We start from the raw sequence: 142,268 nt of genomic DNA, 5'->3' as shown, positions 1-142,268 counted from the left end.
AACACTTGTTCTTAGTTGTCAGGTTGAGAAGAACCTACTGATAGCATCCACTGATCATAACTCTACCCCTAACCTTCTACAGAAATGAAAGGAGCTTTGAAGGCATGAAACTCATTGAGAACTGACTAAAACCCACAATGACCTAGTACAAAATGTCTGACCTGATGGTCATTGCTGTTGAGGCTAAGAGGTTAAAGAATTTGAACTCACAGCCAATGAGGGAGACAGGCACTAGGTTCAGGTTAGGACTAGGGTTAAGGTTAGCCAGATGGTTACTTGGTACAAGTCCATTTTCTATCCAGTGTGTACTGTTATGTATATGCATCTATAAGTATATATGTTCATATAGTAATTCATTACTAAGTCCTTACATCCTTAGGTTAGTCTGTTTGTGCTCCCTTAACAAAAGGGCTATTCTAAATTCTAAATGGTGTTTACATTCTCTGGAAATTCTGGCATCTTATACCATTATATTTAATATTCATGTACGGACGTTGTGTTCCTAGAGCAAACACACAATTACACAATGTCCAGCACATTCTTACACACCTACCTTGCGGTATCTGAAGTAACTGCTCTTTAAAGGGACAATATCTTGTGTATTGTTCAAATTGTCTATATATGTTGCTGTAATATCGTTAAAATTGATTATTTTGTACAAGTACAAGCTTGTGTTGTGAAGACCTGCTATCGTGACAGCCCTGTAAATAATAATGAAAATGAAATGGACAGATGCTCTTTGCCAGCGAGTCGTACATGTTTATCAGTATGAATGTACATGTGCCCCTTGGGAAATCAAGCCATGAGCTAGAACCCTTGGTTTACTTGCTGTACTTGAGCTGCTATAGCCTAGGACAGGATTTTAACCAATATAAGAAAGCCGTATAACACATCCTTGTGTGTGAGGTGATTTCACTAGCTTCTCTAGGTGTGTTTACACTGCCAGTGCTTATCCAGTGCTTATCTGTTACAAAAATAGTCCTAATAAAAACTAAAGACAAAAAAGTTATGTTCCTTTTTCTTATGTCAAACTCCTTTGCTATCTTATCTCAGTAAAACTCTGGCTTCTTTTTGTCTAATATTGTTTGTACTTAGGAGAAACATTTGTGACAGCTGAAAAAAATGTAAGTGAAATTCCAAACCCTCAGATTTAATCTTTAAGCATTAAAATTTACCTTCCAGCTTGACATGACGTAATTTAATCATTAACCTAATTCATAAAATAACATTGATTTTTACATTCACGGGGTGAGAATGATAAAAAATTTAAGAGGCTGTTGTTGATTAGGCTGTGGTAATATGCTACTGAAGATAAAATCACTCAGATACATGTATATTGGTAAAGGAAGCCTCTCATCAGCTTCCTCTCATTTTTTAATCTAGTTACTTGTGGCTGTCTCATGTGATTCTCAAAGATAACTACGGCTTTGCAGTTAGAGCACATATGCTACAAAAAAGCCCACCACTGAACTGCTTAAGTTAAAACATTCTTTTATACATTTACTTTGCAGTTTTGATACAAAAGCATATAAAATTCTTCTCCACTGCAGCTCTGTCTCACTACAAAAATACATTTTTCTGCAATTTTGGGTACGCTCCACAATATCTGTACGCGCATGTCCCAATGCGCGCTTCTTTTCCGTTTGGGTTTCCGTGTGTTGACCCGGGATGCCGTTCCCGGTCAGCCCTGGGCTGAGAGGCCATGTTTCGTGTCACTTGTCCCGGAAGCTGTTGAGAACAGCTGTGGCTAACCTGCTCAGTGCTCACTCGTGTTTTCGGTTGTTATGCTGATATTTTGTGTTTGCTAGTATTTCGATTGAGTTTGGATTGGCCTTTCTTTGTGCCTCTACTAAAGTAAATAGTGTACATAGTATGTCATATATAGATTTATACACTTGTCTACTTCATGTTTGTCAACTTCATGTCATCGTGTTAATACAACAAATCATCTTCATGTTTGGATGCTATTGTTATTTGTCCACCATTACAGTTCCACACTCTTTAGTGATCAAACTTGGTTAAAAGTGAAACTGCAGAAAAATGTTTCGTATTATGCTGCATTATCATATTAAATCCGCACTCATTTAACATAGTACAGTAATATTTCAAGGAAGCACCCAGATGAGCTAACCTACCTCTCTTCTCTGCATCTTTTCCAACTTCATGAATAGTGGCTAGCCCGTAGCATGTCATCCAATGTGTCTGGTATCATTCACTGCTTGCTCGCTAACGTCAGCTACAATGTAATGTGGCTAGTTTGACTAGTTACACATGCTTTAAAAATAGGATTGCACAACACAGGTAATTACATGGTCATAGTGTAACATTTCAAAGGGGCAGGCGTGACGCAAACGCAAGTTTTTAAATAATTTATTAAAGAAAACAAGAGATGGACTAAACAGACGAAAACTACAACACACATGGGAATATACATAACAGAACATGCAAATGACAAGACAGAGCCACTAAAAGACAGAACTAATCCTGATTAACTACGAAGACACACACATAACATAAGACAACTAGAACCCACGGAGGACTAAACGAACATAATGGTTACAAACGCTCAGGAATACAAATACGGGAACAGCTACAAAACCAAACAGAATGCATTGAGCGGTTGACGGTGTACATAACATGAAATACAAAACTGAAAGACTTAACTAAGCACAGATGCATAAACCGGCAGACAAAACAAAGACACAGATGGGAAAACTACCAAACACAGGGAGACAGAACAGGGAAACTAGGAACAGACACAGAGCACAACTAGAATGCTAACAGAAAGAGGAAACGAGACAGGGTAGGTGAAGCGGAGCTAGAACAAGGAGTACTTACAAACACACACTCACACACAACGACCAACGACGGTAGACTGGGCAGGGGAGACTAAGTACACAGAATCCAGGAAAGCAAAACGAGACACAGGTGGAAACATTGACGAGGGGGCGTGGCAGACAGGAGGAAACCAAGGGGAAGGGGAAACTAGGTGGGACCAGGGAGGAGGGCGGAGCTGGACATGACACAGTTTGATTATGGCCTACTGTGAAGGAGCAGATTGATTTCTCACTTGTTAAACAATGTTAATTAGCAATCATTTTTCAGCAAAGAACACATCAAAGAAAAGAGTTAAGAGACTCACTGTAATCCGCTGTGTTTAAAACAATATTTTAAAATAAAGTTGAATGGTTTAGAGCTACACAATACAGAAAACTGAAACATCAGAGCCTAAGAGGTGACATTGTGTCCTTTTTAAAGCTGTAATCATAAAATCTTGACCATGCATAAAAAATTGTACTTCACTGTCCTGACATTTACAAAAGAACTGTTGAAAGAAAGGTCAGCCTGAGGAATAGTCCTTTAGCCATTACATCATTACAGAGGTCCATTACAGGACCTTACAGGTTCTTTGACCTTTGTCACATACACTCATTCTGAAACACACACACACACACACACACACACACACACACACACACACACACACACACACACACACACACACATACCTATATGTATCCGATTTGGGACTACATAAATGCTATAATGGGGTTTGCGCATACTGGATATCTTTGTATTGTTATGCTAGTGTGAACATCATTGCTGCAGTGTCAGGATTCTTTACTGACTACATACCTCTGACTTGTGGTATAGTATTCAATGGAGTTCTTTTGTTCTGTCCAATAATTGTTGAACCTTATACTCCACTTTGCTTTAATACTTTTACACTGTTTTTGTGTTTTACAATTATTAGATCCTGCTCAGTATGGGTATCAAATCAAATGTGGCCTAATTAGGTGTGCTTTAATTAGGCCAAATCTCTTTCCCTTCCAATGCTAATGATTTTACAGACACACCTTTCATGAGAAACAGTGAGACACAGGTGCCTACGAAGAGAGAGTCCAGACGTATGCCTCAAACAGTTCTGTACAAAGTTTTAGAAAATAACATAACATAATGTGTCAAAAAAACAAATGTTTACGAATAAGTGGTAACTTCTTCTGGTAAGTGATACTGATGAACAGTAAGAACATATCAAACACAGCAGTAATAAAATTTGAATGCATAGTGAATATGCTATTATGGCTGTGGTTATGCGAGATTACACCTTCGGATGAGCATCAGAGCACACAATGCATCTGGAAATATAGTTCTGAGTAAAGTGTTTGCTTAGAAATGGTATAGTATGATCAAATAAACAAATTAGCATCTGGATGCCTGCAGTACAAACATCTAGATGCCAGGTGTTGATTTCAACTGGCACAAGATCAGCATTGGGGATTAGTGGTGACATACTGATAGCAGGGACTCAAATAGGAGTGAAAAAGAAAAACAAAACCTTTATAGGGATTCAAAAGCAGTGTACTGATACACACTTGGTAGGACAGATGCTCATTTGATAAGCAATTTCAGTCAACATCCAACAATTGTCAGATTTCACAGACATCATCACAGAACAACAGGTGCACAATCACTGCAAGCACATTACAGTGTTTGTGCCTCAATTGTGGGACCCATTATTACCACAGTCTCTAGATCAAGTGTGCAAACGGCTGAGGAAATACTAGCATCTGTTATGAAGGAATGGTTGTAACATATTTAGTCTTCTGAAGTGCTGTCAAACTCTCATTCCAGTCTCACTTGTTTTCTTTTCCTCTCATATAGATCAGCTGAGGAATATGTAAATGCTTGTAAAAGAACATAACAAATACTTTCAGTTCAAACAGAGGGGTTTGAAATAATCTAAAAATATATTTTTATAAATCGTATTATAACGTGTTTTTCTTAACACACTTCTGCCTATGAGTACTTTGATGCAGGATGTTGTAAAATGATCAGTTGTTTATAATGATAATAATGTTCATAATAATAACAACAATAATAGCCACAATTGGCAATAAAGGGGTCCAAACACCACTCGGTACACATTTGCACTTCTGCTTCTGAACTGATCACATATTGATGCTACAAACATTGACTCAAAGCAAATATAGCAGCAATCCAGACCATGCATAACATTCAAATTGGGTTTTAGCTATTTGATTACTTAAATGGATACTCATGGACTGATATGTGGCAGCCGCAATAAAATCAACATATCTGATAAGGAAACTTATCATTTTGTATAGGCCCATATTTCAAATTATTGACAAAAATATTATTGCTCTAATTTTAACACAATGGGATTGACCGGATTTCAAATACTTTATTGCACGTTATAGTTCAAACACTCACTGAACTCATTCCAGGACTTTTTAAGTCCCAGAATAGAACAATTCCTTGTTCATATTACATATTTTGTTCTTCATTGCTCATTTTGTTTGTTGTGCCATCCTGCGTCAGCCAGTGTCCTAGTTCCTCTCAAGGTTTCTTTCTCATGCTCTTAAGGAGTTTTTCCTTTGTTGCCTTTGGCTTGCTCACTGGGGGCCTTTACACACGTGATGTCTGTAAAGCTGATTTGTGACAATGGCTGTAAAACATGCTGCATAAATAACTGTGACTATCTTCGGCTAAACTATGTTGTCCCCAGTTGGACAAAAAATAGACAGCAGCCTTCTTCAAAGTCCATGCTTCAAATTGCATTAGAATTACTCAAAGAACTCCTGACTAACAGCTGCATAGACTTAATATGCACATTGTGGAACTCATGGAGATGCAGACGCCATATTGTTAATAAAAATCAACATGCTTTGATGATTCCTGAGTTTCAGTCTTATGAAAGAAGAGAAAAGAAAAAAATATATATGTATATGTATATGTGTGTGTGTGCGTGTGTGTGTGTGTGTGTGTGTGTGTGTGTGTGTGTGTGTGTGTGTGTGTGTGTGTGTGTGTGTGTGTGTATTCACACACACATATATAATATACACACACACACACATAGATAGATAGATAGATAGATAGATAGATAGATAGATAGATAGATAGATAGATAGATAGATAGATAGATAGATAGATAGATAATTTATATTCGCAAAGTTGTTAGATTTCTTGTCCTGCATAAGACGAAACATGTTTTGAATAGATTTTTAGATTCTGCTGGTTATTTAAGAACCAATATTGAGACACCCAGGCAAAAATGCTTTTTCAAACAATAGCAAAAAGAAAGGTAATTTTCCTGTAAACCTTTTTCAGGACAAAGTTGCATGATTTGAGTCCAGTTAAATGTTGAATTGATTAATAGTTATTGTTAAGTGCATTAAATGCCCAATGAAACCTAACAGCAATCCTGCTTTTTCAGTTATTGACTTTTCCTTGTGCTCAGAAGTGGTGTGCAGTGGTTATTGAGAGACAATTATTTGTAAGATATTGACAATACTGCATGAAATTTGGTAAGCTACCTCCAACTTAATAGTGCAATAATTCTTTAAAATTCCATTAAATTTTTTATCAGTTCAAGAGTTAGAGCTGTCTATGTAAATAAAGGTCCACCCCTGGACAGATGGTTGACATGAGACAGCCATCAATGTTCGCACATGTCAATATGTTTTGGATGGCATTTAAAGTTCCTACTCCTGAGAAAATTTGACAATTTCCTGCCAATCGGACAAAGATTGAATGGTTGTGCTAATTAGCAAAAACTCCATCATGACAGAAATGAAGAGGAGCAGAATTCACCAGAAGACAATGGTTAAGGAAAAGGAAGAATTTAGAATGTACGACTTACACTTTAGTAAATGTTCACCAGAACTTTTAACGCTGTACTGTAGCACCCCCTACAGGCCGATCAGGGTTATCTCGCTTGTCTGAGTAGTGGGAGGGACTACTACCTAGTGACCAAATTTCATTCTCTCAGGCCTTACGACTTGGTCAGCATGATGCTTATTAACAGAAGGAAATTATAATTTCAAGAAGAGTCTAGCACTACGTGCTTGTATCTTTAATAATATGAAGAAAATCGGAGCGAATTCAAACACTACGTGTTTGGACCCTTAATAACAGGAAGCAAAACACGGGCAATTTCAAGACGGGTCTTAACCAAGCAATTACAACAAGGGTCCCCCACTACGTGCTTGGACCCTAATTGTGCGCGGCTTAACTCCTAGCAGTTGGCAAAATGTGAATACCTATCAACAAAGCAGCCAAATCCCAACGCAATTTGCTCTCTTTAATAAATATTTGACTATTCGATCAAAGGCTGGCCAGCAACATTAAGATGCACACACCACTTCACAACAGAGTGTTTTCTCTCTTTTTTGATAAGACGTGTTTGATGTTCCTGAATAAACGTTGCAACATATTTTACACAAGAACAGAATGTCCTGTGCGTTGCATACTGGGTCAAATGTCAAATTTGTCAAAATGTGAAACGAAACATGAAATATCGTGCATATATGACTTATATTTCCAAAGTAGATCTATTATGCTGTCCCGATAGTTATACCCGAAACAAGTACATGAACTAATAATATTGTAGAAATGTGGAAATCTTACATATACGATGAATTCGTTGTTCTTGATTAATTAGTAAGTGAAGAACTAACTTGCATGTAAGAACAGCATATACAGTACAGTCTGTGAACACCGAACGTAGCATCAAGTCCGATTAATCTTTGTTATGAAAAGAACGAACAATTTCTCCACCCAGTTTAAACAGTCCTAAAACAGTATGTAAGTAGACGTGATGGACACATGTATCTACCTTTCGTTGCCATTGTGCTGAGCTGAACCAGAAGACCAAGAACGAATAAGTCCAGCAAAGTCAGCAGTGGTTTGACAGATCTCATTGTCGAGCTTCGTCTTCACGGTCTCGTATGACTCTCAGTTGTGTTCAAAATGCGAACATCACCAACCAAAAAGGAATATCCCAATCGGACTACTCCCAGGGTAACGCGAATTTGGCTAGTCAGGAAAGTAGAATAATTTACATCCAAACGGACTGGGTTGATTCAGCTTGTCACCTGTTTTAAGGTGCGGGGAGGTCCAGAAATGTATCACTTCAGTCCGTTTGTACTGCGTTACTAGTCGCGCGGCACCTGACTGAACGAGTTTCCTCACTGACTAGTCCCATAAAGTTGAGGAATTACAGGGCACTCCGCAAATACACGAGTTTTTTTTTTTATCTTAGGTTCAATACTCAGCCACACTCATGTGAAAGGATTATGAGGCAGACGTGCCGAATATAATCTTTTTAGTACTTTTAGCTAGCTGTATACAGTAGTTGTAATCTTGAATTTCACGTGTTGTCACATTCTCACAGTGTAAACTGTGTTGAGGTGCTTTGCCATTTATGGTGATCGATTATCTATGTACCATTCGTTACTATTCTGCTCAATGGGCACTATGGGCAGTTCTATTTTTTGTTAATACACTCATATGTCCTTCTGGCGATTTTTAAATGTGTTCACGTAGTTCTTGCTTCAGAATAATAGAGGAAACTATTGATACGGATGACCTAATGTGGCAAATTCTCTCATTTATTTATTCTGTTTCAGCCTCGTGGTAGTTTATTTTTCCAACGCACTAGGCTGCTCTGTTTGTGTGAGACGCAGCACAAACATACTTCAAATACAATACCCACATCAAGGATCAGCTAAGGAGCTATCAATCTTTGTCCTTGAACTAGCAATGCAGCAACCTTATACATGCAACTGAGCAGTTTGTTTTTCAATTACTGTTGAAACGACCTAAAAACGTTGCAGACTGCACTGTACAGGCAGGTAATTGTCATCTTTTTTATGCCTGACAGAATTCACAAAATTCTGAAAAACATTTAACTAGTCCAGTATAGGTAAAGAACCTTGGGTCCATGTGTATGTTTTCTTAAATGAGCCATCCCCTTAAATCTAAGAGATATTAAGCCAAAACATTTACGGTCATATAAAGAGTGTATCTATAAACATTTTTGCTATTAAGTCATTACAATAGTAGGTTTTACTGCCAGGAGTAATGAGCTCATTATCATTTATACAAACCTCTCTCACACACATAAAGATGTGTACAGATGTTTCTGTTTCACACTGAATGATTGTACCAAGAACCACTACTCACTTGCCATCACCCTTTAACACCCAACCCAACAATTCATCTTAAAAGTTTCCTTTAAGGCAGATTTTAGGTTTTAGGTGTCACAGTATTAAACACTATGCCCAAATGAATATAAACCAATACTCTCTTAAACAGACCATTTTGGTTACAGTCAGGACAGATTTGCATATAAGTGTAAAAACACTCTAATGTGGATAAACACGTTGATGCAACCATTGACTGCATTATTAGAAGCACCCACAGCAGTGCAGTGTGTAAGAAAAACAACACAAAACAAATTGCTGTCTACCCTCTCTCATCCCCTCTCTCATCCTTCTCTCATCCCCTCTCTCATCCTCTCTCTCATCCCCCTCTCTCATCCTTTTCTCATCACTCTCTCATCCCTCTCTCATCCTTCTCTCATCCTTCTCTCATCCCCTCTCTCATCCTCTCTCTCATCCCCCTCTCTCATCCTTTTCTCATCACTCTCTCATCCCCCTTCTCTCATCTCTCTCTCATCCCCCTCTCTTATCCTTCTCTCATCCCCCTCTCTCATCCTTCTCTCATCCTTCTTTCATCCCCTTCTCTCATTCTTCTCTCATTCTTCTCTCATTCCTCTCTCATCCTTCTCTCATCCCCTCTCTCATCCTTCTCTCATCCCCTCTCTCATCCTCTCTCTCATCCCCCTCTCTCATCCTTTTCTCATCACTCTCTCATCCCCCTTCTCTCATCCTTCTCTCATCTCTCTCTCATCCCCCTCTCTCATCCTTCTCTCATCCCCCTCTCTCATCCTTCTCTCATCCTTCTTTCATCCCCTTCTCTCATTCTTCTCTCATTCTTCTCTCATTCCTCTCTCATCCTTCTCTCATCCCCTTCTCTCATCCTTCTCTCATCCCTCTCTCATCCCCCTCTCTCACCCCTCTCTCACCCCTCTCTCATCCCCCTCTCATCCTTCTCTCATCCCCCTCTCTCATCCTTTACTCATCCCCCTCTCTCATCCTTCTCTCATCCCCCTCTCATCCTTCACTCATCCCCCTCTCTCATCCTTCTCTCATCCCTCTCTCATCCCCCTCTCATCCTTCTCTCATCCCCCTCTCTCATCCTTCTCTCATCCCCCTCTCTCATCCTTCTCTCACCATTCTCTTATCCCTCTCTCATCCCCCTCTCTCATACTTCTCTCATCTCTCTCTCATCCCCCTCTCTCATCCACTCTCTTGCACTCACTACCATGACTCTGTCACTGCCACCACTAGGTTTGAGATATTCTGCAGTGTAATAGTACCAGTGCCCCATGTCTCTGAGGTCAGGTGACTTCTGATCTATGGAGAGGCAGCAGATTGAGCATGTACACAGAACATATAAAACAGGTGTACTTAATAGCATTGCCTGTAAACAGAGGTTTAATATGAAACATTTGCATATAAAAAATGGAAGAGATGCATGCAGATACTGAAGTTGCTCAGATCATTTAAAGTACAAGCAGTTCACACAGCAGTCCTACAGCCTGAAGACAGACAACCCCGGGTCAATTACTGGGTTCCAGACAGGAATGACATCAGGTCATCGCTCATTTAACACCAGCTCAACACTGATTTCATGGTGAGTTATTAAGTTATTCTGTTTTTTCATTCAACAGAAATAACAGAGGTTGTATATTATGGATGAACTGGTCTGGTATTGATGTTTTTATGTTAAATTGTAAGTTGATTTGATTTTAAAATGCTGTTCACCAGGTGCTTCCACTGCCTTTAAGACCAAATCATGTTTTCTTTGTTTATCCTTACATAAACAATGCAAATGCGTCAAATGCTCCAAATAAAGGCATGTTATTAATTCACATCATTATTATATGACTTACAGCTGTACTACATTTCAAGGTAATAGTGTAACTATCATGCAAACTAAAAACAAAAAATAAACTTTAGTTAATAACCTGATATAAATCAGCACACAAAAAAAAACAAAAAAACAGCACACAACAGCAAGAATTCAAATCCAAAAGGCTGAAACGTATTGTTTATTAATTTGACATTTGAAAGATCAATATTTTAGATTCAGTACTAATCCTGTTGAGCTTTTTAGTGCTTAACTAACACTTAATTAACACTTCTGAACACAAGATCAAATAAACAATCCATTTGGCTTTTATTTAATATGTAAGAGCAACATGATTTATGTATTATTGCAATTTGGTATGCAGTGACACTCTTGCTGCATCTTGTGGGATGATGTACTGTACATTACGTAAAGAACTTGGAAAAGAACATAGACAGGTGACATGGAGACTGAGACTCAACTCTCACTACCTGTGGGGGGCGTGGCACAAAAGCAAAACATATAACATGTGCAACTGAAAAGCAAAACACCATCAAACAGCCATTGGCAGACGAAGGCTGCTGGGTGTGGCACTATACCAAACTTGGTTTTCATGTTAATTAAGAATGAATTGTTTTTTGTGGGCTTCATTAGTAATGCTATGCTCAATATCAAATGTAATTTAATGTAATTTATCATCTCTTATTTGAATGCATATTTGTAAGCATGAATTTCTATCTCTCTATATCTCTGCATGTACGTCATTGTGTATTCTACGTGTATATCTGGTTGTCATTCATTAAAGGCCCTGCACAGGATTACCAGGCGATAATTGTGGGAGTGTAATCTTCATAGCTTTGCGTCTTCATTCCCTGTATTGGCCACTGTGTAAAATAGCAGCAGGGTTGCCAGAAGCCTCAAGCTAAAAGAAACAGCTGTCTGGACACTTACTTGGCAGTGTGAATGACAAGTTTGAAAGTCTTTATAAAAAAAAAAAAAAAAACACATTGTTTATATTTGACGCTTTATTCAGTAATTTAACAAGCAATGGCCGTAAAAATGCCGTAAATACAATGGAAATAAAACAAAATACAGTTTTTCATTTTGTTATGGGATTTAGCTCAGCTATACATTCACTTTAAATGTAAAAAAAAAAAAATGTAAATGTGCCGTATTTTGTCAATTGTGATTTTTACACCTCAATCGAAATTTGTCCTCCGCTTTTAACCCATCTGTGCAGTCAGAAAACACACATACACACTAGTGATTACTAGGGGGCTGTGGATCACACGTGCCCAGAGCGGTGGGCAGCCCTAGCCCGGCGCCCGGGGAGCAGTTGGGGGTTAGGTGCCTTGCACAAGGGCACCTCAGTCATGGCCTCAGGTCTGGGAATTGAACCCACGACCCTCCGGTCTCAAGACCAGTTCCCTACCACCAGGCCATGACTGCCTGGTTAATTAATAACATTATATGATGTGATACACTGATATTTATGAAACTGCCATGAGTCATGAACTGTCTCACATTTAGCTAGTCAATACCTGTTAAATAGAGGTATATCAAATTCTTCAGGATGGCACAATTCATATTTTACTAATATAATTATTGAACACCTTTGCATTAAAGCTATTAACAAATGTTAGCTAATGCTGGTTAGTTAAGGTCTGGTTAACCAGGCCTAGTTAAGCACAGCTCAGATTCCACTGTTAGCAAAGGCTTTTTCCAGATCCTATTTCCAGCCTGGGTGGTTACGTTTGATGCTGAAGCTGTCAATCAATCTGCTGGGGTCCACGCCCACACAGCAGAATGGTAAAACATGACAGAGAAAAACAAAAAAATTAAAAAAATAATTTAAATGTAATTTTCAGTAGGTAGGTGGAATATATACTGTATATAATAAGATTCTTTACAGGCATTTGATTTTTCACAGATTTGGAGTTGGAGACCTGTGTTTGCTTCATTCTTTCTTAGTACGTTCTATGTCTGTGACAAGTTGATGCAAAAATGACCAGCGCCCTGGTGACACAAGACCCATGAAATTGCACAGTCTCAGTTGTAGATTCTGTTTATTATTTATAAAAAAAAAACATTTGAAGGCAATATTTCAAAAAGGAAGGAAGAAATATATTGTTTGAAGCTGAATTATAAATCCCAATGTGATGTTAAATGCGAATAATTAGACATTTCTTCAAAATAAGCAAAACACTTCTATCTGTCTATCATGAGATAATAGACAGTCAGTCAAAGGGTATTTAATCACTTGTTCACATGTCAGTCTACTGCTGCATTCAAGTAGTCATCAGATGTCTTCAACCTCAGACAGAAAACTCATTTTCTTCTTAGGTCCTCCTTCTGAAGTCTCTTCTCCTGTAGACCCTCCTTCTACTGACGACTCTTCTACTGTAGGACCTTCTACTGTAGGTCCTCCTTCTACTGAAGACTCTTCTCCTGTAGGGCCTTCTGCTGAAGGTTTGGTATTGCTCTTAATGTTTTTTATATAACTTATGGTTATTGTGCATGTCTCCTAAGTATCAGCACTGATTCCTGTATTTTAGCAGCATTCTAGATTATTGACATCTTGAATACAACCTACTGTACAAGCTGGGATACATTTTATGAGTAAGAAGTTGCTCTGGACAAGAGCATCTGCTAAATGCTGAGAATGTAAATGTAAATGTAAACATAAATGTAAATATTAAATGAAGTCCTCAGTAAAATGAAGTCTTCCAGAATTGTCTCAAGAAGCAGAATTAACATTCACTGATTACAAATTTGGCAGATGGTGGAATGGAAAGGGACTCAGTGAAAGGAATTACACCCTTTATTCTTACAAGCACAAGTCCCATTCAATGACAAAATTCTTCATAGTCTACAAAGGTCTGACATAAATGGTTTTCTGAATGTGCAGAAGGACATGGTGTGTTAACAAACACGATTATTGCCTTTCTTCGGTCTGACAAGCAGGACATCAAGGAGACTCTCCTAGAATTATTTTCTTTATAGACTTCCTGAGCCACTGGCAGTAGCAATCAGAGCAGGATGTTCATTCCAGCCAGTACTAGGAGACATGGACACAAATAGTTTATTACTGATGAAAGGTTCCTCCATTCTCATGCTCTCACACTGACAACACGCTTGGAATTATTCGGTTGTGAAATCAAATGGCAGAAATCAAAGTAATGAAAAGATGCCACCCATCAACAATTAGACCACTAACGTTCAAAGGGAAATTGGTATTGGGACTTATGAATAAAACTTTCTCAAACACATTCTTTAAATTTGACATCTCTACTTCAAACACACATATGCAGGAGTAGATAGCTATCGCCTTTCTGCTATGGACTAAAATTCATACAACTGTAGAACCATAATTTAATTTGATTTCTATAAGGGTGAAAATGAAATCTTCAACGGGCTTTTTAACAGTAAAGTTATATTGATAAATATTTTCAGTGCAATGAGTAAAAGCAGTTTTTTTATCAGTAAAAACCAACCTCTATGGTCTAAAGACACCAAAACTGAGTGAGAGAGAATGAGAATGAGAAGACCAGTCAAGCACTGAACTGCACTGGACAGTCTTTCTGTGAGTGCGAGGGAAACTCATCTCAGCAGCCAGACATCTATATGTGGAAGAGTTCTCTTACATCAAAGTTCACAAAAGGATTTAGACCTGAGATTAAAAGAGAGCATGTGACTGCTGATGTGAGAGCAGGACTACTGACGTGAACATGAGCACCGGGAACTTAACCAGGCTTTAAATCAAGATTCTTATGTAGAAGGAAAATTTTTTTTGTTTTGTTTTTTAACGAGAGAGCTGTTTATTTCCCCTGTCTATTTTTTGTTTTGTTTTATCTTTATAATATGAGAAATACTGCATAATTTCATTCTTTATGTGTAATCTCTTGCCAGAGCCATATATGAGGTGCCGGACCTCTTCCTACTCCTTCTATGATATAAAAATATACTATACATTACACTAGTTAAGTTGCCATATTTGTCATTTGTGATTTTCACCCCAATTGAAATTTGTCCTCTGCATTTACCCATCTGTGCAGTTAGAACACAAGCTCTACTGATTACTTGGGGGCTGTGATGCATACGTGCCCAGAGCGGTGGGCAACACTAGCCCAACTCCCGGGTAGCAGTTGTGTTTAGGTGTCTTGCTCAAGGGCACCTCAGTCATGGCCTCAGGCCTGGGACTCTCCGGTCACAAGAATGGTTCCCTAACCACCAGACCATGACTGCCCTGGAAATACTGGGAAGTATGCATTACACAAACAATAGCAAATAACATGTATCACTACAACTAGCAGCCGACTGCCTCACACCTATTTCCCATAGAAAAAAAGGAAATATACCGGTAAGTTTTCTTTGCTATTTTACTGTATTACATATTTATAGTCTCCAAAAATGAAAGGCCATGGGGTGAGAAATGATGCTACCACATGACAGACTGGTACATTTCTTCTCTACGATTTCACTGCAGTTGCTTAAAAGTGTTTTGCAAAGGGATATTTGTTCTGGTAAATTCACCAACATAGCAAAAGCAAGGTGTTTTTAATTGCCTTTTGAAATCAGTACTGTCTGCCTTACACTGGAATTCTTGTTCATGTTAACCACTTGAGGACATATTAGTAATTCAGACATTTTAGTAGTTTGTACCATGCAGATCAGATTATGTTTTATCGGTTATTACTCCAACCATGTGATAAATGTCTTGACTTTGTTCCACTCATTCCAGAGCTGAATTAAATTTGTAGGCAGGAGATAAAAATGATTATAATCATCCTTCTCCTTGATAGTCCTCGAGCATGTGGCTTACATTTTAAGGATCCTTAATCTGAAAAGGCTAGTAAGAAGAAAAAAAAACTAGCAGTATTTCACATCACTGTTATTCAGTCAGTGTTAGTCACCAAACATTTTCATGATGATTATTAAATCTTTTTTATGGGGTTGTGATGGGATTTTATGACCATGCCAAGTAAATCAAGTGCAGTGCCCTAGAACAGCATCACATGCTGCAAATGGTGATCTCCCTTCAGCCTGCGTGTTTGGAGGAGAGGATGTTGAGTGTTGCCTAGACTTGTTAAATCAAATTCTCCTTCTCCACAGAAATAAGGACAACTCAAGTGCAGTAGAGTTAAGTAAAGGGAAGAAAGTAACATCTCACGTGGCCCATCTTCCAAACAGAGATTGCAACCTATTAAATATGTTTTATGTATGTTATTATAAATATCGTTCCTAAATGTAAACATTAAAACACAGAGAGAGGCGCCACACCCGCATGGGTGCATGGGTCCCTGCTATTTGGAAGGTAGATTTTATTCATTTGTATTGATAATGAATTCATTTTTATCACAAGACTGCAGTTCACCTGTAGCACGGCTCACTTTGATGTAATTTCCCAAACACATAGAGAAAGAGGGAATTTGTGCTTTATTTTTACTTATGCTTTATTTTTCCTTATTTCCTAATTCCATATCTATTGTTTTCCCATTCAGGTTAGGCTATAGTCTGTTGTGCCCCTCAGGAAAGGGGTCTGCCTGATACATTTTACATTTACCTTTGCATTATTTAGCAGAATCTCCAGATGCGGCTTACAAAAGTGCTTTGTCATTTACTCATAGAAACCTTCTTAGCCAGTACAGTAGGTTGGAGTTCAAGATACCATTGAACTAGAACACTAAAATAGTGGAAGGCTGATGCCTAGAAGGGTAAAATACATACAAGCTCTATACCAGACAATGATGAGTGCAATAACAAACACTATCAACCCATACTGCAGCCTCATGTACTTAACAGCAGTATGAATATCATCATCAATGGTCATTTAAATATTGCCCAAACAGGTAAGTCTTCAGTCTGAATTTGACACCCCTGCATATTGGTGCATACAGGTTATACCTAAAGCACATACAATTTTGTCTGCATGCATTCTGCAGGATGCTTTTTGGACGCCTCATCCACAGAAAAACACGCCGAGTCAAATCTGAAACAGCAAAGAGCTGGAAAAAAATAATTTTCCTTAGCTTGTCCCCATATTTTGAGTGACAGTCTGTGTAAGGAAACCAAGCAAACCAAGGCTTGCTGCCTGTTGTGCTAATGCCATACAGACACAGCATCAGGAGAAGAAAGAGCAGAAGCCTCCATGTCTGCTGTAATCCCTCTCTGCAGATATCGCCCACAGTCTGGGCTCAGACTTCGGTTAGTTCTTCCCCAGACCATTGCAAAAGAAGAACATATCCATGGAGCAGAAGGTTCTTCTGCTAGCTACACACCAAAGGCAGGAAAGATCAAACCAAGATATGAAGACAACACGTTAGACAACAGATGGGATTGAGTCCCAAAATCTTTAAGAAACCATTGTGTTTTTCATGACAAAAAAGTTCTATAGTATTATTAAATAATACAGGTGGAGATTGTACTGTACTGAATGGACAGTCCTGAATGTAAAGAGACATTCCGCAGATTTTATAGAATTTCAGGATAATTTTCTCACTGAGAAGTACCTAAAATTATATACTATTTGAGAGACATTCTAGAGAACTTTACTGACTCAGATTTCTACCACAAAAGCTACTTGTCTTCTGAGTTTTATATGTTTGTATATCTGCAAAAAAATCTATGGGAGTAGTTATGCCCTCTTTCTCTCTCTGCCCCCAGGGCTCTGCCCTCTCTCTGCCCCAAAGGTTCTGCCCTCTCCCTCTCTGCCCCCAGGGTTCTGCCCTCTCTCTGCCCCAAAGGTTCTGCCCTCTCCCTCTCTGCCCCCAGGGTTCTGCCCTCTCTCTGCCCCAAAGGTTCTGCCCTCTCCCTCTCTGCCCCCAGGGTTCTGCCCTCTCTCTTTGCCCCAGGAGTTCTGTTCTGTTCAGACTTGTACATGTAGATATATTAGCCTGTCCCATTCAGTCTTTCAGCTCTGACCAAAATCATCTTATCTTTTATTTTTCTCTTCTTTATACACCTCAGGATTTTGAAAACACTCTTTATTGCCAGGACGAGTATCGAAGGCAAATCCTGGTTAATTTGAATCACTGCTTTAAGTCTGCAAACCAAAGATATCACTGCACAAAGGTGAAGCGCTCCTAAGGGAAGCTGTACTAGGACACGTATAGATGACGATTACGATTAACGTTTCTTTTTCTCCTTAAGTGTTCATCTTTTCATTGGGTCATCTTTTCATCACTTTGGTACACGTTCATTTCCAAACACGTTCACTTTATCTGTCGACAAAATTACAGAACCTTTGAATGTGTTGTTAAGTAAGAGTTCTGGACTTATTATTGAGACTTACCACTGGTTTGTATCTTGTGAAAATCTCTCTGAGGGTCTGCTTTCTCCTCAAACCATTGCATACATCCTAGACAGTGTTCTTCAGTGTTGAAGGTTTTTTTTTTTATGATCAAACATATTCTTTGGTAATCAATTCACTACAGTCTTCTGTGATCTAAGGTCATTGGTTATCTCTCTTCCTAAAAACATAACTTAATGAAGAGATGTTTTGAAAACACCTACGGCTCTAATTTCCTGACAGCTCTGCAGAGTTAAAGCTGCCTAAGAATGCAGTTTGCTAATTTCACAGAATGACTAATCATTTTGGGGCATTTGACAATCTGGCTAAGAGAAATAAACGAATCTGTGATAAGGTGGGTGGAGTCACGCAGCAGGGGGTGTGGCATCACATAGCAGGGGGTGTGGCATCACACAGCTGGAGGTGTGGTATCTCAAATCTGACATATTTTTTAACACATGTTGTCTTAAAATAGGATTTTGTCCACAAACATCATTCCACTAAAAATACCAATCACTAACTAAATAGAACTAATAATTTCTTTAGCATGGGGAAAACAATTCCATGTGGCTATTAAATGTGAACAAAATTTGGTGTGTTTTTACATGGAAAATCATATCATTTAAATAGCGATTATAATTTTTACATTTACATTTAGGGCATTTAGTTGATTATGTGAATATACATTTTATTTTCATCACATTCAACAACAACAATAATAATGCTTCAAATGAATTACTCTGTACTTTCCTGACGTATATGACCCAGTCCCAGCCAGCTCTCAGGATCCAGCCCTCCACATACACATATGCACTGCCAGGCCATAAAGTGGCTCATGTCTCATCCTGGAGATGAAGGTGCTCAAAACAACGGCGGCAGAATCCATGTGGAAATGACACATGTGGACTCAACTCTACATATTCTTTCCCTTAAAAGGGTGTAATAAAAGTATGAGCTGTGTAATTCCTATAATGGTCAGCCAGTGTAAACATACATAGCAATGCACACAGTCTCCTTAAATATGCTATAGCAGAGTGTTTACTTACAGACTGCACCATATATGTGAAGGTTATGGTAATTTGCACACTCAAACAGGCGGGGTTATGCCGAGCCTTCTGAAAGTCTCTGCTGTGTGCTTTTTGGAGTCTAATGGCTTCTTTTATGCTTTTAGAGCATTAATCTTGACTTTCTGAGCCACATATTTTTGTTCTCTTAAAATAGCCACAAAAACGGGAGTGATTGCGTCTCTATTTTAGAGGTATTCAGGTAAAAGCCCACGTCAACAGGACACAGTGTAGTGTAGTGTGCATTGGCCATGGTTCCCCTCTTCCTATAGCGCCATGGTGCACTTAGCAACATGCCATGTGTTCCTTTGTTTTGTTTCGTTCCATGGTTCCGCCTCTGTTTCGGTTCTTCCTGCCCCTGATGTACATCTGTGTCTGCTGTGTTACCCCACCCTCGAGTAAGCTGCTGCCCCAGGCGATTCCTGAAGGTGTTCTGTGAAGGTGTTTGTTTGTTTCATTCATTTCCTTCTTTCTTATAAAATGCCTCCTTGCAAATTAATGTTGCTTCTCACCTAGTTGCTTCCAAAGTGTCACAGCTTAATATCAGTATTCACCCAGATCTGGGTAAAGCTCCATGATCCTGGTGTTAAAGAACCTAAAGAATAAAAAAAAAATTAAAAAGCTGAAATTAAGGAGAAACCGTGCCCTGGAGACTGTTCAGAAACAACGGGTGCTCCTCTGACTACACAAAACCTCGAATCAACAGAACAAAGTTCGGCATCCGTGAACAAATCAGGAACAAGCACCAACCAATAAGGACAGGAAAGAATTAAATACACCGGCTAACAACGGATAAACAAGACGCAATAAGGGGAGAGGAATACATAATAGGACCCAGGACAGAGACAAGAACAAAACAAAACACGCACCACATAGCATTGTCACCATGGGAACCGCAAAGTCAGTGGGGCGTTGACATTCTTTTTGTGCCACCAATGGGAACTAGAAGTAAACACAAACTGTTTTGGACAATTACAGATTATTTTCATATATCTTGTGTTTTGTACTAAATAATAAAGAAATAAAAGCAAGGGGGGCAGGTATTTGCATAGCACTTTTCATACCTGGCCAAATAAGGATGTTTTTAGTTTTGAATTTAAACTAATTTAAAAGGATCAGTGCCCTCCTAATGCCCTCTGATAACTGCTTCCATTTAAAAACAGCATAACAACTAAACTCTACCTCTCCGTGCGTATGTTGGAAGGCCATTTAAAGTGTCAGCCTTGCTAGAGATAAAAGCATGGATGAGTCTATTAGTACAACGTTACAAGCTGGCCATCCAGTTCGAGGTGTGCACAAAGACACAAATAGTGTAGAGGGAATGTAGTTGTCTAGGGAGAGTCTTTATTTAAAGACTTTATTTAAACAAATGTCATTAATTACCTTAATTAAAGCAATCTCAGTACTATGAGTGAGCCAAAATCCTGAAATTTGCCTAGATAGCTATTTGAGGACAGAAAACCAGTAAAAACCAATTTCCTCAATGACTCAGTGAACAGAAGATTTGAAATTATTTGTAATTACTTGGAGTTTCTTCCAGATTTTTCTTCTTTAATAGGGGCTTCATCACTGAGTTAGGAAGCAGGCACGATAAGAGTGAGGTGTTTACTCTCTGAAGTGTGTCGGCATCATGTGTGTAAGGTTTCCAGGCTGCAAGTACATGATTTAAGGGAACTCACTGTATTGATTAAAATGTAATTGTTAGTAGGACTAAATTGGGACATTATAATTGAGACATTTTAACTTTACGTGGTGATGGATAGGTCACGGGTTCACTAGAAGATAAACACACACTAATGGCTTGTATGATGTTGAGGATTTTTGTGTATAATGGTTGCAAATTCAGTACATCATTCACTTAGTACTAGTTCAAGGGCCATTTGTGCTTTGTTCATTGTTAATTTGTCAGCCATTGCAAAGATGTTTTTGATGTTATCAGTGTTGATAATGCTGAAAAAAATGCTTTTGCATATTGTGATCACACATGCTATCTTTGAAGATTTCTATTTGAATCAGAAGCTTTATTTTATGCCACCTGTGTTCTTCCCTCCTGTGTTCTTTCTTTTGAATTTCAATTTTGGAAAGATTTTTCCATGGTGCTTTAATCAGAATCAGAATATTTGGCAAGTAAAAAGCATACAATGGATTTCAACATAGGTGTATTGATACATCTGTGGATGTGCTGGCACACATCATCAAACAGCGGCCGGAGGATGTGAGGTAGAATGCCATGTTGGTATGACCACATCTTGAACCTTCTGGTAAGGCCAGACTTCTCACGTACACTACGGACAACAAGGCCTAAAGCTTAGTTTGGACTGCCGCTATATTTCCAAGGCTGCGGTTGAAAACCTGTCCCAGGCTTGTGACTGGTTTTTCACTTATAGATTGTGTCACCACACTGTCTACAAAGATGTGGAACTTGCCCACCACTTTTCCTCTATTTGGGACTATGGACCTGGATTTTGTTGCTTTAAACCTCATCCACAGCTGAGTATTTCCAGGTCTTGAAGGATCCAGCAACATCCAGGCACTGATGTGGTGGTGACCGTCAGGTCGTCCATAAAGGCTTGGACGGGTGTCCGACGAATCCAGACTAGGACAGAGGACGTCTACACTGCGTCTCTGTTGCCCTCACCAACGTACTCATGGCAAGGGCAAACAGGTTAAATGAGATTGTACACCAATTGCCAGTTGGATATGAAGTTCCCGTAGTAGTTCAGGATGAAGTCCTTGATCTTGTCAGGTGTCAGTCCAGAATGATTTCTACCAACTTGTGGAGGATTGACTCATATGCACTGGCTAAATCCAGTCACAGCATTGCCATGTCTCTATTCCCCTCACGAGCCTTCGTAATTAGCTGGGTGACCACGCCAGGAACTTCAGGAATGCCGCCCTTCTGTACCGAGATATCAACTTGCATATTTTTGTGATCACACAGCCAGTCTTTGAGGATTTCTTTTTGAATCAGAAGTTTTATTTTACACCAACTGCATTCAGATCTCCTGTGTTCAACCTTCTTGCTCTCTTTCTTTTGCATTTGAACTGCGGAAAGATTTTTCCACGGTGCTTTCTGTTGTCATGAAACGGCTTCGGCTTTAAACAGGATCAGAATCTTTTTATTTGCACACAAGAAAAAAGCACACAAGGAATTTCAACATAAAATGAAGTGCTGTAAAATGAATATAGAGAGAGATTTACAGAGATTCAGACCTTGATGGTCTACCTCCTGTTGTTGTCTGTAACCTTTTCAACGGTGCCTTTGTTGGAGAACTCCAAAAGAGCCTCCTAATCACCTCGATCTGTCCAGTTCAGCTGCGGACAACCAGCTGATGCTTCACTCCGTTAACCCCAGCACCTCTGCTGGTGGCTCAGTGATGGCTAGAATCACTCACTACTGCCCCCTGCTGACACCCTATATATTACCTGGCCCCCAATTCGTATGTTTTCTCCTTAGACACAACCATTAGCTGCCTTTTTCTGCCTCTGCGGCCTGCTCCGTGACAGCTCTCCGATATCCTGCTTACAGTGGGCTCTAGTGAGGCCCACATATCAAAGAACACACTGTAAGGATCTGACACAGCCACATCCATAAGAGAGGCTGATATATCCAGACCGTTAGAGATAACCAAATCCACAGTGTAACCACGACAGCATGTGCACCCAGACACATACGCAGAGAGACCAAGAGTCCAAAATGACAATATGAAACGAATATATTAATTAAATAACTAAACAAGATTTATTTGTGTGTGATCTAAGATTGAGGAGAGCTAACTTACTGCTTTGCTCCAAAAGCTGTGGCTCACACTTGCAAACTGCAGGTTGGGCACATTTACAGAATCTGACATGTACTCGTATCTGACGTGTATGTATTTTTTTACTCTGGTTCTGATAAGCAGTGGAATGGGAGAGGCTACAGAGATGCTCTTTTGAAAACGTACTGCTGACATCATCTCTGTAGCAGCAGGGACCTGAGGAGTACCAACGTTGCATGCCATTTGAGAATGCAGTGTCTTCTCCCATTATGGCAGATGACGGTGGGTGGGGCTCCTGTTGGAGATGGCTTAGAGAACAAAACTGACTTTCAAGTGGAGCTTGTGTTCTTTCTTTGAGCTACAGGTGGTGGGGGCAGCATGATGCTTCTTAGGGAAAGGTCTGGGGGATGGAGTTGGGGCAGTAGATGGCGTAGTAGGGTGGAGGAGGAGCTGGGCTGAGTCTGGAGCCCAGGGCTGGTTGATAAGGACAGCGTCAGACTTGTCCGAGCCGATACCTGATCTCCACTGGGAGGTTTGGGTGGGGTGAGGGGGGAGTGGAGGTGGAGGACAGTATTGAGTCCTCACAGGGTTGTGGTCTCCTTGGAAACTGATGAGTTTGGTCATCTTCATGGCTCTCATACAAGATCTGCAGCTCCGTCAGGGTGCCCACAGAGGAGGAAAGATGTTGTGGCTGTGAAGCGATAAAACTCACTGTTTAAAAGTCCTCAAGGTGTTTGTGCCACAACATTGCAACCAATGCAGGTGGAGACATTGCGCAGCAAGAAAAGTTCTCCATCCGATTTCTTTTCACCAGTGGACGCTTCTTGTTTGGTCCGTCTCGCCTAAATATTCTCTCTTCCCCCCACAACTGGTAAAAGTTGTCAATAAATTTCAGGCTGTTTGACCTACAACTTTCGTGCAGTCAAGTGTTTAATCTCAGTAGCCTTGAGGATATGTTTGTTCTCCATGCAGACAGAGGACCGCTGATAAATGATTTGAACACTGAGCTTGCTAATTGTGTTGAAGACTTTATTAAAGTACCTTTTTAATCATTTAAATTCCTGCTCCTGCCAGCATGCACAATAATCTTCTTATACTCTTCCTATAATCTTCTTATAATCTTCTTATAAACCTATAATCTGCTTCTCTGTTGAGTCTTCAGCCAATACATTTGCCATCTTTTAATTTACGTGAGAGGCTGTTATGTTTGTCTTACATCAAACTCTTGAGTTTCTGGTTTTCATGGCACTGGTGGAGCTTTTCCAGATGATAGGGGCAACCTGTTGTCTCAGAGTGGGCTACTCGAGCTAGCTGCTATATTCACTGCCTCTGCAGTGATTCAAATCTCTTCTGCAAACCAAGTGACCTTGTTTTATATTACAGTTGTCAAAACAGCATTGTCAGCTTTAACGTTACAGTTAGCATTGGACGAACGTGTGATGCTAGCAGAGCTGTATGCAGCACAGCGTTAGCGGTTGGCTCCAACCCGGACCGGCTGCTTGTGTCCATCATCTGCACTCAAGGCCGAGGCTCCGATCGTGTGATCCGCTGGGCCAGCTCGGTGTGTGTCTGCTTCTGGCTGCTCGGCGAGCCCCTGGTCAGTGGTCTGCTGCCAGTACTCCCACACTCCGCACACTGCATAGGAATGCCAGCTCTTAAACTCAGATAACATGCTCTGAATCCTCATTTCCAGCACTGGCATTTTCTAGAAGACTGTAACAATTTTGGCAACATATGTGTTCTGAAACCTGAGGCAGCCATTCTCTGATCTGTTCCTTTTAGTATCCAACAGCAACATTTTCTATTCTTGTGAAAAGTACAAAGGTACATTGCCACATTTTTTGGCTTTGTAGTTCTTCAGAGTTATCTGTAAATACTGAGTTAAGACACTATCTTAAAAAATGACTTCTGACAATAAAGTAAAAGTAAAAAACAGAACTAAGCAGAGCTTAGAAATGAACAGCATAGAAGCAGACAGGACTGATCTAAATATATGCACCTCCTTTGCAAAGTTTCTCAAGATGTGTGACTTTAGTCAGAAAGCAACAGTGGTCAACAATGGTCAGGTCAGTTTGGAGTTTCAGCCTGATCAAAGGCAAAACTCACACATGATCACTGAGAAATGGTTCTTTCCTCCCTGAGTCACTCCCCCCAGTATTGTTTTAGTGTAGGACTAATATGTGTAGGACATATAATATATATATATATATATATATATATATATATATATATATATATATATATATATATATGCGTATAATGTTTTTAATCCTCCTAGTCAGTTTAGATAAGATATTGTTCCTATTTCTGACATGGGAACTCGATGCCATTACAAATATACATCATACTGGGGGTGGTTCACTGTGGCTGGGAACCATCTATAGTGTATTGAATGTCATGTTTTGTGCACTGGATGTGAAGAGTGGTGCTGTAATAGCAGTTACACGCAGACTTCTAATACGTTTAGGAAAATAGGCTTTGTCGGTTTCTTGTTCACATCTGCATGATGGATTACACTAAACTCCAATGTGCAATGGCTGTGAAATGGCTGTGAACTTCTTTATAATAAGATCCATGACGTGCTGTTTTGTCTTTGTGTTCCTTTTCAGCGCACTTTGAGTGAGGGTATTATTAGTATTGTCTACACAAACAACTGTACAACATACATTTCCATACAGTTGACAATCAGTTGTAAGTTCTATTCACTACTGCTGCAATCAGTTGAGTGAATATGGAGGAGGCCATGCTGAGTCAACCTTTAGTGATTGACCTGGTTTTGACCAATGAGATTGATACCTGGATGTTTTTAATATATTTCTACTTTTAGATTTACACTTGTGAATGTTGTTTATGCACAAACATATGACTACACTATATACTGAAACCACTGATGCCTTCACCTCCCACATCGTTTCTAACTCTCAGTGCTGGAAAGTTAGTGAACAACCCCCACGATCACTATTTTCTAAAAAAAAATAATAATATTAATAAACAATCTTGTGAAATGAACATCCAAATCTCAGTTTGTAAAGCAGACCTTCAAAATAAGGGACACAGAATTTTTTTTCTACATTTATTCAACAAAAGTAATTTCTCTCAAAAAACTGAAAATCTTCCAAGTGCAAAAGTATGCGAACTCTTAGTTAATAGCTTGCGGCACCTCCTTTTGCAGCCAATAACTTCAATCAAATGTCTCAGTTGGAGGTTGGAGGGACATCTGGCATGTCTCAGTCACTTCAGATCTTGCTACAGCATTTGGGATTGAGGTCCAGACTTTGACTGGGCCAATCCAGAGTGCAAATCAGTCCCACCAGGATTTCGCGGGCCTTTTTTGTGATTGTTGCGGGCTAAAATGTTTGATGTTGTGGGTGTTTTTCAAAAAAATTGCGATGCAAGTTGCGGTGTGTTTTTGCTTTTTTTGTGATTACATTGCAATAGGGAGTAAATGTTGTATGGTTTCCTCTATTTAGTAATCCATTTTAATTATCTATTTACTGTGATGGGCAGGGTGAGTGAAATAAAAAGGAAGCGATCACGCCAAGTCTCAGGGAAAAAGTATGGTTTAATTGAAATAGTGCACACAGCACACCAAAACCTGTGTATTGATCCAAATGAAGGATATAATAACCAGCGGTCAACTGGTATAAAGACAAGACATATATAGGCAAATAAACAACCCTCAGGTGAGACGGATCACGGGCTCTGCCCAACTGAGGGACGCACACAACGCAACAATTGACAGGACAGCTGCCGCTGTAGACGGGGGCGACCAGTAGGGGGCCCGCCATACCGTGACATTTACCTATTTATTTACCCATGTATTTATTGTCCATTTATTTATTTGGATCTCCCTATGGGTATTATGCTTCTTATCCTGTGTTTTACCCCTGATTTTAACACTTCAAGCTATTATTTTATTTCTCTTACTCTATGTCCGGGGTTGGCAACCTATGGCACGCCACCCCCCCCCCCCCCCCCCCCCCCCCTCAAGTTTTTGCATGCCCTGCCCCCTGAAACACAGGTCTTGGGACAGAGAATGCACAATGATCCCTCTAACTTTCTTGAAATGATCCCTCAAAGTGCAACAGCTCGGTGGCAGAAATTGACTTTCCGTCTCTTAAAAGACTATGAAAAATCACTTGGAGTGGATGGGTTGGTGCTAGAAATGTTAAACTGGTTGGAAATACATGTATGAACTCATCGTTGTGAAACAATAACACACTGAAAGCAAAAAAAACAGTTTACCCCCGCTTTCATGTAGTGTACCGGGATACTGCTTTTCCCGATCTTTTGCCGTTATTTTCGTCGGCAAGTGTCAAACTTTCAGCTCGCTCGCTCATGCTGCTTTCAGTCTGCTCCTCTTGAACGTATACACGGAAGTAAGGCGGGAGTTTGTCGACGTCACATCAAGATGACATCAGTGATTGGTCAAATTTGTGGGAAAGTTGCAGTGATTGGCTGAAGTGGCAACACCGCCCTGAATTCGCGGGGTTTGCTTGAATTTGCGTTGAAGTTGCAAATCGCAACATTGCGAAATTCTGGAGGGTCTGGCAAATCTTTCTCTTAAGCCATTCCCTGGTAGTTTTGCAAGAATGCTTTGGGTCGTTGTCTTGTTGCATAATCCATTTCTTTTCCAGTTTCAAGTCCCTGACTGATGGCAGGAGTCTGGCCGATAAGCCTGGGAATTGATAGTTCCCTGGATAGTATGGTGTCGTCCTTGTCCAGAGGCAGAAAAGCAGGCCCAGACCTTCACATTTCCACCACCATGCTTCACCGTTGGAAGGAAGTTCTTATCTTTATATGCAGTGTTGACTTATCTTCAAACGTGGTGCCTGTAATTGTGGCCAAATAATTGCATTTGGGTCTCATCAGTCCAGACAATGGATTTCCAGAAAAGCAACTGGTTTAACCAAGTGCTCAGTGGCAAAGTTTAAACGGGCAACTTTGTTCTTTCTTGAGAGCAGAGGCTTCCTTCTAGCTACTGGCCCATGAATGCCATGTCTATTTTCACCCTGATTGTAAATGCATGTACATGTATCCCAGATGTTGACAGAGAGGTCTGCAGCTCTCTGGAGGTGATGTGTGGGTTGGCTTTTACCTGAATTGTTATTTTTCTGGTGCATTTCTGGGCAGAGTTGCGGTGATGCTGAGTGCCCCCCCATTGGTAAATGATTCGTCTTACAGTGTATGGAGGGAGCTGGAATCTTTTGGAGACGGTCTTGTAGCTTTCCCCAGACTGATGGGGTGTCACCACATTCTTCCTGATGTCCTTAGATGTCTCCTTTCCTCTCAGCATTGTTGATCTCAGCATTGATGTCTCATTTGACTGGTCTACAATCACATGCGTCTCACCCGAGTCTTTTACCTAAATGACTTCACCAATGCAGCTGAGGTTCATTTTTGCACATGCTTTTGCACATGCTCTGATTCCATGTTTCATGCTGGCAACTCACACATTTCCCCCAAACAACTAAACAATTGTACAGAGAACAAAAGATCCTATTGTTCTGTTCTTCTTAGTACTGAAAATAAAAAGGAGCCTAAACTCTGCTCTTCAGTTTTAAAAGCTACACTGTAAACATCAACATTATACCCATCGGCGCAGATGGAAATTCTGAAGTGAGGGGGACCAAGCTGTACAATATATACGTTTATGCTTGTAGATGCTAGATTTCGGATGGGGTCAATATAAATCTGGAGGGGACATGTCCCCCCCGTCCCCAGTGCCATCTGCGCCCCTGATTATACCTCTAGGTCCAGACCATTATTGAGCAAGGTAAATGTTATACATCTTTAAACAACTAGCTCCTTAAATAGCTTCTCTTAAAAAACATTAGCACTATGAGTGATTTTATAAGGATTTTAAATGACAAGTAGAGGTTCTAAAATGTTTTTTCCAGTTCTGCCTAATCTCAGTGCAGCCTTTACTGTGTACTATAGACATTTATATAGTCTTAAATTGACTTCAAATATAGGTTGAACTAATAGGAATTCCCAAACTGGTTTTAGTTCCAGACTGCCGATTCATGGTTTGCTTTGCATATGTGAACATGTCAAACAAACTCAGACCCTTTTACAGTTACCACAAAACGAGCTGAATTCATACCACCTCCTGAGGAGATCTCAGCACAGGAAATTTATGGTTAATAATGTTGTACTCTTGAAGAGAACAAAGTGACCTATGTCCCTATCTCACCGATGTCTTGTAAACCCCAAGACTTGCTATGCACAGCTGCAGTCACGAGCAAACGCTGGCGTATGGGATTGCATGGCCCTGCAGGGATACCCAGCCACTCTGTATTCCACCCAGGAACTCTTCCTCGGTTGTTTTAACAGTTTGTTTCTTGTTGATTTTTCTGTCTTAGTTGTTTTTGTCTCATTTATTTCATGAAAAAGTTGCAGTCATATAACAGCAGCATGAAAAGTGGCCATCTGACACTACCCATAATTCAGCATTACACAGATGGGGTTTGACTTCTAAAAGAGCTGTGATGTGAACTACAAGTGGTCTGATATCTCATCAGCACTATAGAAGACCAGAAAGAGGACAGAGGCTTCTTTAAAGTTCACTTACATTGAAGTGAACATAAAAAGAATTGAGGTAGGTTGCAGATGGGTCCGTCTGAGGTCCACTCCAACAGAACGGAGTTTGGCTCATTTAACACCCTGATGGGGCCGACTGTCTAAGGACCTAAGAAGGGCCCTGACATTAGACATTTTAAAACTGAGACTGCCTATTTGATCTAGTTTTCAGTTAGGTTTAAGGTACTGTTCTTAGGTCTTCAGCAACATTATTGCACTGCTATTCTACCTGCATTTCCTGCTTGAATTAGCTTGTTTGAAATATGCCGTATATAACACACCTTGCCCACTGTGAACATTCAAATAAACATTTAAAAAATATCTTTATTGGAGAGTTTTATTGGAGAAAGTTCTTGTTTCTCCTCCCTTGAATGATAATATGAAGATGGCTTGCTGTGCAGGGAAATGGGGAGTCTGGTGTGTATAAATCCAGACCCACACAGACAGACAATGTGAAGGACAGCAGGCAGAGAAATTTAATTGGTTTCAAATTTGGCTTGTACAGCTTAGTTCATATCGATATTCCAATTCATAAAACAAAATGATGCACTCATTACCGAATGTGTCTCCCAGCTTGAGTACGGGGTACGATTCCTGACCGGCTGCTGCCTGTGTGGATTTTACACCCTCCCCCTGTGCCTGTGTGGAGTTTACACCCTCCCCCTGTACCTGTGTGGAGTTTACACCCTCCCCCTGTGCCTGTGTGGAGTTTACACCCTCACCCTGTACCTGTGTGGAGTTTACACCCTCCCCCTGTACCTGTGTGGAGTTTACACCCTCCCCCTGTACCTGTGTGGAGTTTACACCCTCACCTGTGTGGAGTTTACACCCTCCCCCTGTGCCTATGTGGAGTTCACATCCTCTCCCTGCTGTCCGTGTGGAGGTTACACCCTCTCCCTGTGCTTGTGTGGAGGTTACACCATCACCTTATGCACCTGTGGAGTTCCAAACGGAGTTGTTCTATCATCTATTATACTATTATTAATATTACTATTATATTCCTATATGTATGAGTCCTTTAAATTTCCATGGAAGTTACCTAATAACCCCTTTTCAGATATTGTACAGTAATTTATATAGTATGTAATCTTGCTGCAGGACAGATTCTAAATTGAAAAGACATATTTGAGGAAGTTTAAAACAGCTGAAATACCTTGAAATACAGTGTGTAATTCTAAACCTATGAATCCTCTGGAGTCTGCAGCTCTCAGCACATCTTTCTTCAGATTAAAGTGGAGCTGAATGGTGAGTGTGAGATTATCCCAGTATGACACTGAGAAATCACGAAGTGTCACGCAGAGTCCTGCAAGGATGTATCTGCAAAAAAAATGAGTGCAGATTCACTTGTGTGTGTGTGGTCCTACTGCCCAGCTGTCTGAGCACATCACGTATGTCTTACAGCCCTTACATTTCCTGGGAACTAACGTAAGAACATTTAAACACTCTCATTTCATTTAGTGGAAGCCCAAAGTGATATTTTTAACTTCAAACAAAGGATCAGAATTTTTTAATGAGAACTGAAAGTGTATTATTGAATTCTGAGAATAAACCTCTGAGGTGTTGTGTCAGAGCAGCGGGCACATCAGTCAAGGTCAGGAGGAAGCCGTCAGAACCCTCTGGAGAGGCACCTTGGCATTTACCTCAGGATATTACACACACTGCTGCTGTTTACCAACTATTTCCCCTTTATCTCTCTGCCTGAACCAGTATGATGATTATAATTACAAGACAAAATTGAGAGAACCACATTGACAGAAGCAGGTGTCACCCCCCCCCCCCCCCCCCCCCCCCCCCCTTTGTGATTTCGATGTACTGGTCCATGAATGTGCATGGATTAACTTTAAATGGAAACACCTGGACGCACAGTCCCTGGGATGAACTGCATAGTGTTTAAACGCGCGCGCACACACACACACACATCACACAGTACTAAAAATATAAAAAGCATGTTATTTCTTGGGGATGAGTTTCCCAAAAGTACTGTAATATAAAAGCACAACATTCCTCTCACACTACGCTGTATTCTGTAATGTTTTCTGGGCAGAGGGACTTAAACAGTTTTGTTTGTCAGCTGCATCCAGACAAGATGCTGAACGTACATTTACACTGCAGCAAAGTCAAACACCTGCTACACCTCCTGCTCCACCTCCTGCCAGCTGCTTTGGGGGCGTGTGACTAAAAACACAAAAAGACCATCCTAAAAAAAAAACAACATTAATACATTTGTCTTATAAGCTAATTAACTACCCGGTCACATGTCAACATCATAAAATACATACAATTATCTTAAACAAAATATTAAATCCCATGAGAAGCAGGAACTATTTCACACTCCTCTGCTGTGCTTTACTTGTCAAAAAAGAACAGAACCGCCCGACGTTGTAATGATAATTCTCTCTTCCCACTTGTCACAACACTGATTTCAGTGTGTGTCTTGTCATAACAAAAACTGAGTGCTGATTGGCTGCCGTCCAGCCCTGCTCGGTTCTCATTTGCATAAAGTTGAGAAGTTCCATTTTTCAACACTCTCTTTGCTTTATCCGCAGTGTGCTAGCTCCCACAATCCTATGTGCACAAACGCTGTCTCCCTATCCATCCATCCAACCCTCACATTTACGAAGAAACTTGCTTCTTTTTTTTACACTATAAATATATATTTTGCACTGGACAATAAACTGTAAATCCCTGTACATTTTAAAGCAACCTACATTATGATGCACAATTCTGCAAACAGTATTTCCCAGTTCCCCTCCAGGAGTGGCCCTGTGTCTCAGGCAGGTGTAATTCTTGGGCTTTATGATTCTGAAGAACAATGATTTGTTTCCTGCAAAAAGTACCTGTTTATTATACATTTTTGCATGCTGAATCCAAATAAGCTCATCACTCGTTTTTCCCCAGTTTATGGACATGTCATTATGTACTTGTATAGTGTGGAAACAGTACCAAGGAATGTGGATCTCCTCTAAGCTGCAGACTACTGTTGAAGAGGGATCTTCCTGAAGTCAAATATAGGCAAAAAAAAATCATACTTAAATATATGCATTGTATGTTTCTACAAATTCTAAGCACAACAGTCATGTTTATGAAAAAGCAATAAATGTGATGGAAAAAATAAGAAAGAAAAAATTAAAACAGGTCTGGAACAGCATTGAATCAAGTACGATACAGTCAGTCTTAGTTTGTGAAACAAAACTTGTGGAAATGCAGAGTTGTGAAAAGGCCAGCATGTCACACAGGGGCAACACACCCAGACTGGGAAAGAGGTGTGAAACATGCAGAACTGTGGTGCAGAACAACTCTGCTCCACATTTACACCCACACACAATATAAATGAGGCATCTTAACGACAGCTACAGCTCCTGCCTGTGCTCTCTGGTTAAGAGATGATGAAATGGCTCCCCGGTGTCCAACAGCCACTGCTGGTAGACAGCAATAGGGTTGATGTTCCAGTGCTTGTGGAAAGAAATGGGGCTCTGGCGTAGCAGGAGCTCTTTGGGGTAGTCGTCAGGACGGGCCTGCAGACCAGGGAGGAAGCAGATATGACACCACAGGAGAAGAACCGGGCTAGAACATGAAGATTCATTCAGAAATTCCTCTAAGTTTTTAAGTATAAAAAAATCTGATGACAATGTACTATAAAGAAGTGCTGTGTGTGTGTGTGTGTGTGTGTGTGTGTGTGTGTGTGTGTGTGTGTGTGTGTATTACCTGGTGAAACTGTGGGCTGTGTATGACTGGAAGGCCCAGTCTGCTGAGACACCTCCCCAACACCATGTCATCTGGAGCATCTGGACTGGGACAGCTGCAGCCACTGGACAGGATCCTTGAGACGGCCACTCTGCTGAACACCATACTGGAGCGAAGGGAAAGAACAGGTAGATATGAGGTAGGTCAGGAACCATCAGACAGAACAAACATTTAGACAGATCAAGAAACGTCTGAGCCGGCAGGTCCTCAAGCTTCCACAGGGACAAAAATGAGAAATGTGAGCATAACCCATCAGACTGGACCATGAACCCCCCCACCCCATCTGACTGGACTGTGAACCCCACCCCATCATCAGAATGGACTGTGAACCCTTCTGCAGTAAGTGCCCAACTCACACACTGTGTATGCAGAAGCTACGACACCAAGGCTGAAATCCAAGAGTATGTTCTAGGGGAGCTCATTTGTTACCTGATAAAGACAGCAATCAAACGAGCATCCAAATATCTTTAGACTTTCATCAATACCAACGTCGAAACAAACCTAGAGGATGTCAACAGTGAAAAATCGAAACACGGTGGACATTCCTTTAAGCATTTAAGAAAATCAATTCACCCACAAGTCATCCAACGAAGGGTGTAGCTGAAGTCTGGGGGGTTGGGGGGGGGGGGGGGGCGTGGCCGATGTGGAAGACTCACCCTGCCCCACCAGTGAGGTAACTGTACCCGCCCTTAGTGAGGCCGTAACCGTAGCGCTCACCGATGCCCACCGCCTCTCTGGGGTCGTAGCAGCGCAGGAGCTGTCGCAGTCTTGGTAAGCTGCCAATCAAAAGACAGAACAGTCATTCCACACCACCGAGGTCAGAGTTCATGAGAGGGAAGCATAAAAAAAAATGCAAAATAAAGTTCAAACTACTTTTCAATTTACATAAAAAAGTAATAATGTTTTCTCTGGACAGTCATGAGTGTTTTATTGATAGAGGCCCCAAGTGTGTTTTCACATATACAATTTTCACTGTCAGTGAAGGTAACACTAAGAATCTAGTGTATGGCATTGAAATGGACAGTGCACCTAAAATAAACGGAGTTGTTTAATTTACAACCATATTTATCTTTCATTTTTATCATGACACTGTCAAGGGCATAGTAGGAATGCAAAGATTAAGTATTGCCAGTGGAACGCCAAGTGGAATAACTAAACAAACGACCAGTAGGTGAGAAGAACCATAAAAAAATAAGTTACATTTCAAAAATATTATATCGTGAACAAAGATTAATTAGAGCTTCAGGAGTGGTTTAAATGCAAACATAAAACAAAACCTAGACTACAAAAGAAACACCACATATATAACACACACACACTACAAGTGAAAACCAAGGAAAATATAGTCCTACACCAATTCTGACAAAACACAGGAACGATCCCCAATCCCACACAGGCATCAGTCCTTACAGTCAGTAACTACACATGGCCACAAGAACACACAATTACACACAGAACAAAGAAGTGCATCACAAGATCTACACAAATTTCCTAACTATATACATCAAGAGGCAAGGTATGTACAGCTAGGAGATCACAAACCCAAACAATAACATCTGCTAACAGGGGCCCTGCTAAGTTAGGATGAGCCAAGGATGAGCCTGTCTTCTCCCAGTCCTTATATAGGCCACAGCAATCACTTAAGGTCTGGGTGGAGCCAGTAACAAGGTAGGCAGTGACAATCAAATCCCGAACTGGAACACAGAAACCAGGAGCGAACTGCAACAACCCTGGAGAATAACAATATCTCACTGAATATGATATGTTCATAATATGGAAACAAATTTAAACACATCTTATTAAAAGTGTGCTAAAATACAAATACATCTTTGACAAAATTCCACAAATAACTGTCCATACTGATCCATTATCAGGATCTATAGAACATCTTTCAGGATCTGTTATGTCATCCGCCTTCGTGAATATGTAATTTGGGCTGTTCCTAGCCTTGGGGTGAAGGATCCAGGACAATGCAACTGCATATAGATCCATTTGCCTGCAGTGTGATTTACAAAACCTCCAGGTATTCTAGAGAATGGAGATTGCATTAATATGACTGAAGGGCAGGTACTAGTGTTTTACATAGATAAATTACAGGCATTGAGGGTGCATTGTTCTATGTTTAAAGGTCAATACAATGATGCAAGTTTGCTGCCTCAGTGTTTATATAGTATAAAGGTGTACAATTATAAGCATTCCATAAATTTAACATTTAATTTACAAATACATCCAGTTTAAACAAAGACTTATATTGACAGTGTTGAGTCTTCTTCGTTCTGCAATTTGCCTCGGCATGCTGGATATCAGCTTCTGGGCAAAATCTGCCTAATCAGTGCTTGAAGTTGATCAGTTTATGGGTTTGTTTGTCCATCTTATTTTTGAGAACTGACCACAGGTTCTCAATGGGATTAAGATCTGGGACGTTTCCTGGCCATGGACTCAAAATTTCAAAGTTTTGTTCACCGAGCCTCTTGGTTATCACTTTTGCCTTGTGACATGGTGCTCCACCATGCTGGAAAACCATTGTTCATCTCCAAATTGCTCCTGGATTGTTGGGAAAAATTGTTCTTGGAGGATATTTTGATACTATTCCTTATTCGTGGCAGAGTTCTTAGGAAAACTCTAAGAACAATCCCACAAATCCCCGTCTCAGGATGCTTCACACAGGATTCATGGTAGTGCAATAATTTCTCCAGATGTCCCAAACAGTCTGAAGAGGACTTCATCAGAGAAAATCGTTTTACCCCAGTTCTCCGCAGTCCAATCACAATACTTCCTGCAGAATGTCAGTCTGTCCTTGATGTTTGTGTTGGAGAGAAGTGGTGTCCTTCTCGACACCAAGTCATCCTCCAAAAGCCTTCGTCTCACTGTGCGTTCAGATGCACTCACACCTGCCTTCTGCCGTTCCAGAGCCAGCTGTGCCCTGGTGGTGACCCGATCTCATAGCTTCATCCTCTGTAGAAGACACTCCTGACTCTCCACTGACTTTTTTAGCACCCTGAAGCCTTCTTCACTGCAAGTGAACCACTCTCACTAAAGTTTTTGCTGATTGGATAATTGGTTGATTGGGGTGCTGTCTTACAAGCAGCAATGTCCTTGCCTGTGAAACCCTTTTGATGCAATGATGGCTGTATGTGTTTCCTTGGAGGTCACCATGGTTAACAGAAGAAAACATCAAAGCAGGTTTACACTTTAAAAGCAACCTGTCTGCTCTTCTAACCAGTATGGAAGAGTGATATCAGTTGTCTTGTCCTCATGAACCCTTTTCTCCTGAGTTTGCAGGCCATTTTATAGGGCTGAAACACAGTGGCTGGAATGCTGTAACTTTTTATGATAAGGTCATATTCATTACAGGTAATGACTTTTAATTAATTCGAATTCATCTAATCACTCTTCATAATCTAGAGAATACAAATTGCCAGAATAAAAACTGAGGTAGCAAAGCACACTTTATGAAAACCAAAATTTATGCCATTCTCAAAACTTTTGGTGATGACTATATTCTCAGCTAGGGCGGTAGTGGCCTGAGAAAGTGAGCTCTCTTTAGCTAGGGTGAGAGTGACCTGAGAAAGTGAGCACGCTCAGCTTGGGTGAGAGTGACCTGAGAAAGTGAGCACTCTCAGCTAGGGCGAGAGTGGCCTAAAAAAGTGAGCACTCTCAGCTAGGGCGAGAGTGGCCTGAGAAAGTGAACACTGTCAGCTAGGGTGAGAGTGGCCTGAGAAAGTGAACACTGTCAGCTAGGGTGAGAGTGGCCTGAGAAAGAGATGATGATGAAGAAAGTACAAGTAGAAGTGAGTAAGCTAATGAACTGCTGATTGGGGACAAGGGAGGAACTGTGAAAAAGAGCAGTGTGTGTGTGTGTGTGTGTGTGTGTGTGTGTGTGTGTGTGTGTGTGTGTGTGTGTGTGTTGGGTTAAATTGGAGTCCACCAATCCGTGACACAATCAGAAATCATTAATTTTACCATCTTAACATTTCAGTTTAGTTTAACTTTGTTTTTGGTAGATTACTACTGAAAATGTTTAGTATATGCAAAAACCTAGCTTAAATATTGCTTTTGCACATCATTCAAGTTTTATTTGTAAATCTTCCATAAATTGTTGACAAATCATTGGATTCTTATGCAATTTAGCACTCTTTACCTGGGACCTTTGTAAATCAGGGAATAATTATATAATATCCATATATCAGACTACCTACGAATACTTATATATTAGACCCCTTATGAATATTTATGTATACAGTACAAGTTTGGACTCACCTTCTCATTCGAATTTCTTTATTTCCATGACTGTTTACATTGTAGATTCTCACTGAAGGCATCACAACTATGAATGAACACATGTGGAGTTATGTACTTAACAAAAAACATGTGAAGTGAAAACATGTTTTATATTCTAGTTTCTTCAAAATAGCTACATTTTGCTCTGATTACTGCTTTGCACACTCTTGGCATTCTCTCAATGAGCTTCCACTAATTAACCCTGATAAGGCACACCTGAAACCCATTTCAGGTGACTACCTCTTGAAGCTCATTGAGAGAATGCCAACAGTGTGCAATGCAGTAATCAGAGCAAAGGTTGGCTATTTTGAAGAAATTAGAATATAAAACATGTTTTCAGTTATTTCACCTTTTTTTGTTAAGTACATAACTCCACGAGTTCATCGTTTTGATGCCTTCAGTGAATCTACAATGTAAATAGTCAGGAAAATAAAGGAAACACATTGAATGAGAAGGTGTGTCCAAACTTTTGGCCTGTGCTGTACCTATATATCAGACCACTTATGAATACTTATATATACACCTATATATCAGACCACTTATGAATACTTGTATATACCTATATATCAGACCACTTATGAATACTTATATATACCTATATATCAGACCACTTATGAATACTTGTATATACCTATATATCAGACCACTTATGAATACTTATATATACCTATATATCAGACCACTTATGAATACTTATATATACACCTATATATCAGACCACTTATGAATACTTGTATATACCTATATATCAGACCACTTATGAATACTTATATATACCTATATATCAGACCACTTATGAATACTTATATATATCTATATATCAGACCACTTATAAATACTTGGAGACTGTACTCTCTCCATTCCTCTTTACACTCTACACCTCAGACTTTCAGTACAACTCTGAGACGTGCCACATGCAGAAGTTTTCGGACGATACTGCCATTGTGGCCTGTGTACGAGGAGGACAGGAGGAGGAGTACAGACATCTTGTGGGTGACTTTGCAGCATGGTGCAGCAGGAACAACCTACTGCTTAACACCTCCAAGACCAAGGAGATGGTGGTGGACTTCCGCAGGACCAGACCACCCACACAGCCTGTCTCTATTGAGGGGGTTGATGTGGAGACGGTTAAGACCTACAGGTATCTCGGACTACACCTGGATGATAGGCTGGACTGGTCAACCAACACGGACTTCCTGTACAGAAAGGGGCAGAGCCGGCTCTACTTTCTGAGGAGGCTGGGATCCTTCAACATCTGTAGGAAGCTCCTGCAGATGTTCTATCAGACTGTAGTGTCCAGCTGTCTCTTCTACGCTGTGGTGTGCTGGGGAGGGAGCATCAAGAAGAGGGATGAGATGCGATTGGACAAGCTGGTCAGGCGTGCAGGGTCTGTAGTTGGTGTGGAGCTGGACTCTGTGGTTACGGTGGTGGAGAGGAGAACACTGTGCAAACTGCTCTCCATCATGGAGGATGATGGTCACCCACTACACACCATCATTGTGGACCAGAGGAGCAAGTTCAGTGGCAGGTTCCTGTCACAGAGCAGCTGTACAGACAGACTCAGGAAATCATTTGTCCCGAGAGCCATTAGGCTCTTTAACTCCTCCCAGTGGAGTCGGTAGAGGGAGGGGGACAGATGAGGAACGAGTCGTTACTATTGCACAACAGTCTATACCACCTCACGGTACATCTGCCCTTCTGGACTCCGGTCATCTGACTGTTTGTCCTGAACATTTATGTCCATACATTCCGCTCATTGTCCGTATACTGTCAGTATATCCACACTCCTGGTCACTTTGACACTTCGACACTTTTACACTTCTACACTTTTACACTCTTTAAGGACATCCCATTAATTTGCACTACTGGACATTGCACATTAGTTCCAGTTCTACCAATCTTGGTCGGGATACTTGATAATTGTACACTTGTTTGTATAGTCTTTTGTATTGTTTGTGAATGTCATATAAGTTATTGTGAAATTGTTTGTGTGCGTCCTTTACTGTGATCTGTTATGGTGTAACTGCTACTGGCTGCTAAATTTCCTTCGGGATCAATAAAGTATGTATGTATGTATGTATGTATGTATGTATGTATCTATCTATCTATATATACCTATATATCAGACCAATTATTAATACTTATATATACCTATATATCAGACCACTTACGAATATTTATATAATCCTATATATCGAAACACTTATGAATACTTATAGGCTGCTGCTGTCCCCTATAGTAAATTGCTAAACTGCAGCTCTGTGAACTGTCAAAATATTCACACTCAAAATTCAAACCTTGGCTAAACGTGCTGTCTTCATGCCAAATCAAACCCCACCCCTGGGCTCCAAACCCCACCTCTGGGCTCCCCACTCAACAGACACTGAACCACACCGTGTCTACACCACTCTGTGAAGATGATGTTCAGGCAGGTGCGATACAGCGTTCAGGCTTCAGGTCTGTTATCAGTGAAGGGACCGCTGCTTTCTGTTAATTAATTAACTAATAACGGTTTAACTTTTTAATTGCTGTATTACCTGATCAAGGTGTCGTCGTCGACGAGGAGGAGCCATGGTGCCCGCGTCACTCCTCCCTGAGCAAACCTGCTCAAGATGGCAAACGTCTTGGCACAGTGTCCTGAGAGCCCAAAACAAAACACCACTATATAACACTGGCCCTGAATTAACACCTCCCACCTGGGGAGAATGGGGTGGGGTAGGGGTAGGGCGGGGTATATGAGGGGTAGGTGTAGGGTGGGGTAGTAGGAGGGTTGGGTAGGAGTAGGGTGGAGTAGAAGGAGGGGTAGGAGTACAGTGGGGTAGGAGGAGGGGTAGGAGGAGTGTGGGGTATGAGGAGAGTGAGGTAGGAGGAGGGGTAGGAGGAGGGTGAGGTAGGAGGAGGGTGGGGTAGGGGTAGGGTGGGGTAAGAGGAGGGGTAGGAGTAGGGTCGGGTAAGGGGAGAGTGGGGTAGAAGGAGGGGTAGGAGTAGGGTGGGGTAGGAGGAGGATGGGGTAGGGGTAGGGTGAGGTAGGAGGAGGGTGGGGTAGGCTGATGTCCAGTTGACAAAATGAACAGGTGTGAGGTTTTCTCCCTGAATACAGAAGCTTCATCTACAACCTTTGATGTAAAATTTCTTCATACGGGCTTCTACAGAGCAGAAAACGTTCCGTTGACCTGAACTTCAGTATTAACTTCTCTTTGAAGCTCCAATTAATTTGTCACCAAAGTCTTCAGATGTTGCCTCTTCCCAAAAGCCAAAGGATGACGGCATGAATAATAATGGAGATAATAATGGAGAGGAGAGGCAGTGGGAGCAGGGTAAAGGGCACAAAAAGAGTTGACGTGAAACAGAAGTGACATTAATGGCATCCATCTGTTTCAGGAGAGCTAATGATCGCAGAGAATTTAGCAGTTAATTCCACTTTTGCCTTACTGCAGCCTCCTGGATGCCAAAAAATGGCCATGCAGTGAGGATGAAACTGATTTTTAAAACAGACCTGAGATTAGGTGACGCACCACAGGTCAACGATAATGGGATGATGAAAGAGACTGACAGACAGGGAGAGGTTCAGAGAGGTAGACAGACAGGTGAGGAGAGATAAGGAGAGGTAGAGAGAGACAGGTGAGGAGAGGTAAGGAGAGGTAGAGAGAGACAGGTGAGGAGAGATAAGGAGAGGTAGGGAAACAGAGGGAAAAGGTGGGGAGATGAAGCAGAGCTCTATAGCCTTAGAATGTCTTCATCTTCATAGAGTATACTGAGATCCGTGTGCATAACACACACTTTGTGAATTTGGGGTGGAAGATTCTTTCCCAGGAGTGTGAGGGTTGGGGTGGGGGGGGGGGGGGGGGGAGGGGGTTAGGTTAGCTTCAACATACACCTTCCTTTGTCCTCTTCAGGGTTTTGAAATACAGACTCACTGATTGTATAATTGTTCTCTATCAAAGCCAAACCTTAGATGCCCATTAGAATGAGATGTTTGTTTGTTTTCTTACAATCCAAATACATTTACTTAAAAATGGAAGCAGCTAGTTAGACTCCTGGCCATGACTACAAATGCTCTGTCAAAGGTTTAATACAACATGATTCATGTGTAAAAGAACTGCTTTTGGAAGTAATCAGATATCATCTGTTTCTGTGTCTATGCACCTCTAGCGTGTAAGCAGTGTTGGAGCCAGGCATGCGTAAACAGGCTTTGCAGGTCAGACCCCATCAACAGCTGGATAACACTGGATGCCACATGGTCCTGCATGAACAAGCATCCCGTCAAGACCACTCCCTCTGGCCTTTGGTCCGTTCGGTGTGAAATGGACCACATACATACACGCACAACCTGCATGCTGGAACAAGCAAAAGCTAAAAGCTAAAGCTAACAGCAGGGCCCGTTCAAGGATAGTGGTGTTCATAAAGGATGAGATCCGAGACATCCCTAATGTCAGGGCCATATATGAATCACCACAGATATGGACCATGGCGATACGAATCATGACAGATATGAAACATCACAGCGAATATAAACAGTTCACATACACACTTGGCTCCCACATCAGAGTTTACGAAGGGCCAGATATGAATCATCATAGATATGAATCACAGTTCTTTCTCTATGGACTAACAGGACACACAAAGATCTGGACGAAGGCACTGAGAGTGAAGCTACAAGAATGTGAGAGCTTTATTTTGAGGCTGCATCAGAACAAAGACATGGCCGACGTTACTGTTGTGAACAGAACCGTTGGACTCAGGTGACTAACCTTTCTCAGTGTTGGCCACTCCCAGGTCAGTGGTGGGGATGGTGGGATCAGAGAGGTCACTGTAATACTCCAATGACATGGCATCCTTGGCCCAAGTCTTCTTCACTACTGGCACTAGGGGGAGAGCATATAAAAAACCAAAAAGGCAGGCCTGGAAATACAACTAAACAGAAATACATTCACTTCAATACGAAGACGTCCTTGCAAAACATGTCTTCATTTATTTAACCAGTCCAATAGAACTCAACAGAACAAATGTGCTGTCATCACCCTGATGAATTATGTCACAAGACTCTGAGCATATTGTGCTACATAAAAATGTTCACAAAACAGACTGTGACAAATTATGGCATACCAGTAAACAAGCATCAGTGGCGTCAGCCTATCAAATTAAAACCGCAAACGGCAGTCACAAATAGCTGATTGCATATAACTCATTATGGCTTTATCTTGTTGTTCGAGGCACTTCTTGTGTCTTAATGCAGTATTTTCTCTTCTTTTAGCTAATGTTGCATATTTTGAAGGGTGCTTTTTTGGCCATCCTGCAGCACCATAAGATAATCATGTAAATCTCGCAACAGTTAAGCCTAGCCAGTGGAAATGCCCAAAAACACACGTCCCATGTCTTTAACTTCACACACAGACAGGTCTTTCAAATACAAATGTAACAAATCCTGACTAACAGTGGTACGTTTGCTTACTACACATTCCCCACCTATTCTGTCAAACCTACCTATTCATTCATCCATCCCTGAAGTTTGAGATTTTAGAGATTACTGCTCACATATTAAATTATGCATGACCATAGGGCTATTTTCTGTAACACTACACCTACATCAACTGTGGCCATGAAATAAGATTACTAAAGAATTTATGGGTGAAGGAAGGAGCTACTGATGAACGTCCCCTCTGACGATCAACTCAAGCCTGCGAAGACTCCGGGCCTCACAGGACTCATCTTCCGTGAATGAACAGAAATGACACTTTAATATCATTAGATGTTAATGTGTGCTTAATGTGCCTATGTCTGAGGCAATTATCATCTCTTGTATCTTAAATAGAATCAGGCCATGTTTCCAGAAGTCTGCTTGCTCATAAGTGAACTACAGTATTCATAATCAGAAACATCATGGAAGGACCAGAGTGGTTTTCAACCATAATGGCTGTGAGCTCTCATTTAGCGCACCTCTGTCACTGTGGAATTTCTGACAGGTCTTCACTGCAACAAAGATGTCTTCTCTCTCCACTGGGCTCCCCTATGGAGATATCCAAAAGAGAACAATAGTAATACAAGATCTTTACTTGGTACAGAGTGAAATCCAGATGACCCTAAACTCCTGTTTTGCTATTTGTAATATTGAAATTACATTCCTGCTTTGGGAAGCATCAGATAAGACCTTGATGGTATGCATAGATGAACTGGAAAGATTTCTGTTTTAATTACATGCTACTTAACAGCATGTAAAGTATAGCTGTAACACTGGGTAGTTGAAAAGCTGTTGTAACTCTACATTACCAAGAAAATACATTACCAAGAAAATGTTTCCCAGTTAACATGCATCATTAATATCTTAGAAGAATGATTATAATCACAAGATGTATCTGACCAAAAGTATGTCAAATAATTGTTCTATAATTATAATGGACTTACTGAAGCATTCAGCATAAAACTGACCTGTAGAATCTGTAACACTTTCTGTACAGTCCAAAGTCCTAAACTCTCAGCGGTAGCAGTAACCACTAATATAAATCATATGACTGATAAAATGGCCTGAATTAAGGCCAGTCTCTCATTTACTGGTAATGGAATAAATGAAAAGCAGCTCATGTTTCTTTAACTGTTATGTAAGAAAACGACATGTAGGGAATTAATGCTGTTTGAAGGCCAAGCTTATTTTGTGCCTGACCTTCACATGAAGTGGATTATTCGATTGTCTCATGCCACTTGTTTCCATTTATAACATCACGTATGAGTGGTTTGTTTTAAATGTATATTACTTAAAACTCTAAACACCTGCTGTTTCTTTGCGAATGATCAGCCATACTCCACAACGGGTAATTAACCATTATACCAGTAAAACTACAGGAGTCTGGAGTTGAAATATGAACTGCACATATTGGTCAGGCTGTTCTTGCAACAGTACAGTCCAGCTCGAGCTCACGTGTCCAGGTCAGAGCCACATACGCAGCTAGGCAGGTACGTGTTGACAGTGGAAGCACAGTGCTCAGTGCTGGGGGAGCCGTGTAGGTCAGAGCAGAACTGGTGTACCGGCATCAGAGCAGGTCCGTGAGCCTCTTCCCAAATATACAGAGCAATCTACACAAACAACAGATCAGTCAGAGCAGGCAATAACAGAACTCCAGGCACAGTACAGGGCAGAGAACATGTAATGGTATGCACAGGGGCCAGAGGCGTTGAGAAGGGACATTAGTGAGACGGAAGGTGAGCGATCAGGTGACAGGTCGGTAAGACAGGTGTGTGGAAGAGGTGAGAGCAGACAGAACAGCCTCTCCAAACTCCAAGAGTATAAGGTATGAGAATGGAAGGAGAGAATCACTCTGACAGCCTTATTCTAAGTGAGAGAGAGAGGGGGGGAGAGAGAGAGGGAGAGAGACAGAGAGAGAGAACTAAAATTGAAACTGAAAATTGAGAAGGAGCAAAAGAGAAAGGGAGAGAGAGAAGGAGAGAGGGAGAGATATCTCACACTAACAGATGTTCATGGACAGAAGGTGACATTTGCTCATAGAAGCATCAGGTATGTAACACAGCCTAAGATGGAAAAAGTTGGCGATAATGGAAAGAGGATAAAGATGCTAGAAGGAGCAAATGGAGATGAAGATGAGACAGGAGTGAGCAGATAGATAATGAGAGAGTAGAGTGTGGCTAACAGGTGGATAACTGAAGACTTCAGTCTAAATCTATAACTTAGCTGCCTCATATCACATTATACTAATATTCTAAGAAAAGAAGTCAGGATACAGGGTGAGACATTAATATAATATGCTGTTCACAATGAGCTCTGAAGGACATTCAACTTATTCCACTTACCCCGAGTACATACAATCAGTGATATACTGATACTGATCTTATAATAACCTTTGTGTTGAACTTGGGGTAATGTGATTCTTTACATGTGTAGTTTCATAGGAACTGCTACATTTAGCTGTCCACTCACTCCTGCTGCCACTGACAGACGTACCTCGTGTTTGAGGTCGATGGTGAAATCAGACTTGGGCGGTTCATATTTCATGTAGCTGGCCAGCCTGAAATGTCAATGAAGTCATTAGATGACCACGCGACGTGTAGTACTCAAACAGCTCACCACCCGCCATGGCAAAACAGGAGACCTGTATCAATCTGCCTCACCTCTTCACCAGAACACAGCTGAGGGCCCAGCCAGCTATGAAGTCTGGGTAAGCAAAAGTGTCCGGCTCTTCCGAGAAGGCGTAATGGTGTATTATGGTGGCATCGTCGTCATGGAGCGCCCTGCCCAGAAACCACTCCTGACCGGGGAAGGGTGCTCAGGGTAAATGTTTGTAGTGGAAGAGCGCTCAGGGTAGAAGTTTGTAGGGTAAAAGAGTGCTCAGGGTAAAGGTTCGCAGGGTAAAAGAGTGCTCAGGGTAAAACTTTCCGTTTGGCACCAGCCTATCAGTGTGAAAGGGAGACCCACAAACAGATTACCTAGCGAGCACAAAAATCAGATTTTTTCCCCCCAAAATCGGACAGTACAGATGGAGGTACAGCACTGGGAGAGTAATCAAAGGCAGACCAAAACTAAAGCCAGACAAGGCCGTCATCTTCTTAAGACAGAACTTTTCTGGGTTCTGTATTTTTCCACAAAAAAAAAAATCTAATAACACTAATGAATGATGACATAATTATTCTATCAAAAATAAACAGAGGCATTATAGTTTAGGCTCTCAGAACATTCTGTGACAGGAGTGTATGAGCCAGCAGCTCGGACTCGTGCCTGGCCGACTGAAGTCGGTCCAACTTTAAGTGAACTCAGCTGCACGCTGTGCTGCCGAGGAACTGAAGGACTGCAGACTCACCCGGCCTGCGCCAAACCGGGCCAGCACCTGCAGCAGTCTGGCCAGGTTGATCACCGTCTCCTCCTCCAGGAAGAAGACCCACAAAGAGCTCTGACAGTAATCTTCAGCCAGACTGGGAGACAGTTGCAGACACAACCGTATTTATGGGCTTAACACTCAGCCACAACAGTCAAAAAAGCACCAATAAATATCAACATTCCAGTTAATGCAGATAACACACAGGCTAAATATGTACAAAAAACAGTTCAGAGATAAAGATATCCAAGAATTGATATCAGAGTGGCAACATTAACATCTCGGTGTGCCTGTGTTTGCCGTAAGCTGGTGTACATTTTTATGGTGTTAAAAATGTCTCTGTATTAGGCTGACAAAGTTAATAAAACTGCATTTTATCAAACAAAAATTCTAGTTGTTCTGAACTCATTTATATAAACATATAAAAGCTGAGCTCACCGAGGCAGAGCAGGAAGAATCCCCCAGTCCCCATCGTACGCAGACAGCTCATGAAGGAACACAACATCTGGAGCGCCCTGTGACACACACACACACACACACACACACACACACACACACACACAGGAGAGGAAAATTCACACCTGCACTGCAAGGGGACTTTGTGAAGATAAATAACAAATAAAACCTGCTATCTAAATCAGCCCAATAATGTCAGACAGCCAACGCCTTGAATCATTCAGTCTACATTTCACTCAGCTGGGCTAATACGTATAAATCTACCATGCAAATTAATTAACGAGACATCAACGTGTTCAGGGCAATCAGAGTTTACAAGCTATTACTGAACAAATCCGGTTTTCCAGCATCAGCGCTGCAGTTAAGAAGGAGAGGTGAGGCAGGTGTCATCAGTAATGTCTGGAGACTCCACATGTTTCTCACGTTAATGTCCTGAAGGCACCTCAGCAGTCAGGCATGACCGAATGTTATCAAGCACTTTTACTCCCACTGACAACCTGGAGCTTCACAGGAGCCTGTCTGAAAAATAGCACAGCGCAGCTCCTAGAGCGGGCCTGGGGTAGTACGGCGGACTACCATTCAGAAGGGTTACCTTCTTCAGGAAGAGCTTCTGGGGATTCAAGACCATCATGCATCTTGTGGAAGGCATTAAACTGCACTAATGCAGGAACCTGAAGGGCAATGCTGGTGAGGGTGAGGGCTGACTCAGGACCCAGGCAGGCTTACACAGTGTGGGGGGTGTGAGGACTCAGGACCCTGGCAGGCTTACACAGTGTGGGCATTAAATACTGTGGGAAATGCAACAAACACCTGCCTGGGATGTCAAGACAAAGATCAGACATGACGAGTGTCCTGAGATCAGATATGACGAGTGTCCTAAGATCAGATATGACGAGTGTCCTAAGATCAGATATGACGAGTGTCCTAAGATCAGATATGACGAGTGTCCTAAGATCAGATATGACGAGTGTCCTGAGATCAGATATGACGAGTGTCCTAAGATCAGATATGACGAGTGTCCTAAGATCAGATATGACGAGTGTCCTAAGATCAGATATGACGAGTGTCCTGAGATCAGATATGACGAGTGTCCTAAGATCAGATATGACGAGTGTCCTGAGATCAGATATGACGAGTGTCCTAAGATCAGATATGACGAGTGTCCTGAGATCAGATATGACGAGTGTCCTGAGATCAGATATGACGAGTGTCCTGAGATCAGATATGACGAGTGTCCTAAGATCAGATATGACGAGTGTCCTGAGATCAGATATGACGAGTGTCCTAAGATCAGACATGACGAGTGTCCTGAGATCAGATATGACGAGTGTCCTGAGATCAGACATGACGAGTGTCCTGAGATCAGATATGACGAGTGTCCTAAGATCAGATATGACGAGTGTCCTAAGATCAGATATGACGAGTGTCCTAAGATCAGATATGACGAGTGTCCTAAGCTGAGGGCATCACACAGTCTCCAGGTGACATGGGTTGTCAGAACCCTTTCCTTAAGGTGCAGAATAACCATGATGAAGCCACAGAAGTGCTAAACCATGTCCAGCACAAGTCGATGGGGTCTTCTCCACACGCTGTTCTCACCGCTCCCTGTCGTGCAGACAGCTAGGAGCTCACCTGCTCATGCATGCTCAGCACCCAATGGTAACACGGTCCCCTAAGTCCATGTCTCAGAGAGCCTCTCTCCCATTAAGTCACACACTGAGAAACACACAGGCATGTCCGAACATCTTTAGAAGAGACCAAACACCAAGCATAAAAGACAAGGAAACTTTTAGTTTGCTTTTTCGTCTTTTACTAGGGTCCTAAAAACAACAAAAACACCACCAACAGCAACAACATAATTTATATTCAAACAATAAAGTCATTCATTTTTAAAAAATGCAGGGTCATTGTTTGCTGAAAGAGAGAGTAAATATTCATCAGCTCTTCCGGTTTGCATATACATGCGAGGGTGTGAGTGAGTGTGGTGGATGTAGACACTACAAATCACTAAAGCACTATCCAAACAGAAAAAAACAGAACATTTATTCTCTCACTCGCTCTGTAGTCAGTAGTGAGGAGCACCTAGAAGCCCTTGTCTATTTTTTCCCAGTGATTTCTCACCAAGACTGAGAGGTTCTAGTCACACACAGACAAATCCATGCATCACAAGGGCTGCATTCCGTATTATTGACCATTACAATCGGTATTCACACTCCACACTTTCCTCAATACAGCCACAAGTCGTATGAAGAAAGCAGAGTGCGCACCCTTCTGACAAAAGTGTGCATTGCCTCTTAAAACATTAAAGAGGCAACCTTTTTCCATTAGAGGAACTACTTTGAAAACACATGAAACAGTTATTTGGTCATGGACTGGATTCATGACTACAGCAGGTGCAGCCAGGTGATGATTATTATTCCAAACACGATACTTGGGTGCAGTCCGTACAAGGTGCAGAAACAAGAAACACCTGTATTATGAAATGCAAATAACCAATTTGCAGCCACTATACTTTACATTATTGCCAACAAGCCACATTTTAAATTGATGTTGTTTTAAGCACAACATTTAAAGTGATCAGAACAGCAAACGTGTTGAGCTTATCTAGCTGCATCTACCTGGTTAAGGGTTTGAGCTTGATGAAAAATATTCCCCCTCTTCTGTTCTGCCCTCTGAGCATGGTAGGATATCTTCTGGCTCTGAATTACAAATACAACCTCTCGAAGTTCTGAGTGAGTGAGTGAGGTAAGAGAGAGAGAGAGAGAGAGAGAGAGAGAGAGAGAGAGAGAGAGAGCGATATAGAAAACACATATCAACATATAACTAGACAAGATTAAGATTTGCAAGGGTTTTGTATGTCTATTATATACAGTCACTGCTCTTTTTGCATGATAATCTATTCTGTTTCAAAAGGAAATTGAAGTGTTCCTAAAATACATTAAAACCTGTGTTAGTCTAGGTACATTCAGTAATCTAAAAGTGAGATCCAGGAGCTTAACACCTGAAGCTGTTCCCCACTGACACAGCATCAGAGTTCATGTCCCACGTTTCAGTCCTTTACATGACCTGGTCACTTCTTTCTTCAGACTGGAAATGACTGCAAGATACCACTGAAATCACTTTTAAATTATGTTTTAGGGTGCCTCCAGAATCCTCCATCTAGTATTTTGTGAGGTCCTTTCATATCTTACTTGGTAAAACTTAGTAAAACTACTTGTTGCAAAGCGAATAATTTGCTACACAGCAGTAAGACACCTCCTTCACTTAAACTCACCGATTAACCGGTTCATGGGAACTTGCCTTTCCATTGTTCTCTGTGGAGACAGAATTAAAGGCTGAAGCTGCAGTATGCATGCTAAGTGATAGCCTAATTTAAAAAACTCCGTCTGAACTACATCTTAATTGGCAAACCTTAATAGCAATACTATCGTTACCAACAATGACAGGTATTTTATGTGGTTTCACTAAACAAAGGCAACACTTCGGGCTGTGTTTAGATGAATGCTATTCGCAACAATAACGTCGGGAAAGGCTCACTTGGAAGCAAGCTGCCGTCACATCACGCGTGGCAATGAAAGAAGAGTGAAAGAAGAGTGAAAGAGTGGAAGAAGATGCTTTTAAACTCAGCCCAGGGCAGCTATCACTTGGTGACAGTATCAAAACATGAAAATAATAGGCGCTTTAATGTTCGAATCTAAGCCATTCACGAATTGGAGTTGTGGAGATTGCCTTACTTTTATCGAAGATAAAAATATATATGCGACGGTATAATGCCACCAAGGCATTTTTGTACATTGTAAAAGAAGTTAGCTTAGGCTGGCTAACCTAGGCTACTCACCAAATGAGAACAGAAAGGCAGACAAAAATATAACACTACATCCCACGTAACCGTGCTCAGTCATTGCCGAATTCTCTCTGATGTTACGAGAGAGGTTAACGTTGGGTTATCAAATGTCCTTCATGATGTCAAAAAACATTAAAACAATACGAAATGCAGACGACAAGTGTAATTGTGGCTGAAATGTTGCTGCAGAGTCGTCTGTGATGACAAGCAAGCTGAGTCATAAATTGCGACCACTGGCGGTCAGCTGCCGCGCAATCCAAGTATTACTCCTGCAATCTTCCTGCAGGCTGGAACAACTCAAAATAAACTGATGCTGCGTTTTCAATAATATGATCAATAACAATTACATTTGATAGTGAGCTGATGTCCTTAGTGTAAGACCTTTATTTTGAAGGACCTTATTAAGTCTACTTGCTTATACGTATCAACATTATGTAGTGATGAAATAGTAATAATACTCCGACACATATGCATACAATATCTTGACATATTATTTAGCTTTTAAATCAACAATGCCACAAATCTCAATAACCGTTGACAACGTGCATGCTTAACTTTCCGGTGACGTTATTCCTGAAACCGTTGCGAAGTTAAATACGTTTTTGTTTTAATTTGCAAGAAACCTCACATGAACAGCTGTACCAGTAATATACATAAATCTCAACATTCTTAGATTAAAAAAGAAAACAGAATATCATCGGGGTTCATATTAAGCTGAAAGCTTATACATGTCAATGGATTTACAATATTACGGGTACGTCTTCAAATGCAATGCTCGCGACGCATTTCGGTACCGTAATATTTTTTTCAAAATCAAAGTCATATTCGACCATATACTACACAGCTATTCATTTTAAAAAATCAATGAAATGAAATGAAATTTATTGCTCCTTGTGTGTAATATAACACGGGCCCTGAGATGTGTAATACGGGTAATGTGGGTTTACAGTTATTGTCTATTTTGTGTAGAGCACTATTAGAAAATATTGGAACTCTTACCATTTAATCTGTTTTCACCAGCTAAGTCAATATTTCACATGTTACGTTACGCATGGATTGGTATATGAGCGTCCTTCAATGCCAGATGGGACTGGGATGTGTGTTTCTACAATGAGCATTATCTTCTCCACTGTGCCAGTGGAAATAATAGGAAATCTGTTATAAAACCAGTTTTCCTGTACTGGTCATTTTAAAGGTTTAACTGCATATGGGTGTATTGCTCCTTAATGTTCATAAAGATAGACCTAACATGGGGCATCTGCTTCAGACGGTTTCATTTGAAGTTACATGTCCTCTAGTTTACCAGTGCCAGTTAGGGCATCTAGCATTTTTATCTGTTTTCACAAATTAGAGGTTTCACCTGTTCAACTGTACAATAAATGTATTGTATGCCCTTCAAAATAATGCAGTAAAGTGCAGACCCAACCTCTCTAGTCTTCTGATATAAAGCAGCATAAATCTGCGATATAGCCCATTTTCACTAATTAGATTAACGTTCCGCACTTTCAGCTACACATAATGTGTTTTGCTCTTTGGATGTCCTTGGCCTGATATTAGACTAGATCATGTCCGCTGTCCCCTAATAAAATATAAAGGGCATATTCTAACTGGTCCACTTCAACAAGTTAATTATGCTTCATGCCTGCAATTCATATTCTTTCCTTCTTTACCAGCATATACCTGATAGTGGCATTCTAGGTTATGTGCCCTAGTAGATCTCATGTTTTGTATCCTGCCAATTTACTGTTGATAATGAACAGACTGAGACATATTCTGGAGATTTAAAGATAATAACTGCTCTTTGTGGGATATTTTGTTAGAATATTACTTGTTAATTCCACTAGACATGATAAAAAGATCTGGTCTCTGTGGTCTTATAGGATGAAATTACCCCAGAAGCCTAATTAATTCAACAAAATTGTGATTTTTACACAATTAGTAGTATTTTACACAAGTAGGCTAGAATTACCGGTAGTCAAATATTATTATTCTATTAGATCTTACATATAAATACTGAAATATTTTTATTTAGTATTATTATTATTAAATATTATGCAATTTTATAAGCATTATTGACTGTTATGAATTAACATATTAAGAATAGTCATTATAGTTTATAATTATAGTAACCTGTCCTTACTGCATTTAAATGTTTAAAATTAATACAACAATAACATTAATTATTATAACACAACTAAAATGGACAACGGTAAAAATACATTTCCATATTATTATTATTTTAGATCACAGCACATTTTTTTAAAACAGTGAATGGTGTTCACTCCTCTCCTATATGATGTCTGATTTACTGATGAACGATAGAGCATAAATGGAATATAAAATGTTTGTTTACCACTGTTTAAAGCACTTGTATCCAGAGGTTGTATCCAGTTGTATTGTTCATTATGAAAGCACGTCATTTGTTGCAAAGGGCTATACTGGACTTATGGCACTGTGTCTAGGACACTCTGTACACAGAGAACCAGACTGGGCCTATGGTAGTTAAGGCACTGTGTAGGTCACCACAGTGTAGACAGAACTTTCTGTGTAGACAGAAATACACAAGTCTAAACCATCTGAAAGGATCTTGCACACACAACAAAATAGGAATAAAAATAATATAAAAACTAGGGTTAGGGTTAGGGCTAACCGTTTCTTAAAAGCATCTTAATGTTAACACCACCTTTAATACCAGAATATTCTATATAATACCCACTCTACCACAATGATCTTTGCATTACTTTGAGCAACCCCAGCTACACAGAGGTATATGCAGTTCCTCGTAAAACCACTAGATGTCCTCAAGATCGTATAGTCGCTTGTTCGGTCTTACATGTGCGGTTACTACGACCGCATGGTAATGTTTACAAATTGCCGGCTGAAATAACCACGCGCCAAGGTGTGGTTGTCATACCACATCTGTTGTGATGTTCTACAATTGCACTTAATCTGTGCATTAATATGTACAAACTAAAAATAACATTGTTGTATTTACGAATAGTAAAATATTTTTACAAAATATCTTGGTACTAAACCTATCACACAATTTTGACAATCACATGACGTCACCTATTGCTGGATAATTATATAAGCTAAAGTGTCTTAATAAATACAAAGAAATAAATACAAGTTGTTAATTAAAATAGGACAGGAAAAGAAAACTGTAGGAAATCCGGGGTTTTAAATATAATTATTTCAATATATATTTTAGGGTATTACAAGCATTTTACTTATTAGCTACTTTCATCTTACATATGAAAACCAACAAGGGTTTTTTTGTCCATGTGGCTTCTTTGATGAGGAGCGTCCTCTCCCTCATTGGCACGTTTTGATAACCCTATTCTACCTAAATGCTGAGGCTCTCGCAGATCACAGTAATATTGTGTATATTTCGTTTTAATTAAGGCAATAATATATATATGAATCATTCATATTTGAACGACAATCTGTACCTACTTTTTTAATTCACCAAAAAAGTAGTAGTCAACAAATGAACTGAATGTAGGATAAACTATCACTTGGTAAATCTAATAGGCTGGTCAGTCCGTCGTCTCTACCATCGCAACACGCTCTTTGTTGTCTAGGAAAGCATGGGCAAGGGGCGGGGCTTATTTTACAACTAGTCGGGGGGGCCGAGCTGTCCTCGCCTCGGCCTCTGATAGGTTTAGATTTCAACCCAGCGACTGAGAAACGATTCACTAGCAAATAAGAAACGCCCCCACCCCGTGCCGGGAAAGTAAGTTAGAAAATACCAGGCGTTCAACAATCCACAATTCAAACAGGTTAGGCACAAACAGCGTTAACACGCACCAGCTCAGAGGTGGATCTGAATTTAACGTTTAGGCCTAATATTTGAGAATAGACTATGAACGCGGGGATTGCTTTAATAAGATTTTAAGAGTTCAAAAAGCGTTAATATCGCTTTGTTAGACAAAGGTAAAATTAGGCCTATGATTTAGCCTTGGTGTATTTTTCTTATGTTGGCACTAATGCGGCTGTAGGCTGAATCAAGGGAGCGCCTGGACAGTGCAGTTATATCCACTGTCAGCTGTAGTTGAACAGGTGGTGCTTGTTTCCCATACGGGTTTTACATTAGAGATCCGGCGTTAGCAGAGGGGACTTGAAATCAGATGTCCCATCCCGACAATACTGCGTCTAGTTCAGCACACTGAAGGCGAGACTCGTTTCTATAACGTGATACATTCGTTTTAAAATTAAAATAAGCATAAAGGCGCCGAAATGCCCGAAGCTGGGACGGATATGAGTATGGACAGACTGTTTGGACTGAAACCCCCGACTTCTGTGGGTACAGAAAACATTGCACCTTCCTCTTTGACTAGTGGTCCACCTGGAGACATCCTTCGAAATTTTTACCATACGAAGAGGGTTGGAAATTACCTTATCGGAAGAAAACTTGGAGAGGGATCTTTCGCAAAAGTTCGTGAAGGTCTTCACGCGTTGACTGGTGAGAAGGTACAGTAAGTTATACTGTCGCAGTACCCTCCTACAGAAAACGGCACCATAGCTGTTTGTAACGTTATTCTGCTAAATGGTGTTTTAACGGTACATTTTGATACATTCAGTTAGGTGTGAATGTTAACCTAGGTAGCCTGCTAAAGTGGTCTATTCTTGATATTTTAAACGGGGTAGAGAACTGTCATAGCGTTTTGACTCTCCCATAGGCAAACCTGTAAGGTGTTTTACGAACACTCAGGACTGTTCATGTGAAATAAAGTAAATATACTTCAGTTTTCTGTAGATTATCATTCATTTAATGTACTGTTTATGAATGTCTACGAAAGTGGGTTCTTCAGGTGTCGGTAGTCAGGCGGACTGATCTCGCCAATCGGTGACACTCCCACCTATGTGCCACTAGGCAAGAGAGACAAATCCACGTTGTTTATTCAGAATGAGTTGTCTGAATTAAATCTTATATTACCCCCGAATGCCATCTATGGTGTTCAAAATGAGCTGATGAGGTTACTTAATGAAGTCCTGTTTAACTGCTTCCGCGAATTCTGCCTCAGAAGTACCATTCTTTACTCAGGAGTGTAGATTCACACTGGACCCCTGAGGACGGCATGTCGTGGCATGCAGAGTGAGGAGAAATAAAAATGGATACAGGATAGTGTATTATGCAGTTTTATTTATTCTCAAAGGTCTGTGTTTTTGTCCAGCGTGTGGTTGATTCGCCCTGCTCTGGTTACCATCTGCCTTTGTTCAGTGTGCCATTGCGTGAAGCTTCTCAATTTGCATACTGGGAAAAACAAGTGCTTCGATTTTTGAATGAGTGACCTGAAATTCCTACTTAGCATATAAGGGATTAGCCCAAGACACCACCACCCCCTACAATCCCCCCCCCCCCCCACCCCCACCACTAGCAGTTCTCCTTCACTGTTGCTGTGGGAAGGGGAGATGCACACTCTCACTCTCTCTCTCAGTCTCTCTCTCTCTCAGTCTCTCTCTGTGTCTCAGTGATGATGCAAGCGGCAGAAATCTCAAACAGGAGCGAGTGCACGCTGACATCACGCGGGAAAGTGGATGGGGGGGGGTTGTTTCTGGGTGGGGCGAACCGCTGAATGGTGGGCAGGCAGCACATGCTTCCCTGCTGTGTTTTGATCGTGTGTAACCCACTTTCGCCCTCGCCCCCTTTGTCTTTGAGAGAGATAAACAAAGTCTCTGTCACAGGCTCTGGCATGTCTCCTCCGCTCCGCTCCCACTGCTACGGTCATCACGTCCTCCCACTCTCTGGCGAGACAGGTTATCGTCTGCCAAGGGTCAAGACCAGACAATGCTAGATTTGCATTTAGGTGACGTGTTATGGATGTGCTACTGGGAAGCTTTAAGCTGCCTGTCTACCTCCCATCAGCCTTTCTGTTGCTTTAATTGATGGAATTATTTGCTTGATTAGCATGCGACTTGTTTGCTCACAGCCACCTGTATTGTCTGCTGATTTGTCATGGCAGGCTACAGTTTGAACCCTCGTCAGTGCCACGCTGATCAGCCGTGGTACAAACGGCACTAGGCTATCGTCAAAGATTTGGAGGGGATTTTAAAACCAAACGATGGAAGTGTATGTGAAATAAGAAAGATCACATCAACAAAAACAAATCAAGTTTAACAATTGAGGTGAAATGTATTAATAAATTGCTATTGATTTGTACGTTTACGTAAATTTTTCTGAAACAAAAAACAAATGTGCTCAATAAGGTTTTGTTTTCAGAACATCGATCCGATGCATTTCTGCATGAACCTTTCTGAGGTTGGTTTAAGATGGGATACTATCCTGTAGTGTCACAGCGCAGTGCTTGTATTGAGAGGGTTTATTTGGACCTTATGTTTCCCAAATTGGTGCACTATTCTAAGAAGTGATTCTATTTATGTAGGACCTGAGAGTGTTAAGGCACCAACCACAATGCATAAGTGGGACGAATACATTTGTCACCGTTCTGTTGGAGTGTTTATTCAGCGTTACTGGTTTGTGGTGTCTGGGGGGACAGATGGGTGGTATTAACAGACCATTTGGAGTGGATCCGGTGTGAAGGGCTGGAGACCTCGGAGTCCCGTCTCTTCCTTTGGTTCTCTCTTCATAGACTTTGCAGAAGAGTCTGACAATCCAACAATACGTTTTGCTTGAGAAGTGGAAAAAGCTCGAAGCTTGTGCTGTTTCTTCCTAAAGCCCTGATTCTAGCTTTTGATCTCGACTGTTCTGTTAATTTAAGGCCCTAGATGTTTGTGACCTGACGGTGCATTCTTCTCCACCTCTCCGTCTCTCAGGTGGCAGTGAAAGTGATAGACAAGAGAAAGGCCAAGAAGGACTCGTACGTGACCAAGAACCTGCGTCGGGAGGGCCAGATCCAGCAGATGATCCGCCACCCCAACATCACGCAGCTGCTGGACATCCTGGAGACGGAGAACAGCTACTACCTCGTCATGGAGCTCTGCCCTGGTGGCAACCTCATGAACCACATCTACGAGAAGAAGCGTCTCGAGGAGAGGGAGGCGCAGAAATACGTTCGGCAGCTAGTCATGGCTGTGGAGCATCTGCACAGGGCCGGGGTGGTGCACAGGTGAGACGCACCCAAAAACACCAGAAATGCCTGCCGCTCGGTGTCCATGGGTGTGGGTCAACCCAGCATAAGGTTTCTTATAGGGAAGAATGCAATGTCGGATTTGGGGTATTTTAGGGCAATTGTTCCAATATGGGAACTCTGATAATTAATGTAGTAATTTATAATTCCCCAGAAAAATAGGGTGAGATCACCTTATGTGACTTGTAATTTCCAAATGGAATGAATGGGGAAACATTGTGTATGTAAATGATTATTGTTAGAGTATTTGTACCCATGTTGGTGGCATTGACAAATAAAACAAAAAAGCAGTATTTAAAGTAATAGTGCCTTTCTGTCTTTCCTACAGAGACCTAAAAATTGAAAATCTCTTGCTGGATGAACAAGACAACATAAAGCTAATAGGTAAGCAAAAGCACTCTCAAATCTTTTGTTAAACGATCCTTCCCAGTGTAGCTTTGAAAAGATGTAGACTTGGTTCCTAAGATGGGCCTTTTCAGTACAAGACCACAAAACCCATCAGACCCTGAAACTCTCAGGGCAGCAAACAGCGTTCTTCAGCATGTGGTGAGGACTGATAGAGCAATCAGTATCTCATTAAAACCAAATGACCTCTCACCTCTGTGAGAGTCTGCCTCAGCATGCAGAGTTCCTAGTCTTAACAGCTGAGCGTGACAGAGTTTGTTACTGTTAGGCAGCTGTAAACCCCCTAAGCTCCAGGAGGGAGTGAAAAAAAAACAGCCATGATGCAGTTCCTCTGCCACAGCAAACTTAACACCAGCATGGCCGAAATCTCAAGGTCTTCAGCAGCAGTCTGGATGCCGGGCTTTATTCCATCTTATTCAAACCCCTTCTGCTCCCTTCTGTCCTAATCCAGATTTCGGGCTGAGCAACTGTGCAGGGATCCTGGGATATTCAGACCCCTTCAGTACCCAGTGTGGAAGTCCGGCCTATGCTGCCCCCGAGCTGCTCTCCAGGAAGAAGTATGGGCCCAAAGTGGATGTCTGGTCAATGTAAGTTTATCTGCTCTCCTTCTCTTTCCTACTAGAGACTCACGAATCCACACAGTTGATGAACACCTGCTGAGTGCTCTCAGGGTAAGCCCAGCACTAAGTGGTGTGTGTGTGTGTGTTTTCCAACACAGCGGAGTTAACATGTACGCCATGCTCACCGGGACCCTTCCCTTCACGGTGGAACCGTTCAGCCTCAAAGCCCTGCACCAGCGGATGGTAGACAAAGACATGAACCCGCTGCCTCCTTCAATCTCCTCAGGTACGCACGCACCTGCCCAGGCACCGTACAACTACCACTGAAACAGTCACACGCAGTTCCACCAGGCCCCCAGTTGTAGATCAGAGACTGGGGGCAGCATACTCCAGATGTCCCATGAAGGCAGCCATTTTTATCCTGCCTCTTGTTTACGACCATTGTGTTGTTTTCCAGTCTCATGATCTAAGTCCAACGTTAAATTAAGCACAAAGAATGAATCTTCGAACAGCCTGGTGTTCTAATTTAAATGTACATCTGGGAGCTGAATCTGTTTGAGCCCGAGCCCGTTTAAGAGACTAATAGTGTAAAGTTCTCACTGGTTGGCTGCAGTTATGCCATGTTTGTGTCTTTTTGCTGTACTTGAGGTCTGCCATCATCTACACCCAATGCTTTACTCTGGAAAAACAAAACGTGGGCACAAAGAGGTATATGAGAGTAATTTAGATGGTGGCTGGCGCAAGCAAAGTGTTCATTAAATAAGCCACTTCCACAAATGCCCCATTCATCTTTGGCTGCATGTTTTGTGTTGTTATTTAAGCATGACCAGACTTGGTGATTCAACGTGTATAATTTCTGTCCTGCAAATGCACGAGGGATTAGGGTTTTTCTGTTTTTAACAATAGGAAGACGTCGTATAATTTCTGACTTTTTTATGCATCTTTGCTGATGTTTGCTGGTGTCTGGGACAAACAAGCTTGAAGATACTATATTTGCTTAAACAGATTTACACAAAGAACTCTGAACTTAATTTTCAGAATATCACCCAGGGAGCCCAACATCTGTCAATTTCTGTTAATAGCTTATACCCAAGACTTTTGCAGGTTTAGTCATGACATTTTAGCCAACACGGGAACACCTACTGGCAGGTTTTGAATGACCACATGCATATACAGCTTATGAAAAGGTTGCATGATGAAAAGGCTGAATTGGAACTTGGTTGAACTTTTGGTATTAACTAGCTATTTGTCAAAATTATTATATAATTATTATATTATTTTTATATCTGAGTCAAAATAATAGTCCCGTGTTCCAGTGTCATCCCAGTGTATCACAACAGGATGAGTCAGTCTTGAGATAAGATTATCCTCCTTATGTAATGGGGATATTCATCATCGGAGACACAGCTGTCGCCTCATCAACCCACTTAGGCAACACACTCAGGGGCAGGTACCCGTTCAGTTGCATCATACTGGACAGAACTATCACAATGTGGCTTTGTATCGTCTGGGACTTGACAGAGTGCCACTGTCCTCCTGTGGCATAGCGTACAGAGAGGGAATAGGAGACATTGTTCCCCAAATGTTCCTCTTCACCAGCAATCTACACGGAGGACATTTGGATGCAACGATGCCAAATTGTAGATTTGCTGATCTGATGGTTCTTTGGTTAATGAATCAACTAATGAGATATTCATTGGCTGTCATTATACCAAATCTGATTTAAACAGACTCAGACAGTTCTGTGTATTCACCATTCACTGTTTTTGCCCACAGCTGCAGTTAGTTTATTGAAGAGCCTTCTAGAACCAGACCCTTCCAAAAGGCCCAACATCCATCAGGTTATGGCGGACTCATGGCTGCAGCTGGGAAACCCCCACACTGGGATCCCTTACCTGAACAGGTGAAAGGTTTTTCCAAATTATTCAGTGATCTGCATCATCGGACCAATATGAGGGGGTTGATGTGGACAAGACTGAATGGCCTGAACTTGACGTGCTTCTTTTGCTCAGGATCCATATTGAGGAGATCAACCACACGGTCCTCCTGCACATGACCGAGCGGATGAGCTACAAGCACAGTGAAGTTCTCAGTGCCGTGCTCACCAACCGCGCCTGCCATACCCTCGCTGTCTACTTCCTCCTCAACAAGAAGATGAAGAGACTCTCCAAAGAGTACCGGGTGAGGGGGGGGGGGGGGGGCAACAACTCATCAGAAATGTGTGATTAGCTGCAAGGGCAAATCAGAAGTGTGTGATTAACTGTGTGATTATCCATTCAGCTTCACATTAAGCGTTTCTGGGATCTGAAACTCTTATACACTGTAGCTGACCCCAGCTCAGTACTGGATTGTACACTGTAGCTGACCCCAGGTCTGCATCTGCACAGGAGAAGCAGTACACCATGGAGAAGGAGAAGAAGAGCGAGCTGTTCCAGACACAGTGGAGGAAACACATTGAGAAGATCACCATCCCTCCCAAGCAGACACCCATCTATTTGGCTGTGAGCAAGGGCCCCACCAAAGGAAAGAAACAGAAAACAGGTGAGACTAACATTGAGTTCAGTACCCCAGCCTGCCTGGGCCCAATGGGATTAGTGTGTACAAGATAGACAGATACCCCAGCCTGCCTGGACCCAACGGGATTACAGTGTACAAGATAGATAGATACCCCAGCCTGCCTGGACACAACGGGATTAGCATGTACAAGATAGACAGATACCCCAGCCTGCCTGGACACAACGGGATTAGCGTGTACAAGATGGGCAGATACCCCAGTCTGCCTGGACACAACGGGATTACTGTGTACAAGATGGGCAGATACCCCAGCCTGCCTGGGCACAATGGGATTAGCATGTACAAGATAGACAGAGTTATGAGAAAATGTTTGTGAACCTTCGGGATTTTCATGTGTGTGAATGGTAAAAAAGTGATAAATCTAAAGCCTTAATCAACAAGACACATTTTACAGTGTCATATCAATTGGTACAGCATCAAATGGTTAACAGTCTTAGAACCTAAGACTCGACAGCCCAATAGCACAAACCCATTAGGCCTTTTGTATGCAGAACAGTAGAAACAGAAAAGGCAGATTAGTCTGTCATTTACCTCTTTGCTCTCTCACTTTTGCCCACTTTTGCCACTTACCTAGTCATATTCACAAATGTTATCATTTCAAAACCTTTACATTGTTATTATTCCAAATATCATTGTTCTGAGAACAAGGTAGTTGTCCAGGCATTTCTCATTATACTGGAATCTCTCTTTTCTTCAGGACTCCTCAAAGCGATGACTGGTCTGAAGGATGCTTACTCGGGCCAGGGCGGCTGCATCGCCTCCTCCTCTCTGGAGTACCTGGAGATCCATCCCCTGTATACACGCATGCCCCAGGAAACCCGCCATCTCCACACCCAGACGGCTGAGAAAAGCAGCTCCAAAGATGGCCCGAAGGCCGTTGACGTGCCCGCCCGGCCGCCCTCGTCGCTGGGGGCACACTCCTGGGCTTCGGCCAGCAAGGAGACCAGCAAAGAGGCCCCTCCGTCACCCTGGTACAAGCTTACCAACGGTGCCCTCTCACCTCCCCGCCATGTCTCGGCCTTCCAGGTGGACAGCTCCTACCTGAAGAAGGCTACCATCCCCAGCCCCCCGGTGCTGGTAGTTAAACCCCAGCCCAAGAAGAACCCCCCAACCACGGACTGGCCCAGCCCAGCCGAGTCAGGTGGCAGCCCACCCAGCAGTGGGGCTGGAGAAGAACCCGAGAGCCCACAGCACCGTGCCAAGTTCCCCTCCATGGGCATCGGCCAGATCCTGAAAAAGAAGGTGCCGCCGTTCACCTTCCAGGTGCCTCCGTTCAGGCCGGAAAAAGCCATGGAGGTGGAGTCTCCCACTCCATACCACATGCAAACCCTGTTGTGCGCATCTGGGGCTCTCAAAACCCTGTGCTGATGGACAGACATTCCAAAGCTCATTTAACATCATCTTAGCTGCCACCTTCTGAAGTAAACAAAGTAAAAAAAAATAAATAAATAAAAAAATCACACAGAAAATGTATGCAGTAATTTTCTAGTTAACCCCATTGCGTTGACTCTGTATGAAGCAGCAGGACTTCCAGCATGCCTGAGCCAAACCTAAGCCCTCTGGGGAATTAGCGGACTTCTGTTCTTGATATGCACAAATCGAGCCGATGCCTGCAGAGATCACGCACCCTAGCTCCGAACACTGTGTTACTAGATTACCTCTTCCACCAAGTTCCCAGCGGCACGGCCGACACGGAGAGAAGACCTTACGAATGTCAGGAACTCTGATATTTAATATTTGTTGCAAAATGTAACTAGGCTGTTCTTGAACATCGGCCGCAGCTGTCGTCACAATATGCTGCATCACTGCCACAACAGTATTTGTATGTAACCTCTGGGCTCTTAGGAACCAATACAGCCTGAGACTGTTTAGGTGCCAATGTTTTGTATTACACTGTATTGCAATTGCTGGATAATTCCATCCCACAAGATACAGACACTCAGGTCTAGCTGACAGAGCCCACCCATTTCACAGAGGATGTCTTCTCCCTTTAGCCCTGCGTATGGACCTGTTCAATGACTGTCGACATTCCTGTTTCAGCTTCCTCAGGAGGTCAAGGTAGAAGGTGGCTGAACTTTTGTATAGCCTTAAAATCTGTTACGTTTAAGCCCTTAGCCTGAAGTGGGAGGGGGGGAGGGGGGTGTGGTCTGTAGTGTTCCAGTATGTCCCGTAACCTCTGTGTTCTCTCACTGAGTGATGTGATAGACAGCAGCAAGTGTGTCTGTGATGATGCCGGACCAGCACGTCACCAAGACGCTTTAGTTCTTTACATGGAACAAGTGTGGTCATGTGACGTGAGAACTGCTTGTAAATATGAACTCCACGCATCCTTCATCTCGCGCCAACCTTTTCATACTCGTTCACCGCACACTCGTTCACACTCGTTCACCGCAAGCTTTGGGCTTTTCAGAATCTTTACTTGCACAGAAGGCTGTGAACTGTTTGTTAACGAACTTTTTCCCAACGTGAACTAATTTGCATGCAGTGAACCCAGTTTTGCAGTATTGTGTCCACTTTTTGGAGACTTTTCTTAGTACCTCGATATAATGAAGAATAACGTGTAAAATCTTTTGAATCGAAGTTTTTTTGTACGTATTTGTAACATGTTGCTGTGCTTATGTGACCAGAGATTTTTTATGCTGTAAAAAAAGATTTTAAATATTTATATTTCAAAACAATTTTTATGTCCTGAGTCTTTCATATTTACCTCTCTGCGTTCGTGACATTTCTGATCTGCTCCGGCTTCTGCGGCATGCTTTATTGGGGTTAACATCCTTCCATTTGGCTGTAATGTGAAACGGGGGCATTTGCTGTCACGCGGTCTGCTACTCCCACCGGGCACCTGTGGACAGCATAAAGCTCGTGACAGCTGAAAGGTGTCGTGGCCCTGCTTAATCCAGTCAGCTGTGCTACAACAGCGCCGTAGTCTCCGCACACACCCACCGCACACATACGTGCACGTCCTCTTGCGTGCCTGATAAACGAGACGTCTGGCTGCACGCAGAGAAACCAGTGGCGCCGCTGATCACGACCTTCCGTAGGAGCTGTACAGCCACTTTTGCTATTAACCATTTGGGGGGAGCAAATGTGCCATGGTCTAAAATGTTTTGGGATTTGGTTTTATTTTCACAGTGATCTTGTCCACCGTTTCTTATTTTTCCGAAACAAAATATGGTCACTTACCTTGTCAGTCTGTAAAGTGTATTAGAGCAAAGCGCTGTTTGATGGAGGACCGCAGAGCTCACACAAACCCTGCGGCGGCATAAGTGACGTGAATGAGCCTCGGCTGAGTCCAGCAGCTGGTAGCACGAGCCGAACGGCCTAGTTTGAACCTACAGGTTTAAATATACTAGCTACTTGAAATGAACGGGTTACCAAGCAATATAGCTTCAACATAGCTCTAAGTTATATCTTAACATATACACATACCTTATTTTAGAGGTATATTCAGTGGTGTGGGACTGATAATACCCATCTAATCCGTTCGACGATTTACTTATTCGCGCCTTCGTTTTCGTCGGTTACAGAACTGCCCAGCGTACCAGATGAGCCTGACCGCTGTGCGTGCACCTGGCAGTATAACCCGCTTTGAATCTGAACAGTTAAAAAAATGTGAAAATGTCCACATTTGAACAGTAAGACATTAAATAGAGAAAAACGTAATTACGTTGAGGTAAAAAATTAAAAATAAAATAAAAAACAGGAAAAAAAACCCAAATTATAGTTTTTGTATGTAGTTAACAAAGTAGAATTATATAGTTAACTAGCTATTTAAGAACTAATTTAAAAAATAATTTCCATAGGCCTATATGTAATTCTAAAAAATATTTCAGCGCCACAGTGGATTTTTTCAAGGTGAAAAGCAACTATAGGCCTAACTAGCAGCATTTTGTAAGCAGTAATTATTCTCTGCGGTCATCATCGGACATGTCAACTCCCTGAAATCCAATATTTATTTATAAATATATTTGTATATTTGTAATATTAAATGTGGAAGGACAAGCTAAACGAACGATTGCTAATTAAATTAGGTTTATCGCAGCTATTGAACCAGATCTGGCTTATGTAAATTAAAATCAAATTGAGATATTTAGCTGGAATTTAGCAAAAGGTAGAACACACAATAATTATTAAAAAATAATAATTTCGGCTAATGATACTAAAGGCAGGGGCTTACGACAGCTCAGGAGAAAGAGCAGTACACACGACAGGCCCGAGCCGGAGACGCACGCGGATTTACCTCGTGACTAAAACGTGGTGGTGAAATCTCTAGGACACACGAGCAATTTCAGACACAGAAAAGGAAAATATCAATGTGACAATAAATTTTTTTTATATATATTTTTTAATCATTGCCTCTTCAAATAGGATATTTTTAAAAATACTATACCATTACTGTAGGCAAACCTCAACTTGATGCGTCCAATAGTCATAATTACATTTCATGCAATACGATTTGATGATTATTGTTATAGCCAATACGAGATTAACCTTAGAATTGTTTACATTGACGTAAACCACACTTTAGTCGGCCGTCATGGCATGGACCTGCTTTCACTTTGTCATATAGGACTCAAAATCTTTCTAACTTCTTGCTGACTGCCTGACAGAACTCCATGTTTCCAAGTTTTTGTATTATGTATAGGTGAGGTAAACCTCTGGAAACTGATATGTAAATCCAACCAAATTAGCATTTCTTCATTGTGACCGAGTCGCTATTCTGGTAGTTTTCAGGACCGAATAACCAGAGCTGAATGAAGTGCATACACACCCCTCTCATAAACATGAGGTAGACCCAAGAGATAGAGGGTGTCGTCATGCACCCACGTCACGCCTGGCCTTGGAGACATGCCCAGTGCACCAGGCACCACGCAAGTAGGACACGAACGCGCAAACCACGGGCGTGTGCTCGTTTTCCATGGCGAACGCAGGGCCAGGCTGACAGGCTGCACGTCTGAGAATTAGAGGTGCCGCCAGCTTTGGTTGGCCGCTAGCAAGTCTGAGGCTTCGATCAGAGGCAACGTTAGGCCAGAGGATTCTCACTCTAATCAGTCTGTTCAGGCTTAGGAATCAGCTAAGACTAATCCTGTTTTGAACAAGGGTTTTTTCCAGCTATGGACATAAACAGTTTCTTTGTGTCTGAAAATCTGGCACAGGGTGCACGGCACGCATGTAGAGTGGCAACATTTGCACGAATCTAACACATCTCCCCTAGACATGTTTATTTCACCACATCCCTTTATCCGTGGTGGCCTTGAAACATACACATGCATCAATAACAAGGCCTGGCAGACAGCGCTGGCTTGAAATTGAAACGGACCAGCTAGGTCGTCTACGCCAGCAGCCATTCCTAGGTGCGACGGCCATGTTGCTCTCCGATTGCTTCAGGACATTAGTGGAGGACAGGCTACCTTCCTCCCTACTGCACGGTTGCATTATTTATCGCTAGAGCTTATCCTGCAGCACCTCGGCAGGCGTGAGCGGCTGGACGAGGTGAAGGACTGATGGGAGGTAGGTGAGAGTGTGTGTGTGTGTGTGTGTGTGTGTGTACTCTGGGAGGGGGAGGGTCAGGCTGCATCGATCCCATTAAAAAGCGCCCAACATCAGCGATTTGGTTCCACGGACACGGACCGAGCTCATTTATCAAAACGTCAGCGTGTGGCGCAACGCGTGAAATATCGAGGCGGAGAGGAACCGCAGGCACCAGACAAAAGGCCCCTCCCCACATCTGGAAGGCAGAAGGCCACTCCCCCACATCTGGAAGTCAGGGTGTGTCTGGGAGTGGGGGAGGGGGACAATCCCCTTTAGTGGAGCCCATAATCACACCCTTCCACCGTCAACACCACCATGCTGCCTGTGTGGGCTTTATGCTTCATAGCCTCCCCTTCGCTTTCCTATTTTGGCGGTTGTTTGTCCCTGTTTCAGGGAGGGAGAGAGATGCACGGAGGGCGGGGCTGGTGAGTGGGGTGTGGGATTGGAGAAACCCTCTGGGGGACTGGACGCTCCACCCACTCGGAGAGAATTGACGAATGAGCACGCAGGCTTCCTCTGACAGCCAGGTGGCCTTGCAACCGGAGTGGCTGGCTCATAGACCAGGAAACGGATGACGCGCTAGCAACAGGAACGCAGCGTAGCTTGTGCACTCAGTTTCCATGGTAGCCAGACCTTGGATACAGGCCGCTGGTTGGTCTGCACACACTGCCTTCAGCATCCAAGCCGCTGTCGCTAGGCTACACCGAGTGCTGGAAACACGAGGGTGGTGGTGGGGAGTCTGTGTTTCGCCTCTCTGTTTAGCTCGTGTCCTGTACTAGGACATTCTCTGCCCACCTCCCTCTGAAAAGTGTTGCTAGGCACATTAGACAGGAACTGTAAACAAACAAACAGAAAAGGGGCTGTCCTCTTCATCATCCACACACAGCATTTGTTACTGAATACTGAGTGCAACTACAAAAGCATGGGGAATGTTTTAATCTTAAAGACAAAACCACAAAAACAGACTGAAATGATAAACAGGCAATAGCTGCATTTCTCAGTTTATACCTTTGTTAACCAAGTAAATATTAAAAATTTTTTTAAGATAAAGACATAAAAATGGATATTACAAAGCAGAGGTTCAAAGAACTGTTATATTCTGTTTTTGGGTAAGAGAAAAAGAGGGAAGGTTTCCCCAGCGCAGGGAAAGGACCCGTGTGAGACCAGCTGGGCGTGGAGCTCCGTCCTTGCTGTCGGCTTATTTCCATACCAAAGTGCTCAATCAAACACGCCTCATCATTAAGAGCCCAGGCACGCACAGGTGGGAAAAAAAACACACACTTATGAGTGGAACATTGAGATGAGTGATGGGGCCTTTAAGATGTGGAAGTGAGACCAGAAACCAGAGCTTCTGCCTGACCGATGGGGAAAAAGACCTTTAGTTCTCCGATTTGCACTGAAGGTCAACCTCAATCTCCAAGAGTCGCTGTCCTATTGTCACTGCCAGAGATTTGATCTGCAAGCACAGAAAACATGCAGCACAGGGCTAAGGCACATGTGTATGACTGCTCATAAGCTCTAGAAAATTAAAGCTAAATATTAGGGTGTCATCCCTGTTTTGAGACAATCACTGTTGCCTCTTTATTCCAACCACATGCACACAATATATGTAGAGATACATATATGTAGATATTAAAAGATAGTAGTACATAAACTGAAGTACATAAACTTTCCAGAGGAACAGGACATTTCCAGACAGAGGTCCTTCATCAGTGAAGCGCTTCCTATATTTGTTTGTGCTTGATATGACAATAAATTAAAAATTAACAAATAAATTTGTTTAATGGTGAGATTTGTCTGCACCTAGTCTTTAAAGTGAATAAATTAATTAATGGTTAAACACAAAACAAAATTCAGAGCTGAATGACATCATCGTGCATGCTTCCTTGAAGATGAAATGACCAAACAGGTCCTAATAGCTCTTTGTCTGCCAGACACGATCACATTTCCCGTAACAAAGAACTCTCGCTTCACAGAAAGAGCGCCATCTGGTGTCTGCTCATGTCAACAGAATTGCGTTTTGTATTTACTGTGTGACGCAAGCTTGGGGTGAGTTTGCTAGGGAACTCAAATTAGAACTATTATTTTGGGAATAGACGCTTTCTAAATCAGATGCCAACAAATCTGCACATTTGCCCTCCTCCAAATAGAAGTTTTCAGGTACAATAAAGTGAAAAATACTCAAATGCCCCAGTCAACATTTTTAAGAGATAGTGGTGCATATTTATAGTAAAAATATAATTTAAAAATTATATCTATAATGTTTCTCAATAAAAATTCCCATGTTTCATTCAAATTCAGCTAATAGTCATAGCAGTAGTGATTCTGAAATAACGTGATTGTATTTTTTTATTTCATTATTAAAACCACCAATACATAAGCTAAAATAAAGAAAACAGATCCCAGCGTAGTTAATATAATGCTGATGCATTTTTTCTTTCAGTAAAAATACCACCAAAAGTAAAATACTAAAAATAACAAAAAACAGAAATGTATTTCTCTTGAGATGCAAAGATTAACGAGTGTTTAGAGAAAAAACGCCGCTATATGATTAAAGTTTACATAAAAGACAGACATATTAGCTTATGTCCCGTTTACTGACATATTACCTTAGTGATTTGCTGCTCCACGTCCTCCTGGTACTCGAAGGTAACAGGTCTGTCTTCTCTGCTCAGTGCTGCCACCTGTTGGCCACCGGAGCCCAACACGTAACTAAACAGAAACATCAGCAGCTGCAGTCACACGCGTGTAGGAGGCGAAGCGTTGTACATGTAAAGAAATCTGCCTCTCCTCCAACACTCTACAAACATCTGCTATATATATATATATATATATATATATATATACACATAACCCAACTACCTGAAAATAATCAGGTGAAACGGAATGCAAGAACATTTACTGAGACGCGACTAGACCAACTGCGCTGCAGTACCTCTCGAGATGTTCAACGCTGAAGCAGAAAAGAGACCTCTTGTAGTCCAGCGCCTTTGGGGTGGATGTGTACACCAGTCCGAGCGTGAGGCCGCAGCCGCCACACGACAGATCCCTCACAAGACTGATAAAACCAGAGAGCGAGTGGTGAGGGACGGACACACACTGAACCAGGTTCTGGACCAGAAACATCTTACCATCCCAGCTCTTGACGCTTAGAAGATACGAAGTGCTCCTTGCCAATCACAATGTTCTCGTTAACCCCTGAAAGAGAAAACAGAGTCGTCAGTTTCCCCCAGTCAGTGTTCAAAGCCACTTTGTGGTCAGACGTACACCAGATGTCTTACGCTTCAGTAAGATCTCGTTCCGTCTGTCGTCACTCCCGGCCCAGGACAGAGAGTCGCCGACGGGCCGCCGACATTTACCACACATAAACACGGCAGGAGCATCTCCTTCACCATCATCTCCCACCCCGCCGGTACCGCCAAACACCGACGAACTCTCCGAAACGATGTATGTTTCATCGCGGGAGAGGTCGTGTGTGTTGATATGTCCCGCCATCCCAGAAGTTGTTGTTAAACTCCAGTTACAACACAGTGTTACACCTGTAACACTCCCATTACCAACTCGCGCCAAGCTTATATCTCTTCCTCTTCAGGTCGGTTATAACGGTGTGAAACACACACCGCCACCTGTCGCACTGGAGCGCAGTAAAATAATCACTACTGGGTCCATTTGAGCAAGATATGTGTATTATGCTACAATAACACACTAAACAAACAGCAAACAATAAATAAACACATAAAAGAAAATGTAATTGAAAATTACAAAGGAAGGAAATGTATCAAACTGAAATTGTCATAATGAATAACAAACTTTAGGTTATTTTGTTTGATCATTTAGCTAATCTGTTGCTGTTGCAGTTTATGATTTGTAGAATAAACGGCTAATCCTAGTCTGGTTAAACTAGTCTGGGGATTTAACTAGTTTCTATGCCATCTCATACTGGACTACACGCATATCAGAGCCACGCCCCCTTGCGTTTTTCACAAATGAAGTTATTCCTTTAAATGTAAAACATGACCAGAATGATATGACCGGGACTGTAACTCGTTCAGTGAACTCAGATTCTAATGAAGACGAGATGAGAATGCGCCTCACTCAGGTGACAAAAGTCTATATCGGGGACGATTGATCTGTTGCGCACTTGTTATTTTCGTGTATTTGGACATTACTTGGAAACTTTTTCGCTGTCATCTGCGAGTGTTCTAGCTGCAGGCTCGTCCGTCGTCTACAGTTCTTAACAGGACATGCGTGTAGAGAAATGTATTTGTAACCCGAACCTCGAAATACTGGACAGCTGTCAAGGCGGTATCAAAATGACGTGGAAGCCCCGATAAGATCCGTTATTAAGAAAAAAAGTCCCTGAAATGCGATGGAGTCGTAAGATACTATTACTTGAATTCTTGTCAAATTCCGCCCCCCTTGAGGGCTTTAATGGAGCTTTGATGCAAAATCCATGTCGAACATGATCTCTACTGAGCACATGACCTGCTGCAGTTCTCACAGACCTGGTTGGGTTGTTCAAATTCTTTACGGTGTTCTCATCTTGTGGACCAAAGAGATGCACGGACTCTCCGACTTCTCAAGTTAGTAGATTCTCACTAAAATTATATTACTCGTGATAATTATAATGACATGATGATATTATTAAAGTGCGGTCTTTAACAGTTTAATGAGTCGTTTTGTAGTGAACATTAAATAAATCATTAAACTGATAAAAAAAGATGATTAATTTTTCATGTTAGGGATCACAGCCAGTATTGCATTGCAAAACGAGAACATAAACTTAAGTGATGAAGCTGTATGCCTCTATATCCCGTCTTCATTCATCAGACTATTTATTTAGGATCATCAACAGTCACTCCGCGCGCGCGTGTGACGGAGAGCGCGTGCTGCTCTGGTGCCCGCGACACTCCACGATCTCTATCGGCTCCGCGTTCTATGGGCAGAGGGAGGCGCGCGACCCTTCAGCGGGCCTGTCGTGCCAGCGGCATACGGCCAACTGCTCCGCGTCCACTGCGCTGCAGGTGAGAATGCGTTCCAGAGAGTTTCCCTCAAACGCAGCACCTTGCCGTCTGATATCACGACTTGTATAACTCGTCAATTGTCTACTAAATCAGTGAATTAATGTGACACTCCAATAGGATATTTATTAGCACAAGACAATAATACAAATGTTTGGACTGAAGTAATCCTGAGACACTATATTTGTGAGGGGACAGATTCTGTGAAGAATTCCGTGTTCCTCTGAGCTCTGGACGTTCTGGAACGGGTTTCTTTTAGCTTACATACCTTAAGCATTACGGGAGAACAGACCAAAAGGTTGTTATTGTCAAACAGTAGGCAGAGAAAAAAAGCCTGTCTGCATCAGGACTCGGGGACAGGTTTGCTTTCTTTTTCTGCCAGAAGATGCTGTCAGAATGCCAAGGCCATAGATCCTGCCAGATTCTGGTTCATCCTCATGTGTTTGGTCGAGACCCTTGTCCTGGACATCCCAACCTCCTCCACGTCTCCTACAGCTGTAAGCCCAGTGAGTATCTTCCCCACACACCCTACGGTGTTCTTGGAGCGTGCGCTCAAACATAGCTCTCATTCACCGCGTCCTGGTCTTCACCTTTCAGAGGAGCACAGGAACAGGACAGGATGTGAAGGAGATCAGATGCTTCTTCACTGTAGGCATCCAAGAGTGCTGAACATCTATTCTGCTGTATATGGAAGGGAGCTGGGAAACAGGGAAGAGTGCCTTACAGGAGAGGAACAACCTCCACCCTTTGGTGAGCTTATCAGCCAGTGCAAACAGCTAATCGACTTGTGTAGAACAAATGGGTGCTTTCAGCTAGAATGATTAGAGATGGTCAAACCGGCTGCCACAATATGCCATCACACAGCCCCAGTTAGGGGAGGTAGGTACAGGTACATCTGCGATTGCATAAAATTTTTTTTTCTTTTTTCTATTCGTTTGTGATTGTTCCAGCAGAGTGTTTATATCATGGGGCTTTAGATGTGGTGAGAAGTGCCTGTTATGGGAAGCAGCGGTGCAGACTTCACATCGATGACGAGCGCTTCCAAAACCCCTGCGTCCCTGGAACCAAGAAGTACCTCACCGTGCTCTACTCATGTGGTAGGAATACTCTCAACATATCCAGCCTAGATCAATCAAACAGGACAACCATAATCTAACTCTGTGACCTCAGTCTAAACCGCATTATGGAATCTTGCGTGACGTTTGATATTTTCATTGTTTTTCGTGTGGGAAAGTGAAAAACAGGCCCTCTGGTCCATTTGCTGGCTTATCCATAGGTCTTCTTTATGAAGCACAATACCATAGTAAAAAAGAACGGTGCCCAGGAATAGAAATCAGGGAAAGCAACTGGGATCTGGAAAGTATGTGGCCTTCCTGTAGGATTTCCTGTGATTGGTCTGAATGCCGAGCCTTTGTGGCTGACTGGCACAGGATACTTTTTGACATGAGGACTAGGATTACCCATGAGCCTTTGTCTGAGAGTGCTCTGGATATCCTATGTGTCGGTGCTGGCTTGGCTTATGAGATACACTCTCAGGAGTTGCTAACAGCTCATGCTATGCTGTCTAAATTGTTGAGAGTGCAGTTCATTTAAAATGGAGCTGTGCTTGCTTTTGGCTGCATGTGGGGTTTTTCGTTTGTTTTGTTTGTTTGTGTTCTGATAAAGCTGTCTAGTAAAGTTTCAGAAGAAAACATATGTGTCCAGGCAACAACTAAGGTGAAAAAGCAGAGATTTTAACTTGGTAATAAAGCAATATTGAGTTTAAACTGTACAGTGTTGAAGCACAGTTACAGTAACATTGACATTCAAAAGCATGAGGATAACGTATTTTAAATAAATCCCATTTTTATGACTAGTCCTATTCTAAGTAACATAAAACTTGACATTTCTACTTAGTGGTAATCTTTACTACCATATCCTGTTCTTCCCACAGTTCCACAGAGTTTACTCAAAGAGGCCAACCCAAACTATTTCTATACTACCTCACTACCCAGTGAGGCCACAAAAACAGGTAAAGACACCTACGTGCATAACTTGCATGCATGAAGTGACCTATGAGGAGATCATATGTGTGTGTGAATAAACCTGGAGGACTGTTTACACTATTCTTCCTAGGGGATCTTCCACATACCAGAGATTCCAGTTTCCCAAAAAAGAATGGAATTAGGCCCTTTGTGAGCAGCACTCTTATGACATATGGCTACATTACAGGTAGAAACATTAATATTAATATTCCCTACAGCTTCCCTTTATTATAATATCCTCATCTTTGAGTTATTTTTAAAGTGCAAGACAGCTCAAACCACAGAAACTTGTTTAAAGCCCTTTGCTGTGTAAACTGGACTGGCGCCAGCCCACTGTGAATGTGTTCACATGCCCTCTAACATTCTGACTGTGAACAATGTCATGTAAACATCTTTATTTACTTAGTTTCATTTCGCTTAAGGTCTTGACCAGAGCCTGATTAACATGCGTAATTCCTGACTGAATCAGGCCATATCAACAGCACACTTGCATAGTGGAATCACCTGTGTAGCAGTATTGCTATTCATATAAACGCAGATGCTTTTAAAGCCTTTAGTGTGTTTCTGTTGCCTGTGCAAGTAAGAAAGGCACTGCTTCAAAAGAAAGTCAAGATCCCTCACAGAAGAATACATCCTTGTTTGATGAGTAAAATGAGCGGATGTGTTCTCCTGTAGAGCATGCAGAGATGGCTGGCCTGCTCTTTGTCTCGAGTGTGTGTCTGGGACTGCTCATCGTCCTGCTGGCTGTCTCCATGCGGATAACACGGAACACGCATCGAGGGACAAGCAGTTCAAACAAGAAAGATGGCCTGAAGGAAGTCAAAAACGAAGATGACGTTAACGAGGAGGAAGAGGAGAGTTCAGAGGTGTCAGTGGACAGCTCCGTGTCAGACGTGGGTAGGAAAGTGTATTGTTGGGAAGAGGTGACGTACACCACTGAGGCAGCAGAACTCATGGAAAGGCTGGAACGACGAGAGATGGTAATCCAGGAGATTAGGATGAACGCATACCTCAATGGAACTTCCTGTACGCTCCATTGACACACACACACACACACACAGACGTAATTTGGGGGGGACGGGGGGGACATGTCCCCCCCACTTTTTCAAAAGCCGGTTTTGGTCCCCCCCAGTTTTTACGGTTAAAACCAAATATTTAAATAGCGACGAATCCATGTCCCCCCCACTTTTGAAATCAAAATTACGTCCATGCACACACACACACACTAACAGTCTAGCTGCCTTTGTTTTATTCAAGCGTGCATTGAGATTATTTCAAAACAATTTGTTTAAAGGGATCCTCAGGTGACTTGATCACTGTGCGGTCAGTAGACCAAGACATTTTACTCACACACCTGACACATTAACATAATGCATTTTGTACACTTCTTATTAAAATGTTATTTCATACCAAATAAAGTCAATTTAACGATTTTATTCAATTGTGGAAAAAAAGTGTTGAAATTTCATACTTCTGAATAAGGCACTCTTTATTTTAAACTTTCAAACCTATAAACTTTAAAGACAATGTCTAAAACTAAACGCACATCACGTTTGACCATGAAAGACGTTTGAATAACCGAGTTCCTGTTTGACGTGGGGTTCCACCCAGCGTGCCTCTGGGCTCTTAGCTCAGAGCACCACGCCCCGCCACCCCGCCGGCATGGCTTTGGCCTTCAAGGGACTAAAAGGCTGAGCAAAGCCTCACACAATCTGCGTAAACTGCAAAGCCCTGGGGCTTGTGTTGCAGCATCCTGCCTGTAAACAGTGTTGGGTTGCAATGGAGTGAGTGCCAGCATCATGGACAAAGGGAGGAAAGGTGTTGCATCCTTATTTCAGTGCAGTCCCAGCTCTGTGCCTTTAAAAATACTAACGGTTTCTTATAATTCAGATATATTGACACAAATATATACGCAAAACCGTGTATTTACAATCTGAAAAATAAAGTCACAGTTTGAAGATTTGAGAAAAATGCCTCAAAATATGAGAAACTTCATAGTAGGACATCAGCAGTTTTGAGGCATAGATGTTTGGTTCTCTTCATCTTGGACCCCATTTGATATTTGTAAGTCCCTGAAATTGCCTCTTTAAGGTTTGCCTGTCGGCCCACTCAGACTGCAAATAGGAGTCGTCATCCATTTCATTCAGCTTCTGCAAAGAAGGAAATCCATGGGAATGAATACAGCTCAAAGGTCATGGCAGAAAATAAGATAGCCAATTCCTTAAATTAAAGGACGATTAAAGGCTAACTAAGACCATCAACTATGGCGATAGAGATATATATATATATATATATATATATATGAGACCAATATATATATATTTTTGACTGGCTTCTCCAGTAGCAGGTAAGGTCAGGAGTTGTAACTGACTCATTGGTTAAAAAACCAAACCAAACCCAGGTTCAGATGTAGTCCCACCTTGAGCTCTTCCTGCCGTCTGTAGTAGTGCAGCATCATCTGTTTATGCTCCTCTTCACTGACCACAGGCTCCCGAGACGGAGCCCCCTGCCCCCTCTGACATCAAACATGGCAATAAATGTGGCAGTCAGACCTTTATATTCATTGCCACATTCATTGTGCCGTAACATTACTTCTGCAACGTAGCATGTGAACATTCATAAACATAATACAGTCAATTAGGTATCCAATAGAAATCAGGTAGACTGGTTAAGATCTTCAGAGTACCAGAATGGGAGCGTGTGATTGGTGCACACAGCTGGGGTTACCCAGAAACTTAAAAAAGCAAAAGAAACGAGGTCAGCACTCACTTTCTGGAGTTTTACCACTATCTTTGTTTTTTCGTTTTTCCCAATGTAATCTCGCAGTTTCTTGCCTCGCTGCATCTCTTTAGCTGCCCACCACAGCTGTGCCTCTTCCTCGGGGATCACCTGCAGGGAGGCCTGGAGAAATTGCACTGCGTCACTCTTTGTTCATTTTCCCACTTCTCACCAGAGGACGAATTTACGTTATTATACCAAAGTCGCTAAGTCACATGACTCCTCAATGTTTTAACCCAACCCTTATTGTTTTTATTGCACATATTTATCATTCTCTGGGCCTTTGATGTGTCTTCAATGGAAGAGTAACCTGTGTTCCAGAAAGGTCCTCCTGATTTTCAAGCTCTGCTCTGATGGGGTCGTGTGGTGGAAGGCCCATTGGGTAAACGATCATGACTGCGCCGCGCAGCTGGTCCAGAGCCTCCTTCACCATGTCCATGGTAACACACACATTGGCCAGCACTTGTTTCTAGGAAGTAAAAAGTGAAAACCATCAAAACAAATGCACTGAATATACACCACACAAGCAAAACGAACACAGTTGCTTGCCTGACAACTACTTACTTTCGAGATCAAAGCTTTGGCTTCTTCCATGGTCTTCTTCAGAACGTCTTTCATTTTGTCATTGGGAGCTGAATGAAGACAAGAGTGTATTTCAAGTTGCCTGCAGTAAATAAACGCAGGACGTTGGTCTTAAGCAATAGGGCACTTACCGTGTCCATTCCTGCGACCGATTTCGTCCTTTCTGAACTCTGCCCCTCCACTGGGGATGCATTTGTCTTCCCACTCATCCTTCAGTTTCAGATCTGTGATCTGATCTTCCGTCAGTCCTTGCATGTTTGGGGGAAGCGTGATGCCGTGATCTGCAAGTTCTGGGATTTCTGACGAGGCAAACAAATCAGGAAATGTAACGTTCAGTTATCCAACTAGCGTGGTTAATGTTTATGCTCGATGTAACTTATTTTAGACACGCGGTAGCATCGGAAAACATCATAACTGCTGTTTCCACCATGCGGTTGTTTAGAATAACACAAACGAGCAGATTACCGGAACAAACCCGGTCCACTTTGAGCCTGCCGTTGTAGATCTGCGCGACCTGCTGGGTGAGACTCTCCACACAAACGTCCACGGTGGTCGTGAAGAGAAACTGGCTCTCGTCTCCGCGTTTAACATGAAGCTGAACCATCACTGCTAATGCCACGGACTGTGGAGAAACAACAACACAAGGTCAAAGAGTTGTTTAGTGACCCAGCTGGACAACAGAGCTACACTGGCACACCGTCCCTCTTTGGGCAGCGCGCACCACTCCGTTGTCATGGTACCTGGGCCACTCACACTTCCTGCTAGAATGTTCCCTGTGCTGGTTCAGCTCTCTAGCGCTTTGCTTCACAATAGAACAAAATAAATAATGATTTATACACACAAACGGAAGGGGTTTTTACGGTATATGAATTTCTCTATTATCAAACTGTTCCTTTTACAGGGTTACAGATATGACCTCGCATACTTACGGTTTCAACACGGACTTTTCGCTGTAAACATCGAAACAGACCGACAACTTCCGGGTTACATTACGTCATTACCAATGCTGTGTTTTGTGGTTGTAGAGACCTCACAAAAGGTCCGAGGCACTGAAAAAAAATGTCGAGACTAGCAATACATGTACATTTACATTTATTATTGCATACGTACAACACCAATTACTTCATACAGTTGTGCATTTCAGTATGCACCTGAATCACAGATTGAATACTAAGTATTGAACTGCAGTCATGATTTGTTTGTTTACAGATACGGTTAACACCACATGGTTCTCTTTACTACAGAGCTAAAGCTACAAAGTACCATAAACCTCACAAGAGGAGTTAACCGTTTCCAGTTAAACCTTTGCATGATGTAAGCACTGCCTAGTAACTTAGAATTATGTTATTTTGAGCTGAATACACCTGAACAGTACAGTACTAATGCTTTAGTTTTCCAGTGGTTACATTTTCCCCAACAGCTCAAGGACAAGACCCAAGTCATACACTAATACTCTATTTGAGAGATGCTTCAATGTGGGACTGAACTGTTACCTGTTGGCATTCTTACACCCTAAACCCTTGGAATGAAATGAGTTATTTGTCAATCTGCAATGAAACAATTTTCTGTTCATTCATTAAACCTCGTTCTCCCCAAGCCCTCGAGGAGAGTTTTCCATAGTGGTGATGACTGTTATGAGTACTTGAAAGGTGAGCCCTTCACATGCAAAGGCAAATGTAGATAAGGGTCATGCCAAAAATAAAACACCACCATACTCACACATCCATTCAAACACAGCCAAACAAAACCCCTCACTCCACACTAGAATCTAAACAACACCTGCTACAGAGACAGCCAGAAGTTTTGTCCCTTCCCCTGGTTATAACAGACCTGCCCTTTAAATGGACAGCATTTTTAAACAGAGATGTCCCTTTAACATTACATTAAAGGAACCTACACAAAGAAAAACACTGATGTGCAACCATGGAACCAAAGAATGACCAAAGTTTGAAGTACAATATAATCCCAGAGGTACCAACACAAGTAGAATATCATAACCACAGCGGTAACAAACAAATGGTAAACTTTAGCAAAGAAGGAATGTGGCATAATGAGCACTGCACAAGTAAAATAACACCACCACAGACATATTCATCAGAACCAAATACCAAGCAAATACCAGCCTGAGAGCTAGAGGCAAACCGGGCCTGACAGTAGGGAACGCACTGCAGAGAGACGAGGCCCCGCCTTTTCACTCCAACGCTGAAAGATGTATTTTTTATACAGTGAAGGTCATTAGCGACACTGGGTACCGACAAGACGGAAGCAGAATTACAAAGAGATGAAAGTGAAATCTGTACGTTTTCCTTCTGTGCGTGATTCAACATGCTTGGAGAAATTCAGCATGTTTTCAAAACGCTGGCTGATTCAGTCTAAATGAGGAGAGAGGATACTGTACAAAATCACTAGCCCCTCAGTCCTACAGCATAAAGATACAACTGCATACACACATACATACACACCCACGCACACTCACGCACGCAGCGCACGTATAAATACAGACAGCACCCGCCATGACAGAGCACAGTATTTCCCCACAGAAGAATAAATATTTATAGAGAAGAAATTTCCATTGAATCTACACCATTGTGAAGCACCAACTCACAAAGAGAAATGAGAAATGTGACAGGAGCACATAGCATCAGACTATGCCCAGGGTCCAGGGTCAAGGGTCAAGAGTCCCCTCCTCTGCATCGATGAATGACACCAGGAATCACCACGATATGCACATTCATTAATTGTGGAAAGCTTTGGGTCTTGTGGTTGGCAGTCACATAGAGCCCTCATGCCAGTAAAAATAGATATACACTCTCCCCATAAATCTAAAAACCCAAAACTCTGGATTCAAAGTACATCTGAAGACCTAAAGGATAGAGCTTTTCAGTGCAAGACCGGTATGGCATGTGTATACATAGGGAAGGAATATATATGTACACGTTTCAGACTACTTTACATTTTTCATACTGAAAACATACAAGACCACAATAAAGGCTATATGATACATATATTCACAACTTATATACTTAAGCACATCGGTCTCGACATATAAGAGAATACAGACAATGGCCTGTCTAATCACACATACAACAAAGCAACATGAGCTGTAGCCACCCCATCACTATAGGTGATATAAACGAATATTAAAACTAAAGACACATTCTAAATGAGAGAAGTCAGAAAAAGAACCACAGAATCCCCAATCCTGTGGCTCTTTGGGGATATGTTAAAAGGCCATATTAAAAGGACTAGCAGGAAATGGCTATTTCCATTAAAGATTCAACAGAAAACCTACTATGTTGTGCAAAACACCATACAGTATGTTGCTAGGGAGGAAATTACCATTCTGCAGCTCAGGATTTAGGTGCTGCGTGATATATGGTGAAAAATATGCATAAGAGTTAATACATTTGATAAGAAGCATCTGGCCAGAGAATGCTGTAATATTGCACAATATTTCACATACAGCTGGGTGCATGTGCGAATATTCAAATATGTGTATTGATGCATGCGGCAGTCCTTTGCCAACTATTATTCTAGCATAAGTGAATGATGTTGTATTCAGCGTAGGTCTGCTCTGGGTTATAGAGTGACTGAAATATCTATTTTAGAGGGACTAGACTTCAGAAACAGCACAAACCATGTAAATACAGAATTATATTTCTCCAGTTTTCCAAATATTTTGTACTTTGTATCGTCATCTTTCTGTGAATTCATTAGTTGTGCCAGGGATGAGGTGGCTTCTCGGGGCAGCGCTGGGGTTAGTCCTGGTCGGGATGGGAGGGGGAAGTGTTGGGAACGCGGTGGTGGAAGGGGTCACCCAGCTGCCGTTGGAGGCCAGCCCAGGGCCTGGGAAGCTGCCCTGGGGCTGCTGGACGCTTGGGCCACAGTGCAGAGGCTGGAGAGGACACCCCGTCATGGTCACCGCCGCCGCTTTTCCTGGCATGGCAAAGTCCGAATCGTCTTCGAAGGTGACCCACGTCTTAGCCTGTCTTGGCGGAGCCGATGCTGGCGCTCTGGAAAAAGACAGGGGTAGTGTGGAGCTGTGGCCCAGGGTGAATGTAGCCTTCTGGGGGCCTGGGTCAGCCATCTGGGCCTGCTGCTGTACATAGAAGTCAGGGGTGAGTGAGCGGCACTGTGGAGCGAACGGGTCAGTGGTGAACGGGTTGGCACTGCTGGGCCGGGGCTGGAGGTCCGACAGGAAGGGGTTGGGCGAGATGCGCAGGGTTTCCTGCGAACGGCTGCGAGATGGCAGGGGCGGGGCCAGTAGAGAGCTCGGCGGGGGTGGGGCCAGTAGAGAGGTTGGGGTGCTGTGGGCTGGGGTCGGACCCAGGCCCTGCTCTGCAAACATAGGAGTGGAATCCATCGACAAGGAGCTGGACAAGGCGGAAGAGGAAGAGGAGGATGATGAGGCGTGGAGGGAGGCATGACGCGTCAGAGACTGGGTGTTCAGCCAGGTCGTGGAGGAGAAGAGGTCAGAGGTTAAAGAGTTGAAAGGGTCAGGTTTCCATTGTGCTTCTCTTTGGACTCCATTCATCGCATCAATCTGAAGGGAGGAAACGCACACAAACCAGTTAGGATGAAGCACATGTGGAAGAAATGGTCAGCTGACTAAATGAAAACTCTTCATTGTAAAATAATGAGAAATATTTGGGTGACTGGAACATTGACTGGACTGGAGAATCAGGAGTTCACTCCATGGGGCTACCCAACAAGCCCACAGAACGATGACGTTGCCAGCTCCAAATCACCCCTGTGCCAGGTGACCATGTGTGCTGCTGGACAACACTAACATGCACCTGGTCTGACTGAGGCTTCCTACAGACTAGACGTAGAACCTCGTACTTTTAGGTGCCAGATATAAAATCTAGTGAATATTAAATAGTGCAGTATAGTCAGTCATGTTATGTACTGTGTTAATGCTATTAGGCATTAATGTCGTTTTAGTTATGAGGCTTACTTCTGGTTTGAACTAAAGCCTCATACACCATGAGGTAAACCCTCGACAAATCAAAGTTCAGTTTTGTGCAGTAGGGGATGTTCAACATGACAACAGAAACCTTTGAAAAGACACACAAACAAAAAAATAGGGAAACTTTCCTTGAACCATCCATAAAACTTAAAAAAGTCACTTAAAAAAAAAAGTCATGTGTATTACATTACTAAAATAGTTATTCTGTGGTTCAAGATAAGTTATGCCAAACATGTACATTACTACAAAAACAATTAAAAGTCACCTATAAATTAAACAACCAACCCAAACATGAATAAGGAAAAAAAACAATATGAAGATGGAGGTCTCTTGAAGACAGATTGTGACACGTATGAAGACAGATTGTGACACAGGACTATGGATCTGTGAGGTCAGAACTGGCATTAAATACCTTTCAAACTCAGGATTGCTCCTGCTTTAGAGAGGGAAAGAACACACACACACACACACACATACCCATCAACAAAAGGAAGAAATATTATTGGTCGAGAGAGTTGCAAGGCGTGGGCCAAGGCACAGGGAGCCCCTCCCAACGTGGCTCTGAGTGAGAGCCAGAACCTGCAGGATCTGCTGTCTCATGGACCATTTAGTCCAAGCAGAGATCTACATTCTACCGTCCATGGAAAGATCTATGAAAAAGACGAAATACTCGAGGTGCCTGATGTTCAAATGTGTTGTTCTCAATCGATTTCACCACTTGGGAAGTTGTAACTACTAAAGAATTATTAAAACATTGAAGGTTAAATATGTTTAATCGCATTAAAACCTCCAAGCAGACTTAGTTTGTGTCCAGGAACCAAGTTCTTTAAAATCCTCTAACCACCAAAGTAGTTCAGTAGTTATTCTTCCGCACAAGTGCAGGTGTAAGAATAAGAAGACGCAGAAGAACACCTGAGAGTGGGATGGATGGGAGATGTTCCACATAGTGCAGTACTAACCTGAGGAGCAGGGGCGGGAGCAGGGGCGGGAGCAGGGGCGGCCTCGGTCGGGAGGGCGTGGGAGGAGCGGCTGCGTGGAGGGGGTTTAGGGGAGGACAGGCCGGGGGGAGGCGGGGCAGCCCCTCCCGTGGGCGAGGCTGCCGGCTGAGGCTGCGGGGGGGCAGCCAGCGTGGGCACCATGGGCGGGGGCAGTTGCGGCACCATGGGCGGGGGCAGTTGCGGCTGTGGGCGCATGGGGGACGTGGCCGGGGCCTGCATGGGAGACGCCACCTGGGGCCTGATGGGGCCCGGCAAGGAGGGTGGAGGACCTGGAAGGCAGAAACGGGTCAGACGGTCAGTGGACATAACGACTTATAATGACGATTAAAAGGTTTTGTGTCACAGTTCTCCGTTTCCCCTAAAACATGTCTGGGTAATGCTATGCAGCATTAGTGACAGAGTGCTATGGTTGTGCCTACAGCTGTGCTCTTACCCAGAGGCAGGTCTAGTTTCCTCTGAGGCTCTGGAACTGGTCTCGGGGCTCCTGGGTGATTGTCTGTGGAGGGCCGGGGGGCCCCTGGGTGCACCTCACCTACAGGGCGTGGGGCCCCAGGGTGAGCTGGGGGAGGTGGGCGGGACTGGGGAGGCACACTGATGACGCCCGCTCTAGGAGGCGGGGTCTGAGAGAGAACGATCAAACGGATTGGACTGGCTGAAATAACCCACATACAGGAACGAGGCATTTATGAACATGATTAGATTGAATTTCTCGTGGCCTTGACGGCTCACCCACCTGTCGCGAGACTCCTGGGGCACCAGAAGCTTGGCCTCGTCCTGAAACACAAAACGTTCACAGTTATAAGTGCGCAATCTCATTCGCTCGGTCCTTCATGACTTCATCACCAGCAGGTTCGTCTACGCTGCTCTCCCATGGTCTAAACCTGTTCATCAAAACTAGGCTCTGAGTCACTGTATCTGAGTCACTGTATACAGAAATATATCAGGTCAGTCTCTCTCCTGCCCTCCTCCTCTTCCTCCTTCTCCTCGCCCCTCTGTTTGGCTTTCAGAATGACTCATCTGTTTCTGGTCAGCAGGAAGTCAAACTGCATGCCTGTCACCAAACCAGGTTTCCTGGACTCAGAGCAGGCCTGTCGTCTGGCCCGCGCCCAGCAAGGTTCAACTGAGCAAGGTGTCACAGACAGGAAGGCCAAGGAAAGGCTCCTGCCAGCAGCCAGACCAAGAGGGGCGTGACCAGGCAGGGAGAGGGGCGTGGCAGCAGGTGACGATGTCAGTGAAGCTTCTGCAAGAGCGTCCCCTCTCCAGACCGATGGTGTGCTAGCTCCGCCCCCTCTCCAGATCTATGGTGTGCTAGCTCCGCCCCCTCTCCAGACCTATGGTGGGCTAGCTCCGCCCCCTCTCCAGACCTATGGTGGGCTAGATCCGCCCCCTCAGCGGAGCTGTGGTGGGCTTGCTACACAACATGCCACTGAGACATGAGTCTGGAGCGCTTTCTTTATAGGCTAATGCAGTACAGAACAAACAGCATTACACCGATACTCACCAGCAATATCAGCTCGGGCTAAAGCAGGGCTTTTTTGTCCTTTGCAGCATGGAGGAGGAAGCGGGGCACTGTTAGTCACGGCTTCAGTGCATTTATCACGGTACTGTTGACTGTATGATGAAGCATCCTGTACTGCGGTTGTGTGCATAAAGCATCAGGCTACACCTACATCACCACCACACCTCATCTGAGCACTGCCGGCTACTGAACGGGTGGGGGTGTGCTCGGACTCCACACATCACAGCTCCGCATCAACATTTGCAAATAACTGAGGGTCTCTGCACACGGACGTTCTCGACATGACTGAAGAGGGAACGGTAGAGAAGCTTCTCAAAAGAAGCTACGCTGTTGTTTTTTTTTTTTTTTTTTACAATTACTTCCATTTGAAAACAGGTCTGCAAGCTCTGCAAAGCTTTCAAAACAAGTATTCACTTTTCATAATAAGAAATAATCTGATAAAAGTTGATTATCTTCAGTGGCATTATAATGATAAATAACAATCAACCCAATGGCAGTTATACTCAGGAAAACAAGTGAATATTTGATGACTAGCATCTTGAAGTGCGGCGTCTTCAGAACGAGTCCCGCTATGGAACACGGGTCTAGATGCAAAAAAACCCCCTGCAAACTAGTGAACACAACTCCTGTGAGAAACCCAGAGTGCTTTAAATACACTGGGCTCACCTTCACACCGTTGCCTAGAAGGCGCAAAGCCTCACCTAGCTACAGGATTAACCTAGGGATGCAGATAATAACAAATAAAATCAATAAGTTCAGTTGTTAGGAATCCCCTCAGAAAGCCCAGGCAGGCAGCAGGTTGATCGTGCAGTCATACCTGAGGGGGGTGGAGGGCGTTGGGGTGGAGCAGGCCTTGCTGGGGGTGCGTTGGGCCGTGGAGGTGGAGGCCGCTTGGGCTCCAGGCATTGAGAAGCACCCTGATTGTCCATTGGAGTACCTAATGGAAGCACTCGATGATTACCATCATCATCATCCTCACCAGTATCACGGAGGAGATGGAGCAGCACATAACACAGAGACTACAGTAGCACGGCTAAAGCTGCACCCACGCTCGGCCTACGAACAGACACGAGAACTTGGTGCATGCTCTTTTTTCCCTTCCCTTTCACACCATTCAAGATTCCAGCTTTTCATCGTGAGCGTCGTGGGCAGAAGTGTGTAAGTGTGTGTGTGTAAGTGTGTGTGTGTAAGTGTGTTTGCATACCCTGGGCTGGTGCAGCCGTGCGAGTGGCCACTCTGCTGGGTCGGATGGGGGCGGGGGGCTCCCCGTGGGTGGGCGAGGGGCAGGGGCTGGTGCGTGGCGAGGCGGCGGGCGAGGCACCAGGCCCCATGCCCAGCCCGGGCTGCAGGTGCTGCGGGATGATATCCTCCACCTCTTCGTCTACGTCACCTTCAGAAAAGCGGCACGACCATGTCATCAAACAATATACCATGATAAAAAAAAGAGAAGGCTGAAAACACACAAAATAATGTTTTGGCTAACAGCCATTTTAAGTTGGATTGCGACGTCTCTATCATGTCGGACCAAAGTCTCACGATCTTCTTCCCGACTCCGCTGCGTCCTGCTGTGTTCAGAATTCCAAGCCGGTGTTCGTACGACACCCACCTTCCATGTCAAAGTCGTCTCCCATGTCGGTGTCCTCGGCGAGCAGCGTGGAACTGCCCGACATGGGGATGCTTCCACAGATCCTCTCCACACTCATCTCCTCCTCCAGACTCTTAATCCAGCCGGGGCTCTTCAAGCGGATATCTATGGTCTTCCCCATCACCTGGACACACAGCAAGAATGGTGAGCTTGGCTCTGCTCTACTGGGATGACTCGAGAGATTCGAGTTTGGCGCTGAACCACAGAGCTCTTTTCAAATGCCATCAGCACTGCAGAAGCTGCCGTATGCACCTATTACAGTGGGAACTCAATTATTTTATTTAATTAATTTATTTTTATTTGGCCAACAGGGAAAAAAACAGGACAGCTGCACATCTTGTTCGTGCAAATACCTCAACATTCATTTGAATATGGTTTTAATTTTGAGTTAATATGTTGGATGATCATTCATCAATTTGAAAAAATCTACAGTTAATATCACAAATTAAAGATATATTGGAGAACATTTTTGTGGTCAAAATGAAGACACTGAAATGACAACCTCGGTTCGAAGGAGAACTACAGAAGCCCTGCAGACACAATACACCACGCAGGTTTAAACACGCTGACTGAACAGAAAAGCCAAAATCCACATCCCCAAGAATATAACAGGACATGTTTTATATGTTAATTATTCTTCTACGTTGCCACCATTTGCCATTTGATTTGCACTCCCTCCAAACTGCTGCAAAGGAGCCACTACAGAGGAAGAACAAGGAGACGATGAAGCAGAAGACATCAAGCTCCACCGTTCCTCACCGTAGACGCGCTGAGGGACAGTGCAGCCAGTGCAGAGTAGCCTTCCAAAAACGTCACCCACATCTTCTCCTCCACAAACCTGTTCAGAAGAGAAACAGGCGTCAGCAGAAAACAGCCGAATGACCACAGCAATGTCTACAGGGCAACAGGAATATTCCCAGTTCCTTCTGTATTATCAAATTACTGTTCTTTAAATGATTAACGTCACTGACAATGGCCACTCCAGCTGCTTGGTACAAAAACACCTTGCTCAAGAGCACAGGCACAATGCTATCAGCTTGAATCAAACCCAGTGGCCCGCTACTGGGTCACACTGTCTGGATCTTTGCCCGTTTGGCCCCTGGGAGCTTTTACCTTATGAGGATGACCTCGCCGAAGCTGGCAAACTTGTCCAGCAGCTCATCGATGAGGGCATCGTCAAAGTAGTCATCGGGTCCAGAGGCACAGAGCGAGACCAGGACGGTGCCGTCAGGCGGGCCCTGCAGGGCTATGACGTCTTTGTACACCTGGTGGCGTGCTTCTGGATCCACCTCCAGAACATCCACGTCTATGATGGCCACCACCGGCCTAGAAGAGATACAATACATTCCATAATGAAGACAACAACATTAAGGCTGTCCGTGGGAATGAAGGGTTTAGGACCCCCATACTCAAATAGCGGCCCGCTATCCATTTCTGGCCCGCGAGCTGTTTTGAAAATTATTATTTTTTTTTTTAGGAATCTTTTTTTTCAATCGCGCTATCCGCTCTTATTTTGAAATTGCGCACCACGATCTCAAGACGATGCCGGGGATTTCCTTTATGGCAACAATAAACAGGTAGCAGATGCCCAAATGCGTTCGAATTTTTGAATACTAAAAATGATGACAAATCTTATGCAATACATCTGAAAAACATAACTGGACTGCAGCTCTATTTTAGTACAAGATATTAGTCTTAATTGTGGTCTGAGCTCTGTGTTTTAATACTAGAAGTTTGTCCTACCTATGGTCTGAGGTCTTTAGCTCTGCTCTGCCATAGTACTTCAGGTCTCCAGGGCTCCATGGGTGCTCGTCTTCCTCATCTACTGGAGCGCCTACGACATTTAGCTCCATCTCCTCCGCTGTGTGGACACACACACACACACACACACACACACACACGCATGCACGCACGCGCACACACGCACACGTCAGACCCACTTTAAGCTCCATGTCCAAGCGCATTGGAGGGGCTTTGAACTGTGGGCTCACCGGTTTTGTGGAAGTTCCACTTCCTCCTCCTCCAGAGAACACGGTCGGTCCAGGCAGGCGTACGACACTTCTCGCTTGTGTCGTAGTCATCGGAGAAGAGGTCGTACTTGTAGGTAGGAGCAAAGTCCAGCTTTCCTTCAATGAAATTCCTGAATACCTGAAAATAAAGGTTGGGGGTGAGGTTTCAGAGGGGCATTTGAAAGCCAAGTATTTTGTTCAGCACACACACACACACACACGCCACCCCGCCGCACAAATTCAATGTTTTTATATATTGTTTAAAATAATTTTCTGCATTGCAGAATAACTTTGAAAACATCAAAACTATGAAGGAACACATGGAGTAACGTAAAGAATATAACAGGACATGTTTTATATGTTAATTATTCTTCTACGTTGCCACCATTTGCCATTTGATTTGCACTCCCACCAAACTGCTGCAAAGGAGCCACTACAGAGGAAGAACAAGGAGACGATGAAGCAGAAGACATCTGGACCAAGAATCACCACGAATGGCCATTAGAGCAGTGCAGATCTGCACTTTGGTTTGATGAGTCAAAACCTGAGATGTTGGGATCCACTCGTCATGTCTTTGGGAGCTGCAGAAAAGGTGATGGCGGATGGTTTCTACATGGATCCAACCATGAAACATGGAGGAGGAGGTGTGATGATGTGGGCGCGCTTTGCTGGTAACATTGTCGGTGATTTATTCAAACTTCAAGGCACACGTAACCAGCACAGCTACCACAGCATTCTGCAGGGACATGCTATTCCATCTGGTTTGCACTTTTTAAGATCATTCAACAGGACAATGACCCCAAACACACAATCTGGCCTCCACAATCACCCGACCTAAACCGGGTGAGAAAGCCAAAAGTGCAAAACTGCCACCGAAGCAAAAAGTGTCTAAAAGATATTTTAGTGGTTTAACACTGTCGCTTTTAAATAATTTTCAATTTTTTTTAATAATAATGTTTATGTGTATGCATGTGTGTGTGTGTGTGTGTGTGTGTGTGTGTGTGTGTGTGTATAGGATTGGAGGCAATAGCAGGTTTTACCAGGCCTGCGTTCTTTTGCTCCACCAGCTGATCCCCAGCAATGAGGCTGTCCCACATCTGCTGGCGGATCAGGTCTTTGACCTCCTCGTTGGGCAGGTTAATACGGTAGTTGAAGTCCCCACACCAGAACACGTAATCATGAGAGTACAGCAGACGACCCTGCGAGTGAGAAGAGTGATAGAAGAGTGAGAGAACAGGATGAAGAGTGAGAGAAGAGTGAGATAAGCACTGCTGTTTCACTAAAGGGCTCCAAAACTCGGTTGAAGATGTCATTCCCCCCCCACCCAGACACCTTTCTTATTTGAGACAACATTCAATCATTATTTATCAATGTGATTTATTAATAGCATGCTATTAAAATGTGTGAAACACTTCACAAAGATTTTAATGAAAACAGCAAAGCCTATCGGGGTGTTTCCATAGTTACCATGGGGAACGAGAGTTTGCGGGTGATCTCATTGTAGTCGTCATTTCGCTCTTTGACTTGTGACTGGCCAGCAGCAAAATGTGAGCACACGAAACAAATGCTGGTGGTATGGAAGAGCATGCGGATAGCCACGCCCCCTTTGTTTCCCGTGGCTCCGCCCATGCCAGTCTTGACTGTGTCGACAGCGACATCCCTGGCAGCAAGTAAAGGGTATGGGTATGGGCAAGTAAAGGAAAAACCTTGTAGTAAGGGTCAGGGTTAAGGGTAATGGGGGCGGGGCAGCGTGTGGGCGTACCTGATGAACGGGGCGTGTTGCGGCCGGATGAAGACGAAGAGACACACCCCCACCAGCTGCTCGGACGCCAGCAGCACGTATTTATGATCCCGCGAGATGCTCTTCTGCAGCTCCGCCGCCCACAGCTTCTGATTGGTGGTGCTGTGAGGGACGACGCACAAGATTGGCTCATCTTGAGCTCAAGACACAGTGAAGGCTCTCATAATAGGGTGAACTATCAGCTTTCAGTTTACCATATACGCTGGATTATTTGGAGGTTTCTATGGCCAGAGGGCAAAACATTCATTTGTCTGTTACTGAAAAGCAGGGGTTTTTATTCTTCTATGTTACCTGGCACTGACTATGTTCCCAGCATTCAACTCCACCATTTCCTCAAAGCCAATGGCGAAGATGTCGGCAGGGTGGGCCCTGCTGTCTGTGAGGCAAACCGACCGTTAGCGGAGGCCCCGACCGCACATTCAGTCCACAGGAAAACTACACCACGACTCTCCAGGTTAACAAGACGCGTAACGAAGCCGAGCGGTGGCGGACTGTGCGGAGGGAGACGCGTCTCACCCTGGAAGTCGGGCAGGCCGGCCTTTTTGGGCGCATCCAGCAGCCAGTCGTTCAGCGTCTGATTGCGGTAGGCGATACTGCGGAACTGCTTGCCTCCATTCACGTTCCACGTGCCGACGCATACTCGGATCTTTTTGGGTCTGGTGTACTTGTGGTAGTTCTGGCACATGCCCAGGAGCACCCTGGGAGCAGCTGTTAGGACACGTACAACATTGGCCCAGTCAGTCAGGCACCATGGACTCAAACTCCCACAATGCCCACATATACAACTCAATCAGTGAAATGGAGGGACAATCACGATTTTTTAAATCATATGGAATAAGAAAAATACCACATGCTTCTGAATGAAGGAAAGTTATACATCATGACATCTTTAAACATGGCTGCACATGTTACACGCATGCACAAAATTATGTGAGGCAAACTGGATCAAGAAGTGTGCTTCCTGAGCATGGATGACAAAAATGAAAGGATCATGAAACAACAATGACTAAACAGATACTACAGCACTCAAAACAATAACACCACACACACACACACACACACACACACACACACACACACACACACACACACACACACACACACACACCCACACCAATAATAAAACCCATATAGTGACGCATCACGACTGCGCCACACATACTGTACCTGACTGTAAAATAGGCTCAGAGACTAACCATGTAAGCAGTAATGAGAGAGAGAGAGAGAGAGAGAGAGAGAGAGAGAGAGAGAGAGAGAAAAAAGGAAAACAAGTAGCATGGTTAGCAGTTAGCCTGAAAGGCAGATAAAAGCATTAGCACAGTGTTTCGGCACTAATCTCCAGCCCAGGGCGAGTGGAGCAGGCAGATTAGCGTGTTAGCACAGGGAACCTCCCTCCCAGTGATGCTCCGAGTGAAGGAGTCACACTGCTGCAGCACAGCCGCCCCGGCCCGCCTGCACCTCAGGGGACGCCGGTCGCTCACGCTCACCCGTACAGAAACTCACTTTTAAACGTGCTTACAGCACTGGCTGCAGTAACACAGCAGATATGTAAATACAGGCCCTTCCCGTTGGCCCCCCGCACTCACCAATGTCTGGTAGCAAAAATAACGTGGGCCTATTTTTAGCACAGTTAAAGTCTAGACCATATCACAATTACAGTAGGCAGACAAACGAGCATAATCAGATACAAGTTTTCACATATAACGGAGTCCAAGGAAGTAAAGGAAAAACCACCAGCAGGTAGATAAACAGTAAAGCTGTTTCAGCCAGTGCTCCGAGCCCTGTGGCGACGTGGGGCCTGGCGAGGGGGCGGGGCCTACCATAGAGGCTGCTGGTGGTGAGAAGGGCCCGGGCCTTGTCCGCCAGGTCACTGTTCAGTGTGCTGCCCAGCCTCAGAATGTCAATGGCCTCCTGCTTGGAGGTGTCAAAGAAGTTGTTCTGGATGGTCCTGGTGACGGAGCGTGCTCCGTCTTTTAGCTTCGCCCCCTGCCGAGAGATTAGGTGGGGATTAGGTGCCCGACTTGTGCATGTGTGTGTGTGTGTGTGTGTCTCTTGGTGGCCAAAACACAGCAAGTGTCCACATTACGATGCGTCCACGTTACAAAACCCAGTCATGATTACATGTTATCGCATCAACACTTGTAACAAAGAACTGTAGTAACCCGATGTGGCCTTGGGTTTAAGACAGGAGACACCCTAAGCAGGGAGATGAATAGAAGCCTAAACCACTTCTGACAGTGTGACCAACAACATCCCTCTCCCTCCCTCTCTCCCTCCCTCCCTCCCTCCCTGACACAGAAAAGAAAGCAGGGACTCTGGCCTCGGTGGCCAGCTTGTCCACTTACCAGACAGGTAGATCAGAGTCCACAGGAAAGCAGAGGATGATAGCACACATAGACAAGAGTTAAGAAACACATGCAGAGGTGTATAGCGACACTATTACATTTAAAGCTACAATCAGGACCTTTAAATAATCCAATAAGAGTCTATGCGTGCACATCTGAACTACTGTCTTCACAACAGTCCCACAACATGTTGTGTGAACTAAAATACACAAAGGTCCCGATTATAGTTTAAAAATGCACCCGGAACACTTTCCATACACATCTCTGAGCCCCCCCGAAGAGAAGCGTCAACGCACACGGCTTCTGCGGGGGGTTCGCATACCTTGGCCTTGCCGTCCAGAGCCCCCGTGCCAGCGTAGATCTTGCTGATGGAGTCTCCGTTGAGGGACCACATGGTGCGGAAGACCTCCTGGAAGCGAGCCACCAGCTGGGGCTTTTCCGTGAGGCTCATGGCTTCCAGCTGCTGAGGAAGCATCTGAACACAACAGACAGGAAGTAGAACAAGTGCCTTAATCTTAAAAGGCATCTCCAGTGACTATACTATGATTGGGGGGTGGAATGCTTGATCAAAACAAGGAATTCAGAGATTTGTGACAGTGATCAAACAAAAGCTTGGTCACCTTTAGTCCTCTACTGAAAGGAGCTAACAGTTAAAAGCATCGGGCTCGAAGGTGCTGGAGAGGACAGTCTGAGGCAGTGGAGCTCAGAGACCTGGAGCCACGCAGGGCTTTAAAAACAAATAATAAAGTTCTGTTTGCAATTCCATATATCACTGCTAGCCAGGCGAGCAGGCGAGCACAGAGGCAATCCTCTCCCTTTGCTCGGTGCTCGCCGATAGCCTTGCGGCTGCATTTAAACTCAGAAAAGGATTTGCCATCTGAAATCGGACGTCTCTCAAGCAATCTGCAGATTAGCAGCAGCGAGCTACTATCGCCAGTTCAAGGGGGAGACACCACAATGACATTAAATACTGTGCAATAATCTGGGAAATGGAAAATGGGGACATGTAGAAAGAACACAACACCAGGCCCAGTAAGATGATGTAGGTATTAGTAACGCCTATTGTAAAGTCACGGTGTAGGAGAATATGAACAAACCTCAAGGGCAAAGAAGGCCTGGACACTGTTTGTCCTATCCAGGCAGTCGAGACAGTTGAGGCGAAGTGTCCCTGTCTGACATCTAGAGCAAGGCAAGTTTATTTATATAGCACCATTCATACACACTGGCAATTCAAAGAGCTTCACACAGGAAAAGAAAGAAGATTATTACGAGCCAAGATTTATCACCTTGGGAAGGTGTTGCCCATAATACATAACAATTTAAAACAAGGTTTTAAAGGAAATCAAATAGAAATTAAAATGATTACAATATAAAAATAAAAGATAAAATGGTTAAAAGATAAAATAATTAAAGAAGATAAAATAAAATTGGAATCAGAGAAAATAAATAAGAAAATGAGAATAAGTAAAAGATAAATAAAACAAATAAAATAGGCTATGTTTACGGTACCTACACTAACCAAAAGCTAGTTCAAATATTTACCTTGGATTTAAAAACATCTAATTTTGGAGCTCTTCTATTATCTTCTGACAGCTGGTTCCATTTAGAAACAGCACAATAGCTAAATGCTGCCTCTCCTTGCTTAGTTCTTACCTTTCAACTGATTAGTTCCTAGTGACCTAAGATTTCTGCCTGGCTCACAGCTCTGCAGCATGTCAAATAGATACACTGGTCCTACACCATTACGTCATTTATAGACCAGTAATAACACCTTGAAGTCTATCCTGTATTGTATTGGTAGCCAGTGCATCAACTTAAGAATGGGGGTGATGTGATCACTTCTTTTGCTCCTAGTGAGAACTCTAGCAGCTGCATTTTGAATCAGCTGTAGCTGTTTGTATTTTTGGGAAGTCCTATTAGGAGGCCATTACAGTAATCAACCCTGCTAGAGACAAAAGCACAAATGAGTTTCTCAAGATCTGCTTTTGTCAAGAAATCTCTGATCTTATTGATATTCTTAAGATGAGAAAATGCTGACTTAGTTACTGATTCCATGTGACTGCTAAGAGAAAGAAAGAGACAGGAAGGCCTACTTTAGGGGTTCAACCACAGTTCCACGCTACAATCAGCAAACCATGACAAAGCATCTCCTCAGACTAAAGAAAGGCTTTGACAACCCACAGAACTGACAAAAGAAACAAAAGAAAAAGAAAGAAAGCCTAAGGGGGAGAAGAGAGGTGGAATAAAAGGGGGGGGAGTGTGAGAAGAAAGAAAAAAGCAATCACAGGACAACTGAAGAAAGGAGGGAAATAGCTGAGTGAGAGAGAAGATGGCCACCTCTGAACGCCAGCTTCAGCAGAGTAGTAGAAGAAGCCACACTCCTCCAGGAACTTGTTGACGTAGGGCTTCAGCACGCTGGCCAGCTTGTCCGTCTTCCCTCCTTTAACCATCTGGTGGTAGTCGAAGTTGACCATCTTCACGGTGCTGGCGTGCTCAGAGGCCTTCAGGTGACTCTGCGGAAGGACCACGTCATGGAAAACTAACACAGCTGCCATATTACAATTAGACCTATAATAATAATAATGATAGCATTGATCAATGTGAGGTTATTATGGGATACGTTTAGAGTGTTACATCAATAACATGGGGAAGGAGGAAGAGGATCAAACCTGGAAGGCTTTGCTCAGCATGTGCTCACCCTCCTTCATGCCCAGCAGGTTAATGATCACCTGTTTGCCATACAGTCTCTTCAGGGCCACGAAGTGCCTGCAAGGTGAGGTCAGGGGCGAGGTCAGAGGTAAGGTCAGCAAACACACAGCCGTGGCTAGCAGACGTGAGCTCAGCCAAACGTCACGTCACGTGGGCCAAGCCAAACCCCCAGCCTGCTACGGTCATTCTCTACCCTGCTGGCCCCACACGTGAGTGTTGCTTACTGTGGGAGAGCACGCAGAAGCCCCAGAACTTTGGCTTTGGATGGTGAACCTCTGGCCTTCCATTCATGCATCAGGGGAGTTACTAAAGCTGCTGCGTTCAACATCAGATTTACTGAAACGTGCCTCTGAATGAAATGTATTAGCGCGTAAAGGGAGCCAGGGTGTCAGGATAGTTCTAGGGCCCTAAGAAGGGATCAACTAGGCTGCCGTTTCAGAGCAGAGAGGAGGGGTGAGGAGGGAGGAGAGGAGAGTGGGGAAGGTGTTTCCTGACTTCATCGCTGTGTAACTCAGCACTCCGGGGATTAGAGCAGTGACTCATGCAAAAAGCGAAGGCGCTTGTTGCCTTTGTAAGCTCACGCTTGGCTTAGGAGAAAAGGAGAGAGGCACCTCATTTCTGTGACTTGCACTAAGGAATCATACTTTGCAAAACCCCCTGATCTAGGATCATATGACACAATAAAAAAGGTCCTAAACCAAACCATTACAAAGAGCAAATCATGGACTGTTCTCCTATTAGCTGCTATGGTTGATCTATTGGAGAACACCAAAGAAAATCACAGCCTAACAATATCATTGGTTAAGAAGTCAGGAGGGAGGGTCTTCCCATGTCTCACTTGACCTTGACTATGCTATGATGTCATCAATATTAATCACAGCATTCGGGAGGGGAGGGAGAGATGTGACCAGACAGAAGGACCTCTGCCTCGTTTTAAATGTGTACTTGCTACCACAACCCACGATCATAACCCAGCTGGACATCCAGTCCCGGTGCCAGTGTAGGGAAACTGGAACCAGCTGGGACATGCAGGCGCTGCAGAGACAGGATGCACGGAGGCAGGGCTCCTCGAGCATGCCACGTCCTGCTCATCAGAGCCAGAGGCCTGTCCAGAGTGCTGCGGTGTCACTGGAGTCCTGCCATGAGCAGCTGGATGGTGCTTGGTAAGCCAGCAGGGGGCAGCATGGTTTAATTACCTCTCAAAAGCTGGTGCGTTGGCCTCGAAGCCACGGGACAGCTTGACACGGTGGGAGCCGACCTTCACGAGGAGGGGGAGGAGGAGGAGAAGAAGGAGGAGGGGGAGAGGGAAATATGAAACAACATGTTTAACACAGAAGAAAAGAGGAGAGAGAAAGATAGATGATGATTAATACATGGAAAAGAAAAGACAGAAGGGGAGAGAGAGAAACAGAGAGAGTAACACAATAATATACAAGGGAAAAAAGAGTAAAAATTGAGAAAAAATAAAAGTGTAAAAAAAAAAAAAAGCCCAACTCTGAAAGTCTGGCTCTGGCTCTACAGGCTTTGGTAGCACGAATCGAACACTCTGAGCAGGAAGAAACAATTAAATAATCTTTCACCCCTGCTCCACCCTGCTGAAGCTGACATAGAGAGATAACACATACAGTATGACATCACCAGGCTTTTGTCGACCCTGGAGCATAACCAACACCCAGACATACAAGGAGCAAACACTCACCCTGCCTTACAGAAGTCCAACTAGTTCACTACACTACAATTCAGGTTTTGTAAAGCAGAGCCTCCTAATACTAGCCCAAGGTAAAGAATAAGTAACCTTTTGAAAATGTTTCTTAAAATAATGTTTAAAATTAATTACGTATGCCCAGAGTGCCAGAGCCACAGGACTTTCCCAGCTTCGTAGTGTTTTGATTAGTGTTTTCATTAGTACATTTTCTGTTTTCCGTAAGCTTATGAATGTCAGCCTTATGTCAGGTGGTTTCGTATGAAACAGGCCTTGCTCTGATTAAAAGGTCTAAAAGGGAAGAGGATTCTTCTGGACAGGAATGGAAAAACTGTGTTTTTCTTTCAAAAAAACAACAAAACCCCCAAGACCCATGGGCCCAATCAATACCCAAAGCAAAGTACAAACAATCCTTGACCTCAGGTTAGTCTAAAACAGGGGTGCTCATTACGTCGATCGAAGGAAGTGTCGGTCGATCGCGAAGGAATGTGCGTAGATCGCGTCACATAAAATAGTAGTAGATGAATCGCACATCTGCACTGACGGTTGTATTTTGATTGACATTCACGGTAGACAATCTGCAATCCACTCAACAAATTACGTTCGCCCCCCCCCCCCGCTCAACAAACTACGTTCGCCACCCCTACCCCCCCCCCCCCCCCCCTCCCCCCGCTCAACAAATTACGTTCGCCGCCACCCCGGTAGATCTTTCTGACTTGGTCATCTTATAAGTAGCTCGCAAGCTGAAAACTGTGGGCACCCCTGGTCTAAAAGCACATAACAGCCACAATGACTATTCCAATATCCTACACAGCATTACAAAAGCTTAACTGTAAGCAAATCTTATGAAACCCAATTAACCTCTAGTTTCCCCACCCCAAACCCTAATACTATCTTTCAGCTTTATTCCCTGGTGGAGAGTTGCCACTGTGTCGAGGTCTTCAGGGTGCGAGTTCTCTGTAATGGTGCAGTGGGTGTGGTCCATACCCACCCAAGCTCCTATCTGGATACCGAACTGAACCATGAATATTTAACACGATCTCAGCCACAACCTCCACAGCATCTCCAGTTACTCGCTGCTTTGTGGGAACACGCATTAGATGATTGCTTTAAACTACAGCACATCATACTTGATTTGTTGACCCTGCCAGTCAGGCCAAACGCACATTCAGCGTTAAAAACCTTTAAAAAAATAATAATCTAATCTGACCCTGAAGTGGAGGATCCTCTCAGCGTCTCTCTGCCCAGAACAGGCTCACCTTGAAGCAGCAAAGCTGCGTTCAATAGCTCAATATCACCGGGTAGACATTCTGCTCCCTCATCTGGCTGTTTTAGAGGATCGAGGTGAGCAGTGAACGTGGCGTCGATGTTCTGGGTGTTTCCCTGCAGACCGTACACCGGGGCCACAGCACAAAGTCCTGACGGCTCGGGCAAAAAGCCGCCGCTGCCAGAGCTGATGGGTAACTGAACCTTGCAGCCATCAGGTGGCTCTCTACATTCTTCCTGTTCACGCATGAATGGGGGACGTTGTTTCAGAAATCACCACCTGGGCAGAATGCTTCTGACAACATGGACAAATTGCTTCTATTTGACTGGGTAACCAAGTAGATTTAAATGGGCTCCTTTTTGGAAAGGAGAGGTAGCGTCATGCAAACAGCTCACCTGTATGCCTGGTTGCTCCCAGAACAAAGGTATTGACCCACGGATTTGAATGAAGGACGACACTTTATCATCCAGGAAAATGACCTACATGTGACAAAAGCCGATTTTAAATAGATTGAAAAGCTTGTTGGTTTTAAAAAATACGCTTGACACAACTTAGCAAGGCCTCAGAAATTCAACCCAAACTACCTCATCGTTACAATGCCAAAACCCAGACCTGACCTCTCATGAGGCCCGTGCGAGGTTCTGCGCTGAAGGAGTTGCCAAAAGACGGCGGCCCACCTGCTCCGTCTCCACAAAGTTGGCCACCTGGCCATCGTCGTTGGTGCCTCGGACGTTGAAGCGCGTGCCCGCCCTCTCGGAGCTGAGGCGGGAGATGACGCAGGCCTTGGCCTGCTTGTGCCCTGCGTAGATGGTGCGGATCTCCACGCCGCCGCACATGAGTCTCAGCAGCCAGTCGTCACAGTTCACCCCGTAGTGCTTCAGGTGAAGGTGCAGGGACTGGTTCCTGATCCACACACATACACCGCACAAACGCTGCATTACGTAACGGCAACATGGACTTTACTTATTGAAACTCCTAAAAGCAGTAGTCGAGGCGATGATCTGAGCAGGGCCTGAGCCGCTGAAATCAGCCAGTTCAGTGCAGGCCATAATCAGGGCGCGTTTCCTGCACAGCGGCGCTTGGGCAAGCCGAGGCACAAATTGCAAAATACGGAAGCAGCATTTCAATTCCACGCATCTGATTTTTGCTGACACTTGGGAATTCAGGACAAGCCATGTCAGAGACCAATGAAGGCCTGGAGGAAGTACACTGTCCAGGTACACAGACAGTATGCAAAAAAGAAAACCCAACACCATTTGTATGTACTGATTACTGAAGGCATTTGTGTTCCATTCAACACAATGCATTCAGTGTTTTACAAAACACCACACGCATGGTCTTGAATGGCCTAAAAAGACGTTCATCTGCTACTGCGTCTTACAGAAGCAGGTGGGCAGAAGTGGTCAGCTCACCAGAAGAAGCGATTGTCTGACGTCTCCTCTCTGATCCTGCGGTGTGCGTTCAGACTCAAGTCCAGGCTCACGCCCGTAGAGGACCAAGCGAAATAAAAGCTCCCAGAGTTCAACACCTTCCGCACCTCGGAGATCCTGTCTTCGTCGGCTGGATCGTTTTTCAGGGACACAAACTCTGTGGCTGTGACCCGGAACACTTCAGAGTCCTGCACCTTCCCCACCGAGCTACACCCAGTCACCACCACCAGACTGTGGAGCATGGAGTCTCCTAGTGACGGGAAGGGCCATACAGAGAACATAAGGGAGAGCTCAATTTGTGCAACAGGAAGTGAAGTCTGAATACTGAAAAATGCAGACTAGATCATTTTTTTCTATATTTACAGTACAAATCACCCAAGACCAAAACTCTGCACCGCCAACTGCAACAATGATTGGAGCACACCATTATAAATGACTGCAACACACTATTATGAAACTTCCTAATTAACAGTTTCTGCATTGGGTGATAACTAAGATTCCAAGAACACAGACAATAACTTGCTTTAATGTGAAGAAAGATGTCCAAATAGCTTTGGAGAAATAAAGGGCTTTCATTTCATCTGTTCTGGGATTTAGTGATGTTGTGGTAACAACAAAGGGCAAGAGCAAACTTTTAACAGTTCATTTTCTCTCAGACAATAAGATTTTTATTCAGTGAACGCAGACTCACCGAGGTTAAGCCGAAGAACTCCAAGGATCCCATAAGCATCCAGCATCTTGGTGTATGTGTTTTTGATAGCCTCCTTCTCTGCGGCCGCTAAACGGGAATGGAAATATTTTATAATGGTGGATGCTGCGATCAATTGCTATTTGATAAATATGAATAACATAAATGAATGGTGTCCAAAGGTGTGTGGAGTGGGAGAGATCCTCTCTTACACAGAACCGCCACAGCTCCGGACTCGAACAACAGGCTCTCGGCACGACTTCTGGTTTCCACAATCACGCTGTAAGGCGGGGGGTCCAGCTTGTGGTAAATACGGTATCCTTTACTAAATGCCATGGTTGGTGTTTGACACAACTTGCCGTAGACCTAGCAAACAACGAAACAAACAAACAAACAAAACAGTGACATTTGAACTGTATTGAATTTAATCTGCTACATCTTTCCGCAGGATGTTGACAGAAGAAAAAAAACACGACGCCCATAAACACATTATATCGTGTGTTTATTACTCAAACTCAAACGTTTTACATGCTATTCGTGGCCGTAAATGTGTTCGCACTACTATAAATACCTGTATAATAAAAGTATAAAGCAGCACACAGGGCCTAGCGCGGACTGCACCGTGTACCGTTAGACAGCGAGCACGACCCAGACGAAGATAAGCGTGAGATGGAGATCACCGATCACGAAGGGCCCTCTTAGCCATCACTAAACACCAACATTTCTACATCAGGTACATTTTAGTTTCGCTTCGAATCTCACTGGAACGTTATAAGAACCGTGCAAAGGATCGAGCGACAGTGTCTCGCATCCTGCTGTGATCATTAATCCATCACATCTACTCTCAGCATCCACGTCCGCGCTTTGGGAAACAACCCTGTAGGAAACAACGATTCTGATGACAAGAAATAACACAGATGTGGCAAAGGCGACCGTGCAAACGCAACGCTAGCGAGTGCTACAGCCTCACGGCCACAGATCCGCGCATCGATGCACAAAACGCGGCCAGGAGCTGCTGTGGGCGGCAGATTTGTTCAGAAAACACAGCTACCTTCGCGAACTGCCTCGCTGGGTTAGCGATCCAACCTCCGAGCAGACGGCACACACGCTCAAAGTGTCAGATTAGCCGGGCGACCCGCTTCATGCTAAGCAGGCGGTTAGCCAGATTAGCTGCGATAGCTGCTAACGTTTCTCTCATTTGACCACCCCCTCCTCTCTCAGCTGTAGATCTAGTTGTCCTGTTGACGAATCGGGTGTATTACGCAAATCGTGCGATGAACCGAGCGGCGGCGGTCCGTGGTCACGCTAGCGGGCTCCAGCTGACAGGTAGCTGCTCGGCTAAACTCGCTCGCGCGGCCGCCTCACACACGGAGCTCGCGAGCTAGCGGTTAGCCAGCCTTCACAACCAACCGTTCATCTGACTGACAGCGTTTATACCATTTTATTTTTGTTTTGGCTTATTTTATACCAGCCCTGACTAGCCGTACCGTCTCAATTAATACAACGGCTGCATTTCACGCCATTCAGATGTTCTTGCGTTGTAAAGGCAAAGGAACGGCCCCCTACCTGTCAGCGTTGTGCCTTCGCCGGGTTGACACTCGTATTAAAACGACAACAGTGCCTCGCGAGGCGGCTCGCGCTCCACATTGACCCCGCCCACTTTTCATCGCTCGAAGTGACGTAAGATCCTCAATAAATAAGCGCTCCGGGGCACCGGGGCGCTCAAAGGGAGTTCGCGTATAAGTTAAAGCACATCAATGAAACATTTATTTCAAACAATGTTTTCTGAGTGGTAAGGATATTTAAAGAACCGCCAAGCATATTTCTGAATGAAGTAAGCATACTGTAAATAAATAGGCCTAAAGTTTTCACATGGCTTTGACACAAACTTCAAAATTCAAAATAATATGCTCAAAATGGACCCGTAATTGTCTTGTTGATTTCTGCAATGAGATTTCAACAAGATTCAAGATGTAATACATCGTGTCTTTTGGAACGCCTTTTATTTGTGGGTTACACCTAGACTGTGTGATTTAATTTCGATTTGGGGCACTTAAAAGTCCAGCAAGATATCAGCTTTATAACATTATCCCCTTACGTATATTTTATTAAGTTTTCATTTTATTGACTGAGCAACTACGCCCTGGTAGTAGAAGCGACGATCGTGGCTTTGCAAATGTGCGACATCTAGCGATAGCGATGTAAACCTACGACCTCAGTCCCATCGTTGCTCAATGAAATGTGCATCATTGTAACATTAGGGAGAGGACATTTTTTGCTAAAATATAGCTTATAAAATAAAATAAATCCTGAAGAGTAAAAATGTATTGTTTCTTTATGCTACTTTAGTATCCGACTGATTTGAAACACCATCGTAGATGGGATTAGTCAATATCCCATCTGTTGCCATATTAGCAATCCATCCAACCCAACGGTCAATTTCCGACCACAAGATAACGTTTCAGATCGGCGGCTACAACTGTCAACAAGTATGGACGGACACAATCCCCAACCACACCGTTGGGTACTGTACTTCTGGCAATGTGTCATATTCATAAGAAAATTGTTGTCTAGCTCTAACGCACCACATTACAAATTGTGAAAAAAGAAAGAAAAAACAAGCTATTTTTTAAATTTACATTTAATAGTGTTTTCCGATAGTTGGATAGTCTGCATGTCTGAAAACTGCTGAAAAACACTGCTTGCTTGTTAAGATATTGACATTTGCTTTGTTGACCTTAAAAGTTTTTGGCTTGTTTGTTTAGTGTTTTTTTGCCTATATGACATTCTAACCACTGAGATTTAAAACCTCCTTCCTTCGTGACCGAATATGAATCGATATATTAGGCTAAACTTGGAGCTTGAATGCGGGTGTCTCGTTTTTTGATACATCGCGATCGATAAATAAGCATTGATTGTAGAGTTGTTTTTTTTCAGAACAGTATTTTCAGAACAACTAAACCAACATTAAACGCCCTCCAGTGGTTATTCAACGCCACTGTTTATTATTAATAGACTTAATGTACGTTCAGAAAGTTGTGTAAAGAACGCAGGCGAAACCTTTATTTTAGAACACCGCTTCTGCCGGCCCCCTATGTGATTGACAACTTCACAAACCACTGAGGGAGACGTATCCGTACCACTAGCCAATCACAAGCGACAAAGGGTCGAACCAGGAACAGTCTACTTTAATAAGTGATCCCGACTTTCTGTACTAATTTCATAAACAGTGCGCAGAGCCGACAGCTACTAATGACGAGTGACAGAAAAGAGGTTCAACCTTATATTCATTAAATGTTCAAGGTAACCATTCCATTTATATATAAGATATGGTCAGATAAGCGACATATAGATTGTAAATGTAGGTAGGTAGCTGTCCATGGTGTGCAAATATTACGATTATTATGGGTCTCGAAAGTGGTAGTCACAGATGGACGAGCCAATGTTTGGGGGAAAATGCTAGATAACGTTACTGGTTTCTCATGTGTATTAGGCCTGGGTTGTTTTCAAGTAAGACTTGTTTACTCACCGAGTTAATTTCTTTGTGCGTGCGACCTATCCGAGTACACTAAATGGCTAATGACATTTAGACTAATCATAAATTATCTTTTTCTTACTCAGGTACGGTGTCTGTCGTAGACGTTATGAAGGGGCAGTATTTTGTGGAACCGATCGTCGCTGTTTACGCGTTTGCCAATTTCTTGCTGTATCCTCTGGTTCAGCAATATGTGTACCGCCGCCTTTGGCAGGACATAACCAACACTTCTTACCCGGTATCGGACACTTCATCCCAATGCGCAACGAACAGAAGCAATCATTCACAGCTCCGTGAAGTAAGCTTAATATGCTTCCATCTGCATGGTCTCACCAATGTAACAAACTTACATTAGATTTACGTGATTTAGTCGCGGTACTGACATCTGTTGTGATATCAGATGCACAATTATTATCTTTCAGGTGCCCAAACTATTTTTGTTTCTGCTGCTTCCTCCTCGGTGTTACTTCCTCTTTTCTTTAGCTTTGTTCAATTTTAACTCCCTTGTTCACAAAGTAATGGAAATATAGCTTCATGCATTCTAAGCTTTATGGTTTCCTCATTTCTTTGTGATGAATTGATGTTGCATTTCTCTGCTGTTTCAGGAGGTGCAGAAAGCAGCTTCCATGTTCTCGATGTACTCGGACCTTTTCTCGATGATCCCCAGCCTGTTGGTGACCCTCATGCTGGTGGCCTACAGTGACCGGCGGGGCAGGAAGGTCACCATCATCCTGCCTCTGATTGGCTGTCTGGTTAACTGCGTGTCCTTCCTCGCTGTATCTCTGCTCGAGCTCAACCTCTACCTGATCATCGTTGGTTCCTTCGTTAGCTCCCTGTTCGGCGGGGTGACCACCATGCTGGGAGGCTGCTTCTCCTACGTGGCCGACCGGTGTGAGAGCTCCAAGCAGAAGACCCTGCGCATGGCCGGGCTGGACATGGTGATCGGCCTGCTGTCGGGAGTGGCTCTCCTGTCCTCCGGCTACTTCCTGAGGGCGGCCGGCTTTAACTGGCCCTTCTTCACGTCCGCCATGTTTCAGCTGCTCAACCTGCTGTATACGGTCTTCGTCCTAGAGGAGAGCAGGGTGGTGGATAGAGGGACAGGGGGCGGCGGTGGTGTGGTGTGGAGGCTCTCTTCCGGGATCTATGAGCTCTTCGCCCGAGGCGGGCGGAGGAGGAACGGGCTGGTGGTGCTCCTCATCGCCACTTTCTGCTCCTTCAGCTTCGCGTACTTCGGCGGCCTGTCCGTGGTCACGCTCTACGAGCTCAACGAGCCACTCTGCTGGAGCGAGATCCTCATTGGCTACGGCTCCGCCCTCTCCACCGCAGTGTTCGTCACCAGCTTTGTGGGCGTGGCCGTGCTGTCACGCTGTCTGCCCAGCCTGGCTGTTATCTTCATAGGGATGGTGTCCGTCTGCCTGAGCATGGTGATGATGGCCTTTGCCAAAACCACACTGATGATGTTCCTTGGTAAGCACTGATGTTTCGCTCTCATTATCACCAAAGCTTTCATTGCTTCAAAAGATTTTCAGTGCACCTGAACGCGTGTCAAAAGTAGATTCACCCATATCCCTCAAATACACAAAGAACACTTGTCTGGAAAGTGAAGTGTGAGCTCCATTTCAGTTAGATACATTTTGGTTACTGGTTTGACACCAGCAGATTGTTTGATGTGTTTTATTACAGTGTCGTAGCTGTTTGGGAAGTAATCTGTAATCTTTTAATAGTCCATTTGTATTTACATCAGGTTTCTATTCCTATTCACAGTCTTACCTACCAAAGGTGTGCAGAAATCTGACCTTTACAACTATTTGAACTTGCTATGCACTACAAAGCAACTAAATGTGGCCCAAATCCAATTTTCTGACCAAATACCATGTTAGGCTCTTCACAATATCTTTTTAATGTGACATATATTGCACGTTTGTTTGTACAGATCATGCTCCTAAACTAATCTCAAAAGAACAGCACTCTTCTGGCATGCCTCCCAGCTGGTCAGAATGAGTGACATTGCCATGTATTGGATATGTATTGGGTTTCAGTACCACATATCAAAATGCCCCAAACTGGAACTGAAAACATCCATTTCAGTGTGTGTTTTTTTGCTGTTCACACTGCCACACAGCTAACACATGTGTGTCACATATGAAGAAAAATATCAGATTCAGACTGCCTTTACCTGCTGTGTGGCATCCCAGTTCACCCCACTAACACCACTAGTTCAGACCATGACAACAGCCCAGGACCATTATCCCTCTTCCACCAAACACAACTACTCACTACCTCCCAGTAGGTCATGCCAAACCCTCCTGCAAAATCCAGATTTGTCAAACAGAAATAGTGAAGCATGATTCAATACTCGAGGGGACACATTTCCACTGTTCCAGAGTCCAGTGGTGACGTGCTTACACCACTCCAGCCGCTTATCATTGTGTTCAGAGATCTGAGGCTTGTGTGCAGCTGCTCAGTTAAGTTGCCATATTGTCAATTGTGATTTTCACCTGAAAATTAGTCCTCTTTCCAATCTGTGCAGTGAGAACACACACACACACACACACACACACACACACACACACACACACACACACACACACACACACACACACGCACACACACACACACACACACACACACTACTGATGACTAGTGCACACATGCCCAGAGAGGTGGGCAGCCCTAGTCCCAGCCCAGGGAGCAGTTGGGGGTTAGGTGCTTTGCTCAAGGGCAATTCAGTCATGGCCTAGGGCCTGGGAATCAAACCCACGACCCAGGTCACAAGACCAGTTCCCTCAGCACCAGACCCTGATGGCCTTCAGTCATGGAAATCCATTAAAAATTCTGATGCAGTTCATCAAAATGTAGTTTATACAATTCTCTTGTATAAATAAAATGATCAAGCAATTGAAACATTCTTAAATCTAGCAAAGGAAATGTTTCTTAGGAAGAAATACTAAACTCTATCAACACCCATTCCTCACCTCCGTAACTGGTCTGACTGGTCTGGAAAACCAAAAGGTGTCAAGTTGATCTTCCTGTAAGTTTAGGCTGAACTAAAATGCGTGCTAATCTCTGTCTGTGCATGCTCTGTGCAGTCAGGCTCCCCATGCTCCTGGCCATCATGCCTTTCCCCATCATGCGCTCCATGATGTCGAAGGTGGTCTCGAAGTCCGAGCAAGGTAAGTGCTTTTCCCCGAACTGCCATTGCAAAACAGAAAGCTCTTAACCGGTCGATGACCTGTGCCTTGTACACACCCCTCCCATCTGCTCTTTGTGCCTCTGCACTTGTAAGGACACGTCCACTCATCTGTGCGCAACTTATGTGCTTTTCACTTTAAAAAATAGATTTTAAAATAGGACGTGGTTGTCAGCAACTCAGCAACACCTTCCTATCTCATTCCTCAGCCCCAGTGTGTTCCTCATAGCCAACCACCCTGTTGAACTCCTGGCCTCAGCATGCAGGCTCTCTTGTTCAAGTATGGCTGTGTCTGGGGTGATCCCTCTTCTGTAAGTGGGGTGTGTAGGAAAGTAAGCCTGTTTTTTGGTTATTTTGGCCTCTTTCAGGTGCCCTCTTCGCCTGCTTGGCTTTCAGTGATAACCTGAGCACCAATGTGGCCAGTGCGGCCTTCAGCAGCATCTATGGCAGCACGGTGGCCTGGTTCCCTGGGTTCACCTTCCTCCTGGCTGCTGGACTCTGCCTCATTCCACTGGGTCTGCTGGGGTGAGTGGGAACCACCTGCTCCATTCAGTTTAGTGGATATGATACATAAGACATTTTATCACCCTGAAAATGCCCTTCAGAACAGGCTTAACCTGGGTCTAAGAGGTCCCCCTTTCCAAATGTTGTCATGAGTCAAGACAATAGTGTGTCAGGTTAGACTGTGAGTCTGTGCCAAAACTTGAGCTACACAGGTATTGTTTACATAGGCAGCTGTTTAAGTAGGCACCATTCTAACTGACATCCATCCTCATAAAGCAGATTATTGAGACGCTCTAGTTACAGAGCAATTTCATCTTGTTCTCACCCAATGTATGCACGTTACCTCCATGTTTCAACACCAGTGATATCCTCCTCCCGTTTTTATCGCAATTTTAATTGTCGTATTAAATAAGCTAGTTGTCCTAAGAACCTTGTTAGCTAGCTGGCAATCCTCAACGATAGCTTCAGGCTTCAAAATCTGTATAAACCACAAAACTGTATAAAACTTGGTTTGGTCACAAAGTAACCTAAAAAGTCAAATAAAAGCTATGTGGGTTTATACTAAGTGTAACGTTCTGCTTAATGCAGAGCAGGGAGGCAGACACAAACGCTGAGGAGAGATTTATTAAACGGAATTCCATAGGCAGAGTCATAATACCAGGCACGGGTCATAACAGGGGGGCAATCAGGACAAGAGATATACATGGGCATATTCGAACAGGGAACTAAACACGATGGGGGAACACGGAACAGGCAGATATACACGCAAGGGGAAACAATACTAACAACTAGAACACGTAACGGGGAATGCAAAAGGCACGTGGAACAAACGAAGCATAGAAACAAAATAACCGATACTGACATGGGAGACACTGGGACTATAAATACATAGAACTAGACTAGGACCAGGTGATAACCATGACGACACAGGTGTGGCAGACGAGGGGAAACCATAGAAACAGACGAGCAGGGCGGGATCCAGGAGCAGGGAACAACACAGACACGAGGGAACAGGGAAACCGGAGTGACAGCTAGGAGAGGGGGCGTAGCCCTACGTGACACTAAGATTTTTTTATGCTTCTTGAATTTTCTAGAAACAGCAGAGAAAATTAGAATAACGTATATTTTAAAACTACTTGGGCAGGAGCAAAAATTGTGTGTTGTGTTGAATCATAGTGGCTTAGCGTCTGAGGAAGCATTCGGCCAGTTAAAGGTAAGAATTGGGACAACATACGTGTCGGGAGTGCGCACATTATGACGTCAAACGCTGTCTATGTAGACAGCTTACTAGTTTTTGGGACAGACCCAGTGTGTGCAAACAGAAACGCTTTTCAATATTATTTTGGAGTTGACATAAACTTCCTGTTGAACCAGTGAGCTTTGGTTTTTACAAAATCATGTCTGGCAACTTTGGTCATAAAAACAAAACCCTTGGTATTTTGGGCACCAGAGTTTTGTTATCTTTTCTAACATCATCTGAGTACAATGTATGCAGTATGAAGCCTGGTTGCTATGTGCTGTAGGAAACATGGTCGCTATTGTAACAGATTTATAGAGAAAGTTTCTGGGTGACACTGAAGAGAATGTTCTTTTTGTTCTTGAGAAAAAGGCAGAAGACATAAATAAAGAGAGTGTAATACTCCTTCATATTCATGCTTCGTCCTCCTAAGTTAATTTTTACACTATGACTCGAACCCCCTAGAAGCTCGGTTACACTATGTACAGCTGGTGGCCCATTGCTGTTTTTCCAATTCAGCAAAATAATTTGTGCTGTTTTTGAACTACAGTCCTACAGCACAGTTGCAGTTCTCTTTTTTCTTTCCACATGACAATTCAGGAAAGATGAATCTGTTGTACAGTTTCGTTGCAAAACGTGCTTGACTGGTAACAACTATGAGCTAGACAACTAGTGTTCTGTGATGGATGTACCCTCCACAGATGATTACCAGGTAGTACCCCATACAGCTATTCCTGTGGACTTGAACTGCTACCGTTCTCAATCTGTATTAATTCCAGATTACAGCGCTGGCTGGTCCTCGTTGCTGTTTCTGTGGGTGTTTCATTGAGGATCTGTGTGAGTGAGAATTGTTTTGTTCAGAAGAGCGCTGACTCACTGTGACGTTTTGGGTTTCTCTAGTGCTCTCCGGATCTTCCAGGTGGAAGACACCAGCGGAACCGAGGACCTCCTACCAGGGGAGGAATCTCCAGACCCAGACTGCACACCTGTAGCCTGAGTGACAGGGACCCTGCATGGTTCTGCACAAACCTACTGGCCGCCGTGTGCACTAGGACAGCCTCTAGTTCCTGGGTGTCCAGTGGTGTACATAAACCACTTTTGGTTTAAACATTGTTTTGCACGTTGAGGTGCAGCACATGACAAAAGCCCAGATGGTAAAGATGTGGTGACTAATAAGGGAACATGCTTACTGAGGTCTTCAATGGAAATGTGGAGTGAGGATAGAAGGAAATGTGCTTGGTGATGCTGCAAATGAAATTGCTTAGTAATGTTACATTTCACATTTCAGAGGGAGTGTGTTTTCAGCCCTATGCAAACTATGTTTGCAAAAGATTTATAGGAGAGACAAAAACATTTAATGCTGTGTGTGCAGTGCAAAATTTCAATATGTAGAAAGGTTTTTTTAATTAAAATATTTAATGAAATATATTAAAAATAAATATTCACAATTTGATATACAATAAGAAATGACCAAAGAACCAAAATGGCATATGACCTCATAAAGTTGGTCAATCCCAGTAAGATGATTTATTTTGCTAGTATATTTTAACTGCTGGACTGAAAATTTCAATAGTGCAGTCAGAAATTGGACATAATTTGTACGTTTGTACAGTATGATAGGTTTAGATAGATTGTGATAAACTTTCAGTTAATTTCCTTGCATTTAAAAGGAAAGTGTTATTGTGTCAGTATCAAAATGAATTTGATTTTTGCTTATTTTTATGAGAAGTAAAGTATAAATTTTTAAGAGACGTCATGTAGAAGTGGCTTCTCCTTCTGCTGCCTCTAAACGTCCACAATATTCATTACCCACTGACTGTCTCACTGTGTATTTTAGATTAACCTTAAATACCACAGTAGGGCACAGGTATTCACCTGAAAAACCCTACCATTGACAATAATGAATACAAACTAGTAGCTTTATAAATGAGTGTACCATGGTAGCGTTTCAGGGAAGATCAGCTGTCCACATCAATGTTTGTGTTCCGCTGCAGTTTCTGTTACAGCTAAGCTGGGCATGCTGGGAAAATCTGTCTCCACCTCTTATTCTGATATTTTTATACACATAAAATGTATGACATTGGATCATAACTGTGGAAAGTACCATACAGTTTGAATACTCCCTTTTGAAACAATTATTCTCTTCATTTTTGATAAAAGATGTATAAAAATCATGTACAGGCCACACTAACACTCTATTCCTAGCACCTACAGGTCTGCCTCATCAAGAAGAAAATTAGAATTGAATAAAGCACTTTTTACTTGGTAATTTCAGCATGACTGATAATCAGTCTGTAATATTCACATTGAATTGATAATGATTCTTTAAATATTCCTTTGAAAATAAAAATTCGTTTGCCACGATGTAGCTGACTGTTGTGGTCAGAACTCTAGTACAATGCGCTGTAATTTCTATTATGCCACTAGGTGTCAGTGTCGAACTGTGTGCCAGTAAACTAGAACCTTGTCTGATAAAACACTTTCAGTAGTTCCAGTGTCAGCAACATTTAGATATTTTTTTGTGTAAAAGTAATAATGAAATACGCACAAATAGAGATTTATGATTTCGTGCCTTTATGATTTATATTATCTTATTAATTTTGTGGGTGAGTATGAATGTGATTACACAAAACTATTTATCAAACATTTAAAATCTCAATATCTGTGTCCTATAAAAAATAGGACTCTATATTTTGGAGGACTTTCCCAAGTTCCCAGCTTGGATCCCAGCCAGAGTAGATGTATATATATACTGAATCCAAGCCAGAGTAGATATAGTATAGTATGGTGAATCCCAGCCAGAGTAGATGTAGTATATATGTATGGTGAATCCCAGCCAGAGTAGATGTAGTATGGTGAATCCCAGTATAGTGAACCCCAGCCAGAAGCCTGTTCTTCTCCAGTTTCCACTCTGCGGTTCCACTGGGCCGACCTGGCATCATCTTCCTCACCATAGCTCTGTGGGAGATGGATATATTATGCTATTGTTCTCTTTCTGTCTCTCTCCCTTTCCCCTTTCACACACACACACACACACACACACACACACACACACACACACTCACTTATTGTCTCACTTAGACTCTCACTCATTCATCCATGGCTGTGGCTGGCTGTCTCACTCACACACACACACACACTGGCCCCCAGGGCACAGGAATCGCAGGCGTGCTCTGAACAAACAGTGGGGCACACCACCGAGCTCCACATCTGGGGCCGGTTGGGTGCAGCTGTTTGTGCATGCCCACACTCCGCACAGCTAAAGTGGGCCGGAGGCGGATGTGGGGAGGCCCGTGTCATGTAGGGTAAGAACAATGTCCTCATAATGGACACTCGGTTCACACGGGCTCATTCCTGGAGACAAAATGAGGTGACATTAACCATCTAATCCGACCTGTTTTTCTGTGGGTCTAAGAACAGCATTGCTTTACTGCTCATCTGAGACCAAGTCTGCATTTATGCTGGTCTGAGAACAACTTTGCGTTTCTGTTGGTCTGAGAATGGGCCTTCCCAGAAGCATCGTAACACAAAATTGATTGTTAAATATGACTTTGAAAGCTCTCTCATTTAAAATGATGTTAACAGTAAAACACTTTTGGGAAAAAAACTTTTTTGTCCTAAATGCTTATATATGGCGGTGTGGGCGTTCCCTATCCCAGAAAGAGAAGTTAGCAAATGGCATAAAAACAACATGGATCTTTGTTTTTACATCTTGCATTCAGCATCTGTATGTGATACAGAGGGATCGTGATTGCATGCGAGACAACAAGTGCTTTGTTCATTTTTATGTTCTCAGTGTGTAAATTAAGCAGCAAAGCACATTTGCCCACAAAGGCAATATTGGCAGATCAAATGAAACACAGCAAATGTCTGGAAAATGGCGGCTACACATCTCTACAAGTGACAACTAGGGCCCGCACCTCAGCCACTTGGAACACGGGTTCTCAGGTTCCTGACCAACAGGTTAATTGTTCTGATTCTGAAACCTGAGGACCAGGTATTTTGCAGTGGAAATGTGAAGAATGGTTCAGGTTCTTGACACTGGTATTGGAACTACATTGGTGGAATAGTGATATATGACCCTCCACCACCTGATGAAGTTGAACTGATCTGAAGTGCAACCCTCAGGCTTTCAGTAAGATCAGAACTCACAACCCTAGTCTTATGTCGTCATGGTACTGAGTACAAACATCTATTCTGTTATTTTAAAAAATGTTATTAACTAAATGTCACTATACCTAAGGTGTATTCCACCTGCCTTCATAAATCCCCCTCTAAGTGACTACACAAGGAATTTTGTCATTTTAAAGTAGAGAACAAACCATAGGCTGTGAAAACATTTGTTTCAAAGGGAGTTTCAAACTGTAGATAGTTTAGTGAGATGAGAGAGTGACCACTAAGTATGTCACTCCTCCAGTAAACTCTGGGCACAAGATTACACTAGATGGGTCATCAAACCCCCAACCACACCACAGATTGTGTTACACCTGCTCTATCTGTATGCAGCAGGTCTGGCAGCGGTGACTCATTTATACATTACAGCCACTTACCAGTCAGTTTGCAAAGTTTAGCAAATTGGCACAAGAGCCGATCTGTGTAATCATACCACCCAGGAAAATCCCCTGTACAGAATTCACACCTCCAGCATGTGTACAGGCCCAGCTGAACACCACTAAATAAAAAAGTGTTAATACCTCATTGGGGATTCTGCTGACTAGGAGGGGATTAAAGTGTTGGCTTATCGCCATTTCTCATCCATTTATGTGTTAGTTTCACCAGCGATCGTCCTCTTGTTCTGACGGAGGCTCCTATAATATTCTTCATCTGGCTCATGCTCTGGACGGCTGTCTCCCGGCCCTTACGAGGCTTGCAGAGGCCCAGAGCCCGTTCTTTCTGTACGTAATTTCTTACAGACGCGTTCGTGCAGAGGTGACACTGGAGCCGAGTGAAAGAACTTTGTGGCGTAATTACAGAGCGGCCAAGGCCTGGCTCTCCACAGCGCTCGTGGTTTAACGTCTCTTACAACATGCTGGGCTACTGAATATAACATGTCACCACTGTGAAGAGAGAGAGAGAGAGAAAGAGAGAGAGAGAGAGAGAGAGAGAGAGAAAGAAAAACAAAGAGACAAAAGAACATAACAATCTTCCTATACATTGTATTGATGTATTGTATTTGCATACTGTACCTTTATTCTAAATCTCTTACTGTGTTGATATAGGTCTTCACTTCTATCATTGGGTCTTCATGTTGTTGCAGTTAAGCGTTCTTCTTCTCCGTTTATGAACCCACTCAGACTCTGAGGAGGGTCTCCCCTCCCCCCTCTCCAGCTCTTTACTCCTCCACCACATCTATGTGGCAAATTGACAAGCTTTTTATTTTCGGTTTCAAAAATAGATCAGTGAGCAGCATTTTGAACCGCAGGCTCTGTCTTCTCGAGGTCTGTCTGTCTCCTCCCGGCCCAAGCCCAGGAGAGCCCGGTTCAGCCTGGCAAAAGGAGAAGCCAGCATTAGTTCGGATGGTAGTTCTGGCTGTGGTTGCTTCTGGCTATGGATTTTCGTGGTTGCTGCAGAAGGTGTTTGCTGGGACTCACGTTTACCCCCCTGCCATTACAGGTCAGTCTCCAGACGAATCTTACGTTATCAGCTGAGCAATAGTCATTGTACAAGTACAACAGGATTTGCATGCGTGTACAAAAACGAAACAAAAATAAAGTAGAGCCATAAAAACACAGAAAGAACGGTTTACAACACAGTTTACTACACGAGGAGCATATTGAGACGTATTTAGATATTTAAAAGTGCAATGGTGCAGTAACTAACAGCAACAACAGCAGCTCAGTGATGTCATCATGGAATGGTGCAGCTACCCAATAGGAGGACTAGCAGACGTAATGTCAGCCAGCATGACGTGCTCCCATGATCTTTACTGGTGTATATAGTACAACAGATTAAGACAAAGTTGACCACTGGGAGAAGGTCATTGCTCAGTGAGGGCGTAAATGGTCCTGTAGTGCCTGAGGGGTGTCCAGAGTGCACGGACTTGATGGCAGGGCTGAGTGATCTTTTCTCAGACCAGCGTGACTTCTGAATCTCATCCAAGGACGCCTGAGGGAGCCCATGTCTGCCTTCTCGTCTACGGATCTGGTGCTGACATGACACATGGCAATGCCGTGTGGTAGTGCGCTCTCCATGATGAACGGGTCAAAGGTCACAACCAGCTTGGCTTTCACGAATGTCCTAACAAGGTCCTCAGTGATGTGGACACATAGAAACCGGGTTACTCTCGACTCTCTACTGATTCAGAATCACACCTGTTTCTGAAGTTAATGATGCGCTCTATGGTCTTTCAGGTACTGATGGCTAGAGCATAAGGTTCTGCACGTGCTCTCTGACAGCTGTTTCATCATTGTCTTAGTTACCTTGAAATAGTAATCCGATTACTGATTACTCCTTTTAAAAGTAACTAAAAGTTACGTTACTGATTTTTTACGTTACTTGATTTTAAAAGTAACTACGTTAGATTACAAGTTACTTTAGTAGTTACATTCAGCAGCAAAATTTATTTTTCCAATACTCACTTTATTGGAAGTGCATTTTTAACAGTAACAATGTATTGAAGCAGGTTCGCTAACCGAGGCAGAAATTGCTTAATCCAAAAATCCCGATGAGGGAAACTTTATTGATAACGCACCCCTGCAGGCGCCGCACCCCAGTGTCACTTAAAGGGCTAAGACTCCTTGAGTGGCCAAGTGTCTGTCCTTTAGGGAATTCACCGTGAGGAGTAGTAGTCGCTACAGTATCTCTTGACATTACGTTTGTGTAGATGCGCGGTATTATTTGTAAATTTGTGTGTAAACGTAACAGCTTTTTAAAGTAGGCTACGTTAGTCAAAATGCCAGCACTTTTCAAACCTGGAACACAATGCAACATTAAAATTCTTCAGGTAAATGTTCCTTCCCCTGTTTTTGAGGGGTGTTTCTTTATACTACCACATATCGTTATGGGAGGACACTGCAAAAAATGACGTGTAAACGTGCTCGCGCTCTCACAGGGTCGCGCGCAGCGTGCGGAGTCGAGCGCTATTGTCAGACGCAAAAGTAGAACTGAGCCAAGAAGAAAGCAAAAATATATATTTTTACCAGGGAAAATAAAAATAGTAACGCACAGTTACGTGGATAAGTAACTTTACTGGATTTAACTGATTCAGTAAACTTTAACTGATTACTGGACTGGAAATAGTAGCGCGTTATATTACTCGTTACCGAAAAAAGTGGTAAGATTAAAGTAACGCGTTACTAAGTAGCGTTACTGACATCTGTGTCTAAGACAATGTCATTGTCTAAGTCCAGTCACTGCTGCACTCTTTGCATAATTAATGATTTTCTTCCAGTTCCAGAACAGAGTGAGGTGCATTTAGTATTACAGTAACAATAAAATATACACCAATAAAGATGTCTGTGACTTCTTGCCATTACTATTTATTTATACTTTGTATTAATTGTCTTTGGTAATAACATTTTGTGATTACACACAGGGAACAGTGTTGGGAACAGACTATTTATTAAAAACCTGTCCTTGGCAGAAAGGACACATCTCCACAGAGTGGCAGAAAGGACACATCTCCATAGAATGATAGAAAGGACACATCTCCATAGAGTGGTAGAAAGGACACATCTCCATAGAGTGGCAGAAAGGACACATCTCCATAGTGTCACAAAGGACACATCTCCATAGAGTAGCAGAAGTGACACATCTCCATAGAGTGGCAGAAAGGACACATCTCCATAGTGTCACAAAGGACACATCTCCATAGAGTGGCAGAAAGGACACATCTCCATAGTGTCACAAAGGACACATCTCCATAGAGTGGCAAAGGACACATCTCCATTGAGTGGCAGAAAGGACACATCTCCATAGAGTGACAGAAAGGACACATCTCCATAGTGTCACAAATGACACATCTCCATAGAGTGACAGAAAGGACACATCTCCATAGAGTGACAGATAGGACACATCTCCATAGAGTAGCAGAAAGGACACGTCTCCATAGTGTGGGAGAAAGGACACATCTCCATAGTGTCACAAAGGACACATCTCCATAGAGTGGCAGAAAGGACACATCTCCATAGTGTCACAAAGGACACATCTCTATAGAGTGGCAAAAAGGACACATCTCCATAGAGTGACAGAAAGGACACATCTCCATAGAGTGGCAGAAAGGACACATCTCCATAGAGTGGCAGAAAGGACACATCTCCATAGAGTGACAGAAAGACACATCTCCATAGAGTGGCAGAAAGGACACATCTCCATAGAGTGACAGAAAGGACACATCTCCATAGAGTGGCAGAAAGGACACATCTCCATAGAGTGGCAGAAAGGACACATCTCCATAGAGTGACAGAAAGGACACGTCTCCATAGTGTCACAAAGGACACATCTCCATAGTGTCACAAAGGACACATCTCTATAGAGTGGCAAAAAGGACACCTCTCCATAGAGTGGCAGAAAGGACACATCTCCATAGTGTCACAAAGGACACATCTCCATAGAGTGATAGAAAGGACACATCTCCATAGAGTGGCAAAAAGGACACATCTCCATAGAGTGGCAGAAAGGACACATCTCCATAGTGTCACAAAGGACACATCTCCATAGAGTGACAGAAAGGACACATCTCCATAGAGTGACAGAAATGACACATCTCCATAGAGTGGCAGAAAGGACACATCTCCATAGAGTGTCAGAAAGGACACATCTCCATAGAGTGGTAGAAAGGACACATCTCCATAGAGTGACAGAAAGGACACATCTCCATAGAGTGTCAGAAAGGACACATCTCCATAGAGTGGCAGAAAGAACACATCTCCATAGAGTGACAGAAAGGACACATCTCCATAGAGTGTCAGAAAGGACACATCTCCATAGAGTGGTAGAAAGGACACATCTCCATAGAGTGACAGAAAGGACACATCTCCATAGAGTGACAGAAATGACACATCTCCATAGAGTGTCAGAAAGGACACATCTCCATAGAGTGGTAGAAAGGACACATCTCCATAGAGTGGTAAAAAGGACACATCTCCATAGAGTGACAGAAAGGACACATCTCCATAGAGTCGTAGAAAGGACACATCTCCATAGAGTGTCAGAAAGGACACATCTCCATAGAGTGGCAGTGTCCAGTATTAGGGAAAGAAAGGTGAAGATCAACTCTGACACTGATGGTGGTCACACAAAAACACCCACGCACAGAAGCTTGTGCTATCACCTGGATAGATGGACAATACGCAGATCATGTAAAAAGTCCCACAAGGCGAGTAAACCTTTAACTCACCACAGAAGCGAGATGAGGAGAGAGGGGGCACTTCTGTCTCCACCTAGAGTCTCAGGTCTAATCATAGCATCTCTTTCTGGCTGTTCTACTGTACGTTCCTAATGCATTCAGTTCTCTGATGGGCCTCGTAACCCTCCACGATCTGATCCTCATTAAAGGGCTATGAGATCTGCATCAGCTGAATGTCTCCTGGCTAAGACTGTGGTCATGGAAATGTCAGTGTGTCAGTCGATATATTTATTATGTCATGCTGGCGCGCTCTCGCTTTGCAGGACTGTCAGTGGTGAATGCCCAGTCTGCTCCCATGGCGTTACTCCTGCCAGGCTGCATATGCCTTTGCAAGTATTGATTTTTTTTTTGCTCTTGGCTCTAGGAGCAGAGGCAATAAAGAAGCCGCTGTTCTCCCGAGTGTCTTTAGAAACCTCTGCAGTTTAATGTATGATGCTGCTAATTGCCCTTGTTTAAGAGCCTGTAGTGGTATTCAGCCTGCAGCTGATGGAGGTGGCAAGGGACCGAGATGGAGGACAGAGGTGGAGGATGGAGATGGAGGATGGAGACAGGGGATGGAGACAGGGGATGGAGACAAGTGACAGTGTCATTGTGTACTGTTGCCGTCTGTTGCCACAGCCCCGTCTGCTTTTTTGATTTCTCGCACACCATCATAGACACCAGCCATCTATGATGATTAAACATTATATTCAATTCCTTTATTACAACACTGTTTTAAAGAGACTCGTTATTGCATGACCTAATAGGGCTGTAAGCTTCAGAACGTAAAGGACATATGTAGTCAGTTCTGAGCCTTCTCTTCACCACCTTCCTTACTAAAGCGATCACAGGGAGGAAGCCTCGTTAAAATGGGCCTTGGCATGTCCTCTCTGACTCACTCCCTCCCCTTAAACCAACGATGAAGGGACCTGGCTGGGATTGGAACACAGTGGTGTCCACTTTATAAGTGCGAGGGAAAGTGAGAGCAGGTGTTAGCGGTGCTAACATTACCAAATGAACAGCGTCGCTTCTGAAGTCCGATCTGGTTTCAGGCCCCTTGTTTTCTCCCCATTATGTTATTCCAGGAAAACTTGTTGCCTTTCCGTGTTTGAGAGCAGTTAACCTACCCACAACATCTTAAGCAGCTGTCTGTTTGTCTTCCTGCTCTAGAAGTGGACCCATGATGTGTCAGGCACGGCAGAAAGGAGATCTCAGATGAATGGAAGAGTGTCTTTGATGTCCGATATCTCCTAAGCCAGCAGGACGGTTCGTGTGCAGTCCCAGAGCTCTCCACATCACCCTTTGAGTTTCTGCATATCCACAGCATGGCGGCACAGACTGATGGTGCTGTGGTGTGTGGAGAAATAATTAGTTTGGCTTGTCATATGACCTTGTATTATATGGATGTCCTGAAGAAGTGAATGCACACACACCCACACAGACACACACACAAACACACACACAGACACACACACACACACACACACACACACACACACACACACACACACACACACACACACTTTTTGTGTGCTGCTGCTTGCTTATTTGTGATATTTATAGCAGTGATCTTCAGTCCTGTCAGAGAGTTTAGTTTGGTTTGCAGCACTTACAGACATCAGACCAGCTCAACAGAAAATCACTGCCCTGACCCTAACCACACAAGCATCTAATTTCAAATAAACATGGGTGGGTAACACACTCATATGTGCATCCATCGACGTATACACACGCATGTTTGTGCACGAGCAAACACACGTACACTCCCCAGATTTGTGCGCGCTTGTGATCTCCTCTGAAGCTCTCTCATTAACTTTGATGTGTTTTCATTGCACGACAATCAGCCCATGCCGCTGAAGACCAGAGTTTGCAGGCGAACCAAACAATACACCCTGCTCAGAAATCCCCGCACCACAGCTGACCAGCCTGCTTCCATCTGGGACCCTGTGGCCACAACATCTAGTGCAGTGGAGCAGCTCTTCAGAGAGTGGGCCAAAGTGCACCTCATTCAGAAGGAAGTCGAAGGGTTGCGGCCATCCACGAAGCCCCTCTTCCTGCCCCACTAACCTGTGCTGAGTCCAGAATGGAAAACCAGCCCTCACGTCCTCCCACAGCCCCAGCAACAAAGCCGGTCCTGATGGGAACCGCCCGAGAACAACTGCAGTTCCGGAAATGCTTCCACCGCCCAAAGCTTCCCTCACACACATGCATCTGTGCACACAGATGCATGCACACATACAGTATGCACATACAGTATACACACACACACACACACACACACACACACACACACACACACACACACACACACACACACACACACACACACACACACACACAATCTCTGATATTAACCTGATAGTAACCTCCTGCTCCTTTTCTTTGTGTTGTAGGCAAACACACTGTGCCTCTGTCTCACACCCACACACACACACACACACACACACACACACACACACAAATTCATTCAGATCCAGGCTGCTGCTGCTGGTACTCAAGCCCCAAGAATCCGAACAACAACGTCCATTCTGTATACCACAGGTGTGGATCCCACTGTACTAGAACAATTCAGCTCCAAAAGACTTACTGGACCTTCAGTGCACTATATCATTCCAGTCATGCAGAACACACACTCATGAGACATTTTAAAGATGGCATTAAGAAGCTCCGACATCGCTCCTCTGATGTTCTCCTCTGATGTTCTCCATTGTTCCGTGTTGAGCAGACAGCTGTGGAGGATATGCTGTCAGATGGATCTGGAAGACCCAACACTCCCCATTACAGTCCTCTTCTGTCAGATCTCCTTTTGTTTAGCCTGTCCATACTGAGATAAATATTGATAATCCAAGCAAATGCCATAGTTGGTCTAATTGGTGTAACACTAACAAGGCAAGAATAACAGGATTCATCTCCAAGGAGCTTTTAGTTTTGCTCTTTGCTACACAGAGGAACCCAAGTTGACAATATTTGTGATATGATTCATGTGCTCTGACCTTTGCATCTTGGCGGTGTTGTTCATTCTTCTGTCTTTCTGCTTCTGATGGTGAATTGTATGAGAACTGCTGTGCTGATCAGTGCTAATCAGACACCCTCCAATCAACCCTATTGATTCTACATGTCTTGACCTGCACCACATTCAGCCTTGAATAGCAGTGTATTTTTTATTTAAACAGAAATGTCTTATTCAGTTTCATTTCACTATTGCACACCTTAGGGATGTAAATCTTCGTCACCCTAACGTACAGTTCTTGCAGATAATGGACAAGCTCTGAAAATATCTTACCTCTAATATTCTGTAAATATAATTTAATTTGTTTACCTTTTCATTTATTTTTTGGTGCAAGCTAACTAGGGATGGATGTAGATGAGGTCACAGCCTGGACTGAGTCTCTAATGCAGGCTAACAGGCCACTGCAGCCAGTCTGCAGGTACACACAGGGGAGCACGGCAAAGGTCAAAGGGCATGCAGACACCGAGATTCCGCAGTCCTGCTGCAGCATATCTCCTGCGTCCTGCACATGCAGACCTTCTGTCACACAGCCCACCGAAACTTCCCCAGGGGCAATTAGGGCAAAACTCTGGATTAAATGACAGCTGGTATTGAATACTTCATACAGCGTGTTACTTACTTGATAATAGGATATAAGTAAAAAATGGAGCTATGGTGATAACCATGAATGAAAGTTCTCAGGCCAGAAATGGGCGTGGCATACAACTTTCCAGTAAGGGTATACTTATTTTTATAGTTTGAGTAAAAGTTAAATAGACTCAGAGAATCATTCACTTCGTTATCCAAACCCTCTGCCAAGCCGGAGCCAACACATTCGGTTCTATGGCCTTGGGATTGTTGACTATGTTCCACCAATCTGTCTTCACAGTAAATGTTATTAAAATCATACTGCTTATTCACAATGTAGTGTGCTAGTGCAGGACGGTTGGTTGCCTTCTGTGGTTACCAGATCTTCTTGATCTTTTGAAATGATACAAAACAATCTGAAAATCAACACAACTCTGGTCCACTGTTCATTCAAGCCACTACAAACACTTTCCTTAAAAAAAGTAAATATATATGTTGAGAATTTTACATGTCTTCATCAGTAGTACTTTTCCTGAAATATCTTAGAAAAAGAATTTTACACTACAAAAATGTATATATAATTTGTACAAAAAATATATACTGCATTAAAAATCTATAAAGGTGACAAGAACTCTGGCAATGTCTTAATAATAATGACCATCTTTTGGCAAACCTGTCTGTTTTGAACTAACCTTGCTGTAAAAGATGTTTTCAAACTCAAACAATATGACTTCTTTTGTGTAAATCATCTGTTGTCAGGAAGCCTCCACAGATTACACGGACTGGCAGTCGAAACACATATGGATAAAACCCAGACCCTGCAAACCTTACGCAAAACTGGAAACATAAAAATGGCCAAAGGCAGTCATAACTCTGACATAAAGAAAGACAAGACCCAAGCATTGTCAAGTTCCAGGCGCTGGGTGTCTGTCCGTGCTGAAGAACGTCCTTGTGAAATCTCGGCAAAGAGAGCGTGACTCTGGCGCGGTGCTTTCATCTCATCGTAGTGAAACTTAATGCAGTTTTAGGCCATTTCACGAAAGCACAAGAGTGAGAGCTTGATAAAGACAAGATGCTGAAACGTGGACGAAACCGCTGCGATAAACATCGCACGGAAGATTAGTGGGGAGGACGAAGGGCCGTACACGCGGCCGTTTTAAACACAACAGAGAACGCCATGAAAAGAAAAAACTCAGTTCAAGCGCAACATGTTCTGTATCACCATCAGTTAATGTTGGCCGGAGATGCGCAGCGTCCTTCATGATGTAGCCTAGGTGACTCTGAGGTGACGCGCGCTGCACAGTTAACGCATAACCACTAAACGCAGCAAAAGCAGTGAGCGAATTTGTGAAATGTTTAACATTTAATGTTGTGAAACGTTGAATGTTTAACGTCTAATTTGCTAGAAGGCGAGAGAAAGCCCCTGGACGTTGCAGAAACTACAGCACTCCGTGTATGGCTTAAAAAAACAAAAAAACTTTGGCGCTGATGTCTCCTTTCCTACTGTGTGGTTCACCGAATCCCTCACCCTGAACACAGACAGACATCGATCACACTCATGGCTGGGAGCTGCAGTAGGGAGGAGAAAACGGAGAGGGAGAGCCAGAGAAAGAGAGAGACCATAGCTGTATTCATGAAATATCAGAGGTAAAATATTAAAAGCTCAGCCAGTTCCCTGTTCCTCCTCTCACGTTTCCAGCTAGCTCCTGACCATGGACGTAATTTTGGGGGGGGACGGGGGGACATGTCCCCCCCACTTTTTCAAAAGCTGGCTTTGGTCCCCCCCAGTTTTTACGGTTAAAACCAAATATTTAAATAGCGACGAATCCATGTCCCCCCCACTTTTGAAATCAAAAATACGTCCATGCTCCTGACTATCCCAGAATGCTCAGCTCTCAAATACATCCCCTAGCAGCGTAAGGCCTCCTCACATCCTTCATCTCTGACCACTTTGGCCATTGCAGTTCGGTGTATACTGTTATGTCACTTTAAATCTGTTTAGTCATTTGCTCCCACAATAAATATATAGTGAAACAAATGATTATGTAGCAATGGTTATTGAAATTCATGATCCAGACTATTGCACTAGGCGTACATATGGCCCCCATATCATCATAGCATATATGACCTTCATTTCATGCAGATTGTGAAAAGTGCTATACAAATATATTTTATTTGATTTGATTTACTTTAGATTACATATTTATTGTTTACACAGACCTGGACTGTTACTGAGACACAGACTAAACTGATCTGGCCTGCCCGTCTTTCTTTCACTGTGTGTGCTGTGATTACAAATGAGAGAGAGAGAGAGAGTGTGTGTGTGTGTGTGTGTGTGTGAGTGTGAGTGTGTGTGTGTGTGTGTGTGTGTGTGTGTGTGTGTGTGTGTGTGTGTGTGTGTGTGTGTGTGTGTGTACGTGTGTGTGTGACAGAAGGGGAGGCAGACCAGGGAGGGGTGGATGAAAAGATGAATGACAACCACAAGGAGGCAAACCAGAAGATGATACGACCACTAAAATGAGAACCACCTGTGGGTCGCCGTGGCAGCACGGCTTGCTGAGCATGCAGATGTAACCTGGGATTGATTACCCATACTCCCCTTCTCCACACCCAGTCCTTTGGGCTGATATTATTTGTATACCCCAAACGATCTCAAAATTAAAGATTTCAACCGCAGACACTTTTTAGCAGCGCCAAGGAGATTACCCCAAAACATTCTGGCTCAGCTCAAGATGCGTTTTTGGCTTTCATGCCCCTCCTGTGGCCAAAACGACCTCCCCCAACCTTATGCGCGAAGCCACACACCCACACACCCACTCTGACATGTCAGAATGCAGGGGGATTCCATTTTACACCCTTTCACCCACATGTACAATTGCAACAGATTTATAAAACCATTAAGCTAACATTGTGACTTCATTCTGCTTACCAAATACAAATCAAGTGTGATTTAAAATTCAGTTTAAAACAAAGTGGGGACAAGAACTTACAACAAATACATTTATTTAGATTGTGTGTCTAAGTGCTTAGCTAAAGGTATTACAGCAAGCTTTGTCTGAAAGTGTCTGCAGCTGATTTTAAAGCAGTGAACCGCTTGGATCAGCTGGTTTTGGGTTTTATGCATTGCAGTTCTTTCCCTCCAGTCCACATCTACTTCTGTTTAGTGTTCAATAAAACTTGGGGCTAGACTATTTCTCCATTCAAAATCTACCCCCAACAACCGCACCACACCGCACACCCCACCTCACACCCCACCCTGGCACTCCAATCTAAACCTACCGGCTTTAATTACCCTTGAAACACACGTGGTCCCCACATCAGAGGCCACACAGCCCGATGTGTAGAGCCCGTGCTGGGAGCAATTCTCTGTGATTTAGAGGTACCTTGACTGGAGAGAAAGAGAAAAAATGTTTGCATGGCCCGTAAAATGCCAGGCCTCCTGACTGTTCTGGGAAGGTGGTAATCACCCTGCACCTGCAGACTGTTGGGGTTTGATATAGATGAAGTCGTTTTCAGAAGGATTTTGCACAATAACATTTTAATGCAGGATTTCTGGGGTTTTTTATTATTAATAAATACATGGTATGTACATTAGACTAAATTATATGTAATGTGATCAACGGCAACTTTCACAATCTATTAAAACGTTGATCAAAGAAGAATTAATGGACAATATATTCAAAAGGGACTCTTATGATGCTGCTTCCACTATCAAAACTCTGTGAGAAACCAAAAAAAACTATAATGCCAATGTCAACATTTCCTGACATTAACTTGCTTGTAAATACACCTCCATTATGTCAGACATTTTAGAATCACTTGGTTCCTAGAAAGTTTCATTAAGATCATTTGGTTAATCATGCAGTATGGATCAAAGAATGAAGCTGATAACTGGCTAACGTAAAACAGCACTACAATAACCTTAAGAGAGCGATCTGGCTCACCCCACCATAATGTCATTTTGCAGTAGCTTGGATAACAGGCCTCACTAGACAGAGTATTCCACCTGGTTTTGAAAAGCCTCCATGTGCATTATTTCTCTACCCTCCGTCCACATGCTGCCCATATTTAATTACAAAGCCAGTGAGAATATATGACCAAATAATCCCATTGTTAATGAGGCCTGCCCTGTTTCAAACGATTTCCTGTCTTTTGTTCTCTGCTCCACCTCCACGTTTTTTTCCATGCAGTGTAAAAAAAATGAAGTCCTATCAACGTGCAGGTGACTGCCTCTCTCTCTCTCTTTCTCTCTCTCTCTCTCTCTCTGATCAGACCTGAGGAATGCCATGCTGTGTGAAAGTAATTGCGGCAGGCTGTGACAGCCCAAGGGTAGCATTTGGACACAGTCCCCTACACCTTGCTTTAATGAACCAATCTTATGACAAAGAAAAAAAACAGCATGGCTTGAATTACATATGTAGTTTCAGCTGTTGATCTTGGACAAGGGACCTTTTTAATGGAGAGTGCTCTTTGCATGTCCTATTGACCCCTGTTGCACCCCCACGACCTCCTCTGTGGAGTTTAAGACTATTTTCCCAGTCGGCCAATCACAGTTTAAAACCGTAAAACCATGCTGTGCATCACAGTAAGCCTGTAGTCCCCCATTCAAACGGTTTGGCGATCATCTGTTTCACCCTAAGTGACTGAAACACATCACAGATGGTCCAACACAAACAAATGCCTCGCTTGGCAAAAGAGGTTATTAGCAAACAGTAACGTGCTGAACAAATACTAGCCACCAACTGCAATGAGCATAGAGCTCTGAATAATAAACAAACGTGCCTGTCACACATTTAAAAAACCCTGTTCATCTCTGGCTACTCCACGTTTCGCACGTGCTTGGTTAGACAAATAATGACTAGAAATATGCACTCCTTTAAGGGGCTGACATTTGTTAGAATGACAAAGGCCATGACCTCAATGACCCCATGGTCCAGCCATCTCAGTTTTGCCACGCAGACGTGACAGTAGTTGTAACGGCGAGGTCAGGCAGGGAGACGAGGCGAGCGCAGTCTACAGTAAATACAGAGTTTAACCCTTTGATGCGCAACATATGCATACCCCCTCTAATGCACAACATGGGTCAAAAATGACCCGCATTCATATCCAGTGTCATATAATGCTGGTAGGGTTTTCCTGTGTTCCTGTCTTTTGAATCTATTCTTTTTATGATTGAATATTCCAAATATTCATTAAATATCTTGTTTTTGATCACTGCTGATAATTATTTTCATTTGAACTTTAATACTTATTGAGCAAAAATAGTTTCTATAATAGTACATTGAATTTACACACATGGGTCAAAAATGACCCGCATTCATATCCAGTGTTATATAATGCTGGTGGGGTTTTTCTGTGTTCCTGTCTTTTCAATTTATTCCTTTTATGATTGAATATTTCAAGTATTCATTAAATATCTAGTTTTTGATCACTGCTGATCATTATTTTCATTTGTACTTTAATACTTATTGAACAAAAATTGTTTCTATAATAGTACCCCTTCATCCAAATGTGATATAAAATAAAGTAACATAATCCAATAATAACTAGTTTTAAGTTGTTACTTTAGTAGTGAGTGGTGTCAAACATTTATTTGGTTTTTGCCACATATTTTTCATTTTATCACACACACACAATGTCAGGTTTTCAAAGTGACCACCCAAATGCAGACATCAAAGGAAGAGGAAATTTAAATGAAGCATCTTAAAAATAACCAATAAAGGGTATAGGCAAGATCCAAAAACAGAACATGGAGGAACAAGACAAATAGGGAAAGCAGGACAGGACAACAAGACCTTAAGATTATGACTCTGACTATGATGACTATAAGATAAATACCGCAACACTTAGTGTGGAAGACTAATGATGCAGCAAAGGCTGAACAGAAGACTGGACTTGAATACAAACACAGACAAGGGGACGAGGGACAGGTGAAAAGACGCTCGGGTGAGGACAGTGAGCAGAAAACAGGTGGGTGACAGGCAGATCGGTGCAGCCTCTGCAGTGTAGTGAATGCTGTAACGGACCGATGTGGTAAAGGGTTTTTACTGGTCTACATTCCAAGTCTCACCTATGGTCATACTGTAAGCTTTGGCTAGTATGAGATCATGAATACAATGAGACAAAGAATGAGACTGCGAATACAAGTGGCTGAAATGAGTTTCCTCTGCTGGGTGTTCGGGTCTCCCTTAGAGATAAGGTGAGGAGTACGGTCATCCGGGAGAGACTCTGAGTAGTCTCGCTACTCTATCTTGTAGAGAGGAGCCAGTTGAGGTGGTTCAGGCATCTGGTTCACCTGCCCCCTGGGCTGGCTGGCCTTTCTGTCTTTGCACCTTTTCCTCTTTCTGTCTTTGGGAAGATGGCAGCGAGCGCACCTCTTCCTCTTTCTGTCTTTGGGAAGATGGCAGCGAGCGCACCTTTTCCTCTTTCTGTCTTTGGGAAGAGGGCAGCGAGCGCACCTCTTCCTCTGTCGTTGGCCCTCCTTGGGGATGTCTTTTTGAGGATGGGTGGTGGCTGTGGTTTGTTTTTGTAACCCACGTCTTCCCACTGCCTCAAGCACATGCTATTGGAGTTTGGGTGAGCCCTCCATGTACCTCTTCATATGTGGCATGACAAGATTTGTGCTCAGTTCCTTGATGAATAGCAGCCATGCAGCGTTCACACCACCCATATCACCAGGGTGTTGTGCAAGTGAATTCACACCACCCATATCACCAGGGTGTTGTGCAGGTGAATTCACACCACCCATATCACCAGGGTGTTGTGCAGGTGAATTCACACCACCCATATCACCAGGGTGTTGTGCAGGTGAATTCACACCACCCATATCACCAGGGTGTTGTGCAGGTGAAGTTGGTGTAGACATTGAGGATGGAAACACCCACCATGTTGTACTAGAGAACCACAGGCCTCTTCAAGGTTCAACAGTTAGCTAGTAAATAATAATTACTTGTGACCTTCTGACAAGTAATGTACTCACTCTCAAGGTAACCTAAACCTAATAAAATATTACAGTATGTACAATTGTCTTTCCCAAAGATCATCAAAATATTTTCTAAAGTAATGTTAGAACAATTGAAAAAACAATACTTGTGTGATGGGAGCTGTGGTGAGTTATGAAATGGTAAATGCATGTGGGTCGTTTGTGACCCATGTGTGTAAACTTGATGTATAAATACAAAAGATGTGTTTTTTCTGAAAGTAAAAAAGGAAAATAAGAATCAAGATTTGTATTAAACAAAAACAAGATATTTACTGCAAACTTGGGATAGAAAATGATTAATGATTTATTAATTTAAAAGATGTACCATAGAAACACTTAGCCAAACATGAAGTAACATAGAAAATGAATGCGGGTCATTTTAGACCCATGTTGTGCATTAGAGGGGTAGTGATTCAAAAAGGGTTTTTATTCAAAAAGTAAGAAATGAAAAAATAAATTAAGGATATATGATGATCAAAAACAAGTTAATTGAGGAATACCTTGAAGGCTGAATGATTAAATTAATTTATTGCAAAGATATAGAAAATAAAAACTCAGCCGGGTCACTTTTGACCCATGTTGCGCATCAAAGGGTTAATCTTTGAGGATAGCGCATGAAGTGCACACAAAACATATAAACACAGTGAGTTACGACTCAGATAAAGACGAGCATGGGACATTACATAGATTAACTAAATGAGACCCAAGTGATGACGGCAGAACACACAGGTGAGACAGATGAACACATGCACACTGAACCACACCCAAGGAAATACACATATGGACATAACCAGACGTAAACCACACCTACACACACCCAAAGGGAGGGGCTGGGGCTGTAACGTGACACTAGTCAAGTATGAATTTGTTTAAGGAAATATGACTTTTAAAAATATTTTTTGCCAATTGGAAAACAGCTGATGCAATCTGATGTCCAATGTTTCAGACGCTGCTATGCTAGTTGCTAGTATGCCTAGATGTGGAACAATTTTCTGATGCTGGGTTTTGGTTTAGTTGTCTGAAGCGCTGAAAGATTTGCGATTTGTGTCTTAATTCTAGATGAGTACTTCCTTTGATATAAATAAAATAAACCAAAGTTATTACATAATACATTTTTCTTTGATGTACGTGCAGCTGCTTTCATGAAAGCAGTCAAATAACTTTAAAAGTTTCAATATTTTTAGCTTATACTTATTATAATACTTTTTATAATATTTAATATTTACTTGTAGGTTTTGTTTCTGCCACAGGACACATGCTGTCCATATCTATACCATAATCAGTCCCAGAGTGCCTCTGTTCCAGCTGCCCAACTATTATTATGAGTCTCGGTGTCGCCAAACAGTCACGTTCAATCTTGATTGAGTTCCTTCTGTTTGTTATTTCTTACCAGGGACTTCCAGCCTCGCCATGGAAACCCAGTCCCGGGCGGCCTCTAGACTAATCCATAGCCCAATATCACTGAAATAGCCCTCTGCATGATAATTACAGAGCCCGCAAAATCAGTAGTCGCTGTGATGTGGACAGCAGGCCGGCCTCTAAGTGCTCCGGCAGCTTTCCCCAGTGTTACACCACCTTGCGTTTCCATCCAGGGTCTCTCTGTGTGGACTGATGGGAAATACACAGGCTGGTGTTTTAGAGTGTGCACCCCTGCCCAGCACAGACTGGGAGCAGTCGCCGTGGTAATTTTTTTTTTTCCATTGGTGAGTGACTAATGGTTGCTGTGTGTCTCAGCCGTGGAAAAGTGGAAGCAGAGCTTCTTAGGAAGTGGGACAAGCAGACCTGCGTTGTCTGGTTATACCTCCATCACCCTCCTCCTCCCACCCCCCCCCCCTTTTTTGTGTGTAGCAACTCTTTCTGAACCAAACAAAAATATGATACTTTTAACAGACAGATATGTTTGTCATGGAATTGATAACTGTTGCTAATGTCACATGGAAGATTTGATTATTTTATTATGATGTAAAATTCCTTGTAACGTTGCCGAAAACCACGTTTCTACTCAGAATGGGTGGAACAGGTTCGGAAGGGTCAGTAACACATGCCATATAAGATGTCACCATAAGCAATTTTAACATCAGATGTGACCAATAGCTAATTGTCAGCCACAGAAAAAAGATCTTAATAGAACAACAGTATTTTCTTCTTTACGATGTCATGTTTAGGATATGCCATGTTTCACCAGTTTGCCAGAGACTCCAGGCCCACTGTTGAATCATGTCCTCCGTTCCCCTCCAGAGTGCCACCTCTAACACCATCAGGATTGTGCCGAAACTCTAAACTTTGCTTCGAGTAAAAGGTTTTTGGCTGCTAGTGAGTGCATTAAGAGATTTCTGGTTTACTTTCACATCTTTTGCCAAATGTAATCTGACTTGACAAATATTTCTTTACGAACATGTGTTTATAAGGCAAATACATGTCTGTAAATATTTGGTCTGATTGTGTTGGAAGCTGGGAGAGATATAAACCCATAGGCTGAACCAGTGATTAGCCTGGTTCAGCTCACTTACTCTAATACATGGCCTATTTACATTCCATACTCGGAGATAAGGGTCATTGTGTCGGGCGTGCTTTATCCTATACCTGGCTGATAAGAACCAGGAAGTGCGTGTTCTGCTCTGAGCTTGTGAACTGTGGGTTAAACTCACAGTTAAAGGATTTGTGTTTGGCGCTAGAAGCCCGTCAGGCTGAAGGCGATAAACGCAGACGCTGAAGCCAACAACGCCACGGGCTCGTCAAGCTGCACTTCCCCGTGACCTGGTCCAGCCAGGATGCGGGACGCCCTGAGCTAAACAGGACGATATTCCTGTTAACCATTCTAAGAACCTCTCTCTCTAGAAACAGGGATTGCACTAAGGCTTCACTGAACAATCTGGGCTTTAGACATCGGAGTGGTCATAATGGTAGAACATGAAACAAAATGGTGTCCTCTCTGGTGAAAAACATGCAGAAACATTTCACCCCACATGGGCCTACTCATTAAAACCCTGTCTACGCACTTGTCACTTTTATACATTCCAACACCCCTCCCCATGCCCCCGTGCAAAATAACCACTTTCCTAATCACACTGGTAATGCCCCACCCATATTTTAATCCCCATCACAGGTGCATGAAGGGTCTTAGAGGCATAAATAAATTGGCCATATTCTCGTTTTCTGCCTATATGGTGACCCTGTACATCACATGACATAGTTGTGATCCGACAGCTGGGAGAATTATGGCTGCTCTGGAGTTGTTCTTGACCCAAGTCCAGCCTTAAATAGTCCACGAGGTCCTGCTTTTGATTCCAAGATAGTACCGTTTTTAAAGGCATGTTATTCTTTGGACAGAACTAACAGTGCTGTTGATTGTTCCCACAATAATTTAAACTAACATTTTAGAAAACAGCTATTTGATGACACCACTTTTCAGTAAGGTATTAAAGCTATTATGCATGCTTGTTTGTAAAACACCTTTTTCATTATGTGTTGTTGCCCTATGTGTAAATAAGGCTAACATCAATATAGTCACATTAAAGTAGCCATACCAGTTTGCTTACCTAGCAATGTGTATATATACAGTACAGTAAAGTATAAATACAAATCTCACTGCACTGCATTGAAAAAATGGGAAAAAAATGAGTGATAATTCTTTCCCCAGAATGCTCTCACACTCAGACATTGTTCTTAGATTGATTCCGGCAGCTAGTGACCCTCTGTCAGAGCTTCCCAGGATGACACATCCTTCCTCGGGTTCAGAGATCGAACCCTGCTGCATCTGAACCGGCAAAACGATTCCAGCCACCGTGCTCGGAAGCTCCTTCGGAAAGCTGGCTTCCGTTGTGGAGGGCAAAGGTCAAGTACCGCTATCTACAGAAGGAAACACCGCTGTACAACAATAAACAGGAAGCAGCTGAGGGTGGCGTCTGCGTGCGTTCAGCCAGGAAAGGAGGGAAGCAGGGGAATCCTTATATGACCTCGTGTACTTCACCTTCACATCTCCCTTTTAGCATCTTCTGACGTATAGCGCTTGCCATGAGGACGGCAGAGGATAACTTCTCTGACACGGAGGATAACTTCTGCAGTTGCTGTCACATAAGTCCAGAGATTCTTTTTTTTTCTTCAAATGTCAAACCAACACAATGAATCCCATGAAAAAAAGAAAATAATATTTCTTGCTGTTGACCCTTCAGTGACCATCCTGGCTTTCTCTGCCTGATAAGGCAATGTTTGCACCAATAGGATCATGTTTATTCTGCGCATGCAGAGGGCTCCAGCAGTCCATTCTGCTGCCTTCTGCACACACATTCACATACTTGTCACCCCTTCAGACACATATGCCCCAAACAGCAGCGTTCAATCTTGTCCCGCTGAAAGCTCTCACGCACAAAGAGCAGAATACCTCACCCTCTAAAACTGTCATGTCTGTATTTGCTGGGCCTTGGTGGTATGCTGGTGAGGAGTGACTGACTATAATAGAAAGGAAAGGCCCAGTGTAATACCCCTCTCTCTTTCCCACGATGCCGTTCACAGCCAGGTCAGCGTAGGGAAGGAAGCCGGAGGAGAGTTATGTTGGCCAGGGAGAGTCGGCCATATTGCTCTCTCAAAACACAACCCTGCATACGCAAAATGAACTACAGGAAATTCTCAGGATTTTAGACTTCCTGTTTGCTAGACTAGGGTGCTTTGATGGACAATGCTGGGTGGTTTTACCAGCCATTGAAATTGGGTTTTTTTTTCTAAAAGACTTTATTTTACATTTGCATTGTTCCACTAATATTTCAACGTGAAAGATACAATAAGAGACTACAAAGTCTCAACCCAAACCCTTAAATATCAGTGTTGTCAGTTCTCAAAACTGAAATCAGTGACATTATGAAAGAGCCTAATTTATGAAACACTACAGAGCATAAATTACCACAGTTTTCTTTGATGAAGCATCTCTTCTGATCTGCCCATCACATTCATATTCTTTTTTTCCAGCTGGAAGTTCTAACACAGGAGCTCTGTATGGAAACGGCTCAATGGAGTGGGAGGAGACGGATGTTTGGGTGTCCTGTCTTTTATGACAAGCAGGGAGTCTCCAGAGAGAGTGGTGAGAGCACTAGTTGCTAAAACACTGGGGAAGCTGTGCAAAACGATATTAAAACCAGCTCTTTCAGTTCCCAGAGCACATTACAACTTCTTTCTTCACACTTAAAATCCCAGTCCTATAATCTGAACCTCATACTTCCAGACCCAAAGTCTCCATAAAAGGAAAGCAGGTACTTACAACCACAGTTAATGTATTATCCATTCTTCAGTGGGACAGGAAAGAAATGTTATTAGTGCACTTTCATGCTTAGGATTGGAGCACCATTCAATCCCTATGTATTGATGACACACAATAAGAGATGTTTACCTCTCAAGAAGTTTCAAAATTATGAAAACTGAATACTTTAGTATCATATCCAACTGAAGACATATGTATATAACACGATGCTGGAGTTACAGAGTCAAAAAAAAAAGGATCAAAAGAACCGGCAACAGTCATGGACCCTCCCCGCTCCCCTGTGACCCCACCCAATCACATCCCACTGATTCTCCAGACCACCCACGCCTCTTTTCCTTAATAACTCTGCAAAACGATATCAAAGCATCCAGGCCCAGTCCTCTAGACCTGTGAACAGCTTCTTCCCACAGACAGTAAGTCTCCTGCACGCGGCTGCCAAAAAACGCTTGCCCTCTCCAGCGGATCTGTGGCCTCAGTTCCACTCCACATTTGCATTTGCTGCTGCACCCAGTCACTTCACCCCTGAGATGAAGACTTCACTCGCTTTCATCTCCAAACACACGCTGTCCGCTGCTGTGACACTCTTTATGGTCCTTTTCCAGCCATCAGCACAAACTTTTAATCCATGCAAAATAGGATCCCTTCCAACACCATTACACACGGCCTACTGTACAATACTTAGGCCTAATACAATGCATAGAGATGACATGGTTTATTAAAACTGTTTAGTCTGTAGTGTGTATTTCTGCTATTTGTTGTTTCAGTTGCATTTGTAGAATTTGCACCTTTTAATTCTTTTCTGTGTTGCATTTGCACAATCGCACAGTTTGCACTGTTGTCTGCATTCACTGTTTTTCCACCGTTGCACAGTTTGCACTATTTGTGCTGTTTGCTGCTACTTAATGGTAAATGTAGCCCCATGCCTCATGGTGAGAAAGACTGACAGTAAAGTTGCCTTTGACTTAACATAGCCTAACCCTTATTACAACCCCTCTTCAGAGTAAAGGAAAAAGTAAAGGAAAGTAACGGAAAGACATAAAGCAACATCAAACAAGAACTCTTTTGTTTTCTGTATGCATGTGTGTGCATTCTCCTGAATCACAGATATACCCCGCGTTCCCATGGAAGGTCACTGGAATGGAGCCACTTTTCACACCCATGACTCTTTATAGCAAACAAGAAGAGGGAAACGTCAGAGATAAATCATAGAGGATTTGGCGGACATGACAGAAGACTTACAAATGATCCCTTGTTCAACTTCCTCCTATGGAAGGACAAAAATCACATGATACGGTGATGGAATTATTTGCATACTTGTCATGTGACTTGTTAAAAAAATAACTTTCATTGATGAAAGTAATATTTAAACATTGTCATAAACATTCTCAACATGCATACTTTACATTTGTAATCCCCTGGTATGTTATGGAAATAAGATTATTCTAGTGGTGCTTTAAGACATAAAAGGATTATTGCTTCCTCAGAGTGAGGCCCTGACTCATACTTCTATAAAACTTATTCAAAGGGTACATTTAGTCCTGGATTGCAGATATTAAAAAGACCATAGCACAATTTTATAACTCTGGACTTTGTAGCCTTGAGGAGACTTCAACCAAACTATCCTAAAATACACCGAAATGTCTACGCAAGCTTTTGATTTTCAAACCTGCAGTCGGTGCTGCCCAGTTGAACGTGCACAGCAGGACTGACATCAGTGCTGACACAGAGCTGCACGGCTGGACCTCTGTCCTTTCCTGATCCTCCTTCTGTTCCCACAACTATTTGTGTCCCTACCTTGTGTCCTAAGAATAGGGACATGGTGCCTATGTACATCCCATGGGTCTGGACAAGAGGAAGGAAATACAGTACCGTCACAGACGGTATTTCCAGGTTCACAGCTCAGACTCCTGAAGCCGTTCTCAGCCAGCTCATATCCAGACCCCCACAGCATTTGACACAGCACTTGACCAGCTGCAGTTGTTTCAACGTTTGGAGCAGTTGTTTCAACCTTTGGACTGAATCACTGTTTATTCACTGGGGTCTTTAGAGCAACAGAATGTCTAAATGTCATGCCAGCCTTTTAGTGTAATATCAGATCTAATAGATTTCAAATTCCACAGGTCAGTCACTGTTAGGTGTTTTCTCCAATGTCTGTAAAGTTGCTGGTTTTGTCATAACTGCACATAACATGGTTGCAAAGGAGTGATATGGCTGTGTTTCAACCAAAGCGAGACTCACCAGAAGCTAAGTGTGTGTGTGTGTGTGTGTGTGTGTGTGTGTGTGTGTGTGTGCAGCTGTTAGGCCTGCAGGAAAACAGCAGCTTTAGTTTCAGCCACAGTCACAACTGATATCTCTCCTCGCCAAATGTGGGTGAAAACCACAGTGTGCCCCCGTCCAGAGGACGTCGATCTCTCTCATGTGCCAAGTCCCTTCACCACAGGCTGATTTGTTCACCAGGCCACTCTTGTGTCTCGGTCACCAGTGCCTCTGTCACTTTTGCAGCGATAACCAAGACTTGGAAACGCCAGAGGTGTTGTGGCACTGGGGTACAAACAAGAACCCTTTTCTCTCATGGGAGCACAGACGGTGACTTCATCCCTGCCTATCAGTGGCAAAAAAGTGTGAATCAGGTCAGAATGTGGCTAGCGGCTACAGAGATAACCCAGGATGAAAATCTGATGCCCAGAGCTAGAGATATTTTGCTTTTTACTTTGTCTCTCTTTTCTGGAAAAAAATGTCTTATGATTATTTTCATTGCCAAAGAAACTGTGGTTATCATCTGTGTTTTTTTTATTAATGATTTTCAATTGTCTTAATATACTGTTTTCTCCAACATCATGATGTATGACTCAATACTATCTTGGGATAAGCCCATTAAAATGTTGAACGTACCTTATGCAAAGGATTCTGACACCACAGACAAGAGTATCTCAAATCAATGCAGAACCAATCGCTCACAGTGACTGAGACTGAATTTACAACTGCTAATACATTTGGATCCGAAAGACAAATAACTGGACTGGATCCATTTATCATGACCAATAACCTCAGCCAATAGCCTTAACATTTAGAGACACATGCTCCAGTCAGGGAGAGAGGTTCCAGCATGTTGGGGGAGATGCAATCAGAGTGTCCAGGCCTGCATTGTAAAGGATACGTAAAGAAGCCAAATGGGCCCCAGACTTTCATTTCCAGAGCCACAATGGGACTAAATGCGGAGCTGTGTGGAGAATCACTCCCTGAGCGCTCGAGCAGGAGTGACACAATTACTCCATCTGCTATCGTTTAAGAGGGGCTTCCAAACTCTCTGCAGTGCTTTCCTCTGCCACCGATGTGATGCTTGAAATATAAAAGATGCATCAAACGATTTACAAAAACCCATACATCTCAGAATTGTTCAAGGATCTCACACGTTTTCAGGTATTCCCGTCCAATCTTCCTGAAACCTTTCTGTTTAGAAATAGAAATATTCTATTCTTCGTCTCCTTATGAGAATTTCGCAGCCTTACGGGCCGGTGTCTCCACAAGTCACACCCCAGTGAATTGTGACCTGAAACTCAGAGTGATTAATGGTCTTGCTGATCGTCCAGCTGATGCGTGTTTTCGACCTCTTTTAATGGCGTCTCCGTGATTTGACCATATCTTTTGTAGCTTCCAGCTTCAGTGCTGGGAGTTCACCTCTACCGTTTCTGCTTTTCGAAACAAAAACCCATGTATGAATTAGACTGCATTTAAATGCCCTAGATATAATACACAACAATGAAAAAAATAAGTATTAGCACAAAGCACAAATCACTATAATGTACTAATTCAATAAAATGTCCATAAAATCAATGCAATCTACAATCGCATTATTATTTCATTGCTATAATAATTAAGACATTATTTTGTAATGAATGGAGACCTGAATCCCCAGACTAACATTTTGGTCTTTGTCTGAAAACCAGTTCTTAAAGGCAGAGCATGGTGGCACCAAAGCCTACCATAACAGCTCCTTTCTCCGGACCCGTTTTTTCTTCACTCCCCCTTTTTGTGTCGTTCCCCACGTGTCGAATATATTAGCAACTCAAATTAGAGGGAGGCTGGGCCTTAACGCGGTGTCGGATTTCACTCGGAGAGGTGAGGTGGGTCCACTCAGCACACAGTCCGCGCGGAATTAGATGCTTGGGGGACCGTTATGTGGAGGTGCGCGGTGCTTTTGTGTTTGACATTTGTGAAAGTGATTGGTCCATAGGACAGTGGACTCTGGTTTGAGCTTCTAGGGGAGAAATCTTTGAGCTGCGCAGTCTGCTTGCTTACACCTGACGGGCGGCGGGCAAGCGGCACTGTATTTTTGCCGGTGAAAGCAGTACGTTAGCAAAAACCCCTGGAAAGGAAGAGAAATCGGGGTTTAATTCGGTATGGATTTTACACTGGCTTGGTAAAACATTCGTTTTACACAAACCCGTCACCTGCTACTGGATCTCTCGTCAGAACGATCTGCAAATACATCTGCACGCAAATAGGATTTGGGGGAACAACGGACCGCAAAGACAGAACGGCCAACCTTAGCAGATGAATGTAAGTGAAGGCAAACGCCGCTCTGGAGGGTCTTTCGATATGCTTTCGGCTACGGAGGAGATGCTAGAAGGTGTGGCAGTGTCCCTGAAATAAAGCGAGGTCATTCTACATCACTTCAAACCAACTGCACGTTATAATGTCGTTCTCATTCATGCATTTGAATGCAACAAAAAAGCAAGCCCCCTTTGCTTGTTAGACTTGTAGTACCCGATTCATGCAGCCAAGCATCTTAGAGACTTGCCTTGGCAATGGAGATAAAGAGATACAATTAGTCTGGCTTGTTCACGTATGCTATTTAATATTAGTAATCGGTGATATTGAGCCGTTAACCACAGTGAGCCCTGTCAGGTCCAAAGAGACGGTGATCTGTATTAAGATTGTGTAACTCTTTTTTGACATCGCTTAGTTTTTACACATTGTATAAATATAGCTTTTAGCTTGGGTTTTAATTTTTAAGTCGTCAGGTGACTGATTCCAGATATTCACATGATAAATTAATGAATTTATGACTTTTATAGCCAGAGGTCTGAATATTGTAGAATGACATCAGCGTAATTACAAATATGTCTACTTGCAGATATTTAAAATGACACTGAATTAGAGAAAATATACACGGAAACGTAGACTTATACACACTTGTATACACAGTTGATGCGAGTCTTTCAGGTAACGGACACCTAAGCACAGAGCCCATGTCCCAAAGGGAGGGACAGTGCGCCACACGTCCACGTTAACTTGGCAGTGTTTAACCTAAGTGGACAAGGAGAGCGCCGTTTCTGAGATTCTGCGAGGCTGAGTTTGTGTTCGCGTTGTTGCTGGATTGTCGTTTTTCTCCACCTAGACTGTGGCTATAATATGTTCCGTAACGGTACGCACCTATACGGGCATGGCCAGTGTTCGCGCTCCTCTACTGCTATACGCTTTACTTAAGACGGAATGGTAAAACATGTAAGAACAACCCAAGATAACTATGTAAGAGTCCCGTGGTTTTAAAATGTTCGTAGCAGTTGCAGGTGTACGGAATTTATCTTTGCAACACGTCCTGTTCCAATACTGGTTTCTTTCTGACTTTTATGATTGTCTTTTTTATATATTGCTAGGAATATAATGCATTATAAACAAGTCAGACCTCTTTCGAAAATGACTTGGGGTTTGGCTAATGAGCAGAAGCAAAAAAATAAAATAAAATACCGACAAATACGTACAAGCCACTTATTCTGTCCATTTTCCGTTTCATATTTTAAACCCGCGTCATGACTGGGCAGACCGCAAAACTGCTCTCAGATCAGCTAACGAGTAGGACTCAGCCCTGCTACAGCGCCTAGGTCAGCGCACATGTGCAGTCTCAGCGTGCGACGCAGATCACAGACGCGTCAAATAAACCAGCGCCCAGCGAGGTCCAGTCTGTTCGTACTGCTGCTCGTCACCAGTTGGACGCTGATCACACAGCTGCTCTTATTGAGGCTCGGAGGTTTTTTTCCGTGTTATTGGGACTCACGCAGACTTGCGACCCGGGAGAGCGTGTGTTTGCCTGCGCCTAATAACCGTTTTTGAGGACTGTGGTACCGGCGGGTTATGTTCTTGTTTAGTGGTTTTTCGTCGTCAAATGCTCAACACAACAGGCAAATTTCTGCAGGCTACTTGTAAAATCTTTTGTTAGTTGAAAGGTCTGTGTAGTAAACCAAGGACACCAAGAGTGTTCTCTGATAAATGTAATGAAAATCTTGGGGGGGGGGGGGGGGGGGAACACATTTTTAAACATTTATTTTGGTCTGGTTATCATGAGCCCTTGTATGCATTCGTTTCTAAGAATCGGGAATCAATGTTAATTTTTTTAACGAACAGCCCTGACAGTGATAGAAAACATTAACTTTCCTTTAGAAACGCCTTTACCTTTTTGCTATTACGAGACTGCATTCAGAATAACTACTCATTCTAATAAGCTTAACTCGGAATGTTAAGTAATAATGTCGGGAATTGCAAGTACGTGCGCGTGCACGCGCGCGCGCACTCTCTCTCTCTCTCATGTGTAATTGATGACAGAAGGGAAAGTTGAGTGAAAACAAATAAGATTGCACATCTGATCTTCTTTCTTAAGTAGCTGAGGGAAATTGTTTACACAAGAACTGAACTCCAACCCATACCAACTTGCTCAAAGCATCCTTGAGACATTTTGTTTCTCTTCGTGATCATCAGTGCCTTATTACCACATGTACCAAAACAAAGTTGAAGTCTAATGCAAAAAACAACCGCCAAACATTTGATTTTAATTAGTTTGCAAAATACTCTCTATAGTTGGACTTTACTCTCAGCTTGCTGGCACAGTTAAAGCAAAAACTATAATGACTGAGTGGTCCAGAATGATGTTGTTCTAGAAACCAGAATCTCTTTGCTATCCATGGAAGGTGGTTATTATTAATAGCCCCTTTAGAAGCATTAAAAGGTAATGGTGTGGTTTTGTTGAGTGAGATCACGTAATGCCGGGGTAACACTTCTCAGTGGTTGGTAGCCTGTCCTGTGAATTTCTCTGATATCAGAGCTGTCATTGCTACAGTATGTTCATGTAGATGCTGCTAGGATGATGTGTGTTTGGATGTTGAAAGGTCACTGGGTTCATTAGCTGAATATACATGGTGGCTGACAATGCCAGCTCCAGAAGAAAACACTCTCTGCTTTCCACTGAAGTTTGGTAAAAAGACTCAAGTCTGGTAAAGCTCCCACCTCTCTCTCTGTCTCTCTTTCTCTGTCTCTTTCTCTCTCGCTCTTTCTCTGTGAGTGTGTGTGTGTGTATGATAGATATGGCTAGTGGATCATTTATAATGCACATTTACATTAAAACACATTAACTGTTTATTAACAGTTAACATTCTCCCTCAACCAATAATTCCTCAAACCAGCATAAACGGAGGTTCAATTTAAAAATGTTGTAATTCATGAGAATTTACGTAAGCGTTCCATTAGGTAATGGAGCAAACTTAATTTTAGTCCAGTGGCTTTGAGCTGACAGAATCAGCTGTATGTGGTGGCATTTGTGTTCCATTTTGTGCTGGTAATGGGCACTGAACTCAAGCCTGACATGAGGCTAATGGGCTGGAAACAGCATACTTGGAGATAAGGCTTAAGTTTGCTCAAGCCCCTGTGAACCTCTGCTGAGGCATGATTCCTGTTCACTCTGGCGAACTGCTGATCTTGGATCTGCTACCTCATGCTATTTCCTGACACTAACTATTATAAAGGAATCACAAACTGGTCTTAGATCAGCATAACAGAGCAGCTTCTGTGAGCATCCATGGTAGAGCAAAGCTTTGGATGAAGGGAAGCTCTGACCACTTTCAGCCCTACAACCAGGTCTTGGCTGGTGTGGCGATGCCATGACCACTGTAGCGTTTTCCATCTCTTTGTAGTTCTTGACCTCATCTGAGTCAGCTGTGAGAGTGAAACTATGAATGATCTAGATGTCACTGCAGACTCTCTGTGGCTGAAGTGGCAGAACTTGATATGCCTCCATTGCTGTGTTTAATATCACGTCTTCTCCGATAACCAGTTGGCTATTTGCTTCTTAATAATTCAGCATACTCGCCTCTCTCTTTCTTTTGCTCTCTCTTTCTCTCTCTCTCTCTCTGTCTCTTCATCTCTGTTTTCCTGTCTGGTTGTAGTCTTGGAGAGCACACACACTACCCCTGCGTGCCGCAGAAGCGGTGTCGGCTCTGATCACAACACGGAAACCGCGTGTTGTTTTGGATTTGTCTCGGTCCGCACTGCTCTGGTACCGGATCACTCCCTCCCCCACCTGGAGATACACCTGCCTACTCCAGCCAGGACAAATGTCTACTGTGTCCTCAT

General features: G+C 43.1%; 9 protein-coding genes and 2 long non-coding RNA genes across 37 annotated transcripts in view; 5 read left to right on the top strand and 6 right to left on the bottom strand.

Annotated features, from left to right (window-relative positions):
- rxfp2a (relaxin family peptide receptor 2a) overlaps positions 1 to 7,972 on the bottom strand; it is a 46,353-nt gene extending 38,381 nt beyond the window's left edge. For both annotated transcript variants that reach the window (XM_077020190.1, XM_077020191.1), the window contains exon 1: positions 7,640 to 7,972. In XM_077020190.1, coding sequence (XP_076876305.1) covers positions 7,640 to 7,724 — 85 coding nt within the window. In that variant the 5' untranslated portion in view covers positions 7,725 to 7,972. The remainder of the gene's footprint in view (positions 1 to 7,639) is intronic.
- Positions 7,973 to 30,127: 22,155 nt separating this feature from the next.
- b3glctb (beta 3-glucosyltransferase b) lies at positions 30,128 to 50,970 on the bottom strand. Of its 10 annotated transcripts, none has more exons than XM_077020185.1 (17): positions 50,610 to 50,970; positions 50,046 to 50,085; positions 49,773 to 49,868; positions 49,390 to 49,499; positions 46,754 to 46,830; positions 46,301 to 46,412; positions 45,615 to 45,751; positions 45,448 to 45,511; positions 44,433 to 44,564; positions 43,434 to 43,503; positions 42,248 to 42,361; positions 40,034 to 40,133; positions 33,872 to 33,991; positions 33,177 to 33,321; positions 32,835 to 32,986; positions 31,571 to 32,467; positions 30,128 to 30,788 (listed from the first exon to the last, which is right to left on the bottom strand). In XM_077020185.1, the coding sequence occupies exons 3-16, from the start codon at positions 49,798 to 49,800 to the stop codon at positions 32,446 to 32,448; spliced, it is 1,383 nt and encodes a 460-aa protein (XP_076876300.1). In that variant the 5' UTR covers positions 49,801 to 49,868; positions 50,046 to 50,085; positions 50,610 to 50,970; the 3' UTR covers positions 30,128 to 30,788; positions 31,571 to 32,445. The 10 variants fall into 10 exon arrangements, with proteins under 10 accessions (XP_076876300.1, XP_076876304.1, XP_076876296.1 ...); XM_077020189.1 differs by lacking the exon at positions 49,773 to 49,868 and having other exon boundaries at positions 31,571 to 32,295; positions 32,415 to 32,467; positions 33,933 to 33,991; XM_077020181.1 differs by lacking the exon at positions 49,773 to 49,868 and having other exon boundaries at positions 30,128 to 30,406; positions 30,625 to 30,788; positions 50,610 to 50,969.
- A 3,401-nt stretch (positions 50,971 to 54,371) lies between these two features.
- hunk (hormonally up-regulated Neu-associated kinase) lies at positions 54,372 to 63,881 on the top strand. 2 transcript variants are annotated; one of them, XM_077020177.1, is made up of 9 exons: positions 54,372 to 55,088; positions 57,393 to 57,685; positions 58,035 to 58,090; positions 58,563 to 58,698; positions 58,830 to 58,957; positions 60,448 to 60,574; positions 60,684 to 60,852; positions 61,059 to 61,212; positions 61,943 to 63,881. In XM_077020177.1, the coding sequence occupies exons 1-9, from the start codon at positions 54,855 to 54,857 to the stop codon at positions 62,611 to 62,613; spliced, it is 1,968 nt and encodes a 655-aa protein (XP_076876292.1). In that variant the 5' UTR covers positions 54,372 to 54,854; the 3' UTR covers positions 62,614 to 63,881. The 2 variants fall into 2 exon arrangements, with proteins under 2 accessions (XP_076876292.1, XP_076876293.1); XM_077020178.1 differs by lacking the exon at positions 54,372 to 55,088 and adding an exon at positions 56,273 to 56,425.
- Positions 63,882 to 63,980: 99 nt separating this feature from the next.
- LOC143526117 (uncharacterized) lies at positions 63,981 to 64,808 on the bottom strand. Its single transcript, XR_013133825.1, has 3 exons — positions 64,675 to 64,808; positions 64,429 to 64,577; positions 63,981 to 64,087 (listed from the first exon to the last, which is right to left on the bottom strand). It is a non-coding gene; the product is annotated as an uncharacterized LOC143526117 (long non-coding RNA).
- Positions 64,809 to 67,684: 2,876 nt separating this feature from the next.
- On the bottom strand, positions 67,685 to 70,375 carry mis18a (MIS18 kinetochore protein A). Its single transcript, XM_077018332.1, has 5 exons — positions 70,059 to 70,375; positions 69,909 to 69,975; positions 69,713 to 69,835; positions 69,387 to 69,489; positions 67,685 to 68,233 (listed from the first exon to the last, which is right to left on the bottom strand). The coding sequence occupies exons 1-5, from the start codon at positions 70,270 to 70,272 to the stop codon at positions 68,156 to 68,158; spliced, it is 585 nt and encodes a 194-aa protein (XP_076874447.1). The 5' UTR covers positions 70,273 to 70,375; the 3' UTR covers positions 67,685 to 68,155.
- Positions 70,376 to 70,769: 394 nt separating this feature from the next.
- eva1c (eva-1 homolog C (C. elegans)) lies at positions 70,770 to 75,258 on the top strand. Of its 7 annotated transcripts, none has more exons than XM_077020173.1 (8): positions 70,770 to 71,360; positions 71,621 to 71,801; positions 72,159 to 72,304; positions 72,396 to 72,548; positions 72,776 to 72,895; positions 73,732 to 73,809; positions 73,914 to 74,009; positions 74,498 to 75,258. In XM_077020173.1, the coding sequence occupies exons 1-8, from the start codon at positions 71,231 to 71,233 to the stop codon at positions 74,860 to 74,862; spliced, it is 1,269 nt and encodes a 422-aa protein (XP_076876288.1). In that variant the 5' UTR covers positions 70,770 to 71,230; the 3' UTR covers positions 74,863 to 75,258. The 7 variants fall into 7 exon arrangements, with proteins under 7 accessions (XP_076876288.1, XP_076876283.1, XP_076876287.1 ...); XM_077020168.1 differs by having other exon boundaries at positions 70,771 to 71,360; positions 72,749 to 72,895; XM_077020172.1 differs by having other exon boundaries at positions 70,771 to 71,360; positions 71,608 to 71,801; positions 72,184 to 72,304; positions 72,749 to 72,895.
- Positions 75,259 to 75,729: 471 nt separating this feature from the next.
- cfap298 (cilia and flagella associated protein 298) lies at positions 75,730 to 78,180 on the bottom strand. Of its 2 annotated transcripts, none has more exons than XM_077020175.1 (8): positions 78,112 to 78,180; positions 77,648 to 77,804; positions 77,314 to 77,481; positions 77,165 to 77,232; positions 76,911 to 77,069; positions 76,592 to 76,723; positions 76,242 to 76,337; positions 75,730 to 75,972 (listed from the first exon to the last, which is right to left on the bottom strand). In XM_077020175.1, the coding sequence occupies exons 2-8, from the start codon at positions 77,784 to 77,786 to the stop codon at positions 75,862 to 75,864; spliced, it is 873 nt and encodes a 290-aa protein (XP_076876290.1). In that variant the 5' UTR covers positions 77,787 to 77,804; positions 78,112 to 78,180; the 3' UTR covers positions 75,730 to 75,861. The 2 variants fall into 2 exon arrangements, with proteins under 2 accessions (XP_076876290.1, XP_076876291.1); XM_077020176.1 differs by lacking the exon at positions 78,112 to 78,180 and adding an exon at positions 77,923 to 78,098.
- Positions 78,181 to 78,257: 77 nt separating this feature from the next.
- synj1 (synaptojanin 1) lies at positions 78,258 to 101,915 on the bottom strand. Of its 9 annotated transcripts, none has more exons than XM_077020166.1 (31): positions 101,831 to 101,915; positions 100,477 to 100,630; positions 100,268 to 100,354; positions 99,559 to 99,826; positions 98,824 to 99,049; positions 98,542 to 98,625; positions 96,374 to 96,435; positions 95,138 to 95,234; positions 94,806 to 94,981; positions 93,566 to 93,647; positions 92,791 to 92,943; positions 91,944 to 92,109; positions 91,291 to 91,314; positions 90,640 to 90,831; positions 90,415 to 90,499; positions 90,085 to 90,225; positions 89,790 to 89,982; positions 89,363 to 89,521; positions 88,305 to 88,461; positions 88,057 to 88,174; positions 87,427 to 87,639; positions 87,073 to 87,151; positions 86,275 to 86,437; positions 85,873 to 86,058; positions 85,486 to 85,605; positions 84,651 to 84,689; positions 83,883 to 83,923; positions 83,583 to 83,769; positions 83,111 to 83,418; positions 82,564 to 82,587; positions 81,596 to 81,725 (listed from the first exon to the last, which is right to left on the bottom strand). In XM_077020166.1, exons 2-30 carry the CDS (start codon positions 100,598 to 100,600, stop codon positions 82,573 to 82,575), a joined length of 3,945 nt encoding a protein of 1,314 aa, XP_076876281.1. In that variant the 5' UTR covers positions 100,601 to 100,630; positions 101,831 to 101,915; the 3' UTR covers positions 81,596 to 81,725; positions 82,564 to 82,572. The 9 variants fall into 9 exon arrangements, with proteins under 9 accessions (XP_076876273.1, XP_076876276.1, XP_076876275.1 ...); XM_077020167.1 differs by having other exon boundaries at positions 81,598 to 81,725; positions 82,564 to 82,584; XM_077020158.1 differs by lacking the exon at positions 82,564 to 82,587 and having other exon boundaries at positions 78,258 to 81,725.
- Positions 101,916 to 103,418: 1,503 nt separating this feature from the next.
- Positions 103,419 to 110,481, top strand: LOC143525810 (lysosomal proton-coupled steroid conjugate and bile acid symporter SLC46A3). The gene is made up of 6 exons (XM_077020157.1): positions 103,419 to 103,567; positions 103,886 to 104,097; positions 104,405 to 105,266; positions 106,889 to 106,972; positions 107,358 to 107,514; positions 109,631 to 110,481. The coding sequence occupies exons 2-6, from the start codon at positions 103,909 to 103,911 to the stop codon at positions 109,725 to 109,727; spliced, it is 1,389 nt and encodes a 462-aa protein (XP_076876272.1). The 5' UTR covers positions 103,419 to 103,567; positions 103,886 to 103,908; the 3' UTR covers positions 109,728 to 110,481.
- A 3,654-nt stretch (positions 110,482 to 114,135) lies between these two features.
- Positions 114,136 to 122,109, top strand: LOC143525811 (uncharacterized). Its single transcript, XR_013133736.1, has 3 exons — positions 114,136 to 114,343; positions 119,226 to 120,295; positions 120,449 to 122,109. It is a non-coding gene; the product is annotated as an uncharacterized LOC143525811 (long non-coding RNA).
- A 15,875-nt stretch (positions 122,110 to 137,984) lies between these two features.
- Positions 137,985 to 142,268, top strand: part of dchs1b (dachsous cadherin-related 1b) — a 92,417-nt gene continuing 88,133 nt past the window's right edge. The window contains exon 1 of the mRNA XM_077020156.1: positions 137,985 to 138,425. The gene's annotated coding sequence lies outside the window, so the exon portion shown is untranslated. The remainder of the gene's footprint in view (positions 138,426 to 142,268) is intronic.

Source organism: Brachyhypopomus gauderio, chromosome 10, assembly GCF_052324685.1.
Source record: "Brachyhypopomus gauderio isolate BG-103 chromosome 10, BGAUD_0.2, whole genome shotgun sequence".
NCBI classification, from domain to species: Eukaryota; Metazoa; Chordata; class Actinopteri; order Gymnotiformes; family Hypopomidae; genus Brachyhypopomus; species Brachyhypopomus gauderio.
The sequence above is the reverse complement of the archived record's forward strand: the minus strand, read 5'-3'. Positions and strand labels throughout refer to the sequence as shown.

Bases quoted from the DNA above. Each gene is read 5' to 3' on its own strand.
- b3glctb (XM_077020180.1), bottom strand. From the start codon at position 50,079: ATGGAAAGGCAAGTTCCCATGAACCGGTTAATCG. The intron at 45,512-45,614 runs GTGAGGCAGATT...TTGACATTTCAG, and splicing joins AGCTGTGTTCTGGTGAAGAG to GCTGGCCAGCTACATGAAAT. The intron at 33,992-40,033 runs GTAATACAGCAA...TTTGATTGGCAG, and splicing joins GACGACGACACCTTGATCAG to CTTACCAAGACTGCGACAGC.
- hunk (XM_077020177.1), top strand. From the start codon at position 54,855: ATGCCCGAAGCTGGGACGGATATGAGTATGGACAGACTGTTTGGACTG. The intron at 55,089-57,392 runs GTACAGTAAGTT...TCCGTCTCTCAG, and splicing joins ACGCGTTGACTGGTGAGAAG to GTGGCAGTGAAAGTGATAGA. The intron at 58,958-60,447 runs GTACGCACGCAC...TTTTGCCCACAG, and splicing joins GCCTCCTTCAATCTCCTCAG to CTGCAGTTAGTTTATTGAAG.
- mis18a (XM_077018332.1), bottom strand. From the start codon at position 70,272: ATGGCGGGACATATCAACACACACGACCTCTCCCGCGATGAAACATAC. The intron at 69,836-69,908 runs GTAAGATGTTTC...TGGTTTTATCAG, and splicing joins AAGCGTCAAGAGCTGGGATG to TCTTGTGAGGGATCTGTCGT. The intron at 68,234-69,386 runs GTAATATGTCAG...CTGTGCTTGCAG, and splicing joins TGGAGCAGCAAATCACTAAG to ATCAAATCTCTGGCAGTGAC.
- eva1c (XM_077020168.1), top strand. From the start codon at position 71,231: ATGTCGAACATGATCTCTACTGAGCACATGACCTGCTGCAGTTCTCAC. The intron at 71,361-71,620 runs GTTAGTAGATTC...CTATTTATTTAG, and splicing joins CGGACTCTCCGACTTCTCAA to GATCATCAACAGTCACTCCG. The intron at 74,010-74,497 runs GTAGAAACATTA...GTTCTCCTGTAG, and splicing joins GACATATGGCTACATTACAG to AGCATGCAGAGATGGCTGGC.
- cfap298 (XM_077020175.1), bottom strand. From the start codon at position 77,786: ATGGTTCAGCTTCATGTTAAACGCGGAGACGAGAGCCAGTTTCTCTTC. The intron at 76,724-76,910 runs GTTACTCTTCCA...CAATTTCTCCAG, and splicing joins AGGACCTTTCTGGAACACAG to GCCTCCCTGCAGGTGATCCC. The intron at 75,973-76,241 runs GTGGGACTACAT...CCTTCTTTGCAG, and splicing joins GACGGCAGGAAGAGCTCAAG to AAGCTGAATGAAATGGATGA.
- synj1 (XM_077020158.1), bottom strand. From the start codon at position 100,600: ATGGCATTTAGTAAAGGATACCGTATTTACCACAAGCTGGACCCCCCG. The intron at 87,640-88,056 runs GTAGGACAAACT...TATCTCTTCTAG, and splicing joins CTAAAGACCTCAGACCATAG to GCCGGTGGTGGCCATCATAG. The intron at 83,924-84,650 runs GTGAGTATCGGT...TTTGTGTTTCAG, and splicing joins AGCCCGAGCTGATATTGCTG to GACGAGGCCAAGCTTCTGGT.
- LOC143525810 (XM_077020157.1), top strand. From the start codon at position 103,909: ATGAAGGGGCAGTATTTTGTGGAACCGATCGTCGCTGTTTACGCGTTT. The intron at 105,267-106,888 runs GTAAGCACTGAT...TGCTCTGTGCAG, and splicing joins CACACTGATGATGTTCCTTG to TCAGGCTCCCCATGCTCCTG. The intron at 106,973-107,357 runs GTAAGTGCTTTT...GGCCTCTTTCAG, and splicing joins GGTCTCGAAGTCCGAGCAAG to GTGCCCTCTTCGCCTGCTTG.